This window comes from Notechis scutatus, chromosome Z, assembly GCF_049901735.1.
Source record: "Notechis scutatus isolate UNSWTSFEM ecotype Mainland chromosome Z, rNotScu1.2, whole genome shotgun sequence".
NCBI lineage: Eukaryota > Metazoa > Chordata > Lepidosauria > Squamata > Elapidae > Notechis > Notechis scutatus.
Window position 1 is genome coordinate 75,331,186 of NC_142025.1, and position 144,179 is coordinate 75,475,364.

The following is a 144,179-nucleotide window of genomic DNA, read 5'->3' on the forward strand; positions in this document are numbered from 1 at the left end:
ATTACCTAAAAGCTAGGTAAGGAGGGTAGGGTACACAGCAGTTTGTTCAAGAGAGATAGTTAAAGTAAATAAAATAAAACAGAGTTCCATTGATCAAGAAGTGTTCCAAAAATATAGAGAGGAATTAAAGAAGCGGACAGAACGTAAAAAAGAAGAGTGGCGGATTTGGCCAGAAGGCGGGGAAAAAGAAAGGCAAGAAAAGGGCATTCCACCGGCTGCCCCCCCACCCCAAGGCTCGAGTTCTGGGAGGCCACCCTAATCCCGTCCTGGCAGTGCTTGCCGGTAGCATCAGGCTGCACTATCTTTTCTCTGGAGCGTCCGGGGATATCTCCTCCTGCTCCTCTTCAAACCAGGCTTGGGAGGAGGAACGCAGGAAACAATGGCACTCCGAGCTGAGTGGTGGCGGTGGCTGCTTATATGTCCGCGGAGGAAGGGGGTGGAGCAGGAGGGTTGGATTTTGTGCAAACCGAGATGCTTGGCAGCCCAAGTTCCCGCTCAGGACTTCATACGGTAGAGTGAAGATCGGTTCTCCACTAGCGAGAGTGCCGAATAAAAGATCTGACAGAGGCTGCTCCGAAAGGGCCTCATGCGCGTTGCCTTCGCCTCAGACTGCCGGCTGTGTTGCCTCGTGCTGCCGAAATATTCGGGATGGAGCGTCGTGCCTTGCGATTGGCCCAACTTTTCCTCTTTGTGCTATGGGGTAAGTACCTAACGCTACAGTTCCCGGGTTATATCTATCGTATTGTCAAGGAGACACTTGAAAGGAACATTTGGCTACGCTCGTGAATAGTATGCTCAAGGTACGCTTGAAAGGCATGATTTGCTTTGCAGTAAGTCCTTTAGGAGGAAAAAAGCAAACAAAAACCAAACCGGAGTTTATCAGAAAACTCACTTTGTTTCTCTAAAGACTGATTATGAAATAGCAAATCAATAATATAGCTAAAAGTTTGATATTATTCAGGAGCAGGGGGGGGAAACCAGGTTTTGAGGGAGACAACCACTCTCCTAGCATCTTGCTTGAAGCCCCTATTGGCAGTGTTTATACACAGCCACAAGCCAAATTCTCAAATGCTAGAAGATTTGTAGGTTGATAAGCTTAGTGTGGTTTTTGCTCAGTCTGAAGAGGACCATCTATTTTTTGGATGCCCTTCATACTATGATTTATCTTGGCTTCCTGTGAAGAACAATTACAGATCTTACGAGTTTCTGAAACCAGAGGTATGAATTACTTTTAATGAGTAAGGACCCCATTTTAAATTATTTCAGAACCTGAGAGCTGCAAAGTGAATTTGGCCTCATTATGCATGTTTCTGTGCTCAGGTTATTTTGGTTTTCTTGGGTCCTTTTAAATATAATTTGTTTATTTTGGCGTTTGCAGTCTTTTGAATGTGGTTCCTATCATAATGGCACTAAATGCTGCATTCAGTGTTTTACATTTGTGGTTGTAGCTGCTCCAAAGGCTTCAAAAGAGAAATTTGGGGCCACACGCAGTTCTAGGATCATATATTTCCCACCCTTTCCCAAAGAGATTCAGCAGGATCACTTTGGGTGTTGTGGAAAAAAAAGATAAACTTCATTTTGCCCCACTGTGTGCAGTCTGCAGCAATTTTCTTAGCACATAAGATTTCAATCCACTTCATCACATGAAGGGTATAAGTAGCATATTTTTAAGGGTAACTGATTTACATACATGTTACAGTGAAGCTGTATCTGTTATACACTGTTACATACTATGTTGACTAGCTCAATGAGATCAGTATACTTGGAAATCCAGCTGTTACCTGACCCCAGTAGTATATCTGCATTGGAACATTGTGTGTGTGTGAGAGAGAGATGATTAACATTTCATTTCATAATAGAAATATTTTAAGTTTGAAAGAAGGAATTTTCAAATACAATCCATTCCCCCTTTTCCTTGTGAGAGCAAACATATGTTGCAAAAATAATTTCCTTGCAAATGAGACTTGGTTTAGTCCAGATTTTCGCCTCTCCTTATCTTCTCCATTCTCCATTATTAGTTAGCTCCAGTCGGAGATTTTTGTTTTCACCTAAAAACTTGATAATGATGTAACTATCATGGAGTGGACTCCTCTGCCATATAGCAGATGTTGAGCAAGGCAAACCTGAAAACATAATAAAATGAAAGATGAATTTAAATAAACTTGCAGATACTAGGATACATCTATAATAGGTTTAAGTAGGTATTGAAGAACATAATCATCAATTTACTTTAAAAAAATATTTGTGATATGGAAATGACAGTCACATATCTAAAGCCATAGGGAACTGCCTACAATATGGTAATTAAGACTAAAAGGTCACAAGTAGAGTTTGGGTAATTGTTGGTTGGAATGCGAGCCACTTGAATGAATTAATTAATTAATTAAATAAATAAATAAATAAATAAATAAATAAATAAATAAATAAATCTTGAGTTGGATAAGCATCATGATGCTTATAGCCATCGGTATATGAACATTTCCTTCCTGGAGTGGGTTGCTGAATTTTTAAATTTCATTTTATTTATTTAGAACAGGTTGCTTTAGTGGAAACATTCAAAATGAAGAGCTGGCCTTCAGCCACTTGACATCTTTATACTGTAGAAAAATTCTTTGAAAATAAAAATAGAAGGTAGGCAAAAGACAATGTTTTGCTCTGAAACATGCTTAGCTACCAAAAAAGAAAACTGAAAGAAGAAATAGATGCTGTTGCCAGTCAGTGTGACATAGGAAGATTTTCATATAGTAGTCAGGCAAGCAAGGAGGACCCTGGATTACATGAAGCAGTAAATGTGAGATGGTACCAAGGAAACAGGAATTTCGATGGGAAAGGCTGGGAGGCGATCTGGGATAAAGGAGGAGGATGCAGGTTTTAGAAAAATAATAAGATAGTTCAGTGGAAGTATTAGAGAACATGGAGAAATGTAGTACTGCATGAATGAGACTGAGTTTTAATACTGGTTCCTGAATGTAATAATAGATAAAATGAACTGAGTGAGAGAGACTGAATTTGGGAAGGGGAAAAAAGAAGTGAAGGTCATAATTATATATTGATTTTTTCTTTTAATGCCAGTAAGACATATATATATTTACAAAGCCAATAAACAAATATATATTCAGGGATTTAGGAAAATCTGTTTTTTTCCCTCCAACTTTTTATTTGGATTCCATTAGATGTTTTGCAGGAGTTGAAGAAGGATTGATGATTCTTCAGAAGATTATCTGACTTCAAGCACACCATTCTGCCTTTCTATGAAATTTGTGCTTTCTGACTGGATTTTACAGCCCTCTAACAAATGGTTTTTTTTAATAATGTTATATTACTTTCAAAAAGATAGATATATCTTTTTGCCCTTGACTGTCTTTTGTGTCCTGATCAGTGCACACTTGAGGACTTCATAGCAGCATAACAAAATGGAATTAATTTTGCTAGTTGGATGAGATCTGTGTAACTTGTACATATTCCCAAACATTCTAGAAAATCTATCAATTTAGCAAATGAATTTAGAAACATGTAGAATGTACTGATCAGTTAATGGAGATCTAGAATTAATAATACTCCATTTGCATATTTTGCCTGTTTTTCCCCCAGTTCTTAATTTTGATCTGTTAATAGACTATGCACGGGATACGATAACTTCCAGAGATATTCTGAACAAATAGGGCTTTAGGGTGGCTTCTGCCCTTGACTGTCTTTTGTGTCCTGATCAGTGCACACTTGAAGACTTCATAGCAGCATAACAAAATGGAATTAATTTTGCTAGTTGGATGAGATCTGTGTAACTTGTACATATTTTAATTTTGTATTTTATATTTTATGTCATATGACAATGTCATATTCATATGCCTTATTTTAATTGTGATGCTTCTGACAGGAATAAACAAGCAAAATGAAACCTTTTAAGTACAGACACACCATGCATCATCACACAACAGTGAGACTTAACTAAAAAAAAGTTACCTTCTCAGGAAAGTTATTGGCTCAGTTGGAAGGGGACTAAGTTGGAAATTTAGGTGCTGACAATTGGCCGCCCCCACTTTGCTCCCAACCACTCACTTCAGCTTATGCAGCTTTTCTCCTCCACTGGACCTCCTCTAGTGATTCTCAGCGGACAATGGGTCCCTGACCTTCCAGCCCCAGCCCTTCATTCCAAGGAGGAGACAGGACTCTGGGCAAAAAGGGAACCAGGAGGCTAATGGGGACATTGCTGTGGAGATGGAGCCAAGACTGCTCCATCAGATCACATTGGATCCTGACTGTAATCTGAAGGACGCTTCCATTCTGGCCCGTCTTCCTTTTGCTGCTGTGGCTGCTATAGACAGCTTACAGAGCTGGGCCGGTGCCTTTCACCAAGACATAGTAACAGGAAATGGCAAAGGAAAGAGAAAAGTGGTTGTCACCACCAATGTTCAATCCAGGAAACCCCAGAGACCATTCCTCTCTAGAACTGTATACAAGCAACTAGCCACACTATTGACTCTCTCCAGCAAAGAGGAGCTCTGAAATGGGCAAGCCTGACATGGAGCTTGAGAAGAGGAAGATGATTCCCAAGTCCATTGCAGACAAAGACCCTTTGAGAAATCCTGGGAAGCAGTAGTAAGGTGATTTTTAAATGCAAGTGCCTCCTTCTTTTTCTTCTCATACTGGATTTATAATTAGGTCTTGTTCCCTCCAAAGTCCTTCCAGACAATTTGCTTTGAAGAAAAACAAAACAGGGAGCAATCCAGTATTTTGTGTCAAACTTCTAAGTAATACATCCCCAGTAACAAAAAGTCCAATGCAGGCATATTCTTCAAAGATCATTTTATTAGGAATATATCAAATTGGCAAGGTCTTGGTGTAAATCCGGAAAATAATAAGAATAAGAAATGGCTACACTAAGACATGGCTACTACACTATGCCAGTTTCAGGGTCGACATTCTGGATATATCCAGGATTGGAAGGAAACCTTGTTTTAGGACTAGATCAGGGATGCAAAACCCTGGAGCATTGCTAGAGCGCACACAGAAGCAATTTCCTTCCATAATGCTTTGCTGAGATTTAGAGAGCCTCTGAATTTTTTCTGGGTAGATAGTTAGGCTGAAGCCTGCCCTGCCTGCCTCAGGCTTTGCTCTCCCTTAGCAGCATGAGTGCCAAATGGATCCCCAAATGCAGCAACAATGGCTTGCTGCAATTTAAAGGTAGGAAAATTCTCCTAATTGAGGCACCCCTCCATGGCCCTTGCAATCGCTTCTGCACGCCACTGCAACTGCCACCAGTTGCCTGGCGCACTTCCCCTTAGCCTCCCTGTTATGGTGCACTTTCCCATAGCCTACTGCTGATCGTTCACTCCTGCCCGCAGCAGATTGGCTGGCAGCTTCTTGTCCCATGCAGTGAAAGACCCGGATCAAACAATGCCTGAAGGAATAGGCTGTGCTGAAGAGTTGAAAGTGGAGGATCAGGGGGGCATTGGTCATGGAAAATCACCAGGGGAGGGATAGTGAAGGGGGAAAGTTGGCTGTGAATCAGCTGGGGGCAAAATGGTGTGGCCAATGATTGGCGCATAAATGTTCCATTCTGGTTGGAAGAGGCTAGGGTAATAATTGTTTCTTAATAGTAATACTACAGTCTTATATACAGCTTCACAGTGCTTACAGCCCTCTAAGCCAGTGGTTCCCAACCTTTTTGTACCAGGGACCAGTTTCAAGCACAAACACTTTTTCAAGGACCGGGGAGAATTGAAGTTTGAAGGAGTTTGAGTTTGCAGACGTTTTCACATTACCTGACTAGGTAACATCTGGATGTTGTTACCTAGTCGGGTAACAAAACGCCTGCCAGCAAAAACCACCAAGTTCAGGAGCGCCTGGCCCTGCCTCCCTCAACCCCATCCCTCAGGTGTCTCCCTCCCTCCTCAGGTGTCTGCCTCTCCTTCAGTCGCTTCACATGCTCCACCAGCCCAGGAAGAAACTGCTTCAAAGAAGCCGGGTGGTGGCTTTTCCTGTCGCCGCAGTTCCTCCAAGCGCCCATTTACCCCCACCCCGCCCGCCCGCCGCCCTTCAATTCAGTGCTCCGCTCTGCCTGCCTGCCTGCCTGCCTGCCTTCGCTTTCGGAGCAGCTTCGGCTGATAAAAAGAGGCTAATAGTTATTATTCTCAGCCGAAGCTGCTCCCAAACAACCACATAGGCAGGCAGGCAGAACGGAGCACTGAATTGAAGCGCGCGATGGCGGGTGGGGGTAAACGGGCGCTCGGAGGAGCTGCGGCGACAGGAAAAGCCACCACCACCACCCCGGCTTCTTTGAAGCAGTTTCTTCCTGGGCTGGTGGAGCAGCGAGAGAGCGACTGAGAGAGGAACGAGGCGGGAGGAAACTGAAGCCGCTGAGCCAGAGAGCAGGACAGGCTTCGGTTGCTTCCTCCCTCCTCTTCTTTCATTTGTGTCCTTGATCCTCGATCCCAGCAGCATTCACCAAAGGCGAAGAAAGCTGCCATTTTTAAAAAAAAATTTTTCTTTGCGGCCGGTACAGAGTGCTCCACGGACCGGTACCGGTCCGCGGACCGGTGGTTGAGGACCCCTGCTCTAAGCAGTTTACAGAGTCAGCATATTACCCCAAACAACCTGGGTCCTCATTTTACCAACCTCTGAAGGATGGAAGTCTGAGTCAACCTGCATTTGTCTGAACCCAGAAGAGGAAGTGTATATTATAAAATATATAATAGAAGCCTGTTATAGGAAAAGATTTTCCTTATTTATAATGAATTCTCTCACTTTTCTTTAATATCTGTACTTGCATTAGTTTAGAATTTAATCTGTCATGGTTCTGTTAATTTAATTACAAAATTTAAATATGATATAATTCATCAGATTCACAAAAAACTATTTTCGGGACAAGAATAGATGAAAGTGTTTTTTGCAGCCATGGAGCAGTTTTCTTCACCACTTGAGTAATTATATAGCCTGCATACTTATTAAGCTTTACACTGAAAAACTATCATATCATGGGTTATTTCCATCGACATTTCAGGTTTTTTCTCCTTAGAGAGTAATCATTATAATAGGAACTCCCATATTAAAAGGACATATGTGATATGATTTGGTAGTTCATACAAGCAAAGATTTCTTACAGAAAATACAAAAATAATTTTGTTATATGAATGATCAAACTTATTTCCTTTACCGTAAGAGAGGTGAGGTAAACATAGAGAGGGAAAATAGTGAAAGTCTGTAAATGAACAGAATAATGTAATCCCTTACATTTCCAGAAATGGTTAGAAATAGTGACAATTCTTTTTAAGTACTTACTAAGCAAGTTTATAAATACAGTATCACTAGGTTTGGACAGTGATATGAATTTAAAGAATCTGTTCCAAATTTTGCATTTTGGTGAAATATGGAAAGTTTCATTATAACTTCTTGAATGGAAGGGTCCAGAAGCATATATTAATAGATGCATACTGATATTGTTATAAATATTTGTTTCTACAGATGATTATTGTAGAAAAATATAGCAAAATTAAAATATCAAAATGAAATGGCTAATGACAAATGTAGAGAAAATGACGTTCAAACTTGCAGAAATTTAAGAATAGAGGCTCAAAAGTATTAAATTTTTATGGGCATGAGAAATATTTTTTTTTAATTTTTGTTAGATTTTCTTAATCTTTTCTAAATATTTAGCACTTTAATATTTTCATCATTTTCATTGTGGCTTACAACTTGTGTGTTATGTATAGTTCTATTTTTATTTAACTGGAGCTTTAAAAATGAAAATATCTTCAAAAGGCATTTGCATATGTTTAGTCAAAACTGGATGTGTGCATGAAAGGGAACATGTGTTTTGTTTCAAACTTACATGTTTCAAAAGTTACATTCAAAAATTTTGTCTGCTTATTTACAGTATTTATTTTATCAAAGTTCTAGGCCATAAACATGTTAAAAGCTTAAATCGAATAAAACTAAACCCATTTGGTAACAAATCTCCCAAAAGTAAATATATATAGTACAGAAAACCAAGTTTTGTAATTTAATGATAAATTGGATTTTGCAGTTTAGGACTGATAATCTCAATTTAGCCTTCCTTGGACTAGCAGTCATTTGCCCTATTGACTGAGCCAACTAAATAACCTTCCTTCTGCTAGACAAAACACCAAAAACTGGCCCAAAATGAGGCTGGTGCGCTTAAGACTGTCAGAAAAATCCTGTACCAAAATTAGGGTCTTGGCTATTGCTGGATGAGTGCATATTAACAGACTCAGTTTTTCTTTTTCCTGGGAGCAGTGTCATCTTCTAGACTCCAAGTAGATCACCAGCATGGACAATCATCACTTAATTTTGGATCATATAGACTGGCAAATAGAAATGCTTTTCTGCTCAGGAGTTTCAGCTATTGCATGATTCCCATATGAAGTTGGGTGGCCAAGATTTCCCCATCTCCAAAATTTTCCAGTCTTTTCTGGAGTTCACCTAAGGTTTTCTTTGTCAATGTAAGAAAAGAACTAACAGCAGGAGCTGGGCCCCTATGTCTCTCTCTCTCCCTCTCCCTCTCCCTCTATGTATTTGAGAATTTTATTGCAAAAAGAATGACAACTTTGCATTCCAAGGAGGGGGTAGGAAGTAGTAGTGAGGAGTAGTATGACTAAGTGGATTCTGCGGCTTTGCTCCGCATTAGGAAGGCTTCTCACTGGGTGGTCGAATGCATCAAGAAAGACTCCAACGCAGGTTCTATCTTGGGTGAGCTGCCCCAACCATAGCTCAGGGAAGCTCTTTTATTAAAAACACATAGTGATACGTCATAAGCGGTGAATTCTATCCAATCATTATGTTACATGAGCAGAAATATTAGTGGACACATAGTAACATCCAATCACAGTTACATGGTCAGTGTGAAAGGTACAAAGTAGCCAATTAGCGTTTGCAGTCCAGTTATAGCCCATGATGACGTGTCGTTGATTGATGTTCTCTGTTCCTGGTACGCTTTCAGCCTACGTGAGGCCTTGAGGCCTTGAGGCCTGGTATGTACCGAAACTATTGAAGCTAATTTATTACTGCAGGATTCATGTGTTATGCTCAATATGTGTTATTCCAGAAGTCATTTAAACAATGCATTTAAACAAGATGCAGTTCTACAGTTGGGTCATCCTGAAAGATTAGGTGTTAAATTAATTGGTGTTTCATTTGTTGATTCATTCATTTCATTTGGTGTTTCATATGATGTTGATCTAGTGTTTCACATTCTGGTAGAAATAATCAGATATCTTGTGATACTTCTCTGTGAAATCTCTGGTAGCATTTTGCTGTTTGTTCAGCTAAAATTTGTGCTGACCATCTTAAGACCAAGATTTTTGTACACGTAGTTTTTTTTTTTATAGCTGATGCCAATAAACTACCCCTGAATGGGTACCATTCAATTATTAAGTTCACTTGATTGTCTAGACATCTAATTCTCAGTTACACAATTGATGACAGCACTCCTGGCAGCAGTTGCATAAGTCATGTCAAACAGTATATCGAGGCCACCATACCACCATATGCTGCATCCTTAAATGCTGCATCCTTCCTCAACCCTCAGCCACCATGATGCCAGCTGGTAGTCTTATTGATGATTCGGAAAGCAGGCATGGCCTCCTTCCCTTAAACAGTAAACTTTGACACTGTCTTCCTCTGATAAACTGGTCTTATTCTCACAATTATGACTTGCTCAGATGTGTGGGGATATGGTTTAAGGATTGAGCCTACCTAGCCTCAGCTGGATAGAGAAGGAGATTAGCCCGAAAGGAAAAAGAAAAAGAATGCTTGCTTGTGTATCTACCAAATGGGAGAACTGTCTACTTATACTCAAAGTGAATTGGAGGAATTCATTTCCTCAGATAAGTAAGCAGGCTTTATTTGATTAGGGATAGAGGATTGTTTTTTTTTAGGTTAAATGTTATTTTAAATTAAAAAGAGAGCTGGTTTGAAAGAGAGTAGAACATGATTATGTATTGGGATGTGGGATTTATCCAGAGGTGGTATTCAGCAGGTTCTGACCAGTTCTGGAGAATCGATAGCGGAAATTTTGAGTAGTTCAGAGAACCGGCAAATACCAGCTCTGACTAGCCCTGCCCCCTTCTATTCTTTGCCTCCCAAGTCCCAGCTGACTGGCTGGGTCTTCTTTTGTTGCCCTGTACAGGAGAATGGAGCTGGAAAGCAGGTTAATGGAGTGGGGAGGGAATGGAGATTTTGCAGTATCCTTCCTCTGCCACGCCTACCAAGCCATGCCCACCAAGCCACGTCACGCCTATCAAGCCACGCCCACAGAATCAGTAGTAAAAAGTTTTGAAGCCTACCAGTGGATTTATCCTATCTATTTTTCTTTCTCACTAAATCTATCACCCAATCTAATAAACCAGTTTAGCATAACATAGTTTCTTAGAATTCCACTTTAATTTAGGGCCTTTTCAGAATAACCACATTTTAAAATCACCTTGAATCATGCATTTAGGAAGCAAATATTCTGACCTTATAAATGATCAGTGCTGCATAGAATATCCATTATCGGTCTTTGTTATTGAGAGTTAGTGGGAAAAGGGATAAACGCAAGAAGCAGTCAGAGTAATAATAGTAATAATAATGGTTTATTGATTGATTAGTCTTGTGACCTATATTATGTACACAGTACATAGTGTAATTTTAGAATAATATACCATGTTTCTCATATAATAAGTCCAGGTTTTATTTTTTTTTGAGCCCCCCAAAAATGGCTAGGCCGTCTTTTTGGGGGTGACTTAATTTCCCCCCCTTGCATCTTTGGGCGGGCGGGCGGGCGGCGATGGCTTGGATGTTGACCTCGGCATTGGTGGGGCACTTCGTATTGGGGTCAACGCAGGCAGCACCATATCCGGCTGTGCAACAAAAGTACTTCCTAACGGCAAGCCCCCACCACCATTCCCCCCATTTCGCATGTTTTAATATAGGCCTTAATTTGGGGGGAGAGGCTTAATTTCATTTCATGCCTATAAAACATGCTGGGACTTCCTATTGGGGGAGGCCATATTGTTGGAGAAACAGGGTACATAGGAGAAGATAAAAATAAAATACAAATATGTTAATACAAAGAGACAGTAATCAGAAAAATGAACCTCCCTTACAGGATACCCCAGTTAGTTCAATATATAGAGTTTGTAAACTACTGTCTTAGCTGTAATATAAACTTAACAGTTCTATGGAAGAAACATGCCAATCTGTAGTTTGGATCCCAGTGGCTTTTCTTCCAAAAGGTATAAGTATTAAGCCTATTGGGAGCATATAGTTGACAGTCAAACAAACTATGAGAATATTTTCAGTGCCTGGGGTATTGCATACGCAAGTTCTTTCAAAATATGGCAGATGATAGAAGCACCCATATTTGGCCATGGAATCCAATAATTCATAATTTGCTCTAGAAGTGGCCTTTCTTAAAGATTGCATCAGATTCAGTGACAGGTACTTTTCAGGTTGAAAAATAGTTTTATTTTCAGCCAACCAATTTAGGGATATGTTTTTACCCAATATCTGTTTGAACACTAATGTGTGGGATTTTCTGTTTAAAATTTTTCTTTTCTTGGGAGGCCATTGAGAGTAAATGTCAGGAGAAAACCCCATGTTGTGAAATAACTTTGAACAGGAATTGATCCATGAATTGGGCTGGACCATATTTATCTGTTCTGTGAAGGTTATTTTGTAAAGTTAGCAAAGCATATATACAAAGGGGAAATGAATATGAAAGTTTAAACTCAAGACTTTATCACTTTGTATATACAAAGTTTTCCTGCAGTTTTACCCAATTTGATGGCTCTCAAATGTGTTGGACTGAATTTTTTATAAGCAACTCTCAACCTGGCATCAGGTTGGGTAGCATTATTTTATAAGACCTTTCCTTCTGAAAAATGTTCTAATGTGCCTTGAAAAATGAGTCTGATGAAAAAATTATTGGGTGTAAACTGGCTGTGTAATCAGTTTACACATTATTTATTTACTAAATTTATATGCCACTCTTTTTGCAATTAGAGGAAACTGTGTGGCTTAAAATGTAATAAAACAGATATAAAACAATTATATACTGGTAGTTTATATATATATTTTCTGTGGTGATATATTTTGGCAGTTGAATATTTTACTTTTTTCCTACCCAATTGTCATCATATCATTGAATTTACTGATATTCATTTGGATATGTCAGATAAAGTAATCACTATTTTTCCTCTTATTACTACAGGTAGTCCTTGACTTGCAACAGTTTATTTAGTGACATTGAAAAAAATGAATTATGACCATTTTTCACACATTCAACCATTGCAGCATCCCCATGGTCATGTAATCAAATTCAGGTGCTTGGCAACTGACTTATACAGGTGAAACTCGAAAAATTAGAATGTCGTGCAAAAGTTCATTTATTTCAGTAATGCAACTTAAAAGCTGAAACTAATATATGAGATAGACTCATTACATGCAAAGCAAGATAGTTCAAGCCATGATTTGTCATAATTGAGATGATTATGGCTTACACCTCATGAAAACCCCAAACCCACAATCTCAGAAAATTAGAATATTGTGAAAAGGTTCAATATTCTAGGCTCAAAGTGTCCCACTCTAATCAGCTAATTAAGCCATAACACCTGCAAAGGGTTCCTGAGCCTTTAAATGGTCTCTCAGTCTGGTTCAGTAGGAAGCATAATCATGGGAAAGACTGCTGACCTGACAGTTGTGCAGAAAACCATCATTGATACCCTTCATAAGGAGGGAAAGCCTCAAAAGGTAATTGCAAAAGAAGTTGGATAGTCCCAAAGTGCTTTATCAAAGCACATTAATAGAAAGTTATGTGGAAGGGAAAAGTGTGGAAGAAAAAGGTGCACAAACAGCAGGGATGACCGCAGCCTGGAGGGGATGATCAGGAAAAGGCCATTCAAAAGTGTTGGGGATTTTCACAAGGAGTGGACTGAGGCTGGAGTCAGTACATCAAGAGCCACCACACACAGAAGGATCCTGGACATGGGCTTCAAATGTCATATTCCTCTTGTCAAGCCGCTCCTGAACAACAAACAATGTCAGAAGCGTCTTACCTGGGCTAAAGAAAAAAAGAACTGGTCTGTTGCTCAGTGGTCCAAAATCCTCTTTTCTGATGAGAGCAACTTTGCATCTCATTTGGAAACCAAGGACCCAGAGTCTGCAGGAAGAATGGAGAGGCACACACTGCAAGATGCTTGAAGTCCAGTGTGAAGTCCAGTGTGAAGTTTCCAGTGTGAAGTTTCCAGTGTTGATTTGGGGAGCCATGTCATCTGCTGGTTTTGGTCCACTGTGCTTCATTAAGTCCAGGGTCAACGCAGCCATCTACCAGGAGTTTTTGGAGCACTTCATGCTTCCTTCCGCAGACGAGTTTTATGGGGATGCTGACTTCATTTTCCAGCAGCACTTGGCACCTGCCCACACTGCCAAAAGCACCAAAACCTGGTTCAATGACCGTGGGATTACGGTGCTTGATTGGCCAGCAAACTCACTCTGATCTGAACCCCATAGAGAATCTATGGGGCATTGCCAAGAGAAAGATGAGAGACATGAGACAGAACAATGCAGAAGAGCTGAGGCAGTAATTGCTGCAAAAGGGGCCCAAACTAAGTACTGAATACATATGCATGCTTATATTTTTCAGAGGTCCGATATTGTTCTATGTACAATCCTTGTTTTATTGATTGCATGTAATATTCTAATTTTCTGAGATTGTGGATTTGGGGTTTTCATGAGCTGTAAACCATAATCATCTCAATTATGACAAATCACGGCTTGAACTATCTTGCTTTGCATGTAATGAGTATCTCACATATTAGTTTCACCTTTTAAGTTGCATTATTGAAATAAATGAACTTTTGCACGATATTCTAATTTTTTGAGTTTCACCTGTATTTATCACAGTTGCTGTGTCCCAGGATCATATGATCCCCTTTTGCCATATTCTTACAAGCAAAGTCAATGGGGGAAGCCAACCGTATTACTAACTTAATTTCAGTGATTCACTTAACAACTATGATAAGAAAAGTTGTAAAATGGAACATAACACACTTAGCAAATGTTTCACTTAGCAGCATAAATTTTGAGCTCAGTTATGGTCATGAGTCGAGCATTAGCTGTATATTGTTTAAAGATTTTATGGTTTCTTTAACAAAAGAAAGAAAAGATTGACAATTGCCATAAAACAGTAAACAAGACTTAGAAAAGATAGCGAGACCTTAAGGATTTCTTTTAACTTATTGCCTGCCAATCTATTTAGTAGCAGCAATGGATTAAGAAGAGCCAGTTTGGTTTATTCATTAGGCACAAAGGTATCTGGGTGGCCTTGAGCTATTCTTTCTCAGTCCTAGAAAGCAGGCAGTGGTGAACCACTTCTAAAATCTTGCCAAGAAAACTACAAGGACTTGTCCAAGCAATCTCCAGGAGACAACACTGACTTGAAGGTGTGCATGTTCACAAACACACAGATGCACACACACACACGGATTATGTAGATATAAACTATCCACAATTCCTGATGTACTAAATTCATTAGTGAAAAAAAAAGTTTTGCTCCTATAATTGCCAAAAGAATGGAATTTCCTCCAATCCTGTTGTTAAATCTGCAGATTGTCTTCCATGGAAAGAAATGACTGATATCTTCATTGGCTGCTTTTTTTTCATATCCTTTTTCTGAAGCCCACTTACAAGCTGAACACAAAAGTAATACTTTAAGAAATTGTCTTAATGAGAACACTTGGTTTTCAATCATATGAATTGTCAGGAATAATGTTAATTAGTATTTCTTTTTTAAAGCATCCATGGCCATTTTTTTAGATTGAAGTCTGCATATTCTAGGAGTTTTTATTTGATTCTTTCAGTAAGACTATTTTTAATGCATTTCCTGTTATTTGTACTGTTTAGACTATTTTATTTTTCCACACAAAAAATACCTAAGAAATATCATGGGACTTCCAGTTTGAGCTTCTTTGGCGACGGACTGAAATCTGCAATCGTGCGCAGTTTTGATCCAAACTTGCCGCCAGAGTGCCCTACGCCGGCTGGATTCGGGGCAAAGCCACTGCATAGAGGTGGTGAAGAGGGGGGAGACCGCCAGCAGGGTCGAGAAGAGCCGCATCTCTCCTCCCCAGCTGGCCATTACTCCCTTTCCCAAAGGTGGTTGCAGCGGTGGTCAGAGTTACCTCAAAGAAGTACTCGACCGGAAAAGAATGTGCAGGAGGAAGATAAGAAGAGAAAGTTTTGGTTGACCGTGTTGAACTGAGAAAGCAATAATATAAGGTACCCTGGAATTTGAACTATAAAGAATAACATTGTTCCCAAAGAAGATTTTGAAGCGGCGAAGGAGAGAAAGAAGGGAAAGAATTTGGCTTTTTTTTTCTTTCCTTCCTCATATTGACAGCTAAGAGATTTAAGGAAAAATGGAGGAGACTGCCTAGAAGTAAAAGGAATTTACAATGAAAAGTCTGTAGTACCTGTAATCTAGTTCTTGGCTTTCATGGAAGTTGAATGCATTTCTGTTTCTGTTTCTAGAAAACAGTGAGAAAAATCCTGGGTGAACCAATGAAATAGGGCATCTTTATATATACTGAGTACTTCTGTGTCTTGTCCTAATGGCACAACCCTGGAGTTTTTTATGACTGTTATCCTTACTGCTAGCTATCATTTGGAGACATCTTTGCTCAACCTAAACATTTCAGTGGGATTGTTTGGAAAAGAAGAATTACATTCTTTTTTTTTTTTCATATTCTATAATTTTTATCAAATTGGTTAATGCAGGGGTCCCCAACCACCGGTCCGCTGGACCGGTACCGTCCGCGGAACAAGTCCTCCGGGGCGCTGGTTGCTGTTAGCGCCGCCATCTTTTGATGAAAAAGTGCTTCCGGTGAGCTTTCCGGTAGAAAGCTCACCGGAAGCACTTTTTCATCAAAAGAGCGCCAGCGCTTGCTGGTGAGCTTTTCCGGTAGAAAGCCATTTCTATCCGGAAAGCTCATCGAGCGCTGGCGCCGCTTATTTTGATGAAAGTGCTCCGTGAGGTCACCGGAAGCACTTTTTCATCAAAAAGATGGCGGCGCCCAGCTGATGCTGGTACCGGGCCGCGGCGCCCAGCTGATGCCGGTACCGGGCCGCGGCATAAAAAAGGTTGGGGATCACTGGTTTAATGTTTGCCTTTCTCTTTTACAGGTTCCTCATGTGAATAGGACTCTCTGCAATGATTTTTTTTGTTGACATTAGCAGTTCAGAGATTCTTTATATACCCTTTTCTGCTGCCTTAATAAAAATTAAAGGACTCAGGTAAAAAATTGAGGTGAAAATAAAACTGACTATGGCAGAGAAAGCCACAATCAAAAGATGAAAGGCAGAGTGCCTATAGCAAAATAGCTCTTCAGTATTAAAATATGTTCTATGGAGTATCTTGGTAAATTATTCTGTTTTTATTTTCCTTTTCTAATACCTTTAAAAGAGGTCTGAAGTAAAATTTTGGATCCTGGAGATAAAAGATAATGCAGAGTAGAAAGACTAACACTACCTTCCATAATTTTATTCTTATCTGTCCCACATCTATTTCGTTGTGTCATTGAGTCAGATAATAGTCAGAGAATATTTGACCACACAAAGATGGAAAAATAGAAAACCAGTGAAGTTAATAATGTAAGAACAATTTTCCAACAACTTCCAGCAGAGTTTCTTAAGATAAAAAAATAGTATATGGAAAAACTAAATCACGTTGACATACAATATATACACTGCATGTATTCACCCCATCATGAGTACCCAATATAAATAATCCTCCTCTAATGACTGGCATGTTTAATGACCAAAATTATGATAGTGATAAAAGAATAGCTTTATGACCGATTGCAGCCCTCCCCAGTCAAGATTTGAACATTTTGTAACTGATGGGCATTCATGACAACCTCAGCATCCCACGGTTGAGTGATTGTCATTTGCATGCTTCCTAGGTGGTTTCTGACAAGCAGAGTCAATAGAGAAACTTGCCGCAAAATCATATGATGAGTTTTAATCGTATGATGTCTTACATAATGCCGTGTCACTTAGTGATGAAATTGCTGGTTCTAACTGAAGGCTACCTGTATGTGCATCCCCAGATTCAAGGGCTAGATATAGCTGATTTATATTTATGCATTTAACTTTAAGCCAAGTAAGTATGATATTTTGAATCAACTAATGATTTTTTTTTGTGTTAGCTAATAAGCTATAATTTCATTACTGGAGATACTAAAAAGCTTTGTCAGATCTATTATTTACAGTAAATGAAAAGAGCTGGCATATGTAACTGCAAAAATAAATCTTCACTAACTTAAATTCATGTCTCACTCTCATCTAAGGAATTTTAGCAATTTCTTTAATCTCACTCTATTCATTTTACTTATCAATATGTTTTCATAGCAGTCTGTCCTATTCCTGTCAGTCACTCTTAAGTGTAAATAAACAGTTTAGTGGTCTAATGCAAAGAAATATATTTTTGATAGAAAAAGTGAAGTGAATAGTACAGATAGTCCTCAATTTAAAACAGTTCATTTAGTGACCATTTGAAGTTACAACAGCTCTGAAAAAAGTGACTTTTGACTATTTTTCACACTTAGGATTGTTAGCATCCCCACGATCACATAATTTACATTTGGATCCTTGACAACTGGTTCAAATTTATAATGTGTACAGCGTCCCAGAGTCATGCAATCTCCTTTTGCAACCTTCTGACAAGCAAAGTCAATGCAAAAGCCAGATTCATTTAACAACCGTATTACTAATTTAAAAACTGCAATGATTCACTTAACAAATATGGCAAGAAAAGTCGTAAAATGGGACAAAACTCACTTAGCAAATTTATCATTTAGCAACATAAATTTTGCAAGATGGATAAGCTAATGGTATTACTACGCTGTGATATGTTTACTAAGATTATTAGTATGACTTTGGTTATTGTTGTATCTTTACTTAAAATTAACTGCCCAGACAACACGCTGTTCCGATAGACGTGGCATTTTTTATGTTCTTTAAAAGGAAAATGTATCAGTAAAACATATATTTTTAAAAAAGGAACATTGACTAGCAGCTAAAAATATCTCTGATCTGGAGCCACATTGAAAATTGAACAACACCGGTTCCATTGGGAAGGAGCAAAAATCATTGGCCATACCAACACCTGCCACACTTGTGTATTTAGATCCCATGCAGTTTGCACACCGAGCAAATAGATCAACAGATGATGCTGTTAATATGGTTCTGCATTACATCCTACAACACCTTGAATCTCCAAATACCTACGCAAGGGTTCTCTTTGTAGACTTCAGTTCACCATTCAATACCATCATTCCAGACATTCTTCTAACTAAACTAAACCAGCTAGTGGTAACTGAACATACTTGTAAGTGGATCATAAACTTCCTAACAGACAGGAAGCAGCAGGTGAAGCTAGGCAGAATAACATCTGATACCTGCACAATTAGCACAGCTCCCTTCCCCAAGGCCATGTTTTCTCCTCTTCTCCTTATTTACCAATGACTGCATCTCAAACGAACCATCTGTTAAAATACTGAAGTTTGCAGATGATACAACAGTGATTGTCTCATTTGAGACAATGACGAATCCGCATACAGATGGGAGATTGTACAACTTGCCTCGTGGTGGTAACCGGAACTGGAACTGAACACACTCAAAACCATAGAAATGGTGGTAGACTTTAGGATAAACCCTCCTATACTACTACCTCCTGCAATACTAGACAACATAGAGACCTTCAAATTTCTAGTGTTTCTCACACTTAATAAGGCCGGGCCTTATTTTTTTTTTAGACCCGAAAAACGGCTGAGCCGTCTTTTCGGGGGGTAACTATTTCCCCCTTTCATCCTCATCTAGAGCGCCCTGCGGTCAGCCTCGCCACCAGCCGCTCTAGCAGGCGATCATGGCGAAGCGCAGAGAGCTCCCTACTCCCACCAAACACCTTTGCTGCAGACCCAAGACCTTTGGCACCTGCACGCTGTTGCTTTCCCTTCTGCCCATTCCGCTGCCGTTTGGAGTGCTGTTGGAGCTGCTGCCGCCGTTTGGAGCTGCCTCTGCCGTTTCAGGAGCCGCCGCCGCCGTTTGAAGCTGCCGCTTCCGCGTTGGAAGTACTGCCGCTGTTTGGAGCACCACCGCCACTCCAAACACGGCGGCAGCTCCAAACCGAGAGCGGCAGCTCCAAAGCGGTGGCACTCCCAAGCGGCGACAAGCGGCAGAGGAACTGCTCAAGCGGCAGAGGCAGCTCAAGCAGCTGACAGCAGCTCCAACGGCACTCAAGCGGCGGTGGCAGCTCCAACGGCGGCACTCAAATGGCAAGTCCCCACCCTTCCCCCTATTTAGCATGTTTTAAACTAGGCCTAAATTTGGGGAGGGCTTAATTTGATTTTATGCCTAGAAAACATGCTGGGTCTTCCTATTGGTGGAGGCCGTATTGTTGGAGAAACACGGTAGGTTCTATCATATCACAAGACCTAAAATGGACACCTAATATAAAAAATGTCATTAAAAAAGCACAACAAAGTATGTTCTTTCTGCACCAACTCAAAAAGCTCAAACTGCCCAAGGAGCTGCTGATACAATTCTACAGAGGAATTATTGAATCTGTCATCTGCACCTCTATAACTGTCTGGTTTGGTTCTGCAACCTAACAAGACAGACATAGACTTCAGAGGATAAGGATTGCAGAAAAAACAATTACTACCAACCTGTCTTCCATTAAGGACCTGTATACTGTATGAGTCAAAAAGAGAGCTGTGAAAATATTTACAGACCCCTCACATCCTGGACATAAAACTGTTTCAACTCCTACCCTCAAAATGACGCTATAGAGCACTGCACACCAGAACAACTAGACAGAAGGACAGTTTTTCCCCATATGCCATCACTCTGCTAAACAAATAATTCCCTCAACACTGTCCAACTATTTACAAAGTCTGCATTACTATTATTATTAATCTTCTCATCACTCCTTATCACCCATCCCCTCTCCCTTGTGACTGTATGATTGTAACTTTGTAGCTTGTATTCTTATGATTTATATTGAATGTTTCCTATGATTTGATTGCTTATTGTACCTATGACTATTATTAAGCGTTGTACCTGATGATTCTTGACTCTTGACAAATGTATCTTTTCTTTTATGTACACTGAGAGCATTTGCACCAAGACAAATTCCTTGTGTGTCCAATCACACTTGACCAATAAAGAATTCTGTTCTATTCTGTTCCATTCCGTTCTGTTCCGTTCTTTATTGAAGCCTGGTATTCTACTAAAGGAGCAATTAACAAGCATACTGATTTAGATCCAATATGTGAACATGTAAGAATCCAGACTATTCAAATAACCATTCGACAAGAGGACCAATCAGCTGCTCAGAATTTAAATATAGCTCCTAACAAATAACCAGTCATACAACCAACTGACCACACTGGCACACAAGACATATATAATCTAAAAAAGAATAGAGCAAGAAAATCCTGTTGATGATGTCTGGTAACAAAATGTTCAGAAACTACATTAAAACAAGTTTGGAGAGCAAACTATTGCCAAAATCTAAAGCGCGAGTTACAAGTATTTTCAATTATTTATTTTTAAATACTGTATAATATTCATTGTACTGTACTTATTTTTACTCACTTATATTTATTTTAGAAACTCCTTAGTACCAGGAAATCTGGTGCTTTGAAAATCATGAAGGATGATCATGCTTGAGATGAAAATAATATGTTTGAAGATACTATGGTATAATAAACAGAATTCAAATTTCAGGTTCATTTAGTTAATGGCAATATTATAGATAACATTTATTTTCCCCTACAAAAATGAAAACAATAACAACCTTTCTTCAATATCTTCCCCTCCTTCCTCAAATTTGAAAATCTTGCTAGAGTGCCAAATCCTCTTGCCTTTGCAGTCAATGTTACGTTCTATGCTTGAAGCCAAAGAAAATGACAGTCTAGAAAAACATTTACATTTTCATATGCAGTATTTCTGGAAAAACAGTTATTGTCTGTGGTCCTTCTGTCAAACAGACAATATGTCACATCTATAGTTGTAATACAATAGAAATAGTAGTTGTTTTGTATTGTTCCAGATATAGTAACCTGTGGATATTTGGTGCTTTGTTTATTTTCATTCTTAATGCTTAGTGGCAATAGCACTTAGACTTATATACCACTTCACATTGCTTTACAGCCCTCTCTGAGCTATTTACAGAATCAGCATATTGGCTCCACCAATCTGGGTCTCCATTTTACTGACCTTGGAAGGATGGAAGGCTGAGTCAACCTTAGCCTGGTGAGATTCGAACTGACAAATTGTAGGCAATTCTATATTAAACAACTTTATTGTAAACCAGATTACCAAATTTGAAACAACTACTATTCAATTAAATGCTACCAATTGTTTTCAGTACTAATATTTCTTTATTGTTAGTTTCAATCAAAACAGTTAAGCAATGAGTTTTCATATGTATGGTAATATGCCCTGTCCATTATAAATGGACTTAAAAATATTTTTGAACAAATAATAAGAAATGTATGGTTTTAATATATAATAGTATGCCATGCAGTTAAATGCTGTTTTGGTATTAAATCCTGATGGTTTCAAGACTTAATATACTTTAATTGGCTGAATACGTCTGTATGTGTATGTATATCTGTATATATCTGTATACATACACACACTATATAATAAAGGACAAGATTTGTAAGAAAGTCATTAGCAGAGAAAGATTGGACATGTCATTACAAGCCAAGCTCCAGAGTTTTGTGAAATACAAATTTATCCCTTAGATTAAGGGATCTAGATCCAGAATTTATTTTGCTTTCTTGTTTTAGCCTCCAACCAGGAAAATCTAGATCTTTAATTTCAGTTTTTGATATCAGTTTTTATCTTAATTTCTTCTCCCCCGATTTCTCAAAAACAGACACACTCACACCATGATGGGCACATAACATCTGTTCAAATTAATAAGGAATAGCAACTTAACGAGAAATTAGAAACAGAAATAATCACAAGGGTATTCTTAATTTTCTATTTCTCTGGAAAACTAGTTGGCTAGTTCAGCGGTCGCCAACCCGTGGGCCGTGAGAAAATTTTGGTGGGCCGCAGAGAAATCTCACCCCCAGAGCACCCCCACAAAGCAATTAATCCAGGCTGCGCAGAAACACAACGCTGTGCCGCCCACATGGCCTGCAGGAACCCTCCCCTCTCACTCACTCCTTACCTGGTAAACTTGCCTGGTAAATTGCTATTTTTCCTTTTTCCGACCATCATCTGTTCTGCTGTGCCAGGAGATTTACATTAGCTAGGAAGTAGGAAATGGTTGAATTTCTTGCTTTCTAGCTAGTTTTTAGATCTTCGGCTCAGCACAGCTGAACCTCCCTTAGGACTGAAGGTTTGCTTGCAAGCAAACTCAGGGCAGACCACGGCAAGCAAATTTGAGAGACTGAGCTAGCTGATGGCAGATAGATAGATCACTGAATGATTCTGTGAGCAACTCAATCTGCCTGCTTTGCCTGATTTTGGGTAAAAGTTGCTCTTTTTTATAAAAAAAAATCAATATATAAATATTTATAATATTTATATACAAGCCATGCCAAGCCAGTCACATGACTACCAAGCCACACCCACAAATTAGGCCACACCCACAGAACTGATTAGTGGTCCCTGGGATCTAAAATTATGAGTTTGGTGGTCCCTGAGGTCCAAAAGGTTGGCGATCCCTGGGCTAGTTTATTGAGAGTTAATTGAAGGATCTGGGAGCAATGAATTTATGAGGTTAGTAGGGGATAGAAAAAGAACAGCTAAATTTTCTGGCATCTTCCTAAGCCCTGCAACACCATGCAATGTGAATTATGATATATATCATTTTGACAGGAGTATGTAGATAGCCCTAACCTCCAAAGAGAGAATATTGTAGAGGGTGGGGTGGGTTAGTTCTCTCAGGATGAGATAGCTTTTCAGATACCCTAGATCCCATGTCACTAATGACTTTAAAAGTAATGACCAACTTTGAATTGGACCTGAAAGCAATCTGGTAGCCAGTACAGCTTTTGTCACCACTGTGTCAAATCTTGCACCTGAAGAGCCTTCAGAACTGTCTGTGCTGCTGCATTCTGTTGTAATGGTAGCCCTTGTAGAGGGAATTGCAGTTTTACAGTTGACTGTTACTGGGGAGGGGAGAAAATATGTGGAATATCCAATGAAGGTCCCTTCATCACAGATCTAGACTGACTCTTGCTATTTGGCTTTTTCCCAGTGGGGTTTTGTAAATTAGTGAGCATAGTTTATTATTCATTAACCTTGAGTATTAGTGTTAAACTTGGAGTTGTCAAATTCCATACAATTTTTTTTTTCAAAAGAGGATGCCAAGGCTTGGATTTTCCGAACTCCCATATTTCTCCTGATTTTCTTCACTGGTAAAAACCATATTAAACTTATATTGCATCTTAACCACATCTTTGTCCCACGTAAAGAAAGGAGACTCTTTAACAACTCATCTATTGATAATTGGACCGAACAATCAGATTTGATTCTGGCAAGGCATTGCCTGAATATATTCAGGTCTATGTAGTTCTTTAAAGACAGTTAAACCCAGTTTCATCTGGTTTCAGAAGTTCATTGACCCAATGTAACAAATTTAATTACTGGGTTTCCTGCCACTACTTTGTAATAAATCCATCCTTCATAGTTATAGAACTCCTGGATTTGAACATGAATTCATGGTACTATATGAGCACACCAACTGGATCAGCCGAACATAGTTTAATCCAGCATTTTGCTCCTCATAACATAATATTGTAGAACATAATTCTTCTGTTGTACAATATTCACAAACAGTAGGTGGAGATAATCTCTTCTAGTATTATCTTCTCTGGTAAGTGGTTTTTGGGGACATGTTATATCCAACCAGAACGGAGTCTCTAAGACTAATAATCCTTGCTATATCTTTTGTTAGAAAAAATATATCCAGTCCTTTAAAGCTGTTCAAGTTAGTAGCTATTGCTCCTTTGTCCCAGAGTTTTGAGAAAAGAGGAGAAACTCCAGTAAAGTGTAAGACTCCCAGCAATACATACTGCTTTTACCACCACAAGGATTAAAAATGAAATGCTAAGATTCCTAGAAGCATGTGCTTTCCAGCTACCTCATTTTCTATCCTTTAATGAAACTGAGGTACATACAGTTGCCTTGTACATTGATCCATTGATTTACATAATCAGATTTATTTTCTTTACTGTTCCATTTCATTATTTTCCTTGTTTCCTTGTTCTTAGATGACTTACTCCCTATTACTCACATATTTGTGCAAATTACATGTTCATTGCAATATATTAAAAATGGCTTCTGTTTATAAGGTAAAGATATGTGCTAGTCGTTGCTGGCTCATCTTCGTTACAAAGCTGAAGAGCTAGTGCTGCCCAAAGATGTCTCCATGGTCATGTGGCCGGCATGACTAAATGCCGAAGGCGCATGGAACACTGTTATCTTCCCACCAAAGTGGTCCCTATTTTTCTACTTGCATTTTTACATGCTTTTGAACTGCTAGGTTGACAGAAGCTGGGACAAGTAATGGGAGCTCACTTCATTATGCAGTGCTAGGGATTCAAACTGCCAACCTTTCTGATTGACAAGCTCAGTATCTTAGCTACTGAGCCACCACGTCATTTTTATACCAACATCCTTGTTTTATCTCATGTTAATTATTCTACTCTGAATTTCATTTGTTTTGTTTCTTTTGCCTTATCATACTACATTAGTATTGTTTTCCCAACTGTTTTCCCAACAACCAGATTTGCTTTCAAAAGTCAAATAATATCAGATCATTATTTAATGAACAAAACAAATCTTCTAGACAGAACACAGTTATTTTTATTTTTAAATAAATGAGTGCATTGTTTTATTATAGTGAAATAATTACCTTTGTATATTTTTAAAAAATCAATGGAAGTTATTCTTTGTTTTCTTTTTCTTTTTGGAACACGAGTGAACAATTTATAGCACATAAGATACATAGTTTATGAAGTATGAAGCAGCAGTTTCTTCCAAGAGATTTTTTCCAAAGATCAGGAATGTATGGATGCATAAATCATTATTGGCACTTTCTTCTGCCTTATGTCTAAAAATTATTTCGTAACTCTAGCTTTTCTTCATGTATCTCTGAGAGAACTGTGAGAGCAAATCAAGCACCAAAGGGCTAAACAATGTGACACATAAAATACATACTGAACATTTTGTCTTTAGAGTTTTTATTTTTTACTGTAAAAAGTAAGCATGTTAATTTTGATCTGAAAAGTCCTTCCTGCATCAGGAGAAACTTAATTTCTTTTGTCCTAACATATTTGATTGTTCATATTTATCTCCTTGGCAGGAATACATTTTTAAAAATCTCATATTTGATCTTAATATGTAATCTCTTACATATTAAAACATGTTTAATTTGGTTGCTGAATTAACCAATTCTAGGATTGCAAAATGTAGCAGTTGCAAAATAAATAAATAAATAAAAAATCAATGCATAAAATGGCGTTGGGTGTCACAACACATTAAGCTACAGAAAATGAATAAAATTTAACTTTAATGAAGGTACATTCTTACAATCCTTTGGAAACTGCCTTTTCCAAATTCCATGAGGTTTGAAGGAAGCTTGATAAATTGTTATGGTTTTTGACAGCTCTGACTCAAAAGGCTGACATGCATCTCAATAGAAGTTGAGATACCCTCAAAGTTACCCTCTGATGTATAATCAGTAGCATTCTTATACTGTCCTCTACACATAACTGAATGCTTACCCATTAAGTTCATGGAAATAGGAATCCTGCTAGCTTAAAGTTCTTATCTTTGTAGAGGGCATGCTTGTTTATTTCTGGTTGATACTAGTTTCATTTTTGTTAGGCTATTTGGCATTGGGCTAAATATCGTATCTTCCAGCCCATTTCACCAGTTTGATACCATAGATATTTTGTGGGTTGGAACCAGCTGGTTGCACATAGTTCTCTTTAAAATCTGTACGATTTAGATTTAAAACGATGTCATTAGATTATTAGTTTAATGTATTTTACAGTAATATTTTAGAATAATAGCATTCTAATATATACTTCCTTTATTTTTTCCCCCAGCTAATAGCCTAATAACAATTGGATTAGCAGGTAAGAAGCTTGGTATTTTCTATCTGTTTTATTCTTTTTCATTGTTTCTCTTTTTAAAAAGGCAGTCCTTAAAAGATTGATTTCCGACACCTTTATTCAAAGTATATATATTACACATAACTAGAATAAAATATAGAAAACATGATGCTGCTGGGAATTAAATTTCAATATTTACAAGGACTGCCTCATATATGACTGTTTGGAGAAAAATCAGAGCAAAATGAGAAAAATCAACACAATTTTATAAGTTGGAGTAACTTTCATTTTTCTTTGAATATTTAGCTTAAGAAATTGATACTGTATTTCTCTAAGGAAAATATATTCAGCAGCAATATTTTAAATGAATATTTCTTCATGCAGATCTTACATTTGCTTAACTGAGGTGTAAATAAATAAATAAAACTCTGAAGTGATAGAAGTAGCCCTGTGGAAGATTTATTTCAAACTGACTAAGCAGATGCTTTTATTATAGCCACAAAGCAAGTATCTCTCAGCAAATCCTATCTCAGGTCCTGGCATCTGCAGAGGTGGTATTCAGCGGGTTCTGACCAGTTCTGGAAAACTGGTAGTGGAAATTTTGAGTAGTTCGGAGAATTGGCAAATACCACCTCTGACTGGAGATTTTACAATATCCTTCCCCTGCCATGCCCACCAAGCCACGCCCACAGAATCGGTAGTAAAGAAAATTTGAATCCCACTACTGGGCATCTGCTATTAATTCCTATGAGAAAATAGAAATATGTAGCAAAAAGGAGGGGGGAAAAGCAGCACTGGATACTACCATGTTTTCCCCACAATAAGACCTATTTAGAAAATAAAAAGTAAGGTAAGCGTGCAATTAAGCTTAGTTAGTTCCTTTATCTTTATACATATACTTGTCTAAGTTCAAAGTTATCTTACTATAATAAGTTATGTCCAACAAGGCTATTCAAATAACTGTGCCCTACAAGGCTGCTCAAGTTGCTGTAAGTATTGCTGCTCAACTGTGCTATTCATTCGCACAATACTCATGCTGTCAACACAGGTGATCAGATTGTGTTAGAGTGGCCTGGGAAACAAACTCACAGCATTCCTACTCCAACAAGAGTCATCTCAAAATTCGGGCTCTCAGTTCATTCCAGTCTTCTCTTTATACGCAACTTGTTTACTCAAAATCCATGTATATAGTACGTATTCCCCCAGCCATGTCAGGAACTTTACATCCTCACTGTTTGTTCCAAGATTCTATTACATTCCATACACCCACTTTACTTGATATGACCAACAATAAATCATTCATACATATACTCAGCATCTTTCCTTATCAATAGTGCACACATTCCAGCAATGTGAGTTTCCCAGTGAGTTCATGAAAAGCCTAACTATAGTTGTATTACAGGTTCTCTATATTTATAACTTATATTTGTGATATATTCATAACATATAACATAAAATATGTTACAGCTGCACTGGCAGCAGACGGAGACAGAGGCCCAGGGGGAAGGCAGGCAATCCAGACGTGCCACATAGACTGTGGCAAAACTAAGAATTGATGGTCTGGAACAGGCAAGCTGGCCACGGGAGGCTTAACTTTGTGCAGTGGCATCGGTAGCAGAGACAGAGGCATGGGTGTGTGTGAAAGCAGGTGATCAGAACATGCTGCATGTGCTGCAGAAAAACCAAGAGTTGATGGGCCCAGCTAGCTGGCTATGGGAGGCTTGTCTTCGTGTCTCTTGGCTTCCTTGCTGCCCACACGGAGCGTCAGGATTGTCTGTCTTGCCCCCCCATGCCTTTGCCTCCATCTGATGTCACCACCGCCACACAAAGATGAGCCTCCTGCAGCTGCCTGCTGGCTCAAGCCCATTGATTCTCAGCTTTCCTGCGGCCAACACAGAGTGTCTGGATTGTCTGCCTTTCCTCCTGTACCTCTGCCTCCATCTGCTGCCGGTGCTGCTAAGATGAGCCTCCTGCTGTGCCCGCCCACTCCGGCCCACTGACTTTCAGCTTTCCCGTGGCCAGTGGTGGGATTCAAATTTTTAAACTACCAGTTCTGTGGGCATGGCAGGGGAAGGATGCTGTAAAGTCTCCAGTCAGAAGTGGTATTTGCCGGTTCTCTGAACCACTCAAAATTTCCGCTACCAGTTCTCCAGAACTGGTCAGAACCTGCTGAATACCACCTCTGCCTGTGGCCCACATGGTGCATCCAGATCGGGTGCCTCCCCCTCTGTCTGCTGCTTGGGTAGCTAATCAACTCACCTGCATTATGTGGGCTGCACAGTCCGAGAGACTGGTGGGCTGTAGCTGCTGCCGGACACCATCACCTCTTATTCACATGCTGGGGTTGGGGCACCCAGCCAGGCTAATCACCCTGATATCGTGTTTCCCTGAAAATAAGCCCTAATGCGTCTTTTGGAGCAAAAGAAAATATAAGACCAGGTCTTATTTTTGGGGAAACATGGTATCTGTCAAAATCTAACCCCTTTTCTTGATTAATCATCCATACCTCAGGTCCCATCAGTGCACAGATTAAGTTACAATTTCTTACAGTTTTCATTTACTTCTTTATTTCTTGCTACAAAAGATTCTAGTGAATACAGCTTGACTGAGAAAAGATAAACACGGTCAAACCTGGTTAGTACATTCCTTGGCTGTAGACTATGGGCCTTAGAATAGACTGGGAAGTTGAAAAAAAAATCTCAAAAGAAAGTAAACTACTTTCTAACTCTTAACCCTAAAAGCTGTATTCAGCCTGACAGAAACTTTATTTGTTATTTAATACCTGTTGTTCCTATATGACAAATCTAAATTTATTTGGATCAATCACACTTTAATATAATATTTAGTATAATAAAAATGATGCTTTTGTGAAGAAACCAAATGATATATATAATATATATATATATATCAGGGATCCCCAACCTTTCGACGCCGCGCCCGGTTCGGCGTCAGCTGGCGCCGCGCCCGGTTCCGGCGTCAGCTGGGCGCCGCCATCTTTTTGACGAAAAATCACTTCCGGTGACGTCACGGAAGTGATTTTCGTCAAATCATGGCGCCAGCGCTTCTTGGTGAGCTTTTTCGGTAGAAATGGCTTTCTACCCGGAAAAGCTCACCAAGCGCTGGCGCCACCATCTTTTTGACGAAAAATTGCTTTTTTTACCAAAAAGATGGCGGAGCCCAGCAACCAGCGGCCCGGTAAGGCTTGTTCATGCGGCCCGGTGCGGTCGCGGACCGGTGTTGGGGACCCCTGATATATATAATATATATAATATATATAATATATATTATATATATTATATATATATATATATATATATATATATATATATATATATATATATATATATATATATATATATATATATATATATATATACACATACATACATACATACATACATACATACATACATACATACATACATACTCCTAGAGTAATGAACTTACTTCAGTGATGCTTAAATAATATTAATATTAAAAACAATGGGAAATGGAATGTAAAATTTATTGTTAAGCATTTTGGTTGTTAATGAGTCTCCTGTGGCAACACCCGATTTTATAATTATAATTATTATATTTTGCTGTGATCATTAACAAATCACCCATGGTTGTTAAGCAAGACATAATATGACCACAATTTGTGACTTCCTTCCAGCTTCCCCATTGACTTGATTTTTGCCTGATTGGGAAGGACACAAATAGTAATCAGCTGCCATGGTTGGAAATCCAGACTGGCTGCCAACATCCAGATTGCTGTCCTATAATTTCAGGGAGCAATAGAATGATTCTAAGTGTGAGGACTGGTTGTAAGTCACTTTTCTATACTGTCATAATTTGAACAGTTGTTAAACAAATAATAAATAAGCGAGGATCTCCTGTAAAAGTTTTAGGGCTTCACAATATCTAGCTAATGTCATGTCTAAGGTATAAGATATGTGAGCATTCCAGGAATTACATCCATTGCAAATCAGACCTCTGAGGCAATTCGATTCCTCAAAGAACAATTTTTATTGGAAATACCATCCTGGTACAAACTGGTGAAAAGCCAGTTCTGAATCTTCCTGGGCTTTTCACAACCTTAAAAGAAAAAGTTTCCAGTCTTCTCAAAACAATAAATCACATTGTTCAATCTGAATACTAGCTGGTTGCCTGGTTACAACGCTTCTCCTCCTGGGGTTGGCCAGCTGCTGGAATGCCTCTGATTTACCAGAGAGCTATTCTATTTTGTCTACCAAATTCCCTCTATTACTCCCCCCTTCATCTCCATACTGTGTCAGCCCAAAATCCAGCTAGGGGCCTGACAAGATATTTAATAGTTAAGTAGTCTACTTTGATTGAAACTTTGTTTTGATGTATATATTTATAAATCTTCATGTTTTTCCAAAGTGGGCCATAATCATGTTTTGTTGCTGACTTGATCAGAACTTTTCTGTTTTCTAGGTGCACAACAGCAGATCATCTGCAATGAATCCTTCATGCTACAGAACTTGCCAGTGTGTGGAAAATCCTTTGAAGAGATGATGCACAAAGTGGATTCTACAAAATGGTGCAATCTTACAGAGTTTATACTGTAAGCTTCTGACTGAATTTATATAGTAAGGTTTATAATTTGATGTGGGAAAATACTCGCTATCAAAAATGATTATAATATAGCCTTAATTGCACAAAGCACAAGCTATTAGAATGTGTGGAACTTCTAGATGCAATAACAATAGCAATAGCTCTTACACTTATATAAAAGTGTGGTTTACAAACTCAACATATTTCCACCAACAATCTGGGTCCTCAATTTACTGACCTCGGAAAGATAGAAGACTGAGTCAACTGTGAGCCAGTCAGGATCAAACTTCAGGCTATGGGCAGAGTTAGCCTGCAGTACTGCATTTTAACCACTGTACTACCACAACTCTATCTACCACATGTCTGCTCAGAGATAAGCCCCTTTGACTATAGCTTAGGAACTGTTGAAGGAACTATAGCACTAGTTCTGGCATATCTGCTCAACAGTTTTCTATTCAGCTGTTCCCTTTTCCTGACTTATGAACCTATAGCAAAACCTCTCCATTATGTACAACCATTCTGTATTATATTTTGGGTTTTGGTTAAATTTAACAAGAAATGGTATATGCTAATACTTTAAGGAACAATACAAATGATCAGAATTTTCAGAAGAATAGCCTGAATAAATAGTTGGAAACTGGCTTACCATTGCATATGGATCTGATTTACCAAAGTTTATCTGACTTCAGCTACAACCAGAGGGACTTATCTCTGAGACATGTGGTAGATAGAGCTGTGGTAGTGCAGTGGTTAGAATGCAGTACTGCAGGCTAACTCTGCCCATAGCCTGGAGTTTGATCCTGACCAGCCAGCTCAAGGTTAACTCAGTCTTCTATCCTTCTGAGGTCAGTAAAATGAGGACCCAGATTGTTGGTGGAAATATGCTTCCATGGCCTGGTTCTAAATGGCTCACAGCTGCGGCCCAGGGGTTAAGGATTTCTGCAGTTGATAGAGGCATGTGCAGGACTGATTTTTTTCTCCCCTTGTGTGCTTGTGCACAAAGGAATAGAATTTGGACACAGTTTTTTTTAAACAAATTTTATTCAGTTTTTCACATTAAAAACAAAAATCTTTTTTTAGTGAACAACATATTTCTGGGTCATCACCTTTACATACAAATATGACAGCAATTATACATTCATATATGCATACTTAATTCTATTATTACCTTTTCCATTCCAAATTTTCAGTAAGGAGAAAAACAAACACATTAATTCTAGCCTCTTTCATTAATCTCAATCAAAACATATTTTGTTTCATTTCAATTATTTCAAATATAATCCTTTAATATTTATTTTAAAAATAAAGATAAACAATATGTGTTTGCCTAATAATAATAATAATAATAATAAAGGTTACCAATGTCTCTCCTTGCTTTTAATATTCTATATTAACTTATTAATTTAGTTGGTTCGTTAGTCTGTCATATTTCCTTTCCATTACACATTCTTTTTATAAATTCTAGATTAATACAAATTTTAACACTAAAGAAAAAAAAACAAGTATAAGTTTCCCCCTTTTACTGCTTTGAGTGTGACACCAAAATGATTAAAATATACCTTTATTCCCTCATTTTGATTCCCAATAAACCATTATTTTTAAGAAGTTACAATAATAATCATTACTTCGTTTCATTTGGATTCCCCAGCATATTTCCCCCCCTTGATTTTTAATAATAATTATCAGTATCTATATTACCCTATTTTCTAAATATTTTTAATTGCAGAAATATTCTTATTACCCCTTGTCACCCGGCAGAATCCCCTTTTTAATTCATCAACCATTATCTCTGAAAAAACAATTTCTTTTCAACATTTTACTATTTCCGTATTTCTTTATTTCATGCACCTGTTTCTTACTGCTTCTCCTCCCCCTCTTTTCCCCAGATCTTTTCTTATTCCAGTTTATATCCCTCTTTCTTAATATCTTCCTGAGTACTGAGTACTGAGCCCTACAGTATACTACAGAATAGCAGCTGAGGGCTGTACCTCTCACTCCCTATCAATACTGATTTATAGGGAGAAAGGAGCTAAACCAGCGCAGAACTGTGCCATCTTTCTCCATCCCCTGTACCAAAAGGATATCATGGCCAATGGTATTGAAAGTATCTGAGAGGTCAAGGAGAGTAAGGATGGTTCCACTAGCCCAGTGGCCCCCAACCTTTTTTGTGCCATGGCCCGGTACCAGCATCACAAAATCATCCGCGGCCTGGTACCGGCATCAGCACACATGGCAAGGCGAGCCGAGCGACCGGCCAGCCAGCTGTCCCCCGCTTCTCTCCAGGAAGAAGGAGCTTCTTCAACTTCTCCTTTGTACCTGTGTCGATGGGCTTCGCGATGGCTTCGGGACGGTCGCTCGGCTCACCTTGCCATGTGTGCTGAAAGAATCCTCGCGCCTTAGTTTTGTTCGAAGCCGCCCCCCCCCCCTTCGATGTAACTAAGGTGCGAGGATTCTTTCAGCACCCAAACGCTGCTTTCTACCCGGAAAAGCTCACCGGAAGCACTTTTTCATCAAAACAAGATGGTGGCGCCCAGCAAACCGGCGGCCCGGTAGAAATTGTTCCACGGACCGGTCCCGGTCCGGGGACTGGTGGTTGGGGACCCCTGCACTAGCCCATTTCACTTTTGCCAGAGATCACCAACAAGCATGACCAATGCCATTTCCATCCCATAACTATGAATTCTGACTGAAAGGTGTCCAGATAGTCTATTTCATCCAGGATCCTTTGCAACTGCCAGGTCACCACCTTTTCATTGATTGATTGATTAGCCCTTGGGCCATATCAAAGTGCAGAGTTCTAAAAACAAATTATTACTAAAATTTGATAAAAGCAATTTAAAATGGAATTGGAATAAAATATGAATTAAAATGAAATATATAATAATTTTTTATTTTGAATATAAATAATACAATTGTAATACATATAAATCTAAATACAAAAAAGGAAAAAAAATACAAATAGTACAGAACACTGCCCTGAAACCTTCCCCCCCCTTATATTTCTTCTTAAAGAACTTAAACAATTTAAAGATATACAATATATTCCAATTGTGCCCTTACCCTTCCAAAACAACATATATTCTTGAGTAGGTTTATTCCCTTTGCCTTCCACCGACACTGGTTTTATAAAATCCTCCCATATTTCATTATACAGTAATTGTTTACTTTAATCATCCCTTTTAAAAATTTAATATCTGTTGTTAACTTATCATTTGTTTCCATACTCCAAATTTCATTATACCACTCATTTCTTTGAATATCCCAATTTCATCTCCAATATTTAGCCATCACTAATCTAGCTGCCACTATCAAATTTACAATAAATTCCTTTTTTGTTTCACCAGCAACAGTAATGTGATCCTCGGTGACATATCTAAATTTACATTCAAAGTGCTCTAATTTCCCTAAACACCATGTCCCATACTTTTTGTGCACTATCATAATCCCACCTCATATCTTTATATGTTCCAACCTCTTTCTCACACTTCCAACAAATATTTGTATATTTAATATCTATTTGATTTAATTTACGTAGTGTTAAGTACCACATCCATATCACTTTATATCCATTTTCCTTAACTGTAACTGACATATTCTTACATACTTTTCTATTCCAAATATTTTTCTAGTCATTATCATTTATTTCTCCTAAATCTGATTCCCAAATTAATTTTAAATCTTTTGCCTGCTCTTCTAATTCAGTTAATATTCTATATACTTTCCCAATTCTTTTTTTACCTATATATTCTTAATTCACCTCATATTTTTTATAATCATTTCAAATTTTGTTAACTCTATCTTTCTCCTTGAATCTTTCTTCCATTTTTTTATCCATTTCTCTAATTGTATTAAATTCAACCAATTTAATTTAATATCTGATAAAACAGTCTTTAGTTGTGTTATGTTTTTTATCTTGTTGTCTAGTCTTCCCATTTATATATCTGATTCAAAATCCCTTTTTAAAAAATTTGATAGAACTATGGAATAAATGGAGATACCAGTTAATGCCAGGAATTTCTCCTTTAACACCGGTGGTGGAAATGGATGTCACCCCTGCAATCTATCCCAATCAGTCCCACATATGCAGATCTCACATTTGCTTAAGTCCTGTGCTGTGTTAAATGTTATTTTCAAATTCTGGCCACACATAAGGTAAGTTGTTTTGATATGGGGATCACAACGGGTCATTCATTTGACCAAGGTACCTGTCTCCCACTCTCTTATACAGGCAACAATCAAATAGGATGTGAGCCAGGTCTTCTTCCTCTGCCGTTCGACAAATGCAGAGATGTCCGTTGTAGGATATAGAATGGAATCTCCTATATCTGACCATTGTGTCAAGCTGTTTGAATCTCGCTTGCGGAAATATCTCCGTAAGATGTTTTGGTAGTTGTAACTTCAAATAGCTGTCTATTTGAGTAGTACGTTTGTGTTTGCTCAGCCATTTCAAGTTATCCACCTTACTAAGGATAGCTATATCATTTTGTGTTTCTATATCCTTAATTCTTTGGGTAGCTCTTTTTTTAAATCATTCTCTTGTTACACAAGATACAGGAAGGTCACAGCTTCTTACAAAATTTGTTAGTTTGGTGATCCAGGAGATTTGTGGTTGTAATTTTATTTGCTCTAGTAGACATAACTTGAGGAGTCTATCAGTCTCCACTACATTGACTTGTTCCAGTAGCCATATGCTCTAATTTTGGATAGTGCATGAATTGTGTGAATTCCCAATTCAGCTCTAACTGCTTGAGCAGATGTTCTTAGATCTACACCCAAAATACATCTCAAATACTAGGACTGTGTTAGTTCTAGTACTGTGGTTGAGTATAGACCCCAAACCTCTGCTCCATACAAGAGCATAGGGGTAATTATATGCTTTAATTAATGGGACTAGGGATCCTGGGTAACTATGATTTTTTAATTTAAGTAGTAAATTCAAAATGAACTTTTGGTCTAAGTGTACTCAGTTGATGATGGCAAGCCCAAGATCCAGTCTTGGAAAAAGTTATGGCTAAATATACAAAGGTGTTAACCTGTTCAATTGGTTCACTGTCTAATTGCCATCTATATCTCCGATGATGTTTTCCAAACCTCATGATTTTTTATTTAGATTTACTAATGGTTAGGGACTAATGGTTAATGACAATAAGAGCTGAATCTTCTTAATAGCCTATATAATCTTACTTGTGAACGCGATAATAAAATCATATCATCAGCATAGAGCAATGTTAGAGTATGTATTTAGGGTGACAGTGAATTACATGTCTCAGAATCGGCTACACACAGGTCATACCATCTTGTTAGCTCCTAATAAATCTGTTGTAAGTTTTGAAGCTTGGCTTGAAGCTCATGATTTAATTAGGGCCACTTTGGCAATTAGTTGGTTCAAGACAAAGCAGCTATCCATGGTGGGTTGGCTTTGCCTAAAATCTGCTTATTCTTCTGCAAGGATATGGTTTTCCTCTAACCAGATTTCAATTCTATTTAAAAGGAACCTAGCATATATTTTTTGCTACAATGTCTATCTGACTGATGGGCCTATAATTACTAGGATTCTTTTTATTTCCTTTTTTATATATGGAGACAACTATTGCCATCTTCCACCCATTTGGTATGTGGCAGGTGTTATTTATGTGTGTAAAAAGACCTGCCGATATTGGACCACACCAATTGGGGAATTTCTTAAATAATTTTGCTGGTAAAACTTTATTGATCTTTAAGCTTTTAATGATGGATTATATCTCCTTTTCCAAGACTGGGGGCCAAGGAGGAGGAATTCTAGAGTTTACTAAATCACTGCTTAAAGACAGGTTCTGTACAGGTTCCATGGAAGTAAACAAACACTGATAATCTCCCAGTCATCAGCAAGATTGGTATATCAAATGCAAATCTCTGTTCCTTTAGGACACTTGCTACAGAGTGCTAAAATATTACTGAGATGACTTTTGGCAGCCAACAGAAATTCTGGCTAGATTGAAATGGCAAAACTTTTTTCTTTAATTTTATATTGTTTTAATATTCCCTTTGAAGTCTTTATTCTTGGGAGTCTCTAGTTGTGGCAGCAGTTTGTTGGGCTGCAAGTTAGGAGAAGCGGATTAAATCTTAGAAATGCACTAGTAGTGAACAATGTTTGTTGATTGGAGCTCATCTTTCTCAAGGGCAGCAGAGTTAACTGGGTTCAAACTGTTCAAAATTCAGGTTTTAAAGTGATAGTGTCCTTTTGGGAAAAGCAATCCAGAAGTGGAATAGCTTTTTCTAAGCATAATACCTGTTATAGGAAGAATTAAGAAGGATCTCAGAAAAGGCTTCATTTTAAGAAGCATGCTAGAGACATGTAGCTTGCTTAAAAGTCAGCAAAATTCGCCTGCAGTCCTTTCTGGCTGGCAGCCATTAATTGTATGGATACGTGCATGGAAATAAAGTGTAGGATTATCTAGAAATAAAAAACTAAAACATACAAAAAAAATTTGTGTCACTGTCATCTAAATCATTGTGTTTATGAAAATATGAATAACTGCGATGAATAATAGTAATTAAGATTGATAAAAATTGGGGGAAATTATGAAAATTTTGATGAATGTGATATAAAGGAAAAGAAGATGCAGGTAGTCCTTGACTAACAACAGTTCATTTAGTGACCATTCAAAGTTACAATGGTACAGAAAAAGTGACCTATGGCCATTTTTCACACTTACGATTGTTGCAGCATCCCCATGGTCACATGATCAACAACTTGGCAACTGACTCACATGCTTGGCAACTGACTCACATGTATGTGGATTGCAGTGTCCCAAGGTCATGTGAACACCTTTTGCAACCTTTTGACAAGCAAAGTCAATGGGGAAAACAGACTCACTTAACAACTGTGTTACTAATTTAACAACTGCAGTGATTCACTTAACAAATGTGGCAAGAAAAGTTGTAAAATGGGGCAAAACTCACTTAACAACTGTCTTGCTTAGCAACATAAATTTTGGAGTCAATTGTGGTCTTAAGTCGAGATTATTAGCAGTGATGGTTTCAGAAACTATTTTTAGGCTGAATCAATTATAACAAAACAATAACGGTTTGAATGTGCCAAATGTTAGCTTTAAAGCTTGTTAGCACCTGTTTTCTCCTGTCCTACTTCACATATAAGAGTTATGAAATACTATTGACCTCATGAAAACTGTTAGGTACTTATCTCTTCTATTTTGCCTCTTATGACTTTTAATGACAGAAAATTTAGTATAGATAGATTATAAATAATTTATTATTTATAGAATGTACTTGATTGAAATATATAAATTTTCTGCAAACTAGGCTGCAGAAAATTGTTGGAATTTATATAACGATGCAGTTTTATTTTTGAAGAAAAGGGTTTTCTTTAGGGTATATAGGCTCATAAAAAACCTAGTATCTATGAATATTTAAACTCAAGAAAGTAATTTTATATAAGATGCTTAAAAATAGTTGACTGATTATTATGTGCCATCAAGTTATTGTTGATTGTTAGCAACCATACTGATAGATTGACTCCATAAAATTTAAATATTGGATTATTTGTATTACCATTTTCTTCAGGTATTTGCTCTGATACGATTTTGTTACATTGAAAAAAATGCTCCCTATCTCCAAAATTAAATATTAATTTCTATTTTATCCTAAAATGCAATCCTGTCACAGGTTTCTGTATTACTCTATGATGATGTCAATATGACATGTACAACAACATGACAATGTTGTGCAGATGATTCCCACGGTACCGTTAGATTCCTACAAACCATCTCTATTGATTCATAAGGCACCTTATTAAAAGCCAGTCATGTTTGCTGAAAAGCCTCAAGATTTATTCAGCAGCTTTTGATCTAGACAGCATTTTTCTTCCAGCTCTTTCAGTTCACTGCTCTTTAATAATTTTTAGAGGATAGCTTTTTTTAGTCTGCTCTGCTGTAATAGAACTGAATCTTATGAGGCTTACAGTGGTTAATAGTCCACAAAAGCTAATGCCATAATAAATACATTATCTTTAAGCTGCCTGAGATACTTCATTGCTTTTAATCCATGTGTTATCAGCCAGCAACTTTTTCTCTTGCTGAGAAAGGGGGGGAAAGTTACAACCTTCACATGTGACTTTTGTTTTCACTACCAGAATTTAGGAACAGTTGCAAAATTACTAGAAAAGAAGTCTTGCAGTGATAGCTGTCAAATACTGTGAGTCATCTGAAGGTTTCGGGAAATGAGAAAACTTGCCCACAGGCTACTATGGGAGATTTTCTAGATATTATCTATTTTTAATGCAGCAGTTGTTCCATCTTCAGCCCAGTACTCTTCAATTACTTCAGAAATTACTTAGATGAAGAAATTGAAGGTGAAATCATTAAATTTGCAGATGACACAGAGCTGGCAGGAATAGCCAACATCCCAGAAGACAAGCTCAGGATTCAAAAAGATCTTGGCAGACTTGAACAACGGGCCCCATCCAACAAAATGAAATTTAATATGGAGAAAAGCAAAGTTTTACACTTTGGCAGGAAAAACCAAAGGTACAAATACAGATTAGGTGAAGCTTGGCTCAAAAACAATAACAGCGAGGGACCTTGGAGTCCTAGTAGATGATTTAAATATGAGCCAGCTGTATGCAGATGCCACAAAAAAAGGCAAAAAATACAATCTTTCATTGTATAAACAGAGGCATAGAATCAAAATCATGTGAAGTGTTAGTACTACTTTATAAAGTCTTAGTAAGATCACACCTAGAATACTGTATTCAGTTTTGATCACCAGATTACAAAAAAAGATGTTGAGACTTTGGAAAAAGTGCAAAGAGCAACTAAGATGATTAAAGGCCTGGAGACAAAACATATGAAGAAGGGTTGCAGGATTCAGGTTTGGCTAGTCAGAGAAAAGAAGGACTAGTGGGGACATGATAGCACTATTCCAGTGTCTGAAAGGTTGCCACAAAGAGGAGGGTGGTCAACTTATTTTCCAAAGCACCAGAGGGCAGAACAAGAAACAGTGGATAGAAACAAATCAAGAAGAGAAGAAACTTTTTAACAGTGAGAATAATTAACCAGTGCAACAACTTGCCATCAGAAGTTGTGGTGCTTCATCACTGGAGGTTTTTAAGAAGAGACTGAACAATCACTGATCTGAAATGATACAGGGTCTCCTGCTTGAGCAGGGTTGGACTAGAAGACCTTGAAGGTTCCTTCCAGCTCTATTCTGATTGACTGGAAACTCAAATTTTATACTTTTAACTGATAAGTCATAGTATTGTTATTTAGTTAGCCACAGATAACCATCAATGAAAGCGAAATTTACATCAAATGCCGCCTATGCGATAATCTAGCCCACCCTGCCTGCTTAAACGCAAACAAAAACCTAGCTGATATGATTAAAAATTCAGATACATTCTTTTTTCTATGTCTATCATGTTCTCCTAAGCTAATCAAACTGAATACCCTACCTGACAGAGTTGAAAACATACAATCACTCACTCACTCAATAGAAGAATGCTTAGCAACACGTTTTAAAACAACTATACAAGCAAGCCTAATTTCTCGTGAAAAAAAAATACAGCACAGATAAGTGAGTACCTATCAGCTCAAAATCAAATCCCACAACAACCACAACCACTACCTCAACTACAATCACAACTACAACCAAAATAACCACCAAACCACAGCCATAAACAATTACTATTCCTTCAAATAATTCCACAAATAATATCTCCTTACTCATCAGAGACACCATGGAACGTGAACAGAAACGTCCAAATGCCATCTTATTTGGTCTCGAAGACACCAACGAATCAGATGACATCACCAAAGTTCGTGATATAAGCAACTCTAATACAACAAACATCTCTCCTGAAGATATCATTGAAATAACCAGAGATGGCCATGGGTACAAATAGAATGACAAGATTTTGTGGCCCCAAGATTTTGTAGAGTTGTATGCAAAAGAATCCAGCAAACGCATATTAATTCAGACAATAAATGCCATTGCAAAAACTAATCCCAACCACAAAAAACTTCGCTCAAGACCAGACTTTTCCATACTGCAAAGCATCCGCTCCCGTGAACTTCGCGCAGAACTCAAAAACCATCTAGACAATGGAGAAAAGGATCTATACATTGACTACAGATCTGATTGCATCAAAAGAAAGTCACACAACCCACAACTCCGCATCCAACCCCACCCCATCCAATCCAACATCACTCAAAACTAGGCATGCACGCCCCTAACTACCTCTATTCCAACCACAACTGGCCTTAAATGCAAGCTACTCAATGCAAGAAGCCTTGTAAATAAAATACCTGAATTTCTCCTCTTACTAAATACGGCTAAATTCGACATTATATTTATCTGTGAAACATGGCTCAATGCATCTCTCCCTGACTCCATTACCACAGTAAGAGATTATCATGTTTACCGATCAGATTGTGAAATCCGTAGAGGAGGTGGTGTTGCTATCTTTTATAAAAAGTCCCTACATCTAAAAAACATCCAAGTTACCCAGGAGCTTGCTATTCCTGAGACCATCGTCTGCGAACTGTCCTTAAATATCACATTTCAGTTCTTACTATGTTATAGAGCCCCTGATTATGACATCGAACATGTAAACAAGCTAAATACACTACTAACATGGGCAGCATCCTGCCCACACACTTTTATCTTTCTTGGTGACTTCAATCTACCTCATATTAACTGGACCCTTAACGAATGTACAACTGAACCCACACATGCAACCTTCTACAATGCAGTAACAAATCTGGGCCTAGAACAACTAGTAATCAACAACTCTAGACTTCCTCGATCTTCTGCAATAGTTTGAATTCAATTTACGGAATACAAATTAAATAACCCTTTTCCAACAGTGACCACAACATGATTGACTTTTGTCTCAATATATGTCCACACAAAAATCACAACGATGGAATCCCCAATTATAACTTCAGAAAAGGCAACTATGATCTTGTAAACAATGATCTCTCATCCCTTGATTGGCAATTTCTAGTCTCTGGATGCAATACTGTTGAAGACCATTACAACTTATTTTTACTTGAAGTCAAAAGAGTCATCACTATATGTACCATTAACATCTCCCGAAACCAGAAAAAACAAATTACCCAAAACAATAACAAAGCTTCAATCCGAAAAAAAATCACTTTGGCAGAAAAACAAATCTGGTCACGTTGCCAACTTCAAAAGCCGATACAAAAATCTATGCCACCAGATAAAAACTGAATGCACCAATTATCACATGAAACAAGAAGAAAACCTTCTATGCACCAATTCCACCCGCGCTTTCTACAATTTTATAAACAACAAACTAAAAGACTCAAGGTCCATCCCACCCCTGAAAGGACCTAATGGTAAAGACTGCAATGACGACACTATTAAAGCCAACCTCTTTAACACATTCTTTGGCTCAGTATTTGTAAAAAGCAATGGATCATGCCCAGTATTTCCTAGTCGAACCACAGACAACTACAATGATCTAATACATATCGATTTTACAGAAGACATTGTTGAAAAAGCACTGCGCAATATAAAACCATCTCTATCTATTGGACTGGATGGAATATGTGCCTACTTCTTAAAAAAACTACCCACTGCTATAGCCGAACTTCTAAGCATAATCTTTGAAAAATCTTTCAGGACCAGCTCCTTGCCAAAACTATGGTCACAAGCCACAGTCATCCCCATCTTCAAAAAGGGAGATCCCAGCCTAGTTGAAAATTACAGACCAATCTCTTTATGCTTTGTCACCTGTAAAGTCATGGAATCAATTATTAACCAATCCATCACCCTTCACTTAGAAACAAACAACCTACTCTCTAATAAACAATTTGGTTTTAGGAAAAAACTATCATGTAATCTGCAACTGTTACACTGCAAAAACATATAGACTACACAACTCGATCAGGGTAAAGCAATAGACACAATCTACATAGACTTCTGTAAAGCCTTTGATTCAGTGGTACACGACAAACTACTCCTAAAACTAAAATCTTACAGTATCTCTGGACACCTGCATAACTGGATAGAAGCATTCCTGTCAAACAGACAACAAATGATCAAAATTGGGAGCGTCCTATCAAATTCTGTACCTGTCAACAGTGGTGTCCCCCAAGGCAGTGTTCTAGGACCAACTCTTTTCATACTCTACATAAATGACCTCTGTGATTATATCAAGAGCAACTGCGTTCTCTTAACTGATGATGTAAAGCTATTCAGACAATACTGCTACCCTTCAAAAGACCTCGACTATGTATCAGAATGGTCAAACAAATGGCAACTTCAAATCTCAACAAATAAATGCTCTGTCCTACATATTGGCAAAAAAAATATATCAGAAAATAAAATACAGGCTGAATAGTCAAGACCTTGTTGATGATCCAAACTCTGTCAAGGATCTTGGAGTACTCATCTCAAATGACCTAAGTGCTAGATTCCACTGTAACTACATAGCTAAAAAGGTGTTCAGAGTTGTTAACCTAATCTTATGTAGCTTTTTCTCTGGTAATATTACACTACTAACTAGAGCATACAAACCTTTTGCTAGACCAATACTCAAATACAGCTCATCAGTCTGGAAGCCACATTACATATCTGATATTAACACAGTTGAGAAAGTCCAGAAATATTTCATAAGAAGAGTTCTCCACTCCTCTACTTGTTGCAGAATACCTTATGCCACCAGACTCGAAATTCTAGACCTAGAAAACCTAGAACTATGCTGCCTTCAGTCTGATCTAAGTATAGTATATAAAATCATACATTGCAATGTCCTACCTGTCAATGAATACTTCAGCTTCAACCATAACAACATTAGAGCAAACAATAGATACAAACTCAAGATTAATCACACCAAACTTGATTGCTGGAAATACGACTTCAGCAACAGAGTGGTCAATGTCTGGAATACTCTACCTGATTCTGTGGTTTCTTCCCCAAACCCCCAAAACTTTAACCTTCGACTGTCTACTATTGACCTCACCCCTTTCCTGAGAGGTCTGTAGGGGGCGTGCATAAGCGCACCAATGTGCCTACCATCCCTGTCCTATTGTTTCTTTTATATATATTTTTATTTTTCTTATATGTATCCATGTATTCATAACTATGTTTTTACTTATACCTATTATCTTGTAAGCAATTGACAAATAAAAATAAATAAATAAAAATAAAATAAATAAAAAGATATCACTTGTTTCAGTTGAATTCAGTGTACTGTTTGCAACCAAACTAGAGCTCACAGCTAGATAATTGCTTAAACTATTTTCCCACTGCTGAGCCCTATTTTTCCACAGAAAGAAAGCCTTCCTTTTATCCTTAGCATCATTTGTTTGTATCCCACTTTTATTATTTTTACAAATAGCTTGAAGCAGAAAACTAATCCAACACACCTTCCTCCTATTTTCCCCACAGTTGGACTGAGAGTGACTGGCCTAAGGTCATCCAGCTGATTTTCATGGCTAAGGCAGAACTAGAACTCACAATCTCCAGCTTTTTAGCCTGGAGTCTTTATTGGCTCTTTAATTTGGAAAAGATTAAGAAAAGTGATTGGTGGATTCCCCCAGTTTAATTATCCTCCCAACAAGTGTTTCCCACTGGTGGAAAAACAGTCACCAATTTTGCTCATGTGTGGTAGGTTTAGAGGAGAGTAAGCAGGTGTCTGGAAAACTGCATGTCTTGGAAGATGGTACAAGTTATCCAATTATGAGGATGTGCAGAATCCTTCCTTGCACTGTCCAGAGTCCTTCCTTGAGGGAAATAGAACTCAAAATATAAACAAACAAACAAGTAAATAATGCAGGCATAGAGATGGCACATCAGGTGAAAAACAACTGATAACTGAGTTCCATTTTGAAGTTGTGCTGCAACTAGTGAGTCCAGTTCTATCTCGGTGGACAGAAAGACCCTGAATGATAGCCACAGGGCAAGAATACAGTAAGCAAAATAAAGTCATCCTCCCCAGTATTAAAACTACCGGTAATAAAAATATAAATACATGCAAAAAGCTTGTTAGCAGAAGCAGTAAAAAAAACTTATACTCAGTGGTGATAGAAACTAACGTGGTGATAGAAACTAGCTGGCAGTACCTGGTTCTCTTCTCCAATTTAAATCAAGTATTTTATGCTCTAGAATAATTGCTCTCAAAATAGCATTAATCCTGCTGTGTAAACATAAATTTAATGATTTTTTGAAATGACACTAAGCCTATTTTCATGACAAACCATGGAAACCAGTTCCCAGCATCTGGAAGGAAAAGGGCATCCTTCCAGTGGCACAAGGTGGCCAATTGTTGTTGAGTGAAGTTGTATTATATAACTATATTGTTAATAAAGCCTGCTAGATTGTAACTACTGCCAAATTGTCTCAAACATACTTTAGGTTGATGTAGGCTGTGAACCAGAGGCAATATAATGAGACCATAAGGCAAAGAAAATGTTACCAGGTTGTGTTGTTGCATTGAAAAAATAAGCCCTATATTAGAAAACATAGATAAGCCCTATATTAGAAAACATAGTTTAAAAATTCATTAGCTAAACACTTCTTAAATGAAAAAAATACTAATGCCTCCCTCCTTTAGTGGTTAAACATTTCTGCAGAAAGACATAACTTTTTGCCATATTCATATTATTGCCCCTCCATAGTCTGAGTTAAATTTGGAAACTGTTAATGTTATTTTATACTTTCATTAGTTTATAATGATGAAAAATATATTATATATGCCTGGGCAAAAGATAAGTCTTTTAGTTACCAAAGAATGATACAGCTGAATGGCTGTTCTGCTTTTTTTCTGATCACTTGATATTTTCTAAGAAAAAAAGGAAACGATAAATATTTTCCAGGTGGTTGCTCTCAATCTTTAGAAGTACTGAAAGGCCATTTAATCCATAAAATGACAAATTTGCTGAGGTGAAACAGAGTGGTTTATATAGGAACTCTGAGGGAGGTCATATTTTTGGACATTTCAGTTCAATTCTCTTTGCACTAAAAGATAAAAATAGTCGAAGTTTCAAACCATTTTCCTAACGAAACTGGAATAAGCTGCTATTTTTACTATTTGCCAGATACTTTATTTTGTACAGGGGCAAAATGATATATTAACTTTTGTTTTATTATGTTTTAGAAGAATATATTTGTACTGTACAATAAGAAAGTTTTAGCACCAGATAAGGGGAAATCAAAGTTAGGAATGTTCCAATAAGGAAATACCTTTTCTTGGACAGTTTTAATTGGTGTTTGCTTTAACTTTTAACTTCCATTGTAAGTATATCTAAAGTTCTTTAAACTGAAGAAAATTTATTGAAATAATTTAATGACAAATATTCTTATTGATCTAAGAATAAATTCTGCTCGAAGAACCTATTGCCAAATAAATATAATTAAATGTGAAATGTTGGTGAAATTCATTGTCAGAAATCTGTTAACTGCCTTGACTTACCATGCTGCATAGTTAACACTAAAATGGTTTGTAGTAGGTCTGGATTAAGAGATATACGGAAATTGAACTGAGAGCTATATTATTGAATTAATATTATTCTGTGTGTCTAACGGTTACTTAATTTTTGTTACTTTTGTATTCAAATTTTCAGGAATAATTTTGCTTTCATTAATTGAGAAGTATTATTCTCTATTAATTATCAATGAAGTATTATTAATGGAGAAGTAGCTTATGCCTTTTGTCTTACATGAATCCTAAGTACACTAAATTAATTTAATCCATATCACAAAAGGAGGAAAGAAATATAATTTGAATTGCTTAAAGTCAGAATGGTTGGGAATGAATGTTTTAAATAGAAATATAAAAGGTTTTTTAAATAAAAAACTTATGAACTAATTTCATGATCTTAAACTTCTGGGTAGCTTAAAAATGATTAAGTTTCATTTTCAAAATGTAGGACTCTTATCTCTGGAACACTGAAAGTAAAAATGTTTAGTTACATTAGGTTGATTTGCGGGATATTATGATTTCATTCCATGAGAAAAGAAATCAGCCGAACATTGTACATTAAATTCTGTTTTGACCTAGCTGGTAAAATTCTTCAGTACTATGGAAAAGTATTTAGGATGTTGATTGATTTTATGATAAGTACTGTAAGCTGGAAAGTACAATAAATATTTGAGTCTAATTAGACAATTGTGAATTGTAAAGTACAATTATAAATAGATTAGAAACAAACATTCTTCTTCCTAGGCCTATTATTGCAGCTGTTTCTGGCTTTTCAGAGTAATTTTGAATGTCCAAGCAGTTCTCTAAGCACAAGAAAACAGTGTATTTTTCATCCCCAAGTACCCCTTCATGAAATGCATTTAAAATTATTTACATTCTCTTGGTTAAAACTTATTATATTTCTTTCTACCCGATTTGCATAGCTATTATTTGGCAGTATAGCATATAGAGTATATATGCTAATACTTAAAAATGTTCTTTAAAATTTCTCTTTTTAAAAAATACTATTTTCGGTTGTAAACTTAGGAATTGGAAGGCAAGTTCATTTATTCCCCCCCCCCCCTTTTTTTTTTAAAGGAGCTTATGCATTTTCTCAGTAGCAGTGGTTTCTACTGCTCCTGGGAATTTAGTGCCCTTTATCATTATTCTCTGGCTAACAGCCAGCTGCCATATCCTGTCAATTTTTTTCTGCCTTTCTTTAGGAAGTGCCTACTGTTGAGAAACACATCACATAGGAAAGCACATTGCTCTTTTAGTGTTTTTTTTTCACATCATGGTTAGAAATTGTGAGATTTAAAAATGTAGTCAGATTGTCTGGGTCCAATTCCAAAGAGGATAATCATAGCTATAAATTGGAAGAAACTAAAATAGCTGATATACTTGATAATGTTCCCTTTGGAATTTGAGTTTTAATGGATTCTTTTCATCAATTCATCTTTAAATTGATGTGGGACATGCTTATGCTTGAATAAAGCTAGTAAGCTTGCTCTACTTTTGGAATTATTTTTAGGTGCTATAATAATAATGATACTTCTTTCTTAAAAGATGTAACTGATTGAATTAAACTGTTATGGTGCTGAATATATAAATAAAAAATTCCATGTTATGTGGATAAGAGGTGGCTTGTTTGTGATTAGAGAGTAAATATTTTATTTAAACTTTTACATGCCTCTATTTTACTATCCCATACTAATTGCTTACTAATAGAGTTCTCAATTGCAGTGTACATAACAACTGAGTATAGTTTAAAAGTGAAAGGAATCTTACAGAAATCATCTGGGGTTATGGAATTAGATGAAGTTATGATTTAGAGCCATCCTTCAGGTTTTGAAAGATAGTTTTCAGGAGTTCATTTATGATGGCACCCATATAAAATTCATAGGAATTAACTGAGGCATGGTTTTAATCTATAAGCAGTTCTTATATAGTAGGGGGAAATTTATGAAAAGCTGTAACCACAGAGGTAAATATCTAATGATATAGTTTAGTGCATTCAAAGGTACTATTTTAGAAATTCTTTAAAAATCTGAAGAATTTCAGGTTCATTATTTCTATATTGCTCATTGCCTGAAAGACTCTATTATGAAGCAGAAACCAAAACAATTATAGCATGCGATTTTAAGTGAGCTTGAATGTCCACAAATACCCCAAATTAGCAAATGTTTAAAAAGTGGTATCACCACCACTACCTCCCCTCCTCCTCTCTTCCCTACTACTACTAAATACCACCACCACTCTTCCCTACTACTACTCTCTTCCCTACTACTCTCCTCCTCTCTTCCCCTCCTCCTCTCTTCCCTACTACTACTAAATATCACCACTACCACCTCCCCTCCTCCTCTCTTCCCTACTACTACTAAGTATCACCACCACCACCTCCCCTCCTCCTCTCTTCCCTACCACTACTAATTCTTTTCTTAATTTTCCAGGTATTTGTCTATCTTTTTTTCTTTGTCTGCCTGCCTGCCTGCTTGTCTGTATGTCTAATATCCATTATTTTGTTACTACACACACACACACACACACACACACACACATGCGCGCACACACACAGAGGAGAAAGAATTACAATAAATTCAGTTTTTAAATATTAAATAATTAGCTTATAATTGAAACCAATATCATACAACCAATATTTTGGGTGAGTGATAGTAGTTATTTTTGTAATGTTCAATTTAATGTGTTATGTTTATAATGTTTACATTCTAAATTGAAATTAAGAGTTATCATTTTTTCAGTTCTTTATTTTCAATACTTCAAGCTATCTGAGTAATAGAATGTTGATAAGCTTTAATTATATGGAGATCATATACATACATATATACATATCACTGTACTGAAACAAAGGAAGTTCATTCCTGTTAGGAATGTAAGTCACCTAACAGTTATTTGGGTTGGAAATATATAAACTAGGATAGACATTTTAATACTATGCCTTTAAGAGAATACTAAAACTGTAATTGGGTGTGGTTTCTCAAACGGCCATAAGATGGAGCCAGAAACCTGGGTTGTTTAGTCTCAGTCTCTCTGTTCCTTTTTGTTGGAGAGAGTTGCCGTTCCTCCTAATGACTGTTACTGATCGTTGATGTAAGTCTGTTACTGTACTGTTTTTTGATACTGGACTTTGATATTTGGATTATCCCTGAACTGAAAACTGACTGCCTTACCTGTGAATGACTTGGAATGCTTATCTTGGACTGTGCTTAAACGTTTATTGGAAGTAAAAACCTACATTTACTGTACAGTGTATCTGTGTGCTGTATGTGTATTATTCAACATTACTCTCACTATGTCTCCCTGTATGCACTCATTCTCCTAACGGGGAATTACTTCAACACTGGTTTTAGGCCCAGGCCATACCAGGCTCAGATAACTGAGAGTTAGTGTGAATGCACAGTACTGTATACAGACAGCTGTTTACTGTTTAATTGTGGTTTACTGTCCTGGTAAAGATGGCACAAGACACTTCAACAAGCCTATCACTGATAACCCTGTTGGATGGAACAAACTATGTTTCCTGGTCTATGAAATGCAGTCTACTTCTGTGTAGAGAAGGGTTATGGACTGTAGTTCAAGATCTACCGGATGTAAATGCTTGGGATCCAGAAAATGAGGACAATGCCAAGAAGCTTGCTGACTTTAAACAGAACAACGAACGATCTCTTTGTATAATTGGACTAACACTGAGTGACCAGCAGCTAGTCTATATTCGTGGAGAAGAGTCTGCTGCTAGGTGTTGGGATAATTTGAAGAGGATTTATGTTCGTGATAGTGTAGGTGCACACATACAACTTACACGTAAACTGTTTAGAGCACGTCTTCTGAAAGGTGGAGATATGTTAGCTCATTTGAACTTCATGAAAAGAACTTTTCAAGAGCTACATGAAAAGGAACTAATATTTTCAGAGCTGCATCAAGTTTACATCATTCTTTCCTCATTGGATGAAAGTTATGATGATTATTTATCTTCACTAGAAGTCCTGCCCAGAGATAAACTGACATTGACTGACATAACCGGAAGGTTGTTAGAAGAAGCAAGAAGACGGCTGGATAGGGACCAACTGAGGAAGGAACAACCACAAGAAGAGGATTTGTGTTCAACTGCCTATACTGTTAGGAAATGTTTTTCTTGTGGGGCTAGGGGACATATAGCTAGATTTTGTAAGAAAGGAAAACAACAGAATGCTAGTAATCACCAGAAGGCTAAGAAGAATGTTAGTTTAGCTATGTCTAGCAATTCAACTGTAAACCATGATGTGGGTTGATGACAGTGGAGCATTGCAGTGCATTACTAAAAATAGAGAGAGGTTTGTAAAGATGTCCATGAGTAAACAACATATATCATTGGCAAATGGATGGAAGATGAAGGCTTCTGGTTAAGGTACTGCATATTGTTCTTGTATAAACGAACATTTAACTATGTTATATGTACCTAAACTGAAATTTAATTTACTATCAGTAAGGGCTTTAGTTAATCTTGGTTATGTAGTAACCTTTAGGGGAGATAACTGTATAATAGAGAAAGGGGGTAAAAGTGTTACTGCTAATTTAGAGAATGATTTATATGTGATACATGATGACCAGTTGGAGATGGCTAACTCAGTTTATAACAATGTTAAGCCACATGATGAATGTATACATTTACTGCATAGACGTCTGGGGCACATTAATTTCAAAATGCTCAAACAAACTGTTGAATTATCAGAGGGAGCAAAATTGAAACCCTGTAGCAAGTATTTAAACTGTAATGCTTGTAGCCAGGAGAAAAGCAAGGTTACTCCAGCAAACAGACTTAATGGGTTTAAGACCAAAGAACCTTTAGAGGTTGTGTTTGCTGACATAATTGATCGTAAGAAACCAAGTTTAGGGGGTGCCTGCTATATTTTGAGTATTATGGACCATTACTCACGGTATGGTTTCTGCTATCTCATGAAAAACAAAACAGAAACATTCCAACATTTCTTTGATTGGCTAAGGTTTGCAGAGAGAAAAATGAAAACAATTCCTATTGTAATCTTTTAAAAATTATTTATCTACCAATGGCTACTTCTCTGTTTCCCTTTCCGCTCCCAGAAGAGTATGATTGTTTTTTTCTATTTGTGAGCCTATAGCCTTGACTTGAAAATTCATTCTTTTTCTCAATTTGGTTTCTGAAATTAAACTTCCATATGTGCTCTTAAAGAAAGACTCAGATTTTTATCTGGAAAAAATAATTCTACATATTTCTCCAGCTGACTATGGAGCAGAACATTAAGATAAGTGTCATAGGTACTTTTACATTTTGTCCAGATCTCTTATAGAGTCTATGAAGAAGCTTGTGCATACTAATAAATCATGTACATCTTTAAGTCTTTTACTGTAGAATTGTATATCTCTCAACCTTTTCCATATTTTCTATAATTTCTGTTACTCTTCATATGCATAAATATGCTGTCACTTACAGAGATTATATCTTTTATGATTGGTAATATGACATCAAATTACTGTCAGATCAACCAGATAGATTTTTTTAATGATAAGAATTATAATGATAAAAATGATAAGTTTTAAAATTTACATACCATCTTATCTGTCCCTAATCTGGCCCTTCAGGTCTTCCTACAATATACCCATTGCTATTGTAACTGAATCCATCTATCTTGCTTTAGTCACTCTCTTCTCTTTCCTCCTTCAGTAGAGGCTTATCCAGATCCCTATCCTGTCATGTCCTATTCCTTTGTGGTTTTCTTATATGCAGCATTTCATTTTGTGTGTTTCTTTCAGAATTTACTTGTTTTGATCCTTAGGTCAACCACAGCAATTTTCATTTAAAAGGGATATTTTCTATGTTAGTATCATCAGTTTAATACAATCACATCCTTGACTAGTTCATAGCCAAATGTATATTAGATCTGCAAGGCATATTACTTAAGACTGGCTTAAATAATATGCCTTGCAGATCTAATAGTCCCCATAACCAAAACCTCCCTTTATTTTTTTAAAAAAATCTTCCTACTAGTTGGGCCCATAAATCAATCTATGCAGAGCAAAATAAAAACAATAGAGCAATTAATTATTGTTTTCTGAAAACTGCTGTTTCTTTAAAAAAAATATTATGAAATTATTAGAAGAACCAAAATATACAATTCAGGTGTACTCATAGTAAAAAGATTAAAAACTATATAATCTTCTAGACTTTGTAACCTTGATATAGCATTTCTTACTAGAGGAGAGAGAAGAAAATTATGTAGAAAAAAAACATAATTGTAAATGATGACAGCTAAAACTCTCACCAATTAAAGGGATGTTAGATGATATAAAAGCAGAAATGTAAAGGATTTAAAAAATAGAATTTCTATACTAACTTTTCATTCCTACTGCCCTTTTATATCATCTGGGATACATTAGGATAGAAAACTTTTTATTCTTTTTTTTATATATTTTTAAAAAATTTAATATACAACAAATCCATTCCATTTCAATCGTGCATGATTAGGTGCATATTTCAGTTATTTAACCATTAATAATGTTCTTCTTATCAAACTTAACAATACAACAATAATCACATTCCTATGTAAATAATACAAATGCAATTCAATATATCTATTACTTTAATTTCTCTTATTACTCTATAAATACATCCAGTCCCTTTTAATTTGTTCTATTTTCTATCCATTGATAAAACAAATCCCATACTATATAACATTCAGATTATTCTTTTTCTTTAATTTCTGGTGTCAGTCTATTCATTTTTGCATATCCAAATATTTTTTTCAATTATTTTTCCCTCTATCTGTATCTTATCACTATTTCAGTTTTGGGCAAATACAATTCTAGTCGCTGTTAAGACATGTATAATTAAGTAAATCTTTTCTTTACTATAACCTTTTGGTACCATTGGTACCATTTGGTACTAATAGGAATATTTCAGGCTTCAAATCTATATGATGTTTAATCATTTTTTCCAACCATGTGTATATTTTAGTCCAATACCTTTTAGCCTCTGTGCAAGTCCACCACATATAATAATATGTTCCTGGTATTTGATGACATTTCCAACATTTAATTGATTTGTCTTTAAACATTTTCACTAATTTTGCTAATGCTATGTGCCATCTGTAAAACATTTTATACAAATTATTTTTGTATGCTTTCCTATTTTTAATTTGTAATTCCTATCCCATAATTTCTGCCATTTATCCAATTCTATAGCATATCCAAAAAATTTTTTTTAAATTAGAGAGCTCATTAGAGGAAAGGTTGTAAGGGAACAAAACAAGGCTGCTATCCAAGTAGGAAATTATAGCTAAAGATAGTGGAATAAAAAATGTCAATAGATGGAGAAAGTAATTTGATGGTTAAAGAACATTGGATGACAAATGGATCAGATGTGAGAAACACCTTTAGAGGCTCATATCACCTTCACTTCACTGCATGGTTCCTGTTTATCAAAAGCAGACTATTTCTCCTGCTTTAATTATCATCATCTGGGGGATTTTAAATAAACTTAATAAATATACATATTTTTCAAATGATTTTTTTGTATTACAAATAAGTATCATGATTTGATCTGATATGTAAATTCTTTACATATAATGAAAGTAAATACAGTATATGGAGATGCAGGTACATAGTCTTAAATAAGTATTATAGAGAATATTATAGTGAATCTGAGAGTTATCTTATACATTGGGGATTGAATAATATGCTTTATTTCAGACTTAACATTTCTGTGAATTTTCAAAACACAAAAAATCCTTGTTGGTTTAAAAAAAAACCTTGTTCTTTTCTTCTAGTTGGAATCTAATACTTTTCTGATACTATTAACTGAAGAAAAACAAATTGTGCTAAAGTATTTTATATAAGGATTACCGTATATGCCGGCGTATAAGACGACCCGGCGTATAAGACGACCCCCCAACATTTCCACTCAAAATATAGTTTGTTATATACTCGCCCCTCTTCCGCACGCCTTCCACTTTTGCACTTTTTTTTGAGGCACTTTTAGGCACCGTGGAACGATCCCGTGAAGCCGAAAGGAGCAGCCAGCCTTCTCCCAGCTCCCAGTGAAACGAGGCTCGCACCGCGGGCTCCGCTGAGGTATCCGGTGGGGCTGTCAGGAGTTATTACCGCTGGCGCGGCTCCTGAGCTCCAGTCCGTTGCCTCGGGAAGGAAAGGCAAAAAGGAAGAGCTGCGGCGGCGCTTTGCAATGGCAGCAGCGGCTCCTGGTTTTGCCTTTCCCTTCCCGAGGCAACGCGGGACTGGAGCCGCACGGAGCCGCGCCAGCGGTAACAACTCCTGACAGCCCCAGCCGGATACCTCAGCGGAGCTCAGGCGGTGCGAGCCTCGCTTTCCTTGGGAGCTGGGAGAAGGCTGGCTGCCCTTTCGGCTTCACGGGATTCGCTTCCACGGTCCGCAAAAGTGCCTCAGCCGTGGGCAGCCGCAGTGCTTCCCAATTACTATTTGCCGGCGTATAAGACGACCCGGCATATAAGACGACCCCCCCAATTGGAGGCATGTTTTTCAGGGCAAAAAAGTCGTCTTATATGCCGGCAAATACGGTATATATTGTGCTTGAAAACCAGACATAATTTCGACACATAGTGTTTTTGTTTCTGTACCCTCAACTTAATGTGATATTGATAATAAAAATGGTTTGCAAAACATACAATTAATTAAGTGAAAAAAATTAAATGACTGCATGAATCAAAATCTAAACATTTAAATGAAAGTATTGTTGGTGTAGGAGTACTCTTCCTTTTTTTTAAACAAAGTTTAGCTACTGTCATATTCATATAATAAAATGTACCTTTAAAAATATTTATATAATTAACAGAATAACAGGCCTGGGAGGTCTTCTAGTCAAGCAAGACTCTCTGCCAGGAGTCCCTTTTACCCTGTCCATAGACTGGCACTGTTCTGTGGCCCAAGTGAGCAAAGCCCAATCCATGCAGAATCCAGGCAGTATCTGAAACCACACCATCCCCAGTCCTTGGAAAAAAACACTCTTCACAGAACAAGTCCCTGGCACCCAAAAGGTGCTGTCTATATTATTTTAGACAAATACCTTCTTAAAAACCTCCAGTGATAAGACTACCACAATTTCTGGAGGCAAGTTGTTCCACTGATTCATTGTTCTATCAAGAAATTGCTCCTTATTTCTACCGTGTTTCTCATATAATAAGGCCGGGTCTTATTTTTTTCTGAGCCCCGAAAAAATGGCTAGGCTATCTTTTCGGGGGTGACTTAATTCCCCCCCCTTGCATCTTCGGGCGGGTGGGCAGCGACGGCTTGGATGTTGACCTCGGTGTTGGTGGGGCACTTCGTATCGGGGTCAACGCAGGCAGCACCATATCCGGTGTGCAACAAAAGTACTTCCTAACGGCAAGCCCCCCACCATTCCCCCATTTCGCATGTTTTAATATAGGCCTTAATTTGAGGGGAGGGGCTTAATTTCATTTCATGCCTATAAAACATGCTGGGACTTCCTATTGGGCGAGGCCGTATTGTTGGAGAACCAGGGTAGGTTGCTTCTCTCCTTGAGTTTCCATCCATTGTTTCTGTCTTACTTTCAGGTGCTTTGAAAAAAAGGTTGACCATCTCTTCTTTGTCATAACTCCTTGATATTGGAAGATTGCTATGATGCCATCTCTATTCCTTTTTTTCATTAAACTAGACATATACCTAATTCCTGCAACTGTTTTTCATATGTTTTAGCTTCCAGTCTCTTAATCATCTTTGCTGCTCTTTTCTGAATTCTTTCTAGAGTCTCAACATCTTTTTTATAACTGTGGCGATTAAAATTGGATGCAATATTCCAAGTGTGGTCTTATCAAGGCATTATAAAGTGATATTAACATTTCACTTAATCTTGATTCTATCCTTCTGTTAAATACAGCTTAGGACTGTGTTAGCTTTTTTGGCAGCTGTGACACATTGGTGGCTGTTGTTCTTTGAGTTAATTAAGATTCTGCATATTTGTAATGATTATAAAAACAAATGCTTTACAGTAATTCTTCATGTCAATACTTATTTAAACAATATAAGCTGAAGATATAAGGAAAACAGTTTTGCTAGCATCTGAATAAAAGACTGCATGTTTCATTTGGCCCAGACTGGGTGGTGCCAGTAGCCTCCTGCTTGCTGCTGGCTGGCTGATTTGAATGAACAGCTTCAGGGATTGGGATATGAAGGCAGCATTGGGAGCCAATCAATTTGGAGCTTGCAATTCAGCCCAATGAGACAAATTAAACAAGCTGAGTTGATTGCTGCCATGTCCCAATCCCAGAAGCAAACCAGCCAGCCAACAGCAAACAGAACGCTGCTGGCGTCACCCAGTCTGAGCCCAAACAAACGTTATAGTAATGGAATGAAGCCTACAAATTTTTACAGTTTGAACTGATCACATTTAGGCTTTCTTCTAAGAACAGATACAAATTTAATATATTAGTCAATACTCTTGACATTTATCTCGAAATGAAATGCAAAAGCCAGATATGAATTAACAACGATTTACAAACTATTTCTTTGGATAAAAGTAACTACTTTATATCCAGATGTGGAAGATTTTCACATCCCCAAAATTGTAATACTTCACAGCAAAGTATTATTATTTTGTTTAGATTCAGCTCATTCTTACAATAGATATCATGCTATTTCCTAAGGAGGTAGTAAAATAAATGTATCACTAGTGTATTGATACAACTCATCATTAAATTTCTTTATGATACTTCTGAGTAGTAAATATAAATTTTAAAAAGCATTTTAGGAATTATTGCAAAGATTTCTGGAACATGCATTTGAGTAAGTGTAACAAACATAAATTCTTACAATTCTAGATTTATCATTGAAATGCAAATGTTGATTCCTCATTGTGGTTGAAAGAAATTGCAGGTGAGTAGCATGTTGGTTGGCCAAAACTTAGATAAGTCTGTGTAGGGTTTCTAATATCTGAGAATGGACCTTTAACCATATTTGCTATTCCTTTAATGACAATTATTTGATAAATCTCTTGATTATTTACTATCGGTCTTCTTTGTCTTTTTGATTACTTTTTTCTTTAAATTGTATGAAAATTTGAGTAGAGACATTACGAAATATCAGTAAACTCTGAGGAAATTCTGAATTGCATTTTCTCACTTTCTATTTCAGTTGTGGCAGTAGAGCAGTGGTCGGGGAACAGGGGTAAATTACCCCAAATGGGGTAAAACTGAAAATCCTGGGGGTAATGAGGATTCTCATTACCCCCAGGCATTTTATTTCCGACATTCTGTTCGCCTTCGGTGAATACTGCTGGGATCGGGAATCAAGGACACAAATGAGAGAAGGGGAGGGAGGAAGCAACGGAAGCCTGTCCTGCTCTCTGGCTCAGCAGCTTCGGTTTTCCTCCCGCCTCATTCTCTCTCAGTCGCTCTCTCGCTCCTCCACCAGCCCAAGAAGAAACTGCTTCAAAGAAGCCGGGGGTGTGAACGGGCACTTCGGAGAAGCTGCGCTCCGAAACCACCAGAAACGAAGGCAGGCAGGCAGAACGGAGGATTGAACCGTGGGTGGCGGGGTGGGGGTGAACGGGCGCTTTGGGAAGCTGCGCCAACAGGAAAAGCCACCCTGCCGGCTTCTTTGAAGCAGTTTCTTCCTGGGCTGGTGAGGAGTGAGAGAGCGACTGAGAGAGGAACGAGGCAGACACCTGAGGGATGGGGCTGAGGGAGGGAGGGAGACACCTGAGGGATGGGGCTGAGGGAGGGAGGGAGACACCTGAGGGATGGGGCTGAGGGAGGGAGGGAGACACCTGAGGGATGGGGCTGAGGGAGGGAGGGAGACACCTGAGGGATGAGGCTGAGGGAGGGAGGGAGACACCTGAGGTATGGGGCTGATGAAGGCAGGGCCGAGAGGCGAGGCTTCTCAGCCGTCCTGCAGGGACTATCTGTCGCTCAGGGTTGCAATGAGGAGGCATTGGCGTTCCCTGAACTTGGTGGTTTGCTGGCAGACGTTTTATTACCCGACTAGGTAACAACATCAGATGTTACCTAGTCAGATAATGAAACGACTGCAAGCAAACCACCAAACTCGGACTCTTTCTCCCCCCGCCTTCCTTGAAAAAGTGTTTCTGAGTGAAACTGGTCCCTGGCACAAAAAAGGTTGGGGACCACTGGTTTACATACAAATAGTGTATGATTTCCTTCCTTTCAAATCAAGGGGGTAACGTCGGCGTTTATAAATTTTTTGGGGGGTAAAAGGTAAAAAAGTTCCCTGACCCCTGCAGTAGAGGTTCCTTCTTCTTCTTCAATTGTTAGCATGGATTATTAAAACATTGGGCCAGGCAATCATGTGGCACTGCAAAAACTGCCCATGCCTTCTATTTAATGCTACTTCCCACAAAAAATAGAGAAAAGGGAAAAGATTTAAAAAGCACCATGATGTAAAGGGTTCTTCTTCCCTGCATAAAAGCAACTGCAGTAAGAGTACTGTGAGCCAGGGATGGGAAACTTATCTTTCCTATTTTTAAAAATTAGGCTTTTAAAATATTGCATACTTTTTTTAAAAAAAATAATGCTTTTACCCTTATTGTCAGAAGGGGAAATTTAGATGGCCGAATTTAAGAAAATATATAAATGAAAGTTTCTCATACATCAAACAAATGGCTGTTGACGCCTTGGGATTTTGGTGGTTTATGCTTCATACATCTCGTCAGATTGCTACAGTGAACCAAAAACTGGAAACAATGATATGGAAAATAGCTTCAACTCTCTTTTCTCCAAAGATACTCAATTGCTACCATACATTCTTCAGTTTAACTTAATGTTAAGATTAAACATTCCTCTATTGCAGGGGGCCCCAACCCCAGGCCACAGCCCCCTACCAGGCCGTGGCCTATTCGGAATTGAACCGAAGTGAGTGACTGGTTGGAGTGTGCCTATGCATGCGCACAGCTCAACTTGCGTGAGTGGGGACTGGAGGGCACTCACATGAGCACGTCGGCCTATCGTCAGTCAAGCTGCACACATGTGTGGTGACCCACCACTCGTGTAAGGGCTGTGTGTGTGCATGTGCATGTGCATCAGCCTGCTACTTATGCAGGCCAGTTCCCACCCAGCTGGGCTGTCTAGCTGCAAAGTTTGGGGATCACTGCTCTATTATATTTCTTTTCATATCTTTATTACAGAAAACACGAAACAACTTATTTTTAAAGAGACAACTTAACATGGTAAAAAAGAGACACTCAGTAGAGGAGTGTTGTTTGTCTCCTATGCATTTTCAAACTAAACTAAAGCTGTGCAGGTGATAACATTAGAGAGACATAATGGCTGTCTCTATGGGAGCAGCTCAAGAGGACAGAATAAGATGTGATGCTGAAATGAATTGAAATATCTCGGAAAAAGAAGCAAAAGGGGGAATGACTTGTGCCTTTCTTTCATTCTCCTTTCTTTCTCTACCATTACAACGCAATTATCACTGGACCACAGCCTTTCTGGGAATATTTTTGGTACTTCCCATCCTTTTTTTCCTATCCTCAGAGCTAGTTTGGTATACTAGTTAAGGCACCAGACTAGAGGTCAGGAGACAGACTTATTGTCTCCCCCTTAGATACGAAGCTCACTGAATAACTCTGAGCTGTTAGTCCCGGAAGCAGGCAATGACATAATGGAACGTTGTTAAAAAAAATTGCAGGGCAGACAGTTGCTAAGAGTCAACATTGACTTGATATGAATGCACGTGCACATGTGCACACACATGTATTGCTGCATGCGTGCACATACATACATATTGTAATGGTAATGATTACCTCAAAGATACCCTGTGCCTAAGTGAAATCCTAAAACTAGGACTGCATCATAAATTACTATATTTTGGTGATAAATTATAGTAGTTCACATATGATTTGGCAACAAAACTAATAAAGAGCACAGAAGTGATTAGGACTGTGGGAGCAGAGCTAAAAGTAATGAATTGGCTTCCATGCAACCAGCCATGTACATCATGTGTGCCTAGGAACTAAGGAAATTTAAAGCACTTAATTTAAAGCACTTAATCTGTATAAAATCTGAGAGATGACAGCTAACCAAACACATTTTCAAGTTGCAATTAACAGTATTGTTTCCTAAGGAGGACTTGGTTATCTCATTTTTCCTTATTTCATAGCACTTAACAAGACTCTGGCATGAAGACAACACAGTAAAAACACCATGCAGTTATTAATACAGACAAATGTTTTATCTCATAATTTTCTAAAACCCTAACTCCCACATAAAACTAATTCTTCAGCCAGAAGTAATCTCAATGATAAACAATGTTGGCTGCATTTTTAAGAGGAAATCCCAGAGGAAAAATAAAATCCTTCTGAAAACATGTTGTTTTCAAGTACAGTTAAATCACTTCTGCTTCTAAGAATGTCCAGATTTTAAATTGATTTTTTTATACAGAACAATTTAATTCTGCTGTAACAGCTAATGTCATGGAAGTGAATCCTTTTAAATTGGTTTCTAAAGTGTTTACTCATTAAGATTAAACAACAGGGTAATTTTTGCAAAAATGGGAGGACAAGGTATTCTGTAAAAGAGAAGTTTGTGACTCAGGAAAGTGCTAACACCTAAAAAAAGAGAGAGCTAATGCTAATTTCAGTACAGTAAGGTTTTCTCTCTCTCTTCTTTATGAAATCCATTGGCAATCTAGCTCTCTCCAAAAGCAAATACAATGATCTTGCTATGCATGTTTTGAAATTTACTTGGAAGGAATGCTTCAACAATTTCCAAAAGTGCAGCCCTTTTCTAAAACAGATATATTTTCAGATTTCTGTTCCTGAAGAAAAATTCAGCTGCTTTTTGTCAAATACTAATATGTTAATGCGATGCTTAAAGTAACCACTACTGCTTTTAAGACTTTTGCCTTGATATTAAAATCAGATAGGAAAATAAGTGTCTCCATAGCCAGCCACACCTGAGCAGCAAACCTGACTGACCGCTAGTGTGTAGCAAAGAAATATATTTTGTACCCCAGGTAATGTGGCAAACTAATTTCTCACATTTTTTTAAAGTTTGAAATTTTTTACAGTATTTAATAATTTAAGGTTAAGTATTTAACCTGTCTCCAAAAAACTAGAAGAGACAATAACTGGTTTCTTCCATTTGTTTTCCTGTGGCAGAGATACTAGTAAAAGCTAACAAGGTCACAGCTGAGCATCCTACCAGTATTCTTAACTAATCTACAGGTAGTCCTCGGTTTACAACCACAATTGGGACCAGAATTTTTGTTGTGAAGCAAGATGGTTGTTAAGTGAGTTGTGCCAATTTTTTTTGACTTTTGCCATGGTTGTTAATCAATAAGCAGTTCCTAAGTGAATCAAACAAGTAAATCTGGTTTCTTCCATTGCCTTTGTTTGCTGGAAGATAACTGGGAAGATTGCAAATGGCAATTGTGTGACCTGGGGTAATTGTAAATACATGATGGTTATCAAGTGCGTGAATGTAATCATTGGAAAGTTGTGACAGTTGTAACTATGAGGACCAGTTTTAAGTCACTTTTTTCGGTGCCACTGTAATGTTGAACTAAGACTAAACTGGATGTTGGTAATCCCTGCCATTGGAGCCGCATGCGGTTCTTTGGGCCCTCTGCTGCAGCTCCCTGTTGGATGATCCCACCACTGGCTGGCCCCATCCTTCACCCTCCCCTTTCAGTCACTCCTCACCTGGCCTGAGAAGGTAAGGGCGAAGGTGGCGGATGGATACTTACTCTATATTCTAGAGCCAAGTGCCCCTGTACTTGCCTCTTCTTCCAGCCCTTATTGGTGTTGCATGAACCTTGGTCAATTGGGGAGATGTGCAACTTGCTCTCAGCCCCAAGACACTGGCCTGTCCCAGCTGCAGCTGATGCCGCTGCCTCCATTGCCTGCTCGCTGCTCTTGCAGTGCCTTGGGCAGCACACTTAAATTTAGCGCACTTCCCAATGGGGGAGACGGCATCCCCTCCTCCTCCTGGAGCCCATTATGATGCAGTGCATCAGCTGCAGCTGGGTCAGACCAGTGTCTTGGGCACGTCTCCCCGAGTGAACGAGGTGCATGCAGCAGCAACGAGGGCTAGAAGAAGAGGCAAGTACAGGGGCACTTGGTTCCCACTCTGGAATATGGAGTGAGCTTCCATCTGCCACAGTCGCCCTTACCTTCTCAGGCGAGGAGTAATTGGAAGGGAGGGCGAGGAGTGGGGCCAGCCAGTAGTGGGTTCAGCTGACAGGAAGCCACAGCAGGGGGATGAAAGAACTTCATTTTTCTGGGAACCTGAAATGACTTGATTTAAATCATATGGTAAAAAGCACCCAAAGAAGAAGAAAGAACAACATCAGCAAAAAAAGAAAAAACCCAACCCTCGCCTGTTTTTGGAAATTGTTCAAGTGGGCACACACACACACAGAGAGACGAGAGAGAGAGAGAAAAAATGAGAGAAATAAGAGAGAGAAATATAAAGATGAGAGAGAGAGATGAGAGAGAAAAAGATAAGAGAGAAGGAGACGAGAGGGAGAGAGAGAGAAAGGGAGAAAGAGAGAAAAAGAGAAACACAGAAAGAGATGTGAGAGAGAGAGGAAGAAAGAAAGACAGTGAGAGAGGTGATAGGGAGAAAGAGATAGAAAGGGAGAAAGATGAGAGGAAGAGAGAGAGAAAATGGAGGGGGAGAAAGAGACGAGAGGGAGAGTTGAGAGGGAGAGAGAGAGATGAGAAAGAGAAGAGAGAGAGATGAGAGAAAGAGAGAGACATACACATACAGAGATATCTGTTTCCCAGAGAAAAGAAAATACCGGGAACCACAAAACCTGGATAAGCTAGCTGGGGGGGTATCATGTGACTGCGTGGGAGTGAGGGATGTTGAGTTGGCCATGCCCACCCAGTTTTTTGGGTTCCCGGTGTTTTCTGTGGGAAGTGGGTCCAAATGGCTCATTGAGCATTTAAGGTTTTAGACCCCTGGTCTAAACAAATGATTGTATAAGATTGTATAAGGCTATTTCTCAAAGGCCTTTTCATTCTAGTGAGTATTCATTCATTATTGAATATAAACTTTATATCTTGTATTTCATTTTACAATTATATAGTGCAAAAAAATATTAATATATTATCATAAGTAAATTCTGATATGAGTAGAATAAGGATAAGGAAAATGTAAAGAAATAAGTTGTGGCTACATGTGGCTGGCAAAATATTTTTTTCTGGCCCTTCTCACCATTTGGTTGCTCTAGGTACTACTTTGTAGCAGTTTCCAAATTTGAATCTCAGCAAAAATGATTTGTTAGCTTTTTTGTTTTTGTTATTGTTCTTTTCAGTTGTGTTTTATTATCAGAGACTTCCTGGACAAATTGTTTTCTTAGCAAGTTCTTGCAAAAAAGTTTTTCTCTCCCCGAAGTGGTTTACATTTCTCCTTTCTAAGGCTGAGAGAAAGAGACTAGTCCAAAGTCACCCAGCTGGTTTTATGCTCAAGGCAGGATTAGAATTCCCACTGTCCCAGTTTCTAGCCTGATGCCTTAATCACTACACCATGACTTGATTATTCTCATGCCAAACTTCCCATTAAGTATACATTGAGACTGGTTAGGAAATAGATTTCATGTTGCTTGTTTTGCCCACAAGGATAACATAATTTTTGCAGGAAGGAGGGGAAAATCATACGTTTTCATTCTTGATTTAAAGTTGGAAATATAAATATAGATGTTCTTACATCATCCCAAATAATGTAGAGCAGTATCACTGAAAATCTGTTTTTGAAAAACTGATTTGCAAAACAATTTTTATTAGACCATTTTTATAAATACATCTGCTTTGTTCACTATTTTTTACAAACACAGATGTTAACTGCAGATATTTATAACAAAAGAAATGTATTTGACAATCTGCTGATGATAATTCTGTCAACAAAATTACAATAAGTAAGGTTTTAAGATTTTTGAACAATCCAATGTTAACATTTTTATTGTCTCAGTATATCCTTCCTGACTTACACCTGCAAGGATACTAGGAGTGTAAACATTTTGTCAAAAAGAAAAATAAAGTATTAAGTACATCTTCTGTTGAGTTTTATATCAAGCTTCTGGCAAATAGGTAAAGGCACATCTGTGACAACATTGCAAAACTATTTTTACAATGATCACACTGTTTTATCCATCAACAAATAACTACAACAGTGTCCTGTTCTAATATATCAATGGGCTTAATTAAGCCACAAGCAGTACAGGGGAATAATATAAAATTAATTAGATTTTGAAAATAGCATGGTCCCAGGTTATCACTTCTTCATACAGACACAAAACTCAATTTTATGCTCATTTTTATATTCTATTCCATATCTTATTACCATTTTATATTTTCTACATAGTTTTTCCCCTCTTCTAATTTTCTCAACTTTGTTTTAATTATCTCAATTCAAATAATTATATTTATACTTTTGTCTGTCCTGTTACAATTTCACATTATCTTTTCTTATTAAGCAAATTTTTCCCTGTAGTTGCCAATTAGAGTATGACACCTTTATATCTTTTAATTTTATCCATTCAAGCTCTTATTTAAGCTTCAGTGTATAGCTTTAAGATTATAGCATTCAATATAATACATAACTTCCAATTGAATTCTTAAAATAGACACTACATTCTTAAAAAGAAAAAATTATATATATATATGTAAATAAAACACATTCCATTCCAATTCAATTCTATCATTAATATGCATTAAAATCTTAACATTTCTTTTCAATTGAATATCATACTTCCTTGGGAACACTTATAAACTTTCCATAGTTAATTCTCCCCCCCCCCATATTTCTCACTTATATTTTTATAAATCATTACTAATAATTAAAAATGTTCCCTTTAATTCTCTCAATCATTTTAATTCATTTATTTATTAACAAACATCCCACTGCATTACAATTAATATTTTATTCATCATCATATTTTCTAAAGTTATTTCTATTTGTAATATAACAAAGCTATCTTATGTACCTTTGCAGAATCCCTTTTACAATTAAATTTTCACCCATTATCTCTAAACAAACTTATGGTTACAATCCTTATATCTTTTCCCTGTTTCTCCATTTCTTGTTTCTGTCTTTTACAACTTCTTTTCCTTGCCTTCTTCCCCCTCTTCTTCTCCCTCCCTTTTACCCCCTCGTCTCTCTACTTCTAACTCTCTCATCTGTAATCCCCTCTTCTGTTGCTTTCTAATATTATACTCATCTTTCAAATTGTTCTTCTTCTTTTTGGTTGTTTTTTCTAATCTTAAACCTTTCATTCTCTCCCCCCACCCACTTAAAATTATTTGATCATTAAAGATAGCTTCTTCTTTGTCCCAATCTTCTAGTTCTGCAAGCGTTTCTTGTTGCTTCTCATAGTTCCAGATCTCCATTTCTAAAAATTGAAACACGAAGCCAAAAGAACTTCTCCCTTCTTGTGCATCTTCTTTCCATTTTTTAAGTTCCGTTTTCAGTTCTTCTAAGAGTGATACCATTTTAAAAACTTTTAAACAACCACCCAGTTAATTTTAGTCATCTAGATGCAAAAACCAAAACTCACCAAGTAATCCAAATAATCCAAGGCTGTTTCTACTTGCTTCTTTTTTCCACTTTCTCTTCCTGGGGTTCTATTATTTTGTTACCAAGTTTCCATTAAAATGTATCTTTGAGGAATCTTGTTAAAATTTCACTGTAAGTTCCTTTTAATTACAGTTCCATTCCTTAATTCCAGGCAGTCTCCTCCATTTTTCCAGATCCTGCCCTTCTATTCTTTTTTTTTCTCCTTTCCAGCTTTTAAAAAACATTTAAATGTCCAGAAATCTTTATTTATCCCTTTGACTTTTATTTTCAGCTTAGATGCCTATTAATGTCAAAGTGTTTTTTTTTTTTTTCAGTTTCTTGCTTAAGTCTCTTAGCTGTCAGTATAAGGAAGGGAAGAAAAAAAAATTAATCCTTTCCCTTCTCTCTCTCCTTCGCAGCTTCAAAATCTTCTTTGGGAACAATGTTGTTAAGTTTAAATTCCAGGGTACCTTATTTGTTGCTTTTGCTGTTTGACCCGGTCAACCAAAACTTTCGCTTCTTATCTTCCTCCTTCATATTTTATGAAGGAGCTGATTTTCTTCCAGCTGAAAAAATATAAGACTTTTTTCAAGAATGTATATATATGCTTAATCTCACAAAATAAATTAAGAAAATGATGGATTTTCAAATCAAACTAATAGGCTAACAAACAGGAAAAAAAAATTCTTTCTATTGGAATAGAAAGATATGTTTATGTAGATAGTTTAAGGTACTTTTTATACATATACATACAGTATATCTATCTTTAGATATCTTTAGATAGGTAGATAGGGATAGATAGGCAAAGCAAATTTAATAAAAGTGAAATATCTAGAAAAGTAAAAGAGAAGTAGAGGAGGAGGAGGAGGAAGATTTTCAAGTCAAGTCTATGGGCTCACAAATAGTGGGAACAGAAAAGGAAACAGACGCTGCTATTAGCAGAGAAATAACTTTAAAGAGACTGTAATAGGAATGAGCTTTATTTATTTATTTCAGTACAGTGATATGTATATGATCTATATATAATTAAATATTATCAACATTCTATTACTCAGCTTGAAGTATTGAAAATAAAAAATTGAAAGAAAAACTATAAATATTAATTTCACTTTAGAATGTAAATATTATAAGCATAAAATTATTTGGCTTTTTAACAGTTAAATTGAATAACAGAGTTGGAAGGGACCTTGTAAATCTTCTAATTCATCCCCCTGCTCAAGCAGGAAACCCTATAACATTTTAGAGAAATAATTGTCCAATCTCTTTTTAAAAACCTCCATTGCTGGAGCACCCACAATTTCCGAAGTCAAGTTGTCCCACAGAATAATTGTTCTAATTGTCAAGAAATTTCTCCTTAATTCTAGGTTGGTTCTCTCCTTGATTAGTTTCCATCCATTACTTCTTATCCTAACTTCAGGTGATTTGGAGAATAAGTTAATCCCCTCTTTGTGGCATCCCTTTCGATATTGAAACACTACTATTGTGTCACCCCTAGTGCTTCTTTTCATTAAAGTAGACTACCCAATTCCAGCAACAATTCTTCATACATTTTAGCTCTCAGCTCCCTACTTGTTGTTCTTCTCTGCACTTTTTCAACATTGTTTTTACATTGTAGCAACCAAAACTAGGTGCAATAGTGTGGTCTTACAAAAGGATTATAAAATGGTACTAACACTTCATGTGATCTTGGTTCAATTCCTCTGTTAATGAAAGGAAGGAATATTTCTGATGTTCCCTGCCAAGTTCCCACAAGGAAATTCAATAGTGAAGCTGGCTAATAGTCAGATGTTGCTTCCACTCCAATTGCCTTTTTCCCCATTTGTTTCTCTGCTTAGGTAAGAAATATTTCTGAAATGATGATTAAACAGGAGTGAAGTAGTAGACAATAAAATAAATCTAAGAGATTCAAATAATAATAAATCTATAATCTTAGGACATGAGGTTGTTGCATATAATTTTCCCTACTGATAATCCTGAAAGTGAAGCATAGCATAATTTGAATGGCTCAGGTTTGTGCACTGATATAGAATAAATTTCAAAATGATATTAAGATAAGAAGTAAAATCTTCTCTTTTCATAATTTAAAATTACATGCTATAAAGTGTATCATGCAGATTTCAATGACATTAAAAAGGATCTTTTCTCATTCAAAGATGTGTGCCTACAGCAATAGAATGAATATTTTTGTTATGCATTTCAGATTCATAGTTATTATATTTGCTACAATATTTAATAAATTGCTTTATAATGGCAAAAATTAAATTAGAAGATATTTAGCATGATTGGTGCCATATATTTAGGTATTTCTCCTTTTTATTATAAGCAATAAGTCATTAAATTGGTGTGGAAAGGAAAGATTGGAAGAAACGAGATACATGACAAAAAGTTCTTGGGAAGTGTGACACTGGTGTACATACTAGCACTGGTATTTGTATCTTTGGTCTTGAAAGAGTTACAGTAAGTGTAATGTGGTGAGCAAAGATGGTTGCATAATCACAGTCAGTAACAATAATATTCTATTATTAGAAAGCAAATAGGGATTTTTCTGAGAATGTTGATTTTAGCAACTCCTCCTAAGTGAATTCCTAAAGTGCTTTATTTAGATTTTAGAAACAAATCCATATATACGATTTATAGTTAAACCTTTTGAACAGTTGTATTATTATGCATGCCATAGGCCAAATCCAAGCATCTAGTGAATTGTTCATGTTATTATACTCTTTATGAGCATTTCTGTTGATTTTCCATGCAAGAAGCATATAAACAAGTTTAAGTTACTATATACAGTAAATTATTATTTTAAGCAATCATATACATGTTGAAATTAGTGGAGATTAAAGAGCAATTTTATATGTCATACTTTAGAATAATCGTATAGGTTTGTCTCTTAATCTCAGCCAACTCAACTAATTTCAGTACAGCAAGTCCTACTGGCTTCAACAAGTATATAAACACAATAAATGAAATTTGAATGTAAATCCTAATAAAAGCACCAGGACTAAACTGTGCCAATCTAGATTAGACATGGGAGCTATATAAACAACTTTTCTAGTTTATTTTTTCCATATCAAAAGCAACCAGATTGGTCTCTCTTCCTGCCTCTTCCTCTCCCTCTGCCCCTCCTTCCTTCTCTCTTACTCCCTCCCTCCCTCTCTCTTTGACAGGTGTGTATGAAGGAGCCATATTCAATTCCTTTCTACCCTCCACTCCATGTACTTCTCTCACATAGAAAAATATGGTAAAACCATATTTTGCATCAGTGAAATAAGACTGATTATTCATATGTATATATAATCACACATATGCCATGATGTCTGAGGCATATTGTTAAGCCTGGATTCCCCAACGGGTGTTAAGGAAAACAAACTAAACAGAATGTGCAGCGAAGTCAGATAGGAAGACAGGTAAATGTGTGAGATAAGCCTTCTCGTTAACACGCAGTAAAAATACAGATACGCTTGTGCTATCAAAATTATAATTTATTCCATTTAAGAATTATAGCATAGTCATTATAAACAGTCCATTAGTCATATACCAAATTCAGTCAAGTCTTGTCGAGGATACTCTAATTGCAAAGTCCGTGTCGAATAGCCAGTGTCAGTACACATATAATAAATCTGTCCAAAACTTATCTTCTCTCCGTTGAGAAATATCTTCAAAGTAATCCAACACTTCTTCTCCTCCCCGATCCAGCAAGAACGCAGTCTTCAATAAGCCAGCCAGTAAGAGCCAGAGAGTGCCTTGCTGCTTATATAGTACTTTTACAGCTGCACCCTTAATTACATTCCTTTAGCTTAAAGTCACATACACTTTATCTGACAAACCATGATTCATCATTTTATTATCTTTACCCAAAGCAGTTAGGGTAAAACAATGTTATCCCTAACACATATGATTCATATATAATGAATCACACATCATAATCCGAGTTGTATAGTTCCTGTTTCAGTTTTATTAAAAAAAAATACAGGCATTTTTCATTTAGCGCCTAGCTTGGACAATGGCCATTTGCAATATGTTGGTGATAAAAAAAAGTAAAATTGCCTTGAGAAATAGATTGCTTTTTTCTCTTCCCTCCACCCCCAGAGTAGAGAAACTGCAGAGGGATTTCAACAGAGCGAGCTGTTTGCTTTTCTACACATGGAAAGCAATGTGATTGCACTGGCAGTGCGAAAGACACAGGAGAGATTGCTTCCATTTTTTCCTCCCCCTCTCCTCCCCCCCCCCACAGAGAAGAGATTGGAGAGGAAGATATTCCAAGAGAGTACTATAAGCTGTTTGTATAACACCCTTGCAATTCCCAATCCAATTACATCATATTGATTGTAATGGTGATCATGTGACTGAGGGATGCTGAAAAGGTGTGTAATTGACGACTCTTATCTCCTTCCAGACAGAAACTACAGTTACAGTGTGACTTCCCGCTTAGTGATTACTTTGCTTAGCAGTTCCTATTAGGGTCATTACTCAAGGATACTAATAAAAAGCTACTGCATCTTTTTATGGTCATTTATTGAGGACCACCTGTAAAAAACTACTGCAACTTATATTTTAGAAGCAGAATCTTTGATATTAAAACTTGTTGAACTTAGGTGTACATTAAATTAGAAGGAAAGAAAAAAATAGTTTTCAGCAGTGTTTTGAGAATGTATTTCTTATTTTCATATTATTTCCTTTTCAGGTATTACAACAACTTTATTCTATGTACAGAACACAAAGTTTCAACAGCAAAGTGCTTTTGGCCTAACCCACTGGCTGAAGGTTTCATCACTGGAATCCATAGACAATTCTTTACAAACTGTACCTCAGATAAAGTGCATTGGGAAGATCCTCCTGATAAAATTCTGGTTCCTTTGATTTTCATTCCAATTCTTCTGACAGTTGCCATGGTTGGTTTAGTGGTATGGTGTAGCAAAAGAAGTGATATTTTGGTATAACTCAGCATTCATCACCATGTTTTTCTTTTTTTAATTGAGAATGGAATAGAAATATTATTTGTACTGTATATCTACATGTACTTGTGTGCATGTGTGTGCATGTGTATGTGTAGGTATACACAGACAGACACATACATATAAAGATAATTTTGGCAAGCAGAACCTACATTCTTCTGTAGCTACACATATCTAGTATAAACATTACTTCTCCAGCAGTATAGACATTGTTCTGAAAAAAAGTGTGGCTCATGACCATAACTCTATAATGAATAGAAACTGAAAACAATATCTGAATCTGCTATATACAATGGAAGTTTGTGGCTTTTAAATTCAATAATGAATCTCAGCTGTTTAATATTTTTTTTAAAGATGATACTATATGTGAACTGTAGATTTGATTTGTATGCACATGTATTCTGAACAATCATATTTATGGTAGGGGCTGTTTTGGAATTAAATGTGAAAATTAAGAATATTTAAGTGTGAACTTTGGGACTTAAATAGACTGTCCTTGCCAAAGATATATAGCATGCATATACATGTGCAGCAAAGTGGAAACACTGTGAATAATGAATGATCAAAGAATTGTCACGATTATGCTGGCTCTTCTACAAATTAGTAAACAAGAAACATGTCCTTGAATGTTCACATCCTGGACTGGAAATCTACAGATTGGTCTCTTGAAAGGATATAGTTTTCTTTTGCAAAGCTGCAAAGAGAATGAGAGGAAATTGGTCAACCAGAAATCTATTCAAGTGTTAAAGGAACTGTTACATTCGTCTCTGTGTTTTTAAACTGGTAATTTTAAGACAATTTTCCTTCCTTCTTCCATAGCCTTTTTAAATTTCTGATATGCTTTAAATGGTCAGATTTCATAGGAAGAAAATATGGCAATCATTTTAATACTAACCCATTTCAGATTTTGCATATTGAAATATAATTTATATGTTAGATGTTTTGAATTTCCACCCAGACATACACATATAGAAGAAATTAGTTTAGTTTAGCAAACATCTTAGACTTCTTCAGAAGCTATACCTTTAGTCAAATGAACAGGATAAACAACTTATATTCTTATAGAAAACCTCAGATTTTCTAATCCGAAGTCTTCTGTAACATCAAAATTATATTATATAATAGCGCAAACATCTTCAATTAGAAATATTTTGTCTTTATACCTGCATAATTAAATAACACTAGACAGCTTAGCAATGATCTGATATTCATCAAAATATCTACCATTTTGGGGACCTATTTTGGATGTTATTAGTATGCCACCTGATTCTTATCTTGGTCATCTATTACCTGTTATATTTAAAAAATGAGATAGGATAGAGATCACCAAGTGGTCCCTTGTAATCTATCTTCAGTGGGGTTTGTATATGCTTTTAAAATATATAATGTATATCTTATTAAAATTGCATTATTTTGTTAAAATGTTGAAAATCTGAACAAATTTATACTTGTAAACATTGTATTGTTATAATGCAACTTTACATTTAAAAAAATCAAATTGAATTTATTGTTAAAATTAATATTTCTTAAAATGAAAATTTCATTTAAATTTTAGCTGTTACTAAAGGAAGAAACAGACAAGGACTATGACGTTTTTGAAAATGTATACAATAGATCAATGAATCTAAGGCTAATAATGGCCATTCAGAGATGATATATCTGGCCAGAAGATAAATGTAGGAGTCCATATCTACCCCATAGAAATTTGCTTATTATGAAAAGAACCAAAATCAGCTTGGCTTTTGATCTGATTCTGTGGAGTTTTTAAAATTCTTAATGCAGGTATAAATTGCATCATGCTTTTAATTATGTTGCATTGTTTTGTTCTCTAACTTCTGTAATTAGCAAAAAATTACTCATTGAGTGGTAATATTTTAAGGATGGAAATAGGAAGTTTAATGCGTTATATTTTCTCTTCCCATGCTTATTTCTGATTCTTAGAAGAAGTGAACATTCAGTTTTGGGAAATCCAATCAGTTGCATAGGGAAGAAACCCTGCTTATTTACATTTTTTATCTTTCTTCTGAAGTTTTCAAGTCATTCTAAATCCATGCAGAATTAAACATGAAGAAAGCAGTTTTGATATAATTTCATAGCTTTATAAGTTTGTTTTGGACAAGTCCATCTTATGTGAGATAAGGGATGAAATAATAAATGTTAATAGGCTATTAATGATTATATAATCTTACTTTCTTAGTTCAAATCATACAAAACATAAGGAAGGAAGGAAAGCTCAGCTATAAAATTCTGGCACATGATTTTTAATTTGCCAAATTAGAATAGTTGAACTGTTATCAACCAGCTGGTAAATCCTCTGAAGTGCAGGCTTATTATTATCTCCTTTTCCAGCTCAAATGGTTCTTCTGATATGTTTAATCTTAGACTACACTTCATTAATTTAAAGCAATTTTGGAAGACAAATTTTACTATATACCTAGAAGTTCCACAACCTACATATCCAGACCCCATCTGGGTTGTTGAGTATGTCTTGTGAACTACGAGTTCTGGCTCAATCTAAGGGACAAATCAAGACTCTATGGTTATTATGAATGATAAGCTATGGAAAGGTGTCTCCGTAGCCTGTTAGTCATATTTTCATTCATTTATTGGAATATCCAGATGATGTTTGGGCTGCTAAATCAGCTTTCAGTAATATTAAAATTATATTACAATTATGATACAAGATAGTAAAATCTCCTTCCCCAACAAACGTTTTCATTTGTTTGATGATTCTTACTGGAAATAATTTTTGTTCTTGAGTTAACAAGCTGTTTAAGATATGTTCCACTGAATCATCCAAGAGTTTTAATCATCCAAGAGTTCTGTTTGCTCCTCTGAATAAAGCAGAGCTCCAAGTTCACATGTCTTACTCAATGAGCAACATAGGCTTTTTGATAATCTAGCCTATAATATTTGGCATTTACTGTAATAAAATAAAGTGATATGGCATGATAATATACAGTAGATCCTTTCAGAAAGAATTACTCAATCCATGTGATAGATAATGCCTTTTTCTGATTAATCTGTGACTGCATATTTTAAGAGTTAAAATTCTTGAGAGATCTTATATAGAACCTCAACCAGTGGTGGGTTGTGAAGTAGGTTCAGTGGACGTGCCACCGGTTCAGTGGACGTGGCTTGGTGGGCACTCTTTGCACACGCACGCACACTTTGCGTACATGTGTGTGCCAAACACGCATTTTGCACACGTGCAAAGGTTTTCCTACTCATCTGCAATCCTGCACTCCCCGTAGCTTCAGCAGATGACGCAGCAATTTGTGCCGCGCAAAGCAACTGCACTTCAAAAGCAGGGAATAAAGGTCAGTATGAGAGCCTGGGCGGGCAAGTGGGCCAATAGCAAGTCCTCAGAGAGAACTGGTTCGGTCTCTGCTGATCTTCAGCGCCAGAACCAGGCCGAACCGGTAGAATAGCACCACTGGCCTCAACTCTACATAACACTATACCTGTAGCTTTGCAGATGTATCAACTCCCAATGCAATTCTTATGAAACCAATTGTGTCACAACAATATATGATGAAGAAATTGTTTTTACTCTTTTAGATGCATCCAAAATAAAATCTAGCTTCACTGAATTCTATAGAACTTAAATAAATTACATCTAACAACTCTTTTTGATTTGAGTGTGTTAACTCTCAATACCCAAATTATATATAAAAACTATTTAGAAGTATCCCTCAATCTTTTTTCACATAATTTATTTTGTTTCTCTTTGTCATTTTGCTCAACCCTTATAGCACTCATTTCAAAGTTTCCCTATATGCAGTGGTTGGATCCAACTAATTTAACAACTGGTTCATCCTAAAGATCAGTTGGGTGTGGCTGGAGGGGTGTCATGTGACTGAGTGGGTGTCACCAACTTGATGTTATGGGTGGCACAGGTGGGCCAAAGTGGCGGTGGCTGGACCCTTAGACCTTCCTTGGGGCAGCAACAGCAATGGTGATTCTGCAACATCTCATCTCTTGCTGAGTCTTGCTGCCCAACAGTCAGGGTTATTAAAAAGGTTTTTGCAGCAGGAAATGAGCGGTTACTTTTAGCCTTTGTTGGTACAGCTGGGCACATGACCCCTCTCCGAGTCACTGACCAGCAGCCGCCATCACTCTTTCAATGTAAGAAGCCTGCAGCTGCCGGTCTTTTTCAGCATGAGAAGCCTGCAGCCACCACTTTTGCTGGCATGAAGGGTCTGTAGCAGCCATCTCTTTGCTGGCCAGAACTGATCTGGGAGTGGCAGCTTCAAGCTTCTCGCACTGGCAAAGATTGATGACTGCAGGCTTCTTGCACCAGCAAAGAGTGCTGGCTGCAGGCTTCTCGCGCCGGCAAATATTGGTGTCTGGAGGATTTTCATGCCAGCAAAGAGATGACAGCTGCAGGCTTCTTGGTGGGTGGACATGGTGAGGTTCAGCCGCCTTTCAGGCCTCCTCTGGTCTGTTGCTGCTGGACCTCCACTCTGCTTCAAGTCCCGCATCCAGACCACGACAAGGGCACATGCCACTTCCAGTCCAGCCCGGTCAGTGGATGGGCAAGCGGCTGGCCCTCATGGGAGGCATTTTCTCTCAGGCCTTGCACCCAGAAGGCCCTGCGAAAGCTGAAATTGGGCCTAAAGGTGACCGAGCCTCACCGTCTGAATTCCTCCCCCCCCCCCGCTGAAGCGGTCCTTCGGCTTAGCGCAGCAAGCCTGGAGTGGATCTTCCCCACCATCAGCCTTATCTTCTAGCCCATGGGGCTCTCACCATTCTCACAATGGTGACCTGGCATGTGGGGGGGGGGCAGAGAAGGCCAGAGCCAGGAACTGGCATGTCCCCCGACTAGAACCAAAGAACAAGAGTGCAGCATGCAGGTGAAAGGGTGGTGAGAGCCAGGCCCAAAAGGCAGCCTGTCCTCCCGAAGGCAGCCCTTCTGTCAATGCTATTAGTTAATTCTGTTTGGAAGTGTTGCTTTCCATAATAAAAAAGAGCTTTGGGTGATTTGATGGAAAGCTAAAAGAAATTTTCAGGAATACAACATAACAGCAACATTTTAAATGAAGGGTTTTTGAGTTGCCCAAAGAAGATACATTCTGAAGACAAAGGCACACTGAGTTATCATACTGTACATTGAAACATGTATGTAATGACTACTGTGGGAGTCACTATAATGATTGCATAAAACAGCTGCTTTGCAAAGACTGCATTACTTATAAAATAATAATATATAATAATGTATAAAATAACTATAACTATGCATTACTGCTTTGGAAATAAATGTTTCATATAATTTTTTTAATAAATAGTTTTGAAAACCATGTTTTCTAGAATCCATATTAAAATGACTTGCACAATACTGGCTTTCTCAAACATTCTAATGGTGTCACAGATTACTTTACAAACTAATCAATATTAATCCTTCTTATGAATTTTTTAAAAAAATAATTAAGACTGTTGGTGCATACCAACTGGAATCATTTCTACAGTTGAAAGAAAAAATAACCTGTTTTCAAATGCATATGCACATATTCCTAATAACGATAAAATGCTTTCAGCATAAAGCCTAGACAGAAATTATTGTTCAAGGACCGTTGAAAAGCCTCCTGATTGGCAACATAAAAGGCCTGACTACTCAGCCTTATAGAAGCAGGACAGTGGAAGCTAAGTGTGCTCTCTGACACGAGGATGATGGATAGGCACCCATTTGCGTACAGCTGTTGACGTCAATGAGAGAAACAATAAGTGCATCAGCAGAGAAATCCTGTTTTCAGCTACAGGATGAAATTATGTTAGACCATTAAATCTTTAAGATTATTGTTTTGCATATCTTTTTCAGACACTAGGAATCTATGCAATCATATGGGATTTTGAACAACTGTAATGTCTTTATGCCTAGCCGATAGACATTACGTTTTTTTTTAGTAGGAATTCAGATTTGATAATCTTGCAAGGTAAATAATAATTTATATTCTTGTATTTACAAACCAAGTTATAACCAAAGGACATTTAGGTTGTGGAAATTATATGTTACTTTTAATGATAATGATAATAAGAACAAAAAGTGCAGAAAAGAAAAAGAAAGCACAAATGTTTTACTTTTAACAATCTTGATCTTTAATCCTTTAGGTAATATACTAGAATTTGATTTCTTTTCAATGTTTTTTTTGTGTCTTTTCCCAAAATTCTTCAAAGCTTAGACAAGCATGTTTTGCAAACCCAATATAGGAATATTATTCAGGTTACTTTCCTGGTTTGTTATTTGTATATCCCTTATTAAGATAAATAATTTTTTATATGCCCCATATGGTATCTTTTTCCATATTGTAACGTGCCATTTTAAAATACACTTTCAGGTAAGTCTCAATCTTGTCACGAAAAAAATACCATTTTATAACATCTTTCAACTGTACCATCTATCTAATTTATGGGTTTGTTGTTCAAAAATATCCTTCAATATATCCACTATTATGATATTTTGCTTCATTCTGTATTAGTAAGTCAGATTTAAGTGTTCTTTAATAGAAATCTTTAGTTCCTTTGGTTTCCTGCAGTGTTCCACTCTCAAAGTCTTATCCTACCATGTTTTTAAGATACTTTAAAACAAAAGCATGCCAATGGAAACCATTCTTACATAATTCCAAAATATTTCAAATCAGGTAAATCCTTAACCCATTTGTAACTTTCCAAAGACAAAGTTGTAATCACCCTTTTGTTGTTTATTCTAAAAGAAATTTGTTGAAATCCTTAATATATACTTTGCTGAGGATTGAAGGAAACTCACCTTGTGCTTTATAACGTTGATTCAAAGGTTCCCAATAGCTGAAAAGCAATTACATAACCAATTTCCAAAAGTTATAGGAAAAGTATATACACAAACCCAGCATCCTTTTGAGGGCACTGACTTTCCTCATCTAAACCTCTAAACCCACTGCTGTCTAATGAGCTCTCATGAGGAACAACTCTGGGTGATCTCAAGTGGTCTCATTGTCAGAAAAAAATTATGAAGAGGCAGTCTATTGATCGGTTCTTTATTCTGTTATGGTAATGGATCTTCAATTTGCCATTTCTGCCAGCAGAAATCTGAAGTCCAAAGCTGGATATTCTGGATATTAACAATAAAAGAAAGAAAGAAGTGGTGATAAGTAGGAGATAGATAATTGTCAAACAAATCAGAGGAGTTATATAATAGAGATGCACAAAGTTTTTTTTAAAGTAGTTCTTGGCAAAAGACCCACTGTTTTCACTTGCAGGTTAAAGTGAGAAACAATACAGAAGAAAAGGAAAGAACCTATTCTCACCACTAATGGTAAATCCTACATACCATAAATTATTGTAAAATTCCTCTTTGGAATTCCCTTCTATTTAAGAGGGAAGAATTTGAGGCCATTGATATACTTTAATAGAAAGAGGCAGCGTTAACTCATTTCATGATTGGTTTGTATTCCGTTCTTTTTTTTTTTCAGAGTGGGAATTCCCTTCCTCAGTTTCTTCTTGAGCTTCCCTGAAATACTATTTCAGAAGGCAGGGGGGCTACTGTGAACAGTGGGATTTGTCACAGATTATAGATAGAAAAAAGCACTGACAGAAATTCCTTCCTTTTATACTAACAGAAGAGTAATTTAGAAATCTGGCTAGTATCACCAAGACATCTAGTCTTGACAAGATTTACACACACACACACACACACACATGTTTGCTGCCCATCTCATTGCGAGGTGATACGTATAGCTATTGTATAATTATTTTGTTTGCTTCCCATCTCATGTTAAGCTCTCATAGCTGCAATGGTGAATTGCACAGCCTTGCCAATTTCATGACTAAATAAATAATTAACTTCTTGGGATGGGCAGGTGAGGGAGAGCAGGGTACTTTAATCTTATGCACCTACATTAAAAAAAAAAAATCTAGGACCTCTTTCTACATTATCTTGCATGTCAAGACATTAAGAGAACCAGTAATGGAATGAGGGCAGAATAAAGCTTGGAAAAAGAACAGGCTGCTGGGCATGCAACCACTAGATATGTTAATGGGTGGTTTTCCTATAAAAGTACAATGACATTTCTGCTTTATTTATTTTATTAAGAAAAAAAAGCTCTACCTAAATTCCGGAAAAAGCACGTAGCGCTCAGAATCATAAGGCTAATATACCTGTGAACCAATCAATTCACAATGCATTCCATTTGGATATGTCCAGGATGATACTAATACTGTAGCTGTGAGAGGGGTAGGCTAAAGCATTTACATGGGAGCTTTACCCATGTTTTAATACCTTCTGGAATTTTATTTTTTATAAATTACTGAAATAGTGATGGTATCTCAAAGGATGGCTGTCAAAATGCATTGAGGTCAGTTTTCTTAATAGGTTTCTTATGAAAGGAATGAAAAAATCAAATTGGTGGATTAGTAATGGAGTGGGGGTCCCTCATCACATTCTGCATGTGAAGCAGGGTGATTGCTAAATAATATTTCACTTCATCATTTCTCCTTTAGACACCAAAAATCCCAGTGAGGAAAGTGGGGGAGAAAAGTGCTGTGTCATATGTGTAAGCAAGATCTAGATTGTTGCTTTTTGGATTGAAGTGTTCCTTGTTTCTTAAACTATGCTCTATTTGAGAGCTTCCGCTATGACTCTCATACAATTGATGGAAGGATACAATGACAGGAAGTTATGTCTAAATTTTCAACAACTGTGCCTGAAATATAACAACATAGTGTGCACTCCAGAGATAACATTAAGAAAAAATTAAGATTCACCAAGTACCTATCTTCCTAATCTAGAAGCATTTATTTTGGCATGGAATTATTAGGAAATCAAATCCATTGTAAAAAAAATTGAGTATTCTCCTGCTAATACTTTTTGTCCTCCATTTTTCATTCCTAAAATCTGAAAATGAAAGGTAGCTCATGATTATTGCCCTGTAATTCCTGAAAATTCAGGTAAAGTAGCTTTGACTTCTAATAAAGAAAAATAAATGCTTGCAGCCATAATGAATTGAGAGAATAAATTAATGCTTCAAAGAAGAAATGCTCTATAGAATAGAATAGAATAGAATAGAATAGAATAGAATAGAATAGAATAGAATAGAATAGAATAGAATAGAATAGAATAGAATAGAATAGAATTCTTTATTGGCCAAGTGTGATTGGACACACAAGAAATTTGTCTTGGTGCATGTGCTCTCAGTGTACATAGAAAATATACATTCATCAAGAATCATCAGGTACAACCCTTAATAATAGTCATAGGGTACAATAAGCAATCAAATCATACTAGGAAACAGTCAAAAAATCGTTAAGATACAAGCAACAAAGTTAAGGTCATACAGTCATAAGTGGAGGAGATGGGTGAAAGGAAGGGAGGATTAATAGTAATAGTGATAGTAATGCAGACTTACTAAACAGTTTGACAGTGTTGAGGGAATTATTTATTTAGCAGAGTGATGGCATTCGGGAAAAAACTGTTCCTGTGTCTAGTTGTTCTGGTGTGCAGTGCTCTATAGCATCATTTTAATAGTTCAATCCATTAAATTGACACTTCATTTAGTATTGGGAAAGAGAGATATGTATTTACTGCTGTTCTCATACAATGATTCCTACATATTTCAGAAATAATCTGCATGTGGATAGAGGTAAGATCACTATGCATCTTGCTTGCTGAGCTCCTTATTTATGTGATTTTAAAGAATGTATTAATCTAAATACCGCCTATTCCCTAAATAAAGTGGATTATGAAAGCACAGTAAATCACTAGGAATGTCTCCTGAAAAGGAAATACAGCTTTGAAATGGGTACCTTAGAAGTCAGTATTGCTCAAGGGAAATAGAGGTTATGAACCTGAATTGGAGACAATGACATTTTAAATAATACAGGAACCTTCCACAAATAGTATTTTAGAAAACACAGTTAAAACTCAGTGTAATCTATACTTCTGCATTTATCTCCAAGAGTTTTTCCATAAGGCTTACTTTTAACTCCTATCAAGCATGATGGATATAGACAAATCTGATATTTATATGCAGCCTGGAAACTGTGGGTTGGAAGATTATCACTTTCCACTAATCCACAGAAAGCATTAAAATGTGCCTTTGCTCTTCAGTTGGAGTGTATCCAAGATTTTATGGAGTTCAAAGGAATTTTACAACTGTGACTGAACCTTATATCTGCACTTTTTATAACTTTCTGTTGAAAGCATTGTGGTCATACTATACAGGTGGAGAATAAAAGGAGGGCCTGCTAGAAACTCACAAATGAATCGAATGAGATAATTTGAGAGTATCTCTATTCCTAATCACAGAGCTTAACATATAACACATGGTTCCCAACCTTTTGAGAATCGGGGACCGGTCCTGTGAAAAAATTGTAGGGAAAGGGGAAAATGGTTTCACGTGTTACCGCAACCACACATTCATAGATGAAGCTTCACTCACTTGTGTGTTCCAGTTCCTAACAGGCTGTGGACCAATACAGCCTGGGGGTCGGGAACCCCTGATGTAAAAGGGAAAAGAGTCTTTCAATAAATTTTAAATCCTAAAGATTGAATCAGAAGTAATATCAGCATTATAATTAGGTTAAAGTTAATTCATGCAACTATTGCATATCTTAAACTTCATTTTATCTTTCAAATCCTAGGCAATTAGTAAACCATTATATTTGATTCCCAGGATCAGTGACTGCTCATTAGAAAGAAAGTATGACTAAAATAAATATTTTTAGAGGTTTGTAAATGTTTTTATGGTGACTCAGTTGTTCAGTAACAGTTTCAGCTTCCTCAATGTCATTTGGATGCAGTTAAGAAAACTTTTAAAACAGGCTGCTTATCACTAATTCTAATTCCAATTGTTGCCTTTCATGATTATTAAGAAATTTCTTTCTGGTGAGATTTTTACATCCATATATTTATTTGTGTAAAATGCTATGCAGAAAATCATACAGGAACTTAGAATTACATGGCACTGCAAAAAGCAAGAAGAATGAAAGGGTTTGGCTTGTCTTCTTGTCACAAGCTTTTCTTTGTTGACACTATTGTCTTGGAATCTAAGGGCAGAAATGATAGGAATATCTTTCAAATTAATTTACATTTTTGTGCTAATCATTTTCCTTCTTGAACTTTTGAATGTTGGTAAATGCAGCTTCTCATACAGATGAAAGAAAAATGAAAAACTCTTTTAATACAAATATTAAAAATAAAAAAATGCTGTGCCCTTTCACATTTAATCTGTTTTATGTTTCCATTTTTATCTAGAGAAAAGAAAGAAATGAGGGTATGAATAAAAATCCTTCAATCAAAGCAGAATATAGTTGCATTGTTGCAAGATAAGGAGGAACATTAACTTGAAACTACTAATATAATAAATAATGTAAATAGGAGAAAGTTACACTAGCCAAGATAGTAAATGTCAAAATTATATTCCACAGACTTTTTTCAAAAGGCACCTGGATTATTTTTTCCTTGAGGATGAAGAACAAAACATTTCATTTCTCATCCAAGAAACTTCATCAATTGTAATGGTGGGAAGAAACCACCATTGGTTTGGAGGAGAAACAAAACATTATTTTTTCTTCCTCAAGGAAAAAAACAGTCCAGTTGCCTTTTGAAAAAACATCTTTGAGACAACTATGACCTGGATGACTGAGAATCTCCACAGACATTCATGGAGCTAACTTTTCTATAAATTCAGTTCCAACAGACTGACTTGTTCAATTTGTGTAACTGTCATTTATATGTCTATTGAAATTCACAGTCATCCAGGTCATGGTTATCCCAAAGGTGCTTTTTCAAAAGGCAACTAGACTTTCCTTGAAGAAGTTTTACTTTTAATCCAAGAAATTTCTTCAGTTATTTGTTTGTTTGTTTAATATAGTGCTAAGGCAATAAATTTTTAATAAGATTTAAAAGACAGTCTCAGCAAGAAACAAATCCAGGTGCTGCTTTGGAATAAATGTGATATTTTTAACTTACCCATCATGGAAATATAGATTATAAGGAAAGAGATTTGAATTAAAAACCTACAGCTATGCTATTTGTTCTGTCTATGCTTTTTCAGGGATGTTGGCTGGGGGTATAAGCTGCAAAGTAATATTTTGGATAGAAATGTGGGGTCTATTTGTTGCCTTTGAAACTGAGTTCCACTGAGACATGTTATTTCTTAGAGCATTTTAATTAATTTATTAAATTAGCTGTTGTTTAAATATTGTATTACTATTTGTAAAGTACTGAGCTGTATTGTAATATAACATTATATAAAAAATTAAATAGGGGGTGATGGCTCAGCAGTTAAAGATGTTGAACCTGAGTTCAAGATACAAATGCTGTACAACAGGATGAGCTCCCATTAATAGCTCCAACTCCTGCCCACCTAGCAGTTTGAAAGCATACAAATGTAAGTAGATAAATAGGTACCAGTTCTGTGGGAAGTAACTGCATTTCATATGCCTCAGTATATAATCACGTTGGTCACCTAACTATGGAAATATTTTGGGAAAACACTGGCTCCCTCAGCTAAGAAACAGAGATAAGTACCACCCCGTAGAGTCAGACATGATGGGACAGGGAAGCCTTTACCTTTACTTAAAAATTTAAATAAATAGAACTATTTAAGTAAATAAAGAGGTATCAATTATGCATGAAGTATAAAGAGAACTGAGTTCAGATTTAATTAAAATTGTATTTTGTTTGATTTTTGTTATAAAATATAACCTATGCTTATTTTTGTGCCAGTTTATGAACTTTCAATAAGAAAACAACACACATGTGCAGTATATGGACTTATGTTATGTGTATTTATTGTCAAGTTATACATCCTTGAAAATCTTCTGAAGTGATAAGCTTTTAGGTAGGTATGGCAATAAGATATTGAAATAACATTTTTTCCTGTTGGCATCCATCAAACTGTAAACATTTATTCTGTTCCAAAGAAAAAAATAAAACCATAATTTGAACATTGATAAAGATTAACATTATGGTTTTGGAAAATATAAGATATGAATATATGAATGAATATATTTATTATAAATATTTGGAAAGTGAAACCTTGAAATACAGTAACATAACCTTGCACTTGGGACCAGTTACTTTTTCTTAACCAAACCAACACTGGTTTTGAAGATAATGCGGTAAATTATTTCCCAGTATCTTAAGGAAAAGTGTAAAATACAAAGGCTAATCTTTTTAATATTTCAGTCATATTCCTTCTAATATTTACACATTAAATGTCATTTCCCCAACCAATGCTTCTGCATGCAATATTTTTTTAATCTCAGAAGGGATTGCATAATTGGAAATAATGCACACTCCCAAAGATAAATGGAATCCTATCAGATGGGCTTTCTCTTGAAAATGCAAACCAAAGATTTATTTTCACTTGTATTATAGTTATGATAGGGGTAACCCAATCCCTAGTCTGTGGACCGGCACTGATCCATGGCATGCCAGCAACTGCCTCACAAGTGATGTCCCCATTCGTGGGATGCAGGCAACTTGTGAAACCATGCCCCCTCCAGTGCACAGAAAAATGTCTCTCCACAGAACCGTTCCCAGATACCCAAAAGGTTGGGTGCCATTGTCTTAGGGATTAAAGTTACTTATCAGTATTTGTGGCACCTTTTGGAAAAACCCTTATAGGTACTCCATCAAAATCCAAAGTGAACTTTGAACATCTGTAGACTTTGCAGACATTCACAGAGAATTAAATCAATTAAATAATATTTTCTCCTCTTTTAATATTCTTATCATTAATGGTCTTAGCTCACTGAATGTGAAAGCTAATGTTCTCTCCTAGAAATTTAAATATTTTGTTTCCTGACATATCCCAAAATTTACCAGATATGCAGTTTAAATTGACTACTTAAAGCTACTTCATTCTGATATACATCCTGATATACATCCTGAACTATATATAGGTCTGGACTTACTTTGTCAGGAGTAGCTCCATCCTCTTACCTTACTTGGAATATATATAGTATATGTAGTTTTCTTTAAATTCTGATCCAATGTATTTCAGATTTTATGTAGATTGATATAAAATCTAATAATTTACAATCATTAAATGATTTATTTCTGCAGAAACAGCAGTATATTAAAGAGTGGCATTGAGTTAAGGAAATCAGAGATCTAATAATACAAAAAGAAATATTTTTTAAAAAAATTAAAAATTAAGTTATATGGATTTTTTCTAGGACCTTTTTATTAACTCTGCCAATAATCTGTATTAGTCTTCAAGAATAAATGACTGGAGATAGAGTGAGACATGCAGTTACCTGTTTCCACCATGCATTTTAAATTTGTGCACCAGAAATTAGAATAGAATAAAATGGAACAGAACAGAATAAAGATAGAGCAGAGTAGAGCAGAGCAGAGTAGAGTAGAAGATAGGACAGGAAAGGAGAGGACAAGAAAAGAGAGAATACTTTATTTGTCAAGTGTGATTGGACATCATTTCTGTCTGTGGTGCAGAATATCTCTTAATGTGCGTGCAAAGCAAAATAACAAAACACCATCATCATCATAATCAACAACAACAACAATAATCTTTTGACTTGTTGCATAACCTAGTCAAGGAAATGCATAAAACGAGTCTGGAAAATCTTGAGATCAAAGCTGAATGGAGGAAATATTATAAAGGCAATTAACACATGGGCAGTGCCTGTAATACGATGCTCAGCTGGAATAATTGATTGGACACAGGTAGAACTTGATAACTTGGTTCAAAAGACAAGAAAACTGATGACAAAAATGATATTGATCAATTGTACTTGCCATATCTCAGGATGGCAGAGGAGTCTTGCAGGTGGAACAAACTGTGGAAGAGAAAAACATGACAATTACATTTAAAAGAATTACATGAAGATGGCGACCAAGGCAGCTGCATAGCCACGCTGCTGGAAGCCCGAAGGAGAGAAAAGTACCAGTAACTAAATTCAGATACAGGAATAGAGGTAACAAAAGTAACAAAAATACATAGATTAGGTCCTCGGGATCTACAAAGTAGCAGCGTAAGGATTCGGACGGGAGCAACCAGCCGATCTGGAGTGAGGGGATCCTGCCAGGGTCCAGGAATCCCGTTTTAAGCAGCTTTCCTTTGTTGGGGAGACGACGGGCAGCGAAGGAAGAAAAAAGTCGGAGGAGACGCCGCTGCCGCTGCCGCTGCCGCTGCTACCGCCTTGCTCAGAAGAGAGAGGGAGGAAAGCTCCAACTGTGGCTTTTCCCTCGGACTGCTGAGTGAGAATCCGACTTTTCCCAGGAGCTACCCAGCCCAGAGAACGATCACCTTTGGAGCCGGTGAGAGCCCAGAGAACGATCATCTTTAGAGTTGGTGAGATTCATCCCATCCTTACAGGGGGGTAAGCACCGGGAGCTGTGAGTCTGTCTCCAGAAGTTTGCAGCCAGGGTGTGAAGCAGACTGCCTCCTCCCTGCCGCCCCCATTTCCCTCTTCCCTCTCTTCTCCCCGCCAAATTGCTAATCCGGACTCCAGGAGTGATAGAAACAGAGGTATATTGAAGCCGTAAAAATATAAACTGTTTGAATTTACCAGTGCAAGACGTGCCTCTTTCTCTTAAAAGCAACAAACTTTGAAAGTGTATTCAGTTAACTAGGAGGGGCCCAGAAATCTCATTCATCAAGGGAAAACAAAACAAAGAAGAATAGCTGGTTTTCCTCTGTTCTTAGAAGCGAAGCCCTTTCCTTCACTCGGTCAAAAACCCTTGGAACATTGTATTACAACTTCCTGTTTACAGAGCGATAAATCCCTCTCATCCAGCTGCTAGTAAAACAATTAACCCGTTCCTTGCAGACTCTTAATACTACCTCATTACCTCAAAACTTACAACTTTTCTACCTCATCACCTATATCAACGATTAGATAATCAATTTCTACAAAATATTTTATTAATGGTTTAATTGATTTATTGTTTTTAATTGATTAGTGTGATTAGAGTGTTTAGTGCAAATAGTGTGATTACTGACTAGTTTAAAAGATCAAAATTCATGTAATTTAATTGAATAGCAAAATCATTGATTTAGTGAATTTAAACCAACAGTGTGATTAATGATTAGTGTAATTAATTGATTAGTGATTAGAGTAATTAATTGATCAGGCTGATTGTTGCTCAGGAATATTATCTGACTTGAGAGACTACTGCAATTGATTGTTTGATGTAATATTGGCTATATAGATTACCCAAAATTGTTCCTTTAATTAATTCAATCAACGTAATATTTTTAACAACCCTACCATGCCAAAAAGAAAATCGTATGCCTATCCACAACCTAAAGAGAAGATAATCCCCACCAATGAACCACAAGACTCCTGCACATGCCTTAAATGCTACAAAAATCTAAAGGACAATGAAAACTCCATCAAATGTTCTCTGTGTAAAAAATACACTCATCATGACTGCTTAGGATTACCTGAGCAAATAATTCAATACCTAGAATCATCCAATGAGTTTCCATATTTCTGCAAATCATGCAGACCCAAACTGGATCTGTCTGTAAGAGTTGATACCATCGAAACCATTGAAACATCCCCTACCATCGAAACCATTAAAACATCCCTCAACACCATAGTAGCATCCCTGGACGCCGTAAAAGAAAGAATATCCAACCTTGAAAAAAAAGACACAACGCAAAAACCTGAACATCCAATAGATACAAACCACATCTCTACCCAACAACCACAATCCAATCCAAAACCCAATCCACAAATAAACACAACCCAGACAAATATTGACATCCCAATCCTCATCAAAGAAGCCGTTGAGCGTGAACGGAAACGTCCAAACGCCATCTTATTTGGTCTAGAAGACATCAATGTCAATGATGACATCACAACTGTCCGAAACATCATCAGAGATTATCAAGCATCAACCATCTCCGCTGATGAAATACTTGACATTTCCCGCATCAACCGAGAGCTCAAAAATAGAGACGGCTCTGTGGCCCCACGCTTGTGCAGGGTCATTTGCAAAAATGAATCAAGCAAACGTAAATTCATTTATACTATAAACTCACTCGCCAAAACCAACACCAACCATAAGAACCTCCGTTGCCGCCCTGACCTAACCATACAGCAACGTGCCCGCTCCCGTGTACTCCACATCGAACTCAAAAACCGTCTAGACAACGGAGAGAAGGACCTGTACATTGATTACCATGCTGACTGTATCAAAAGTAAGCCACGCAACCCAATACTCAGCTTTTACCCTCAACCACAACCCTACCTCAACCGATCCACCATCACACAAGACTAGGCACGCACGCCCCCAACTACCTCAATTCCAACTACTGCCGGCCTCAAATGCAAACTACTCAATGCAAGAAGCCTCGTGAATAAAATACCTGAATTTCTCATCCTCCTAAATATGGCTAACTTCGACATTATATTTGTCTGTGAAACATGGCTCAATGCATCTCTCCCTGACTCCATTACCACAGTAAGAGACTATCATGTTTACCGATCAGATCGTGAAAATCGTCGAGGAGGTGGTGTTGCTATATTCTATAAAAAATCCTTACATCTAAAAAATATCCAAGTTACCCAGGAGCTTGCCCTTCCTGAAACCATCATCTGTGAACTATCCTTAAATATCACAATTCGATTCTTACTATGTTACAGAGCACCTGATTATGACATCGAACATGTAAACAAGCTAAATACATTACTAACATGGGCTGCATCCTGCCCATACCCTTTTATCCTTCTTGGTGATTTCAATCTACCTCATATTGACTGGACCCTAAATGACTGTACAACTGAAATCATACATACAACCTTCTATAATGCTATTACAAATCTGGGACTGGAACAACTAGTAACCAACAACACTAGACTAAACAACTGCCTTGATCTCATCTTCTGCAATAGTTTGAATTTAATTTACGGAATACAAACTAAAGAACCCTTTTCCAGTAGTGACCACAATATGATTGACTTTTGTCTCAACATACGTCCACACAAAAATCACCACAATGATGTAATCCCCTATTGTAACTTCAAAAAAGGCAACTATGATCTTATAGACAACGATCTCTCATCCCTTGATTGGCAATCTCTATTCACTGGATGCAATACTGTTGAAGACCATTACAACATATTTTTACTTGAAGTCAAAAGAGTCATCAAACTATATGTTCCAACAACAACTCCCAAAACAAAACAAAAAGCAGATTACCCATATCAATAAGGAAACTTCAATCCAAAAAGAGATCACTCTGGCGGAAAAACAAATCTGGTCACGTTGCCAATTTCAAAAACCGATACAAAAATTTATGCCACCAGATAAAGACCGAATGCACCAATTATAACATTAAACAAGAGGAAAACCTTCTAAGCACCAATTCCACCCGTGCTTTTTACAATTTTGTAAACAACAAACTAAAAGACTCAAGGTCCATCCCTCCCTTGATAGGACCTGATGGTAAAGACTGCAACGACGACACCATTAAATCCAACATCTTTAACACATTCTTCGGCTCAGTATTTGTAAACAGCAATGGATCATGCCCAGTATTTCCTAGCCGTACCACAGATAACAACAATGATCTAATACATATCGATTTCACAGAAGACAATGTTGAAAAATCACTACGCAATCTAAAACCATCTCTATCTATTGGACCGGATGGAATATGTGCCTACTTCTTAAGAAAGCTATCCACTGCCATAGCCAAACCTCTAAGCATAATCTTTGAAAAATCTTTCAGAACCAGCTCCTTGCCTAACCTATGGTCACAAGCCACAGTCATCCCCATCTTCAAAAAGGGAGACCCAAGCCTAGTTGAAAATTACAGGCCAATCTCCTTATGCTGCGTCACCTGTAAAGTCATGGAATCAATTATTAACCAATCCATTATCCTCCACTTAGAGACAAACAACCTACTCTCCAATAAACAATTTGGTTTCAGAAAAAAACTATCCTGTAATCTGCAACTCTTACACTGCAAAAACATATGGACGACACAACTCGACCAGGGCAAAGCAATAGACGCAATCTACATAGACTTCTGTAAAGCCTTTGATTCACTGGTACACGACAAACTACTCCTAAAAATAAAATCCTATGGTATCTCTGGACAACTGAATAACTGGATAGAAGCATTCCTGTCAAACAGACAACAAATGGTCAAAATCGGGAGCGTCCTATCAAATTCTGTACCTGTCAATAGTGGTGTCCCCCAGGGCAGTCTTCTAGGACCAACTCTCTTCATACTCTATATAAATGACCTCTGCGATCATATTAAGAGCAATTGCGTTCTTTTCGCTGATGATGTAAAGCTGTTCAATACCACAGACAATACTGCTACCCTTCAAAAAGATCTCGACTATGTATCTGAATGGTCAAACAAATGGCAACTTCAAATCTCAACAAATAAATGCTCTGTCTTACATATTGGCAAAAAAATCAGAAAATAAAATACAAGCTGAATAGTCAAGAACTTGTTGATGACCCAAGCTCTGTAAAGGACCTTGGAATACTCACCTCTAATGATCTAAGTGCTAGAGCCCACTGCAACTACATAGCCAAAAAGGCATTAAGAGTTGTTAACCTAATCCTACGTAGCTTTTTCTCTGGTAATATCACACTACTAACCAGAGCATACAAAACATTTGCTAGATCAATACTCGAATACAGTTCATCAGTCTGGAACCCTCATTACGTATCTGATATTAGTACAATTGAGAAAGTCCAGAAATATTTCACAAGGAGAGTTCTCCACTCTTCTACTCGTTGTAGAATACCTTATGCCACCAGACTTGAAATTCTAGAACTAGAAAACCTTGAATTACGCCCTCTTCGGTCTGACTTAAGCATGGTATATAAAATCATACATTGCAATGTCCTACCTGTCAATGAATACTTCAGCTTCAACCATAACAACACAAGAGCACACAATAGATACATACTCAAAGTAAACCGCACCAAACTTGATTGCAGGAAATACGACTTCAGCAACAGAGTGGTCAACGTCTGGAATACTCTACCCGACTCTGTAGTCTCTTCCCCAAACCCCAAAAACTTTAACCTTAGACTGTCTACTATTGACCTCACCCCTTCCTAAGAGGTCTGTAGGGGGCGTGCATAAGCGCACCAACGTGCCTACCGTCCCTGTCCTATTGTTTCTCTTATTCTTTTATTTTTCTTATATGTACCCATTTCATGTATTCACAACTATGTATACGCTTATACTTATTATCTTGTAAACAATTGGCAAATCAAATAAATAAATAAATAAATAAATAAAAAGAGCCTCAATTGAAGGAGGTAAACAAGGAAAACCTCTTGAAAACAAGATTGAAAGCAGGATATTGAAATGAAACAGTTGAGCATTGAGTTTCTAACCGAAAAAACAAGCCTATGTACAGTCAATAATTGAAAGACATTGAAGGAAAGGTAGATACAAAGCTAATATGGAGCTGGTTGAGATCAAGACTGCTGAAGAAAGGAACTGAAGGCTTCATTTTGTTTGCCCAAGAACAAGCTTTGCAGGCCAATTCCATGAAAGCAAAAATTTAACATGTCAATAACAACCAGAAAATGTCACTTATGCAATGAAAAGAAGATACAGTGAATCACCTTATCAGTGGCTGCAGAAAATCTCACAGACTGATTATCTACAATTTCATGATCAAATTGCCAAAATCATACATTGGAAGCTTTGCCAGAAATTTGGGTTCGAATGTAGCAAAAATCACTGGGAATACCAAACTGACAAAGTTCTTCAAAATGAGCAAGTCAAGATCTAAACAGACAGACATCTGGGCCACATCACTATTATGGAAAAGAAAAAAGTCTAGTTCATTGATATTGCAATACCAGGTGATGCACGAAATGAGGAGAAAAAACTAGAAAAACAAAAAACAAAATACCATGATTTGCAAGTTGAAATTTAGTGATTATGGAGGAAGAAATCAATGGTTGAACCAATAGTAATAAAAGCCCTTGGATCAAAACCCAAAGGGCTACCTAGATACATGGAAATTTTGAACTTATTAAACTTGAATATCCTGACTTCACAAAAAAAAAACACCTCAACTTACTTCGAACTCCCTATATACTCACACGCTACCTTAACAGCTCTTATGTCTTTGGTTAGGATGGACAGTTAAGTTTTTAACTGATCCCAGACTATGAATTGAATTGAAGATTAACAATAACAATAGTATCAATAAGATGGAATAGTAAAAAAAATAAGGATAATAATTGATGGATTGCCACAATGAAGAGGGGATCAACCTATTTTTCAAAGCACTAGAAAGCAAGACAAGAAACAATGGCTGGAAACTAATAAAGGAGAGGAGCAATCTAGAACTAAGGAGAAATTTCCTAACAGTGAGAACAATTACTTCATCACTGAAGGTTTTTAAGAAAAGACTGGACTGCCACTTGTCTGAAATTATATAGGATCTTCTGCTTGAATAGAGGATTGGACAAGATGATCTCCAAGATCCCTTCTATCTCTATTATTCTGTATTCTAATAATAATACCATGTAACATTGGTAAAATGACATTAGACAATACTGTGAGAATTAGGTGTTCAGCAGAGTGATAGCATGAGGGGAAAAACCCATCCTTTTGTTCTGCCTATTTAAATAGTTCTAATGTTAAGTATCTATTTCAAATCCTGGGAGATTATAGACCCCAAAACTTGAAGGACTTTACTGCTGATACTGTGCTGTCAAATCTAGTCAAAGGTGGCAGAAAACACGGGTTTCTCCTAAACATCCACTGTCACCTCTATAGCTTTAAGCACATTCAGCTCCAAATTGTTCCGGCTGCACCACAGGGTCAGTTGTTCAACTTCCTATCTATTTGCAGACTCATCACTGTCTGTAATGAAACCAATGACTGTTGTATTATTTGCACACTTCAGTACTTTAACAGATGGATCCCTAGCAATGCAGTCATTGATAACAAGCAGAGAAGATCAGTGGATAGAGCACACAGCTCTGAGATACACTGTGCTAATTGCTTGGGTATTAGTTTTAATTTTCCTTAGCTCCTCCTGTTGCTTCCTATCTATCAAAAAGCTATAACTTACAAGTATGGAAAGGCACAACTAGCTGAATCAATTCAGAGTGAAGAATTTCTGGAATGATGGTATTGAATATTGAGCTGAAGTCTACAAAAAGGACTCATCAGGGCTTGGAGCTTTTCCAATCATTTGTCTATGAAATAGACTCACACATCTTCTAAAATTATCAGAGGTGGGGAACCTAGAGGGATATGTGTAGGAGATTTGGCTACTGTTGGTGTATCAGAGATAAGGAAGGTAGCAGCAGATGACTATGATTTCCTCTCAAACCTATAATAGAAGGTGTTCTGTTATAGCCACTGATGTTCTTCAGGCTTCTCCATAAAGTTGCTGATTCATTAGCTGAGAACTGATGTCTCAGCTATTGTACTCTGATCTCCCTTGTAGTTCATTCCTGGCCTGATTGTACAAAATTCCATCATCTTTCCTATAGACCTTCTCTTTGGCATGACGTAACTGCTTAAGCTTAGTTGTGAAGCAAGATTTATTTTTCTATATATTGAAAGCTAGGCACACATGTCTTCACAAAAGCTAACATAATGTCACACTATCAGTGAATTCACCCAAGTCTGCTGAAGCAGCTTCAAAAACACTCCCATCTCTACAACCAAACCAAGCCTGTAGCTATAACTTCGCTTGCTCAGTCCAAGACTTCATTATTTGGTCAAAGGCTTTGCAATGTTAAGTTTCTGCTTGTAGGTGGGGATGAGATGGATCATACAACAAGTTGGAAGGGACCTTGGAGGTCAATCCTCTGCTCAAGCAGAAGACCCTACACCATTACAGACAAATGCATATCCAGTCTCTTTCAATTATTCTGAATAATTGCAAAAAACAGATCTCTTTCACGGCATTAGTCTTTGTAATCATTTCATCACAGTATATTCAATGAGATACGTGAAAATCACTCACTCAAGCTTTGTGTGGTATGAAGGTCAAAATAACAAAAGGAGTACATTTTGTCTCCTAAATTAAGATGGCATTTGAATCTGCATACAAATTGATCATTATATTTGTTCACTGAAAGGTTTCATCAAAGTTGTACGCTCAATAAATAATTATGAAGTTTTCGTTCTTAAATAAAACCAGAGGTACTTCACAAGAACCTGGAAGGGATGTAAAGTAGTCCTGTTGAAATAAAGCAATAGCTTTGATCTGAATGGAAGAGAAATGATATCGGAATAAAGAGTATATTGAGGTAGTTTGGAAATGCCAGTCTTAAATATTTATAGAAAAATAAACTAACATGAACATTATGCTTGAAAATATAAATATAAATAAAAATATATTTTAATTATATTAAAATATTTATTATTCTGTTTTATGATCCATCTCATCCCCACCTACAGGCAGAAACGTAAAACCATTTATATTTATAAAAAATATAAATATAAATGAAAATATAAATTTTAACAATGCAGATGCTATGAAGACCTGCCTAAAATCTGTATCACAATTGTCATCCCAGATTCCATGGCACCTTTATGTGAAATTCAGCATTATTATTGTCCTCTTGTTATTGCTTTGAATAATAGCTTTACATTCTGTGTAACATTTAATTATAGGTCAATTTTCTATTCTGATTTGAAATTTTTTTTGTTTCCCTCACCTCAAGTAGAAATTGATTGGCAAGGCACTATATTTTTAAGATTTATCATAGCTATTTGTCAACTATTTTACAGGAAAAAATATATGGTGAAATAAATAAGATGTTATAAAAAGTGGTTATTTATGTGGTTTTTAATAATATGACATTTACTTCACCATATATTATTTTCCTCTTTTATAACTACCGTGTTTCTCATATAATAAGGCCGGGTCTTATTTTTTTTTGAGCCCCGAAAAAATGGCTAGGCTGTCTTTTCGGGGGTGACTTAATTCCCCCCCCTTGCATCTTTGGGTGGGTGGGTGGCGACGGCTTGGATGTTGACCTTGGCGTTGGTGGGGCACTTTGTATTGGGGTCAACACAGGCAGCACCATATCCGGGTGTGCAACAAAAGTACTTCCTAACGGCAAGCCCCCCCACCATTCCCCCATTTCGCATGTTTTAATATAGGCCTTAATTTGGGGGAGGGGCTTAATTTCATTTCATGTCTATAAAACATGCTGGGACTTCCTATTGGGGGAGGCCGTATTGTTGGAGAAACAGGGTAAGTAGAAAATTCAGAGAAGTTAGGAAATAATGAATTTTTCTTTCATTAACATCAAATTAGCTGTCTTTAATTAAAATCAGTTCTAGGCAATAATGTTGTTGTTGTTAGTTGCAAACGACCCATCATGACTCCATTCCTCCAGGCCTTCCTGACCTCTATCATCTTCTGGATCCATTTAAGCTCACACCTACTGCTTCCATTACTCCATCCAGCCACCTCATTCTTTGTTGTCCCATTCTTCTATTGCCCACAATCTTTCCCAGCATTAGGCTCTTCACCAGTGAGTCCTTCCTTCTCATTAGGTGGCGAAAGTATTTGAACTATTCACACTTTTGTTGGCAAGGTGATGTCTCTGCTTTTTAGTATGCTGTCTAGATGTGCCATAGCTTACCTCCCCAGGAGAAGGCATCTTTTAATTTCTTGGCTGAAGTCTCCATCTGCATTAATTCTGGAGCCCAGGAAATTAAAATCTGTCACTACCTCCATTTCTTCCCCATTTATTTGCCAGGAATTGAGAGGACCGGATGCCATGATCTTAGTTTTCTTAATGATGAGTTTCAAGCCAACTTTTGCACTCTTTTTCTTCACCCTCATCAAGAGGCTCTTTATTTCCTCTTCACTTTCTGCCATTAGAGTGGTATCATCTGTATATCTGATGTTGTTTATTATAACAATAAATATTGAAAAGTCTTTCTAGACAGTTTCACTATTATATCATTAGTAGTCTAATTATGAATGTTGCATCAAGGGCAGCTGGAAATTAGACCTATTCTAGTACAATAAAACAAGATATTAAAATAGTACAAAGTTACAGACGTTAAACCTATACTATATAACAGCTGAAATACACTAATTTTTTAATTTTTCTTATATGTATCCATTTCATGTATTCATAACTATGTTTATACTTATACCTGTTGTGTTATAATTGCTTGACAAAATTAAATAAATAAATAAATGACACAGCAGAATGATTTCAATCAAAATCCTTGGCAAGATTATATGTTTTAGCTGAAACTTGTCTTGAAACCTAAATTTGAAAGCTATTTAGATTTTGGGATATCTGAAGAGAAAAGGAGTTCCATACTCTCTTTTTTACAGTTAAGAATATTAATCTGGAGCATCTGAACAGGTATATTTCCTTTCCCACAAATTTGATTTCTATATCACGTTACTAGTTGTAGTTAGTATAAGCAATATGCCATTTTTATTTATTTAATTTTATTTCTGATATTTCTATACAACCACAATTACATAGCTCTAGATACAAATTAAAATAAATTATATAACCAATCAAGCCATAGAAATATAATTAATGAATATAATTCTTAAAAAATCAGCAAAAGTTATCATAGTTCATTACCAACTGAATAGGATAAATGTAAATTTCCAAAGGCCTCTCAGAAAGGCCATTTTTTCAGCACTTTCCAAAAATGCAAATTTGGTCTTGCAGAGGATTTATTCCACAATGAATGGGAACAAAATGGGATACATTACTTCTCTTCCCAAAATGAGGAACATCATTTGGTGAGATAATTCTAGACCAGCCAGAATTATCTTGAAGGAAACAGTTTCATAAGTACTCTTTAGTACTGGTAAAGTACTATACTCTTTATCAGTAGGGCTTTTTAAATTAAAACCAGCATCTTGACTTTATTCAGAAACTTATAAGAAGACAAGGCAGAATCTGCAAAATAAGTCTAAATGAGCTTGTACCTTTCAGAAAGTGGCTGCTATATTTCACATCTATTGGAGTTCTAGATATAGGTCATGCAGAATATATTGCTATAATCTAGCTTGGACTGACTACTGTTGAACCTCCCACATTAAAAGGGCTGATATGGAATATGAACCAAAGTTAAAGATAAGATACCTCTAGCCATCGCTTCTACCGTAGTCTTAGTGGAGTCATACATTCAGAACTACAGTATAAAGAAGCTAAATGGCCAAATAACTTCTCATTAGATTCAATTTCAACTTGTTTTGTCTTATCCAGATCCTTATCATCCTGTTCCCTAAATGAAGACATGTTTTGAGCTACAGCAACCTGACACTGTGGGACCAAGTTCTGCCTTCAAAGGTCTTTCAATTAAGGACTCCTCAAATAATGCAGATCATAAAATTAGACTACCAAGACCTTGTGAAAGATGTGGATTCTGGATGCCAGAAAGCTGCACAACACACAAGTGTCAGGTTATTTCAGACATCTTTATGTTCTGGCAAAACTGACAAAATAAGATGTTGCAAGAGGATTGATGATTCTCAGCTATGTGATAGAGATGATAGCCATATGTGGTCCTAGCTAGGCTCATGCCACAGCATTCACAGATCCAATAAAAGTAACAGAGAAAGGAAGATCATTTTATTACAATTTATTTGGAACATTCTGAAAAAAGAATTTCTCTCATTCAAAGAAGGAACCATAAGCTCAGCTTCTATTCTCTTTTACAGTTAACACATCAAAGGAAAATACAAAAGAAAAGTTGATTGGATAGGACAAAAGCATTCTCTAGTTTACATATGAATCAGTTACATGAATCAATCAGAATACAGCTGGAAGTGATCTTGGGGTTCTTCTAATCCAGCCCCCTGCTGAAGGAGGGACCCTATACCATTTCAGACAAGTAACTGTTCAGTCTCTTCTTAAAAACCTCTAGTGATGAAGCACCCACAATTTCTGAAGCAAGCTGATTAATTTTCTTGACTGTTAGAAAGTTTCTCCTTAATTCCAGGTTGCTTCTCTCCTTCATTAGTTTCCATCCATTGTTTCTTGTCCTGCCTTCTTGTGCTTTGGAAAATAAATTGACCCCCTCAACTTTGTGGCAGCCTTTCAAATACTAGAAAACTGATATCATGGTCCACTAATCCTTCTTTTCTCTAGACTACCTAGCTCAAATCCTGCAACCATTCTTCATATGTGTTAATCTCCAGGCCTTTTAATCATCTTAGTTGTTCTTTGTATTTTTTCCAAAGTCTCAACATCTTGTTTGTAAAATTGGATGCAGTACTCCAGCTTTGGCCTTACTAAGGCTTTGTAAAGCAGAACTATTGCATATCCGTAAAATCTTGCTTTTCTCCACATTAAATTTCATGTTGTTGGATAGGTCCATTGTTCAAGTCTGTCAAGATCTTTTTGGATCCTGAGCTTGTCTTTTGAGGTGTTGGCTATTCCTGCAAATTTGACTAGTTCCCCTTTTATTCCCTAATCTAAGTCATTTATGAAATTATTGAAGAGTACTGGGCTTACTCAGCACCTTGTGGTACCCCACTGCTTACTTCCCTCTATGTACAGGTGAAACTCGAAAAATTAGAATGTTGTGCAAAAGTTCATTTATTTCAGTAATGCAACTTAAAAGTTGAAACTAATATATGAGATAGACTCATTACATGCAAAGCAAGATAGTTCAAGCTGTGATTTGTCATAATTGAGATGATTATGGCTTACACCTCATGAAAACCCAAATCCACAAACTCAGAAAATTAGAATATTGTGAAAAGATTCAATATTCTAGGCTCAAAATGTCCCACTCTAATCAGCTAATTAAGCTATAACACCTGCAAAGGGTTCCTGAGCCTTTAAATGGTCTCTCAGTCAGGTTCAGTAGGAAGCACAATCATGGGAAAGACTGCTGACCTGACAGTTGTGCAGAAAACCATCATTGACACCCTCCATAAGGAGGGAAAGCCTCAAAAGGTAATTGCAAAAGAAGTTGGATGTTCCAAAGTGCTGTATCAAAGCACATTAATAGAAAGTTATGTGGAAGGGAAAAGTGTGGAAGAAAAAGGTGCACAAACAGCAGGGATGACCGCAGCCTGGAGAGGATTGTCAGGAAAAGGCCATTCAAAAGTGTTGGGGACTTTCACAAGGAGTGGACTGAGGCTAGAGTCAGTGCATCAAGAGCCACCACACAGAGACGGATCCTGGACATGTGCTTCAAATGTCGTATTCCTCTTGTCAAGACGCTCCCGAACAACAAATGTCAGAAGCTAAAGCAAAACAGAACTGGTCTGTTGCTCAGTGGTCCAAAGTCCTCTTTTCTGATGAGAGCAACTTTTGCATCTCATTTGAAAACCAAGGACCCAGAGTCTGGAGGAAGAATGGAGAGGCACACACTGCAAGACGCTTGAAGTCCAGTGTGAAGTTTCCACAGTCTGTGTTGATTTGGGGAGCCATGTCATCTGCTGGTGTTGGTCCACTGTGCTTCAGGGTTAACGCAGCTATCTACCAGGAGATTTTGGAGCACTTCATGCTTCCTTCCACAGATGAGCTTTATGGGGATGCTCACTTCATTTTCCAGCAAGACTTGGCACCTGCCCAAACTGCCAAAAGCACCAAAACCTGGTTCAATGACCAGGGGATTACTGTGCTTGATTGGCCAGCAAACTCGCCTGACCTGTACCCCATAGAGAATCTATGGGGCATTGCCAAGAGAAAGATGAGAGACATGAGACCGAACAATGCAGAAGAGCTGAAGGCTGCTACTGAAGCATCCTGGTCTTCCATAACACCTCAGAAGTGCCACAGGCTGATAGCTTCCATGCCACACCGCATTGAGGCAGTAATTGCTGCAAAAGGGGCCCAAACCAAGTACTGCATGCTTATACTTTTCAGAGGTCCGATATTGTTCTGTGTACAATCCTTGTTTTATTGATTGCATGTACTATTCTAATTTTCTGAGATTGTGGATTTGGGGTTTTCATGAGCTGTAAACCATGATCATCTCAATTATAACAAATCACGGCTTGAACTATCTTGCTTTGCATGTAATGAATCTATCTCATATATTAGTTTCACCTTTTAAGTTGCATTACTGAAATAAATGAACTTTTGCACGATATTCTAATTTTTCGAGTTTCACCTGTAGATGTAGTACCATTAAGGATGACTCCTTGAGTACAGTTTGTCAGCCAGTTACAAATCCATCTGGTGGTGATCCTGTATATCCCACATTTTTCTAGTTTACCAAAAAGTAGGTTATTGTCAAATGCCTTGCTGAAGTCTAACTATATTATGTCCACAGCATTTTACTGATCTACTAATTTAGTCACTTTGTAAAAGAATGAAATAAAATTGGTTTGGCATGATCTGACTTTTAGTTATCACTTCATTTATTTCTAGATGGTCGCAGATTTGTTTTTGGTTATCTTTTCTAATATCTTCCAAGGTATTCATGTTAGGCCAATTGGTCTGTAGTTTCATTGGTCTGTTTTTTTCTCCTTTTTTGAAGATGGGAACCACATCAGCTCTTTTCCAAACCCAAGCCCTGTTGTCCCTGTTGTTCCAGGATTTTTCAAAGATATGGTACAATGATTTTGAAATAACATCTGCCAGTTCCCTCAGAACTCTGGGGTGTAATCCATCAAGTCCCAGGGATTTATATTCATCAAGATCAGAGAACTGTTATCTAACCATTTCCTTGTTCATTTATTTTTTCTAGTCTGTATTATACAATTAGGTTTTTGGCAGGTTGGGCTATAGTTTCTTTTTGTGTGAAGACTTATGAGTTAAGCAGTTCTGCTTTCTCTTTGCTACCTGTCACTTCCTTGCCATCTTCTCTGTTAAGTGAACCTTGACTTTTTTCTTGTTACATACATACATACATACGTACGTACATACGTACGTACGTACGTACGTATGTATGTATGTATGTATGTATGTATGTATGTATGTATGTATGTTTGTTTTCTGAGGTTCTCGTGGGTATTTGTATGTGGATCTTTGGTTATTTGGGTTTTCTCCCGTGTAAAATTGGAAGTATCTAGGCAATGTTTCGATGAAGTCTCATTCATCATCTTCAGGCTTGTGTCTTCAGCTCTGTGCTTCTCAGAGTAATGTGAGCTTGCAGCTGCTTCTTCCTTTTAACTGCTAGTGGGGGTGTGACTTGATTGGGTGGGGGCTTGGCTGTGTTCTGATTGGGTGGGGGTGTTCTGATTGGTTGGGGTTTGGCTGTGTTCTGATTGGTTGGGGTTTGGCTGTGTTCTGATTGGCTGGGGGTGTGTTCTGTTCAGGTGGGGGCTTGGTTGTGCTCAGGTTAGTCTTAGTTGCTGGGGGATTTGAGCTGGTGAGCTGTGATCCTGCTGTTTGGCTTCGTGTTCGTGGTCGTGCCGCATCTTCATGGTGGGCATCAGTTCGCTTCATGTATGGGTCGGAGGGGTTTGAAGCCGGTAGTGATGCAGTTGCGGTGCAGCTTCTGGTCCGTGGTCATGTCTCATCTTCTGTGTGGGTGTGAGTCTGCTTTGTACGTGGAAGTGTGGTGGTAGCATCTTGTGTGGCCTTCGTGGGTGTGCGTCTGGTGTCATTCTTCATGTTAGGTACTCGTCTGTTCATGAGGGCGGGTTTCCAAATGGCTGGTAGGCGGGAGGTATCCTCTCATTTATTCATGCTGTGTGGGCGTTTTTCTATCTCTAGGGCTTCTCTGATTATTCTGTTGTTGAAGTGTTGAGTTTTGGTGATAATTCTGGTATTTTCATGTCCTGTGGCTTTGAGGTGCTGGACCAGGGAAGAGATTTCATTGAAACGTTGGCAAAATACTTCCAATTTTACGCGGGAGAAAACCAGGTCCAGGTGTGTTTGGATCTTTTCCCGTGTAAGATTAAGAGTATCTTGGCTACATTTCGGCGAGGTCCCACTCGCCATCCTCAGGCTGGTGCTTTCGGCTTCGTGCCAGTGCAAGCAGTGTGTGATCGGAGCTGCCGTCTGTCTCTAAATACTGGTGGTGGGGGCTGGTATGCTGGGCTGCTGCCTCTTGATTGGTTGATGGAGTTGATGTTGGTATAACGGGCTATGTGATGGCCTTGTGAGTTTTGTTGTGGAGATATCCTAGATCTGGTGCTGTAATCTCCTGGGTCGTTTGTTTTGTAGTGATCTTTTTTCCATTAGCCTCTCGTGTTTTAACGGCTTGGGTAATGGGTTGTGTGATGGGCTTGCGAGTTCTTTTGTTATGGTATCCTGGGTCCTGCGTTGTAATCTCCTGGGTCATTTGTGTTTTGATCTCTTTTCCATTAGCCTCCTGTGTAGTAACGGCTTGGGTAATGGGTTGTGTGATGACCTTGTGTGACTTGTGTTGTCTTGTGCTGTGATATCCCGGGTCATTTGCTGTGTTGCAACTTCTTGAGTTCTTGTGGTGTAATTTCCTGAGTATTTTGTTGTGATATCCTGAGCGGGTGGCTGTGATGTAGCATTCTGGGTTTTAGTCTGGCTTTGAGTTTGGGATCTGGGTCTGTGTTCTTGGCATGTGTCAGCTTGTTTGATTTTGGGGTCGTGGGTGCGACAGCTGGCGAAGCAGCCGTGGTCTGTTTTCTGGATGGTGGTTGTCCTTTGTTTATAGGATGGGCTTGGGCCTGGGTCTGATGAGGGGGATTGGCGGTGGTGTCCCATGTTGTTTTGGGTCTGGCGTTGGTTTTCGTGGCTGGGACTCGTTTGTTGGTGAGAGCTAGCTTCCAGATGTCTGGTAGGCGGGAGGTATCATCCCGTCTATTCATGTTATGGGGGTGTTTCTCTATCTCGATGGCTTCCCTGATTATTCTCTTGCTGGAGTGTTCAGTGTTGGATATTAATTTGGTTTCTTTGAAATTAATTTCATGTCCTGTGGCTTTAAGGTGCTGGAAGAGGGAGGAAGTATTTTCTTCTCTTCTGACTGCGTTTTTGTGTTCTGCGATGAGTGCATTTATTCTCCTGTTGGTTTGTCCAATGTATGTGGCTGGGCAATTGTTGCATGGTATTTCATAAACTCCTTGGTTTTCTAGCTGGATCTTGTCTTTGGGGTTTCTTAGGATGTTGGCTATTTTTTGGTGAGTGCCGAAGGCTTTCCTGATATTGTGTTTGTTGAGAATTTTGCTGATTTTGTCTGTGGTGCCTTTGATGTAGGGGAGGAGTGCAATACCGTTGTCTTGTTCTGTGTCTTGGTTTTTTGGACGTATCTCTTTTCGGATTAGATTGGTGATAGTGTTTCTTTGGAATCCGTTGGAAATTAATATGTTAGTGAGGGTGTGTAGTTCTGTTGTCAGGTGGTCTTTGTCAGCTAGGCGTTTGGTTCTGGAGATGAGGGTCTTGGCTACGGAGTTGATCTGTGCAGGGTGATGATGGGATTGTGCATTTAGGTAGCGGTTGGTGTTTTTTTTTTTTCCGGTAGATGGTGTGTCCTAGGGAGCCATTGGGTTTTTTGTAAATTAGGACATCCAGGAAGGGAAGTTGGTTGTTGGTTTCTGTTTCCATGGTGAATTGTATTTTGGGGTGTAGGTTATTAAGATGTGTGAGGAAGTTGTCCAGTTTTTCTTTCCCGTGTGACCAAATTACGAAAGTGTCATCTACATATCTGAGCCAGAGTTTGGGTTTGTGTTCGGATGCTCCTTCTATCTGTTTGTATCTTTGTCCATTGTGGATGAAGTATGTGTTGTTTAGGCAGTGTTTGGTCAGATCTAGGATGTGTTTGGGGGGTTGTATTTGTTTTGGATGGCTGTCAAGGCTTCTTTGATGGGTACTTGGGTGAAGAGGGATATGACATCGAAGCTCACGAGTAGGTCGCTGGGTTGTAGGTTTTGTTTCTTTATTGTTTCTATGAAGTGGAAGGAGTTTTGTACGTGTGAGGTGATGGATTCTGTGTAGGGCTGGAGTTGTTTGGTGAGAAATTTGGCAAGATTCTGTAGAGGTGAGCCTATGGAGCTGACTATGGGTCTGAGTGGTATTCCTTCTTTGTGTATCTTGGGGAGGCCATAGAGCTTGGTTCCAGAGGTGGTGGAGGAGGCTGGGGAAGGGCAGAGGCTGGCTGAGCAGTCAGAGGAGGATCCAGCCCCATCCCCTATCCATCCTAGGTCACACAGGGAGGAGAGGATCAGGGAAAAGCGAGGTCTATTCAAGAGGAGATTACCATGATCCTCCTCGTGGCTTGCAGGTGGGAGCTATGTATATAAGTTTGCAACTGCGCAGTTAGAATTGCTGAAGTCAATTGGTGTTCACCTTGAAAGAGGCTTATCTTTGCTGGCATTCTTCCCATGGACTTTCCTTGGTTATTTTCCTGGAGTTTATAATTAGTTATCTCGGCTTGCTTCATAAATCTCATCAATGCAGTTTGTTTTGGTTTTCTGTTTGCCTCATTATTTACTTTTGTGACTTTAAACTGTGCCTAATAAAACAGTGAAGTTAAGTTGATATATATATATATATATATATATATATATATATATATATATATATATGAAAGAACATTTTTTTGAAAATTATATTTGACTTTTGTTACAAATCTTTGTTCCTTCTGAGCCTTTGCTTTCCTGACTTCATATTCTCATTGTCTGCTGATATTCTGCATTAGTTATGTGTCCTTCTTTCCAATTTTTGTACTTGTCCTTTTCATCTTTCAGTTTATCAGAGAGATCTTTGTATAAGCTATTCTGTTTCTTCTTGAGTTTCTTGTTTTTCTTTTTCACTGGTATTGTTTTGGACTAGGCTTTTATGATAATATTTTTAGAGTTTCCCATGCTTCTTGAGTTGTTTTCCCCTTTGGGACTTTCATCCATGGACTTTTTCTTAGGCTTTCTTTGAATTTGTTAAAATCAGCTTTTTTAAAAGTTTAAGACATTGGCTGGATTATGTTCTGTTTGTGTTTGCATTATATTGAATTCCTATATGACGTGGTTACTCTCACCCAAGGTTCTGGCATCTTCAACTCCCTCTATCACTTCTTCTCTATTAGTAAGAATTAAGTTCACTGTAGCCTTTCTTCTAGTTCTTTCTTCTACCTTTTGGATGACATAATTGTTAGCTAGGTTGGTTAAGAATCTGTTTGATCTCCCACTTGCTGCAGAGTTTGTTTCCTAGTTGATGTCAGGATAGTTAAAGTCTCCCATTACTACTGTGGTGTGTTTTTTACATACATTTGTTAGTTGTTTAGTAAAATCTTCATCTATTTTTTTCTGCTTGGTTGGGTGATCTGAAGTGTACTCCTATAACAATGTCATTCTTTTTTCCTTTGATATTGACCCATATGGGTTCTAGGAGGTTATCATCCTTGGATTTGTAGATTTCTGTAGAGATGTAGTGATCTTTTATGTATAATTCAACTCCACCTTCTCTTTTGTTAGGTCTGTTTCTTTTGAATTTTGGAGTTTCAATTTTGAATTTTAATTTCTGTGAAATACTTGCTCTATTGTTTGATCATGCTTCTGGCATTTCCTTCAAGTTGAAACCAAATAATAAAAGACAACAAGGTCAACTGCATTGGCTATGAATCAAAGGAAAATCTCTGTAAGTCTCCAAAACTACACTAGGAGGCTTTATGGATATTTCAGGATGTCACAGATGCAGCTTTCTGTAAAAATGTTCCCATTTCTCTGTAAATTTTAGTATGTGATGGTGGGAAAAATGCAATGGAATTAAGTTTCAGTGACAATTATTGGGAATGTCCAATATTAGTTTCAGTCCATGAAAATATCATTAGTTTTGAAAATCAAAAAATTAACAAAAGACTAAGTATTGCAATAACTATCCATATAATCAGTCTAATAAATAAACAAATACATAAATAAGATAAATAAATAAAATGTACCTTTGTTCCATTCAGCAACTCAAGAGTGCTCCCTTTCACAATGCTTATTCCAGTTTTCCAATCCTATTTCCCATTTTTGTTTTCTCTCTTATGTTTGATATCTCAGAAATATGCTCATTCATTGCTGGGTGAAGGTAAAACATCTCTTGAAGCAAACATCAATTCAAAAAGATGAACATCTAATTAAAAATGACCTAAACTGAATATTATTTAATAGAAAATCAGGAGGATGTGGATTAGACAAATTTAGGAATAATGGGCGGATAAGACTTTAATTCATTGGAGAATTGTAAGAGCAAATTGATACTGAGCAACTGTATATAATCTTGTATGAAAAACTGATGGCTATGGTTAGGAATTTATATTTATATAGATATTCACAGTAAAGCAATCTAAAGAGATGGACATCCAGATAGATAGATAGAAAGATATTCTGAAGCTCAACCCAGATCTCTTTAGCAGATCATGACAATGATAGACAACCTGGCAATAGTTCTTTTTCCATTCTGTTTTCTCATTTTGCAATGTTTTCTTTGTGACACTTCAGCATTTTGTACATTTGTGATATTAATATCCATTGCATAATGTGGAATGCATTAGTATTGATTATGTTATGTAATACATCTGAGAGTTTGCTTGCAACTCTTGCATGTTCAGTTATCTAATAAAAATAAAAAAATTAGATTAGAACCAAGTAATAACAAATAATTTGTAGAATGTAAAAGCTGTCATCAAAATGCTAGTAAGTAATAATTACAAGCAAATAAAGAAATAAATTATAAGTGAACCTTCAATCCTAAATATAGTATCCCCACTCAAATTAGTGGAGTTTTCTTCTTAGTTATGCAAATAGAATGGAATGCTTCAAAAATTCCAGAACAACAACAGAAAACCTCCTCACATATGAGAAGCTTATGTAACAGATCAGGATATTAAAGAAAAAAAGATGGACCAATGAACCTCACATATAATGTGAGTTTAGTCTTTAGGTGCAATTTGCTCAGTGCTATTTGTGAAAATGTAGTCTAAATGGTGGTCACAAAGTGAAAATCAGTAACATTACTATAATTGTGGCCAAAAGCAGAACCACCTGTATTTTTAAATAAAAATTGCATATCACTTTAGCTGTAAAAATGTTCTTATTTAGCTTTGAATTATTATAAATGAAATTCACAGGTATTCTAAGTATTCAATGTCATGGTAATAAAACCACTTGGCTTTCTTGCACTTTCTTTGAAGAACTAATTTTGCTCCTTATTGCATCGTTTCAGCTCAGAAAAGAACAATCCAACTGGGTCTCATTTTTGAGATTGCTTTTCTAATAGCACTATTCATATTGGTTCAAATAATACATTGGCCATATGGGATTGAAGTGCCTTTGGCTAAATGGAGGCTTGTCATGTGTCTCAGTTTTCTGGGTTCAGAAGAATAATCTGTTACAAAATGAATGGTAATAGAACAGAAACAATTACTACAGGCACAAAATGGTCAGTGAAAAATTGTCTTCCTTTCAGTCCTGGATTTGAGGATTTGAGGAATTTGAAGAAATTCACAAGTGAAGCTTATTATATACTGATTGAAAAATCTTATTCCTCCACTATTGGAAAAAGAAAGAAAATAAAACAAACAGAAGTTCATGGGAACTAGTAGATAATTTTAGTGATTTCTGTAGCTCTCAGTTACATACTATATCTATTTCTAGGAAATGATCTTTGATTTTCTCTCTCTCCTTTTTACATACAAGATAAGTCTACTGGTCATTACTCATATTAGGTCTATTGAAGACTCAGTTACCACTATGTGAATTTTATTTTATTTTATTTGATTACTTTGGTTTTTTTTACTTATATGCGATATTGACATCTGCAAGTTTCAGATCAATTGTTTCATAGAATAAAAATTGATGCTACAGCTAACAAAGTTACAAAAAATGTTCCCCTAAAACAACAGATATACTCTTAATCTAAGTTATTTAGTTTTACTTATGATCTAAGAAAATCACAAATAGATATAAATATTGTAAAGAAAAAGAAAAAAATATGCACAATAAATAATGTAAAGAAGACCCCTAGTGAATTCTATAAAGCATAGCTATTGGTAGAAATTTGCAACCTTCTTGCAACCTTGAAATGGGTCAGATAAAAAGAAAGCGTTAAACTCTTCAGATGTGGTATTCAGCCAGTTCGCATTGGATCGGGCGAACCGGTAGGAAGAATTTGGCATGGGTCGCTGAACCGGTAGCAACATCTGGCTGGCCACATCCCCGACCCAGTCACTTGGTCTCCGCTTGCTCGCTTGTGCTGGCCCTCTGATGCTCGCTCGCCCAGCCCACCCACCTGCCACTCGCCCCACCCAGTCACTCTCCCCCTCCTGGGTCCTCATGGCTTGCCATTCTAGCCTTCCCACATGGTGCCTGAGCCCCAAATGAGCAGCCCTGATCTTCCTGCTCACAGGTAAGCCTGTGAGTTGCGCTAGCTCCTCCCCCACCATCCCCAGACTTTTCTGGGCTTTCTCTCCCGTCCCCAGACTTTTCCGGACCTTCCTGTCCCTGGGCTCGGCTGACTGGCTAAGCCGGCTGGCTGGCTACGCTGGCTGGCTGGCTAAGCTGGCGTGCTCCTATCTCATGAGGCACTTTCCCAGCTTTCCCTAGCATGTGGTAGCTGTGGGGCAGCGAGGGCGGGTGGATGTCCCAACTGGGATTGCTGAAAATTGTGCACCGCATGTGCAGCCCCGGCTGGAACATCCATCCACCCTGTCCTGCTGGCTGCAAGAAAGAAAGACCTCTGTGATCATATTAAGAGCAATTGCGTTCTTTTCGCTGATGATGTAAAGCTGTTCAATACCACAGACAATACTGCTACCCTACAAAAAGATCTTGACTATGTATCAGAATGGTCAAACAAATGGCAACTTCAAATCTCAACAAATAAATGCTCTGTCTTACATATTGGCAAAAAAAATCAGAAAATAAAATACAAGCTGAATAGTCAAGATCTTGTTGATGACCCAAGCTCTGTAAAGGACCTTGGAATACTCACCTCTAATGATCTAAGTGCTAGAGCCCACTGCAACTACATAGCCAAAAAGGCATTAAGAGTTGTTAACCTAATCCCACGTAGCTTTTTCTCTGGTAATATCACACTACTAACCAGAGCATACAAAACATTTGCTAGACCAATACTCGAATACAGTTCATCAGTCTGGAACCCACATTACGTATCTGATATTAGCACAATTGAGAAAGTCCAGAAATATTTCACAAGAAGAGTTCTCCACTCCTCTACTCGTTGTAGAATACCTTATGCCACCAGACTTGAAATTCTAGAACTAGAAAACCTTGAATTACGCCTGTCTTCGGTCTGACTTAAGCATGGTATACAAAATCATACATTGCAATGTCCTACCTGTCAATGAATACTTCAGCTTCAACCATAACAACACAAGAGCACACAATAGATACAAACTCAAAGTAAACCGCACCAAACTTGATTGCAGGAAATACGACTTCAGCAATAGAGTGGTCAATGTCTGGAATACTCTACCCGACTCTGTAGTCTCTTCCCCAAACCCCAAAAACTTTAACCTTAGACTGTCTACTATTGACCTCACCCCTTTCCTAAGAGGTCTGTAGGGGGCGATGCATAAGCGCACCAACGTGCCTACCGTCCCTGTCCTATTGTTTCTCTTATTCTTCTTTTATTTTTCTTATATGTACCCATTTCATGTATTCACAACTATGTATACACTTATACTTATTATCTTGTAAACAATTGGCAAATCAAATAAATAAATAAATAAAAGCAAGCTGCTGCTGGAGGTCTTTGGGAGAGCGCGCTGCTGACTGGAGCTGCTCGTGGGTTCATTTAGTTCTTCCCAAACCAGGTGTGTGCATGTGTGTGTGTGTGTGTGCGCGTGTGCATGTGAAAGAGAGAGAGAAGAGAGATCAGAAAGAAAGAGAGAGAGAAAGAAATGAAAGAAAAAGAAATAGGAAGAGAGTGGTGTGTGTGTGTGTGTGTGTGTGAGAGAGAGAGAGGGCTAGAGTGGGGAGGGGAGAGGTCTTTGGGAGAGCGCGCCACCTGTTTTCTTCCTTTTCTCGCTCCCCCACTGCTGACTGGAGCTGCCCGTAAGTTCATTCAGCTCTTCCCAGACCAGGTGTGTGTGTGTGTGTGTGTGTGTGTGTGTGCGCGCGCACGCGAGAAAGAGAGAGAGAGAGAGAGATCAGAAAGAAAGAGAGAGAAAGAAATTAAAGAAAGAAAAAGGAATAAGAAGACAGTGGTGTGTGTGTGTGTGAGAGAGAGACAGAGAGAAAGGGCTGGAGTGGGGGGGCGGGCGGAGGTCTTTGGGAGAGTGTGCTGCCCATTTTCTTCCTTTTCTCGCCACCCTGCTGCTGACTGGAGCCGGTTCGTTTAGTTCATCCCAGAGTGGATTGTTAATAGCTGCTTTTGAAGGACGGCCTGTTTGGAATTGCTCCAAGGAAAACTGTTTGAAAGAGCAGAATTATCCATGCTTTCTGCAGGTTTCTTTTGTGCAGCTTCATTCCATTTCAGTGGAGCAATTCTTTAGGGAAGAGGGTGCCCTCAGACCTCTCTGCCACTTAATATGCAAGCTGATTGGGGTTGGAAGCTCTTGGAACATTTGTGGGAACTCTTATCCTTGCAATAAGGCATAGGTCTCCATAGGTCACATGGCAGAAGAGATCCAGATATCAGTTTAATAAGCCTGTCCTCCACCTCGCAAGGAAAGCCCTAGGGAGCTGCTTCCCCTCCATTCGGACCCTCCCAGCCTCCAGGCACCGCCTGCTTGGGAATTGCCTGCATGGCCTTGCCTGACCAATCAGGGAGAACTAGAGGGATTTGTCTGCTCCCTGTGAATCTTAGACTGACCTTTGTCTGATCCATCAGATCTTTTCTTATCGCCTTAAAATAGAATTTTCAAAGAGAGCCTATTTGCAATTAGGAGCCATTCTGACACCTAAACACTGATAACCAATTGATCAGCAATCTGTGTGGTTGAAAAGTAGAGCAGCTTCCAGGGGTTCCTCTTTCTAGAAACCTAGAAGTCCCTACCCCCACTTATTCCCCCCTTCTTGGGCCTGGATGAACAAGTGCGTGTGTGTTTGTGTGTGTGTGTGTGTGTGAGAGAGAGAGAGAGAGAGATCAGAAAGAAAGAGAGAAAGAAACAAAAGAAAGAAAAAAGTAGGAAGGTAGAGAAAGAGAGAAAATTCTTTGCTATTATTTTTAATTGTTCCATTATTTATCATGTATTAATATTTTACACTGTCCCTACACCTAAAGTTATTTTACTGCCTTTTTTTGCCCAGGGCTACCACATATTTTTCAGGGATTTACATGCATTCAAAGAGCATAAATATGTGTGTGTTTATTTTGTACATCAGGTTGCATAAGTCCAGCTTAATATGCTCTTCCTAGTATGTGATGTTTTGTATTGAAGAGAATAGTAATAATAAATAAAGAAATGTAGCAGAGAATTACTCTATAGGCATTTGTTATCTTGATGTTGTAAAAAAAGATTCCTTTAACCTTTCACTTGTTGTAAAACAATTATAAACACATGCCTGCAATCAGTTACATCCCTCTCCTATTAAGACACATAATTGTCCCATCTAAATCAATCTGAATCCATCTGTTTTCCTGGATGATACATTTCACCCCAGCATCACCCCTTGGGAATGAAACGGACTTCTCTGGGAATGTAACGTACCTCCATTTGGAGGAATCCACACCTTTGAAGTATGCTGTTAATAGGCTCCTTAAGTGGTCAATTGCGATCAATTAGATGAACAATAGGAGAAGAGAATCTTAAAAGATATAAGGTATAAAAGGTTTAACTTTGATCAAAGAATAAAAGTCTGCTTTATTTAATTTGCAAGCCTCTGTTTAAATCTTCGCTTTGGTTCATTTTTAGCTTAAGCCAGACCTTACAGTATACATACAGAGAAATAAGCACTCTTTTGATCTTTGACTTTTAGACTTGCTGTCAAACATCAGCCATAATAATTACTGTTTTGAACAATATGCAGATTGTATTACACAATTGGCTATTTTATATGTGAAATTATGAAATAAATTTGAGTAGAGGTCCTCGGAAAGTGTCAGCATAACATCAATAATTCTGTCTATCAAACATTCAATCCATTTTCAGAGCCTCTTAACCAGAGGTGACATTCAGCAGGTTCTGACCAGTTCTGAAGAACCGGTAGCGGAAATTTTGAGTAGTTTGGAGAACCGGCAAACACCACCTCTGACTGGCCCCACCCACATCTATTCTCTGCCTCCTGAGTCCCAGCTGATTGGCTGGGTCTTCTTTGGTTGCACAGGAGAACAGAACTGGAAAGCAGGTTAGTGGGATAGGGAGGGAATGGACATTTTGCAGTATCCTTCCCCTGGCACGCCTACCAAGCCATGCCATGCCACCCCCACTAAGCCACACCCACAGAATCAGTAGTAAAAAAAATTGAATCCTGCCACTGCTCTTAACATAGTGAAAGAATTTAAGGTTTCCCTTCAGAAGACATTCTAAAGAAATTCAGAAATTTATAGAAAAAATAAGCTTTTAACTGGCATATATCAAACTAACCTGATATTGTATCATTAAAGGTATTTTTTTGGAGAGCCAAAATTGCATTCACACAATTCATCACTGGCTGCCAAAATAATGTACTAAGTAAACAAAAAGAAGATAAGTCTTACTCCTATGGGACTTGTCCTACATGTCCTGTGGGGCATGTAGTCAGCCCCACAATGGATTCCAAGTAAGGAGGAGAGGCAAAAAATGTCTCTTGGAGACTACATCTTCCTGGCCCAATCCATTTTCTTTGATATCAGGCACTCCCCAGAGTCTGGGCATGTCTTTATTTGCTTTTCTTTTTAAGGGGCCAAATTGATGTTTCAAACTGTTACGGGATTCACTTCACCTTCTAAAACTCCCTAAAACTCTCCTAGAATGGGCCACGATGCACTTTATTTTGGGAGTGCAGTCCTGAAATGTGTCATTCAAAACCTGATATGGTTTTCAAGCTAGTGCATAATCTCTATCATATCATATCATATAAGTAAGGATTATGCAATTTTCTCATCATTGTCAATTGTTGTGCCCCCCTCATTACATCGAATTTGTATTACTGCCCTAAACAGAACACAAACAAGTATGCTGTTTCACCTCTTCTGTATTGCCAGGTGAACAAATAGTAACTGTAAGGAGGAAAAGTAGCAGATCTTATAGAGTTCATGAACCTACGCTGAATCTCCTAAACAGCTGTGGTCCTCAGACATTACTAGTAGGAAAAGCCTATTCTCATACCATAGCTACTTGCTCATCATTTTCCTGGGCAATTAGAATGGTAGATTAGATTGCCCACACTACTTTGCAGCAATTCAGTAATTTGCAGTATTATTTGTAAAAGGAGAGTATTTCCATTTCAATTATATTTGTCCTCAGGGGTTTTGGGTGATATGGTTATCTTCTTTATTTTATAAACTTCAAAGCCTTGAGTGTATGTTAATATATTCATCTGTAGAAAACTGCACAAAAATATATTTGATAAAAGTAATAGAAATTTGATTCCCTAGAAATCTCTGCCCTGAAAGAGGATAAGAGACAGGGAAGCCGGCTGCTGGAGCATGCTGCAGCAGCTCCCCTTGGTTTTATTTTATTTTATCAACTTTTTGTACTCCCATTAGATCCTTTTTATTTTTTAAATATTTTTTTTTTAGAGAAGATAGCAGCATAGACCACAACACAGACAAAAGTTTTTGTTTTGCTGAGGACTAACAAGGCATAGGGAAAAGAAAGAAGCACCCTGGCACTAGCCCAGGATCTCTCCCACCAGTGAAAGCTGCAAAACAACCAAGAATTGAGGAGTACTTTGCTGGCAAGAGATCTGTAAGTAAAACTAACCCACCCTCCATTTCCAACAATCTTGAGAAGTTAGAACGAGACTTGCAAAGAGATCTGACAAAACAGCAGATATTAAACTTTCCCGATCTAGTGGGGGAGGAGCAAAATGACTGCCAGATTTTTTCACAAACAACTAAGCCAGTTACAACTGATATGGAGACTGTGATAAAGACTAAAAAGGTTAACAATAAACTAATTCAAAGCTAGGAGAGCCTTCTGTGGGAGAATACAACAGAATTTATGGCAAAGCAATGCCTTCTCACAGCACAAATGGTTGTCTCAATATTTGAACAATTAATAACCATCCAACACAAAGTAGAGACACTAAGAAAAGATATCGCTGTCTTTCTGCAAGCACAGCATCGAGCTACAGACCCCACCACCAATGTTCTTACAGCAGACCTGGGTAAATCCCATATTCAGGATAAGGAAGAAGAAAAAGAGCAAAGACCCAGGGAAACAGTTAAAAACCTGTTAAAAATTGGCAGCCCTCTCAGAAAAACAACCCTTCTCCAGACAAGGCAACAAGAGGAGTAGGTATCAATAGAGAAGTTTCATTGGAAGCCAGGAAAGCATCTCCCCTACAATCATATCGCTCATTGCAAACACAACAGATTGCTTTTAGAATCCATATGAACAGATTTACTTACGGACACTGGAATACTAAGAGTGCTATACTAAATTCCCTAAGTCAGCTTCTTCGCTGCCACTGGGGGCAGATTGATCTTCGTGCTGTGGAGTGGCTTCCTGAGGTCCCAAATTGGAAGTGGCTACTCCTGTCTTTCAAGCAGTCCACCATACTGCTAATGCTGTTTAAGATGAAGGCACATTTAACCTCTTTTCAAATCTTTCCCATCAGAGTTTTCTGTGAGGAAAAGGTTAATTATTAACATGTGAGCTCCCACAGCTGCTGTCTCTTCCTGCATTCTCAACCTTGGGAAAAAGAGAGAAAGAAAGTGGGAGTCAGCCAGCCTTGGTTGGTGAAGATGTACTTAACAGCACAGAAACAGGCCTCATTACTGCTTTTGGTGCTCTCCCAAAAAAAGAACAAGATAACATATTATTCAAGTTAGAAAATTTAAAGAAATGTTTGTTGGTCACAATGGACACTGCTGAGCCACTTATAGATCTGGACTCCCCATTAATTGAGACTCTTACTTCTCCCACAGAGGGCAAGGGATTGCATGAATATGAGATGGAAAACAGAAGCCAAGATACACAGGGAACACTAGAGGCTCCACTAGAGATGGAGATAATATCATCCTTATGTGTATATCCTATGACACCTTCAGCACCACAGCAAGAGATCGGGCGAGGTCCCACAACAGTACTACCATCTCAAAGTCGAATGAAGCATGACCTAATAAACCCTTGCCCTATACCTAGACAAGAAGCACAGGAATGGTAAGCTCTGTTAGCTGGTGCTAAAGCCCTTTATTCTGAACAATTTTCTCAGGAGTCTACACAGGATTCAGATGGGTCTCCCCTCCTTTTAGAGAAAGCCAATTTCATGCACGACGACACCTCAGTCCACTACAACAACCCTACAACTTCCCTTTGTGTAAATCAAATTTCCTGATGAGCGGCAAAAGATGATCCCCTCTCCATTATAACCTGGAATATAGTGGGTTGGACTGCCCCATCAAAAGACCAACTCTTTTTTGACTACATATCACAATTTGACATCCTCTTCATACAGGAAACCTGGACCCCCGCAGAGATACAGTTAGATGGTTATTGGACCAACTCTATCCCGGCTGCCCCAAGTAAGCTGGGTGGGAGAGCTAAATGGGGTATTGTGACATTAGTTAATACAGCCCTGTAATTTAAATGTGTATCATTGTGACCTTTTCAGCCATGGGTTGTAACTACCTTACTTTTATGGAGATTTTGCTTTTTAATATCTACATTCCTCCACTTAATAAGGATTTGATCAACAAGATTTGGAATGGCATAGAAGATTTTATCCTTGGCTGCTCAGACAAATACCCCACAGCAGCAATAATTATTGGAGGGGACTTAAATGCTAGGATGGGTCCAAACGATCAAGCATTATTTAATCAATTTAAGATCCATTATGATGAGAATGTACCAGAAGAACTCCTGCATTCCAGGCAATTTAAAAACCCTAAAGCAAATCGGACAGGTTTGTGTGTAAGACAGATGACTTTACATTTGGATCTTTGTATCCTTAATGGTTCTACAAAAGGCAGAATACCCAGCAGAATATACTTATCGGGGAGCAGGAAGAAAATCCACAGTTGATTATTTGATAATATCATATGACCTCCAGACATTCTTGCAGAAGATGGAGGTAGACTCACAACTGAAAAGCGATCACAATTCAATAATCCTTACTCTTACATTACACCAGAAATTTCTAAGGACTGGTTCAATCTACCTACCCAGTCTAGAGAGCCAAAGTACCCAGATAAAAATTAAATGGACCGAGAAAAATGCAAAGCAGGTTACTAAATGGATGTTAGTGCCAGAAACAATAGAACTTCCTATATCTCTACTAAGAAATAAGTTTGAAGGATCATACTTAGAGGGGTTTGAAACTTTAATTTCAAATTTGAAATTGGTTCTCATTAACAAAATACTAGCTCAATCCAAAAAACTGATTTTAAAGAATAAAAAATGGTTTGATAGAGATTGTGCACAACTAATAACAAAGAGTATAGGAAAAGTAAAAATGCCCCTTCTGAGGATCACACTCACTATTTAAAGCAGTTGAAGGCACAATATAAGACCCTGCTAAAAGAAAAGAAAAGTGTGGCTCTGAAGGAGTCTTGGCATAGATCAATTGCAGCAATCACGACAAAAAATACATCCCTTTTCTGGTACATTACTAGAGGATTGGGGAAATCTACTCCCAAATAATCAGGTACCGATTCATGCCTGGGAAGAATATTTTAGAGAGCTATATAACTGACTATATAACTAAGAAGAGCCAAATTAGTTTGGACCAAACACCTTACAGGCCCCCGGTTACACCAGGAGAGATATCCCAGTTGATCGGAACCCTCAAGGCTAATAAGGCACCAGGTGCTGATAATTTCCTGGCAGAAATAATTTTTAAAAAGCCAGTTGGCGGACTGTACTTTTAGCATCTCTGTTTACATTTATAGGTAAAACAGGCTGTAGATTGGGATTTAGATTGGGGATTAGCAATTATCATACCAATTTATAAAAAAGGTAACAGAAATGACCCAGGCTATTATAGACCTATTATCCTTCTGAGTGTTATTAGTAAATTGTATGCCAAACACCTAAACTATAAACTTCAGGATTGGCAAATTTCTGTGGGGGGATAATCAAAGATGAGCAAGCTGGTTTTAGAGAAGGAAGATCTATGGTAGTTCACCATCTGGTTCAAAAATACACGAATAAAAAAAAAATCCTCTCTTTTCATGGCCTTTCTTGATTTTAAACAGGCCTTCAATTCAATATCCAGGAACACTCTCTGGGAGAAATTAAAATGCACTACATCGATAAATGCCTCCTTTTCCTCATACAAAAATTGTATGCTAATTCCACCTTGAAAGTGAGGTGTAATCCTCAAGGGACTTTAACTGGCCCAGTAAGAGTACAAAAAGAGGTATGGCAGGGTTGCACCCTATCCCCTCCCTTTTTAACTTCTACCTTAACCCTCTGATCAACCTCTTACAGAATCCTGATTTACATCCTCCTAATGTAGAACAACGTAAAATTCTGATTCTCCTATATGGCGACGATGTTGCTATAATTTCACAAACTCCCATGGGACTGAAGACAGCAATTACGGCAACATTTGAATATTGTAGACAGAATAAGCTGGTCCTTAACTTTGATAAATGAAAAGTTTTAGTTTTTGCTAAAAGACCTAGACAATACTCCTGGAAAATAGAAGGGTATAGTTTAGAACAGGTTAGGACATTCAGATACCTTGGGGTGATTTTCCACTCGCAAGAGACATGGAAGGCACACCTGGATCACACATTGCAAGCAACCTATAGATGCTCAAATGCAATTAAACATTTTTTTTTACATTGGTGGAGGGCAATTAGTACCTGCGGCCTTAAAACTTTTTGGGGCCAAAATATTGGCACAATTTCTATATGGGTTGTGACAGGAATCCTTGCGACAACAAAAAAAGACTTGCTAGAACCTATACAAACCAAATTCCTGCAAGCCATCTTAGCTGCACCCAAAGAAACTCCAAATGCCCAGGTAAGAATCGAGATAGGAATGCCTCAAATTCAGGTAAGAGCCTGGAAGATGATGATCATTCATTGGCTAAAAATGCATTTCTTCCCGAGGGACTGACCCCGCTAGTACTATCTGATAACTACCTCTCCCCCTGGAAACAGGCAATGGACCACAAGCTGGGCTTCTATGGGCTCTCACCAGTATTCTTAATGTCCCTAGGCTTTGACCAGGCAAAGCAAGTAGTAATCAATAGAATGAAGCACATGAAATTTCAAGAAGAACTAAATAGGTTGGCTCACAACAGCGGGGACAGAATCAAACAGGGAATGTGGGAATCGGCAAGATATTTAAATGATCTGATCTTCCCCAAACAAAGAATAGCATTCTTCAGAGCCAGATTTATATTCTCCCATTAGCACTCCTTCAGGGAAGGTATAAGAAAACACCAATAGCAGAATGGATATGTGGTAAAGGAGAAGTTGAAGATGTCCCACATGTTTTATTATACTGTGAGTTATACAGAATTTATAGGTCATTGTATATTCTCCCCTTACTAGAGAGATTGCCAGGAATGGCAGACAATTTTTATGTAGTCTTTCTCCTCCAGGATTCAAACCCAGCTATTACGCGTGGAGTGGCAAAATTCTGTGCTGCTGCAATGTCTACTAGAAAAAAATTGGTTACAGAATTATAGCTGTCAATTTGTGACAATTTTTGGAGATAGAACAATCTTTGGAAAATGATATTTATATACATACTTATTGGCTCTCCACTCATATAAACCAGGGAGTGTCCCTAACTGTTTGAGAACATGTATTTTCTTAACGGATGTTTTTATCTACTATTAATGTATTATATAATGTATATTTTATATATATATATATATATATATATATATATATATATATATATATATATATATATATATATATATATATACACACACACACACACACACACACACACACACACACACACAATAGTGATGTCTATTGCTAGACCGTAATAAAGTTATATTCTTCCCTGCCCTGAAATATATACCTCCCATGAATGATGTTTCAATAGAAAACAAAACAGAAGCTTCATGAGCTGGTTAAATTGCGCAGTGTTGTACTACAGGAGAAAAACCTCTATTTGCAGCTCCCCATGGTGCTCTATCAATATTCTCAAGCTTGTAGTATATTGCAAGGTTTAATATATATATCTTTGCCCTCAAGCTACAAAACTGTTGCTGACTGAGATATTTTTCAACATTATTTGGGAAAAATGAACAACTTATTTTCACAACTCATGAACAAATATAAAATTATTTGTGGAATTATTTTTGTATATAACAAATTACATCTATCTAACAGCAGTGGACTAATATGTGATGATGAATTCACTCTTGTTGGACTGGTATTTCTGGCTCCTTTTAAAGAGGCACAGGCTGTCACTTCCTCATGAAGCTATCACTGGATCCCACCATTCTAGACAATTTTTCTTCATCAGTCTTCACCAGTCTTCACTCTTCATCTGGACCCTTTTTAATCAGGTTTCAGGTCTAGATATAAGGATAGAAATAACATTGGTTGTGCTCATGGATGATCTTTGGCAGGAGAGGGATGGAGACTTTTGTTCATTCTTGTGCTGTGTGCCAGTTGTGCCCATTTCTGAGTAGGGCATGTCAATTTTTTCAACTTTCAACTTTCAAACATTAGGGGTGCTCAAACATTGTGATATGCCATGTACAGATATTTTGGTTACCACCTCTTATCCTTGGACTAAAGTGGGCATTCATGTGTTGGACCTGTACAACAAACATATGCACTTACACTCAATGACTTTTCCTCTTACTTGAAAAGAACTACTTAGCCACATATCAGGACTGATGCCAGTGTCAGCACATTTACAATTAATGCCCAACAGTTTGTGGGCTACCTTGCTTCAACATTTTGCTAGTCTTGTGCCATTAAACACATGCTCCTCTGTGCCTCTTCCTGCTGTTTCTGGGGCTTATGGGAAGATAGGCTATCATTTGGATCAATTTACACATGCTGCTAGGACTTGTAAGTAGTCAAGGCGGAGGTTAGAAAGCCCAGGGAGGTTTCTCTGTACCAATGGGCCCTGTAGCTGACTGAGGCCCCATGGCTCACAATAGATTTTTCACCCTATGAGGTACTGTCACATTCCATTTAATGACCCATGCAATTGCTTAATGACAGCAAGTGGAAGTATGACATCTCACTTAATGATCACTTCAATCACTCTTCAAAGATTCCAGTCTAAATTGTAGTCATAAGTCAATGACTACCTGTAAATGATAATTTCTTCTGAATCCTGAATTAAAAACCCAGTGGGAAAGGATACGATGTGCATAAAATGTACAGCAAAATAATAGACCACACATATTTTCATCCTATATGGAGTTGAATAGTGACATCTGGAACAATGGCGTGATATGGATGGAATGAAAAAACAAATTGAGTATTTGGAATATTTTAAAATGTTGTGCATATGCAGAAATTTTGGATATGCTTGGTACATCGTAACATTTGATATTGTAAGTCTTCTTAAGACCTACAATATTGGCACAACTTCTATATGGGTTGTGACAGGAATCCTTGCAAAAAAAAAAAAAAAAAAGACTTATACAAAGCAAATTCCTGCAAGCCATCTTAGCTGCACCCAAAGAAACTCCAAATGCCCAGGTAAGAATCGAGATAGGAATGCCTCAAATTCAGGTAAGAGCCTGGAAGATGATGATCATTCATTGGCTAAAAATGCATTTCTTCCCGAGGGACTGACCCCGCTAGTACTACCTGATAACTACCTCTCCCCCTGGAAACAGGCAATGGACCACAAGCTGGGCTTCTATGGGCTCTCACCAGTATTCTTAATGTCCCTAGGCTTTGACCAGGCAAAGCAAGTAGTAATCAATAGAATGAAGGACATGAAATTTCAAGAAGAACTAAATAGTTCTTCTTGACAAACTACTCCTAAAAATAAAATCCTATGGTATCTCTGGACAACTGAATAACTGGATAGAAGCATTCCTGTCAAACAGACAACAAATGGTCAAAATCGGGAGCGTACTATCAAATCCAGTACCTGTCAATAGTGGTGTTCCCCAAGGCAGTGTTCTAGGACCAACTCTCTTCATACTCTACATAAACGACCTCTGTGATCATATTAAGAGCAATTGCGTTCTCTTCGCTGATGATGTAAAGCTGTTCAATACCACAGACAATACTGCTACCCTACAAAAAGATCTTGACTATGTATCAGAGTGGTCAAACAAATGGCAACTTCAAATCTCAACAAATAAATGCTCTGTCTTACATATTGGCAAAAAAAATCAGAAAATAAAATACAAGCTGAATAGTCAAGATCTTGTTGATGACTCAAGCTCTGTAAAGGACCTTGGAATACTCACCTCTAATGATCTAAGTGCTAGAGCCCACTGCAACTACATAGCCAAAAAGGCATTAAGAGTTGTTAACCTAATCCTACGTAGCTTTTCTCTGGTAATATCACACTACTAACCAGAGCATACAAAACATTTGCTAGACCAATACTCGAATACAGTTCATCAGTCTGGAACCCACACTACGTATCTGATATTAGCACAATTGAGAAAGTCCAGAAATATTTCACAAGAAGAGTTCTCCACTCCTCTACTCGTTGTAGAATACCTTATGCCACCAGACTTGAAATTCTAGAACTTGAAAACCTTGAATTACGCCGTCTTCGGTCTGATTTAAGCATGGTATATAAAATCATACATTGCAATGTCCTACCTGTCAATGAATACTTCAGCTTCAACCATAACAACACAAGAGCACACAATAGATACAAACTCAAAGTAAACCGCACCAAACTTGATTGCAGGAAATACGACTTCAGCAATAGAGTGGTCAATGTCTGGAATACTCTACCCGACTCTGTAGTTTCTTCCCCAAACCCCAAAAACTTTAACCTTAGACTGTCTACTATTGACCTCACCCCTTTCCTAAGAGGTCTGTAGGGGGCGTGCATAAGCGCACCAACGTGCCTACCGTCCCTGTCCTATTGTTTCTCTTATTCTTTTATTTTTCTTCTTTGTACCCATTTCATGTATTCACAACTATGTATACATTTATACTTATTATCTTGTAAACAATTGGCAAATGAAATAAATAAATAAATAAATAAAAATAAATAAATAGGTTGGCTCACCACAGCGGGGACAGAATCAAACAGGGAATGTGGGAATCGGCAAGATATTTAAATGATCTGATCTTCCCCAAACAAAGAATAGCATTCTTCAGAGCCAGATTTAATATTCTCCCATCAGCACTCCTTCAGGGAAGGTATAAGAAAACACCAATAGCAGAATGGATATGTGGTAAAGGAGAAGTTGAAGATGTCCCACATGTTTTATTATACTGTGAGTTATACAGAATTTATAGGTCATTGTATATTCTCCCCTTACTAGAGAGATTGCCAGGAATGGCAGACAATTTTTATGTAGTCTTTCTCCTCCAGGATTCAAACCCAGCTATTACGCGTGGAGTGGCAAAATTCAGTGCTGCTGCATTGTCTACTAGAAAAAAATTGGTTACAGAATTATAGCTGTCAATTTGTGACAATTTTTGGAGATAGAACAATCTTTGGAAAATGATATTTATATACATACTTATTGGCTCTCCACTCATATAAACCAGGGAGTGCTCCTAACTGTTTGAGAACATGTATTTTCTTAACGGATGTTTTTATCTACTATTAATGTATTATATAATGTGTCGGTATTTTATATATATATACACACACACAATAGTGATGTCTATTGCTAGACCGTAATAAAGTTATATTCTTCCCTGCCCTGAAATATATACCTCCCATGAATGATGTTTCAATAGAAAACAAAACAGAAGCTTCATGAGCTGGTTAAATTGCGCAGTGTTGTACTACAGGAGAAAAACCTCTATTTGCAGCTCCCCGTGGTGCTCTGTCAATATTCTCAAGCTTGTAGTATATTGCAAGGTTTATTTAATATATATATCTTTGCCCTCAAGCTACAAAACTGTTGCTGACTGAGATATTTTTCAACACATATTTTCATCCTATATGGAGTTGAATAGTGACCTCTGGAACAATAGCGTGATATGGATGGAATGAAAAAACAAATTGAGTATTTGAAATATTTTAAAATGTTGTGCATATGCAGAAATTTTGGATATGCTTGGTACATTGTAACATTTGATATTGTAGGTCTTCTTTAGAGAGAAATCTTTTTTATATAATTGGCCCCTTCAATAAATGTTTCCTTCACCTACAAAAATGATTTCCATAATTCTGAGAACAAACCCTGAGAATACTATAGCACCAGTTGAAAATGAGAGGAAAGGAACAACTCATGCTTTGGATTATTATGTTTCATCTCAGGAAACCTAAATGACTTAAGATTTTTTTTAAAAAAACCTGAGTATTATAAAAAAAATTCAAATAAAAATTACCTTAATGGCAATAGTCTATTTCTTACCATACTGGAGGAAGGAGGATTTACTCCTAAATGATAATTTATTCAGTCTTTCAAGAGCAAAGAATGTATGATTATTCCATTTTAAATAAGGTTGGACTGAATTACATATGGTGAAAGAAAAGCAAGACGTTAGTCAGATTGAAAATAAATATAATAACATTCCATACAGTTTCAAGCCCTGAGTTTTTGACCTCTTGAAATTAATATGAACATATTATCACCTAATTATTGTATTTAGTTGAGTATGTGTCTTTTCAAAACAGAAAGAACTGTGACAAAGTCCAATGTTCATGTTGCTTTTTTTTCATCCTACATTCATTCAGAAGTAAGAAACCCCTACATACTCCTTATTACTGGAGAAAAGCAATTTGTGGCATCCCTCTGCATGTAATTGGACTATCCCCTGGCTAGGGTTCCTTGCTCATGAGAACAGAGAGACAGGAGACCTCCTGTCCTAATCCACATAAATTATGGATGGGGAGATATCTCAATTATTTGAACATTCATATGAAATCAGTGAGAGATATCAACTATTAATTATTATCAATATGCTGGTGATAGTTCAGATATGAATATATCCAGCCTGGACAAGGCCATGGATATAAATTTACCTGGTATCTGGAGTTACAAAGAATTGGATGGAAAAAGAAACACGTTGCAACTGCATTCCTCAAATATGGAGTTGCTTTTTGGCCAAAGCTATCTATACCTTTTATCTACTTCAACTGTAATTCTGAAGAGATTACCCCGTTTGAAGGATTGACTTGATAGTCCTCCTATATTCACAGCTATTGTTAGTGGATATAGCTAGGTGAGAATGTAGCAGAATGTAGCAGCTGACTTTCTAACAAACAAATGGTGCCAAAATTATCAGTACTGTGAACATTATATTGATTTGGCAATTCGAAATACTTGTCCTTATAGATAAAGGCATCCACAGCTTTATGGAAGATTTTCATCAGGACTGCTTATTTAAACAGAAACAGATGTATATCATGGATCATTTCCATGTGAGAAAGAGATTAGATTGCTCAGTATTTACTTTATCCCTCTGAAATAGTCTTCCTATAGAAATCCAGATAGCATGCTCTCTTATAGCCTATACAAAACTGTGAAAATGAACAAATTAAAAGACCCTTTAATCTGTAAGGATTTTGGAGAATGTTTGCATTATAGAAAGTTTACATTATAGTTTTAATATAATGTTTTATAGATGTTGTAAATTGGTGGGAATCCATATGGAGCCAATGTTTTATAAGTGTAATAAAAATATATATAAATAAAAACAATTAACCACAACCAGTCTGATTTTTCTGCATCCAATCAACTGACAATAAATGAGAGACAGGGAAGCAAACTGGACTTCTTTGATCTTGGGTTTCAAAAACAGGTTGATCTATCAAATTCTGTACCTGTCAACAGTGGTGCCCCCCAAGGCAGTGTTCTAGGACCAACTCTTTTCATACTCTACATAAAAGACCTCTGTGATCATATCAAGAGCAACTGCATTCTCTTCGCTGATGATGTAAAGCTATTCAACACCACAGACAATACTGCTACTCTTCAAAAAGACCTCAACTATGTATCAGAATGGCAACTTCAAAGCTCAACAAATAAATGCTCTGTCTTACATATTGGCAAAATTAAAAAACCCAGAAAATAAAATACAAGCTGAATAGTCAACCTAATCCTACGTAGCTTTTTCTCTGGTATATCACACTACTAACTAGAGCATACAAACATTTGCTAGATCAATACTCGAATACAGCTCATCAGTCTGGAACCCACATTATGTATCTGATATTAACACAGTTGAGAAAGTCCAGAAATATTTCACAAGAAGAGTTCTCCACTCCTCTACTTGTTGCAGAATACCTTATGCCACCAGACTCGAAATTCTAGACCTAGAAAACCTAGAACTACTCCGCCTTTGGTCCGATCTAAGTATAGTATATAAAATCATACATTGCAATGTCCTACCTGTCAAGAATACTTCAGCTTCAACCATAACAATACAAGAGCAAACAATAGATACAAACTCAAGGTTAATCGCACCAAACCCGATTGCAGGAAATACAACTTCAGCAACAGAGTGGTCAATGTCTGGAATACTCTACCCGACTCTGTGGTTTCTTCCCCAAACCCCCAAAACTTTAACCTTAGACTGTCTACTATTGACCTCATCCCTTTCCTAAGAGGTCTGTAGGGGGCATGCATAAGCACACCAACGTGCCTACCGTCCCTGTCCTATTGTTTCTTTTATATATATATTTATTTTTCTTATGTGTATCCATGTATTCATAGCTATGTTTTTACTTATACCTATTATCTTGTAGGCAATTGACAAATAAAAATAAATAAATAAATAAAATATTTTCACAGCATGGACAGATAAAATTGCTTGTTAATTGTCTGTATACCAAGATGTTATTTAAAAAGAAAGCTGCAGAGTACAACTGAAACACCAGCAGTCTAAATCAGCAGTTGTCAATAAATTCCTATTCTCTGCTTTCTTCCTGGTTGCAAAAGAGTTTCAGTGCTATTTCTTTCCCTTTGGCAATAAATTCATGTTTTTGGATGCTGTCATCATTTAATCTTTCCTGCTCCCTTTTAGAAATCACAGAAGACACAGGTAGATGGTTACTAAACTGCAATTGCCAGATTCATCATGTATGTGTAATAATTCTCTACAGGAAGGTAGAGTCTTCCTACCCATGAAATATTAATTTTATTTTTGTCCTTATCTCACTATGCACAACATAATTCATTTTGCATCGTCCACTGCACTTGCTGCTTTCAACTAAATCCTGCTTTAAATAATTGTGCTTGTACAGTTTACATCTGACAACCTAATCAATTAAAACTTTTGCAAACAATGAAAAGGGCCAACAAATTTGATTTAATCTTTCAGGATAGTGTGTGTCCTGTGCGCATGTATATATCAGTCCAAATCACTCAAAAGCCACCTTAATTGAAAGCCATGAACTATAGTCTGCCACATTGGTCCAGTGCAGGTTAATAGAGGTTTTTAATTTTCCAGTCCAGGGCAGGTGGGAGGTAAAATTAATAAGCAGCTTTTTTACTTTAAAGCAGCATAGGAACAATCAAATTGAAATAGGGATTATTTTGAAGGGGTATTTAATCATTTGTCATCCTGTCCAGAGGTGGTATTCAGCAGGTTCTGACCAGTTCTGGAGAACCGGTAGTGGAAATTTTGAGTAGCTCAGAGAACTGATAAATACCACCTCTGATTGGCCCCACCCCCATTTATTCTCTGCCTCCTGAGTCACAGCTGAACTGCTAGGTCCTCTTTTGTTGCCCTGCACAGGAGAACAGAGCTGGAAAGCAGGTTAGTGGGGTGGGGAGAGAATGGGATTTTGCAGTAACCTTCCCCTGCCATGCCCACCAAGCCATGCCATACCCACAGAACTGGTAGCAATTTTTAAAAAATATTTTTTTTATTTTTTAAACAAACATAAACAAAATATAGACAGAAAACATAAAACCATCTTTCAATTACATACAGTGTGTCGGTTGGTACAAATCTCTGCAGTCATTCCTTTCTAATTTAAATTAATCCACATATTATAAATCAGCTATATATATTTATATTATTATCATTATTAATTGTTTATTAGACTGTTACTAACATTCCATCATTTATGCAAGCAAATCCCCATTTTTACTAGATCTACTTTATAACATTCATTTCATCATCACAATCTATTCAATAATAATCTATCCTTGCATTACTTTATCTCTGCAATTCTATTATACTAATATTATAGAGCATTATAAAATATTTCATTTGCCTGTTTTTCTATCTAACCATTGATAAAAAATTCCCATATCTTATAAAATTGTTTATCTTCTTGCTCTCTAATTTCAAATGTCTATTTACTCATTTCTGCGCACTCCATTATTTTCTCAATAACTTCATCTTCCATTGGAATTTTCTCTTTTTTCCAGTTTTTAGCAAATACAAATCTAGCTGCTGTTAATACATTTACAATCAAATATATCAATTCTCTACTGTATATTTCATGTATGATGCCCAATAAAAACATCTCTGGTTTCAAATCTATAAGCTTTTTTGTCATTTTTTTCCAACCATGTATGGATTTTAGTTCAATATCTTTTAACCTCTGCACACGTCCACCACATATGATGGTATGATCCAGGTATCTGATGACACTTCCAACATTTCTCCGACTTGTTCTTAAACATTCTTGCTATTCTTGCCAGGGGTAAATGCCACCTATAAAACATCTTATACAAATTCTCTTTATATGCTGTTGACGTTGTCATTTTATAATTTTGAGACCATAAATTTTGCCATTTTTCTAAGTCTATCCCATATCCAAAATTCTTTCCCCAAGCAACCATTGTTTCTTTAATTTGTTCTTCTTCTAGTTTAACCTCTAATAAATAACCATATAATTTTTAATCACCTTTTCATCAGTACCTGTCAAAATTTTATCCAATTCAGTTAATTTACCATACAAACCTTCTGTTTTAAGGTCTTTATCATATCTAGAATGTATTTGCACATATGAAAACCAATTCACCCTTATTTCTTGTTCCTCTAGTTCTTGCATAGATTTAAGTTCACCCTTTTCATTTAATATTTCACCATATCTGACTGTTTGTTCCATTTTATAAATAACTGGATATGCAAATGCTTCAATAGTTGACAACCAGACTGTTATTTTAAAATAATGTTGTTTTTTTAAATTTTCTCCTATATTAGTAATAAAGCCTCTCGTATGTAGTGCCTCCTAAAATATCCATGTGCTTAGTCCCCTTGTACCATAAGAAGGCATGCCATCCCAGCAACAAGTCATGTCCTTCTAATGTCAATAATCTAATATTCCTTAATGTTATCCATTCCTTAACCTACATCACTGTTGTCGCCTGATAATATAAGTCCCAATTGGGTAAACCAATGCCTCCTCTTGTTCTAGAATCTTGTAGTAATTTTAATTTAATTCTCGCCTTCTTTCCCTGCCAAATATATTTCAATACTATTTTATTTAAATCTTCAAAATACTTTTTCCCTAATTTAATTGGAATTGTCTGGAACAAATATAAAATCCTTGGTAATATATTCATCTTAATTGTGGATATTCTCCCTATCAAGCATAATTGCAAATTTTCCCATTTTGTAAAATCTGTCACAATCTGTTGTTTGAGTTTATAATAGTTATCCTCTTTAAGTGTACCAGATCTAGCTGTTAAATATATTCCTAAATATTTAACTTTATTTGTGACCTGGATCTTCAAAGTCTCAGCCAACTCTTTCTTTAGCAATTTTTTTTGAATCCCACCACTGATCCTGTCCATTTCTACTCCAAATGACTTTCAAGCTGCTTTTCCATTTGGAGAATCTAAAACATTGATTCACAATGGATACACCATAGCTTATTTTGTGTATTTTGAATTTGGTGTTCAAGAGTATGCATTTTATTACTACAGGATTAAGGTCTGGTCTATCTTTCTTGTTCATATCATTGCTGGTCATCCTCCATATGTTGAATGTGGTCTTTTCCATCTTTCCATTTCCAATAGCTTGTTGTTTTTTTTAAGCTACACTTTGAGTATAGCTATATATTTTAAATCAGTGGTCCCCAACCATTCATTCTTCGCGGCCCGGTAAAATAAACATGAAAAGATCCACGGACCGGTACCGGCATCAGCACGCACGACCAAGGCAAGGCGAGCCGAGCGACCGGCCAGCCAGCCGTCCCCCGCTTCCCCCTGCCACCTTCAACTCCTCCTTTGTACCTTCGATGGGCTTTTCGGGCTCTTTCTTAATCTCCTCCTGAGTAACACGAGACTCCACCGCCATCGGGACGGCTCTTTGTTCGAAGCCGATGAAACTAAGGCACGAGGATTCCTTCAGCACCCAAATGCCGCTTTCCAACCGACGACTGACAAGCTCACCCGGAAGCACTTTCTCAAGCGCCGCCGAAACAAGATGGCGGCGCCCAAGTACCGGCGGCCCGGTACAAAATGATCCATGGACCAGTACCGGTCCGGGGCCCGGTGGTGGGGATCCCTGTTTTAAATTACATTATCCTGGCCACAATCTGAATAAATTAGGGGATTTATCTTGCAGGTTAGGGTTGTCTTTTTTATCTTTAGTACAGAATTATGAATTTGTATCTTTTGTGTAATTGTGAATGTTTTTATATTGTTGCTATAGATTATATAATGTGCATTGTTGCTTTTTATTTTGTCACACTGCATTAATTTCTTTGAAATATTTTTTTATTTCTTTGAAATTTTATCATAGACTCATTTTCATTTTTATTCTAATTTTGTTAGGTACAATAATTTTGTTTTAGGTACAATACTTTTTTCCAATTATTCTTATGCAGAATGGGACCTTTTGGGTCCAACCCTTGGCTGCACCTCCTTTGCCTCCAGCTACCTCTGCCAGCCCATTCACTGCCAGTTTCCCTCTTCTGCTGGCCCGCCCTCTGCGATTCTATCTGGCCAATCAGCCTTAGAACCTTCTCCCCCTTCCCTTCGGCTCAGTCCATTCACTGAGACTCCATTTATTCTGGGAAATTCATTCCATGGGAAAAAAAGCTGACAGCCAATTGGCTGGCAGGCAGCAACAATGGGATTGGGAAGGGTGACCGAAGGGGCTGGAAGGGGGATGCAATCAATGATAGGTTACAGAACAAAGCAAGGAGAGCATGAAGGCAAATACTGTTTGTGCACTGCTTCTGGGGGACTGGAGGTGCGCTGCCTGCATATGGATGGTGCTGGGAGGAAACAGGAAAATGCTGCCTGCGCACTGCCCCTGAAGGGCTGGGGGTGCACAGGCAAACATTTCCTGCACATGCCTCATGCTGCTGCTTGTGTACTGCTCCTGGAGGGCTAGGGAGGGTGCAGGCAAACGCTGCCTGCATATGGCTGATGCTGGTCCTGGGAGGAGGAAGCAGGCAAATGCTGCTTGTGCGCTGCTCCTGGGGGGCTGGGGGAGGAGCAGGACTTCAATTTCAATTTCAAACTTTTATTGTCAGAATACAACATGTGTACAATAAGATTGGCTGAGCCTCCCTTCATGCACCACCCCCCCAAACTCACAGTGAAGACAGAAAATCCCTAACCCAGTGAATCCTACCAACAAACACACAATCCTATTGCACCATGTGAACTTATTGCACATGGCACCGGCCCCCCAAAGTCAATCATAGTATGTTGCTATAAGGTTATTTTCTATTCAGAAGTCTGACAGTCCGCGGATAAAAACTGTTCTTCAGACTGTTTGTGTGACTGGCTATGCTTCTGTATCTCTTTCCCATGGTAGGAGAGTGAAGAAGCGCTGACCAGAGTGTGAGTCATCCCTGAGGATTTTCCTCACTCTTCTAAGGCAGCGAGCCCTAGCGATGTCATCAAGTGGTATCAGGGAATAGCCCACAATGTTTTGTGCTGTGCTCACCACCCTCTGTAATGTCTTTCTATCCACAGCTGTCAAGCCAACATATCACATCGTAATGCAATGAGTAAGGATGCTTTTTATTGTGGACCAGTAAAAGGAGGTCATCAGTTGTTCCACTTTGTTTTTTCGCAACACCCCGAGGAAGTGAAGTCTCTGTTGGGTCTTTCTGGCCACCTGGGTCATATTGATTTTCCAGGTGAGATCTTTGCTGAGGTAGACTCCCAGGAATTTAAAGGAGGAAATTATCTTCATGCAGCTGGATTTCATCACTTGGAAACCTGACACCCCGCTGATGTAAACTGGGGCAGGTTCCTCTCGCTTCTTCTGGAAGTCTAACACCATCTCCTTTGTCTTGCTGATGTTCAGGTGCAGGTTGTTTTTTTTTCTTTTTGTAAACGTTTTATTTGAGTTTTCACAAAACATAATAAAAATAGAAAGTCTTGTTTTAGAGAACAGCTTGATTCCAGGTTATCACATCTCCATACAGATATAATCTCAGTTATATATTCATCTTTTGTATTCAATTTCACATCTTATCACTATTTATCGATTTCTCTTTAATTTTTCCTTCCCTTACTTTCCTCAGCCTTACTTTATAATTATCTCATTCTTTTCTAATTCGATTACATGCCTTTTTCTAAATTTCTATATCTTCCTAATAATTATATTTGTACTTTTGTCTGTCCTGTTTACAATTTCATACATTCTTTTTTATCATCATCCCGAAAGGGAAAAGAAAAAAATATATTCCCTCCCCTTCCAGGCATTAAAAAGCAAGGTTTCCCCTATAATTACCAAATAGAGTGTGTCACCTTTATATCTTATAATTGTTATCCTTTCAAATCTCATTAAACATTTAATTTATACATTGTACAATTATAACATTCAGCTTCTAATATCTATTTTATATCATATAACTCTTATCAACCGAATTCCACTTGGTACTTTCCCTTAAAAACTAAATTTTAAAAAGAAAATATATAAGAATAATAAGTAAAATGATTGTTCTATTCAAATTCATCCTAACAGCTGATATTGATTTCATTACAAATCTTTCACATTTCATTTCAATTGTATTTTATAAATCATTAAAAACAATTAAGGTATTTTCATTCATTCCTCTTATTTCCCCTTCTTTCTCTTTTAATTTCCTTTATCTCTTTATTTAATTTAATTGTTAGTGAGCATTCCATTATATAATAATACCAGTTTATCTTTCACTTTAATCACTTATGTTTCTTATTTTCTAACTCATTACTATTTCTAATATAACTACACTATCTCTTGTACCCTTGCAGAATCCCCTCTTTTAATTTGTATTTTTAACCATTATCTCTGTGCCTTTTAAATAAGCTAATACCGTTAATCCTTGTTCATCTCCCCTTTTCTTTATTTCCTGTTTCTGTCCCTTGTAACTTCTTTTCCTTTTTCTTTCCCCTCTTTTTCTCACCACCATTTTCCCCCACTCTAATTCTCCCTTCTATAATCCTCTCTTCTGCTTCTTCCTAATGCTATTCTTTTTTTTAGTTGTTTCCTCTAATCTCAAAATTTTAACTCCCTTTTTCTCCTTTTTCCATTTTACCCCACATTGCATTGTTTGATCATTAAAGATGGCTTCTTCTTTGTCCAGCCTTCTTCTTGTTCTTCAAGCATTTCTTGTTGTTTTTCATAGTTTAAAATCTCCATTTCTAAGAACTGAAGTGCGAAGCCAAAAGTTCCTCCTTTCTCTTGCAACTCTTCTTTCATTTATTAAAGTTCAATTTTTAATTCCACAAGGAATTCTGCCATTTTAAACACTTTTAAACAATCACCCAATTGATTTTAATTCAAACCACTGTGAATCCAACACCCAAAATTCCAAAAATCACCAAATAATCCAGAACAGTTTCTTCTTTCTTTCTTTCTTTCTTTCTTTCTTTCTTTCTTTCTTTCTTTCTTTCTTTCTTTCTTTCTTTCTTTCTTTCTTTCTTTCTTTCTTTCTTTCTTCACACTTTAAAGTTCCATTTTTCCTTTCCAGGGGCTCTGTTATATTGTAACAAAGTTTCAGTTACAATATATCCTTTGGAAGTCTTTTAAAGTTTCACAGTTAATTCTTTTTGTTTCCAGGTGGCACTCTCTGTTATTTCCAAGTTCCACACTTTCTTTTTTCCTCCACTTTCCTCCTTTTGAAGGCTTTAGAGTATCCAAAAAAATCTTTATTTTTCCTTTGAAACTTTAATTTCAGCTTAAAATTTGCCTGTTAGTGTCAAAGTAATTTAGCACAGATTTCTTGCTTGAATCTCTTCTTTTTAGCATTCAAAACCAATTACAACTGTCAATATGAAGAAAAAAATTATATTTTTCCCTCTCTTCTCCGCCGCTTTAAAAATTGTCTTGTAGAAATAACACTCTTAATCATTTTAGTTCCAGGGTACCTTGCATAGATGTTGTCTCTGTTTAGCCTGGTCTGTCAAGCTCTCCCTTTTGTCTTCGCTCCTGCTCAATCTTGTCCAGTCAGGTTCCTCTTTGGGGTGGCCATTTCTGACCACCGCTACTGATGGATAATTTTTGAACCTCCCCCTTGTATGCTGTTTCATCTCCACCTGTAATAAGACCCAGTACAGTGGTATCATCTGCAAATTTAATGATCACTTCGGCGGCAAACATGGCTGCTGATGGTGTGTGTATGTGTGTTGGGTCAAATGGTGCGGCATGCAACGGGACCCAACTTCCTGTTCAGTGTTAAGCCAGAGTCCAGATGCAGAGGCAATGGATGTGAGAGGTCAAATTGGAAAGCTCCCTCTCATTGCTGCCTGTCCATTTTCTGTGATGGCTTCCCATTTTCACCTCCTTCCCATTTTCACCCCCACCATTGCCTCTGCACCTGGACTCCAGCCTGATGTCTAATGGGCAGTTTGGCTGCTGCCTACCCCCTGATCCTGCCTTCCTGATGCTGAATGGGCAGTTTGACTGACTCCAACAGCATGCCATCAGTTTTGACACACACACCCAGCACTGCCAGGAGATGCATACAGACAGCATTTGCCTTCTTTTGCAAATGGGTAGTTCAGTTGCCCCCCATTGCACACCATGTCATTTGATCCCACACACACCGCCAGTAGCTGTGTTTATGGTTGATGCTCTGCTGCCCCCACTTCCCCCCAGGAGCAGTGGGCCAGTAGTGTTGGCCTGCTTCCTCCTCCCAGCAACAGCACAAGCCACACACAGGTAGCATTTGCCTATGTCCCCCCAGCCCTCCAGGAGCAGCCTGCAGGCAATGTTTCCCTCCTCCCAGCATCTGCATGAGCCATGTACAGGCAGCATTTGCCTGCCTGCCCCCCTTGCTCTCTTCCATAACCTGACACAAATTGCATCCCATTTCCAGCCTCCTTGGTCACCTTTCCCAGCCCTATTGTTGCCAACTGCCACCCAATTGGCTAATGACTTTTTGGTGTGTGGAGCGAAACTCCTGGGACAAATGGTGTCTCAGCAAATGGGCCAAGATAAAGGACAAGGGGTGAAGGGCCAGAGGCCCATTGGCTAGGGGGAATTGCCAGTGGAGGGCTAGCAGAGGAGGAAAACAGGCTGTAAATGGGCTGAGGCAGGGGGCTGGAGGTGCAGCAAAGGGTGGGAACCTGAAGGTCCTAGACTTTCTTATGATCTATTCTTTTGTTATTTAGTTCCTTTATTTAATTTACATTATTTTATAATGATGCATGTGTGTTATATTTGTCATTATTATAGATTTGCTGCTAAGATGTCTTTCCCAATATTAAAAATCTTCTAAAGAACTTTTACCTTGAAGCTTGTTTATTTATTTATTTATTTATTTATTTATTTGATTTGCCAATTGTTTACAAGATAATAAGTATAAGTGTATACATAGTTGTGAATACATGAAATGGGTACATATAAGAAAAATAAAAGAAGAATAAGAGAAACAATAGGACAGGGACGGTAGGCACGTTGGTGCGCTTATGCACGCCCCCTACAGGCCTCTTAGGAAAGGGGTGAGGTCAATAGTAGACAGTCTAAGGTTAAAGTTTTTGGGGTTTGGGGAAGAAACTACAGAGTCGGGTAGAGTATTCCAGACATTGACCACTCTATTGAAATTTTGGGATTAGGTATGTATGCATTTTGTTCCTTTCTTCATGTCTTTTGGCTTCAGTCTAATGCTTATCCACTTTGTCAGTTTGCTCCAGTCCTAATTCTTAACTAGGTTAGTGCTCATTCTGAAGTTTATGACTTGGGAGTTCTCCTGGATTCATGGCTACTGCTTGGATGTGAAGCCTTGTGAGCCTTGCCCAGCTTTCACTGGTGCACCAATTGCAGCCTTACCTCAATCAGGATGCCCTGACAATATTGGTTGATGACCTCGTCACTTCTAAATTCTTATAATCCTAAAAATGTAATGAGTTTAATAGTACAAATATATTGACACAGACACTGCAGGGATTATATTGCTTGCCACAGGGTACAAGGTACAATTCAAGTGATAGCTTTAAAATAAAATCCCACATGGTTGATCTGTTAAGTATTTTCAGAATTGAAGATGACCTTCTCTCAGCTGGAGATGATTTATGTTACTTTTTTTCACAAGATAAGAAGCATGGAACCCCAACCTATGGGACATCTTACCAGCATTTACTCTGTAAGTGTTTTTTAAGCTCTGAATAATGTCTGTAGGCCTTTGGAAATTAATGCTGCCTTGGTTATGGGGTTGATTCTAATGGCTGCATGCTTAATTTTGTTTTTATTGTTTTTATATTTTATAATTACTTTATTATAATCTACAATGAATTACTTAAATAATAGCAAAAATCATTCTCACCAATGGATTGTGCTTTTGAGGAATGACCCGTTTAAAATTTGATCTCTTGATATAATTTTTTTCCTTTGCTGTTCCTCAGATTATGTTAATAGAAATCATTCAGACATAGTTATGTTTAAACAAAGACAAAAACATGTTGCCAGGAAAGGGACTAATGTCATAATCTGAGATCTGCATTGGCTTTTGAACTGAGACCAGAACAAAAATTAAAGCATAAAATTAAAGACCTTGATATGTTAGAGTATAAGAGCTAAATAGATCTTGATATATATCAACTGCAATATACTGCTGCTCCTCACTCCTTGTGATCTTTATTATTTCAGTACTATCTGTGTATTGGAGGGCAGGGAAATAATTTCATTATTTTATTGTTAATTATATGGAAATTGAAAACTACTGCAACCAATAAGAATTCTACAAATAATTTTTGTGCTAAGAATGTAAATGGTTTCATAATTTGCACATTTTAGTATAATTTTCCTTCATTAGCCGTCCTCCACATATTATGTTGTGTCACTCATTAATACATGCATAGGTAATAAACTGTTACAATTTACAACATCAGATGCACTCAGAGTTGAATATTATTTAGGATAGCTGGGAAGGATTTGCTAAAAGTCATAATTTTTACCTTTGCCAGTTTGTTGAGAAAGATAAGTTATTGGAAGAATCTCTAAAACATTATTCTGGAGGGAATGATGAAAATTCTACTCATTATGTGTGTATTTGTGTATAATGTCATGGTTTATACAATAGGAATAGAATTTATATCACACTATAATGCATGTTTCAGTTTCAGTTACACATCTTTATTGTTCCCTTCCATGAAAAAAGTCAGGATTTACTTCATGCTCTTTTGAATATTATGATCTGCCAGTTCTAATTCTACCAGAATGGATGAAAAAAATCTGGATGATCACTAGATAATAGAAATAAGTCCTGTGCTATTTTTTTATTGCAATATAGAGATTATCTGGATTTTTGCAACTAAGATCTGCTGCAACAAGAGCAACAAAATCATGTAACTCCTAACACTTCCACAAAACATGAATTAGTTTTCACATAATAGTATTAAAATGGCTTTAGGGGAGGAATATTTTCATGTTTTGGCTGATATTTTAAATGTTCTTTTTGTTTTTCCTGTTCCATCTTCTTCATGGAAAAATGGAAAAAAATTCTTGCACATTATCGCTTCTGAGAAAGTTTTCACTGCAGTTATAACAACAGCTAGGTTGTTCTCTCAAACACTTTCAAGCAACAGATAAAAGTTTTCATTTATTTTGTTTTATTTCAGTACAGCGCTTTCTGTATCTCAAATCTCCCAGACTTTGTTATCCTCTTGTATTGACAATGTTAACATGTCCTGTAAACCATTCTCTTTCATCCACAGTCAGTTCAAGAGTAAATCCAAATAAACTCTTTTCTTGTCTTTTGTTAACTGTGCTAATTTGTTATAAATCATGAGTTGTGCACTTTTATTATCCGTTCAGTTTAGAACATTCTGAAATTTCTCAATTAAATTCTGAAGGAACTACTCCCAGAAGGCAATAAGAAAATTAACACCATTTATCTTTGCTGTTAAGTTTTCGTTCCAGCCATTTGAATTGAATCCTACGCTGTTTTCAGTTAGAAACAGTTGTGCAAGACTCATTTGGAGGAAAATAAAGAGAAGCAAGGAAAAAGTGCAGTGGGCTTCAAGGATAATCTTATCATGCTTAAATATGTATTCAAAAGGTTAAAAAAATCTACTAAATGGTACAATATTTTGTATGAATGCATCTGTCTGTAAAATCTGCTCCAGATTAGCACAGCATCTGATGCAGCTCATAAACAGTAGATAATATTAAGCTGTTTTCCACAAATTTCATAAAGATATGTTTTATTTCAGGGTTTACCGGAAAAATGTTAGTGGGTTTTAAAAAAAATATATCTTCTCCATTTCTTTTTCTTCTTTCATTTACTTCATATCATTGACATGAATTCCATTCTAAATTTTATTTATTAAACAATAATCTCTGTCTCATCCATTGATATTGATATCATTTTTTTAAAAATGAAAAGGGCGTGCTCTTATGTTGATATGTGATTGTTTATTCCTTTTCTTTCCAATCAGATTATATTTTCACTAGAAATACACTAAATATTGTGCTTTGATTATTATCTTGGAATTCAGTACTAAAAGCAGACAGAATCTAGATACTATATTTCTTCTCTATCTGCCTGCATCACCTCATTTGAATAATTTCTTTGAGAAATTGCAGCTATTTTCAATGATCTTTTCCTTACTGGCCATCCTGCAATGTTGGCCTGCAACACTGCAATTAAATGCAATTTACTTCTGCATAATTGCAGATATTTCAAGCAAAATTTTAAAGTTGCTTGGTTTTGAACTTGGAAATATTTTAATTATTCTGATAAAACCTATATTCTGATAGTTATATTCTGAGTGCAGAATAAAACTTAATTATTCTGAAAAGTATTTCAAATGTTCCAGGCTGTTCTGAGAAATGTGATTAGATTTTTGTTTTCTGCTTAAGTGATGTTTTTTTTAATTATAATTAAAAATGCAATTGCTTGACTAACAGTGTTTGAACTAAAGAGCTTCTGCTGTTGATGCTTTGTTTTTGTTTGCTAGGTGAGTTTTCTGTATGTATTTATATACTCTGAATGTATCCTTACATAGAATTATTTGTTAATTTATTTACTGGCCAAATGTGATTGGACATACACGGAATTTGTCTCCAGTGCTTATTTAAATAGGAAGACTTCTATGTAGTTTTGCTTGAGTTAAATGCTCACTCTGGCATGCGTTTAAATTTTATAGATATTGACATTTCAGAATTAAAATTATATACTTGAGGTTAATGTTGAGATTTCACAGTGCATTTTTGTTTTATAATATGGTAATTAAAATAGCAATAGCAATAGCACTTAGACTTATATACCACTTTATAGTGCTTTACAATGCTCTCTAAGCAGTCAGCATATTACCCCCAACAATTTAGCTCCTCATTTTACCCATCTTGGAAGGATGGAAGGCTGAGTCACCCTTGAGCCTGATGAGATTCGATCTGCCAAATTGCAGGCAGCTGGCTGCAGCAGAAGTAGCCTGCAGTACTGCACTCTAACCACTGCGCCACTGAGGCTCTTCCAAATGCAATAATAATGATGATTATGTTACAATATTATTCATATTGTATCAAGTGGTCACACAGACTGCTAAATGGCATTCCATGCTAAACTGCTACTTGCCATCAAGATATAGAAAGATTAGACAAGAGGATGAATGATTTGGTGCATCTATTTATTTATTCATTTTATTTTATTTGGTTTGTCAATTGCTTACAAGGTAATAGGTATAAGGTAAAAACATAGTTATGAATACATGGATACATATAAGAAAAATAAAAGAAACAATAGTACAGGGATGGTAGGCACGTTGGTGCGCTTATGCATGCCCCCTACAGACCTCTTAGGAAAGGGGTGAGGTCAATAGTAGACAGTCTAAGGTTAAAGTTTTTGGGGTTTGGGGAAGATACCAGAGTCAGGTAGAGTATTCCAGACATTGACCACTCTGTTGCTGAAGTCATATTTCCTGCAATCCAGTTTGGTGCCATTAACTTTGAGTTTGTATCTATTGTTTGCTCTTGTATTGTTATGGTTGAAGCTGAAGTATTCATTGATAGGTAGGATATTGCAATGTTTTTATATACTATATTTAGATTGGACCGAAGGTGGCATAGTTCTAGGTTTTCTAGGTCTAGAATTTCGAATCTGGTGGCATAAGGTATTCTGCAACAAGTAGAGGAGTGGAAAACTCTTCTTGTGAAATATTTCTGGACTTCCTCAACTGTGTTAATATCAGATACGTAATGTGGGTTCCAGACTGATGAGCTGTGTTCGAGTATTGGTCTAGCAAATGTTTTGTATGCTCTAGCTAGTAGTGTAATATTACCAGAGAAAAAGCTACATAAGATTAGGTTAACAATTCTTAATGCCTTTATGGCTATGTAGTTACAGCGGGCTCTAGCACTTAGATCATTAGAGAGGAGTACTCCAAGATCCTTTACAGAGCTTGGATCATCAACAATGTCTTGACGATTCAGCCTGTATTTTATTTTCTGATTTTTTTTGCCAATATGTAAGACAGAGCATTTATTTGTTGAGATTTGAAGTTGCCATTTGTATGACCATTCTGATACATAGTTGAGGTTTTTTTGGAGGGTTAGCAGTGTTGTCTGTGGTATTGAACAGCTTTACATCATCAGCGAAGAGAACACAGTTGCTCTTAATATGATCACAGAGATCATTTATGTGGTATATGAAGAGAGTTGGTCCTAGAACACTGCCTTGGGGGACACCACTATTGACAGGTACACAATTTGATAGGACACTCCCAATTTTGACCATTTGTTGTCTGTTTGACAGGAATGCTTCTATCCAGTTATGCAGGTGTCCAGAGATACCATAAGATTTTAGTTTTAGGAATAGTTTGTCGTGTACCACTGAATCAAAAGCTTTACAGAAGTCTATGTAGATTGCATTTATTGCTTTGCCCTGATCAAGTTGTGTAGTCCATATGTTTTTGCAGTGTAAGAGTTGCAGATTGCAGGATAGTTTTTTTCTGAAACCAAATTGTTTATTAGAGAGTAGGTTGTTTGTCTCTAAGTGGGGGATAATGGATTGATTATTAATTGATTCCATGACTTTACAGGTGACGAAGCATACAGAGATTGGTCTGTAATTTTCAACTAGGCTGGGGTCTCCCTTTTTGAAGATGGGGATGACAGTGGCTTGTGACCATAGTTTTGGCAAGGAGCTGGTCCTGAAAGATTTTTTGAAGATTATGCTTTGAGGTTCTGCTATGGCAGTGGATAGCTTTTTTAAGAAGTAGGCATATTCCGTCCGGTCTAATAGATAGAGATGGTTTTAGATTGCGTAGTGCTTTTTCAACATTGTTTTCTGTAAAATTGATATGTATTAGATCATTGCAGCTGTCTGTGGTTCGACTAGGAAATACTGGACATGATCCATTGCTTTTTACAAATACTGAGCCAAAGAATGTGTTAAAGAGGTTGGCTTTAATAGTGTCATCATTGCAGTCTTTACCATTAGGTCCTTTCAGGGTGGGATGGACCTTGAGTCTTTTAGTTTGTTGTTTATAAAATTGTAGAAAGAGCAGGTGGAATTGGTGCATAGTAGGTTTTCCTCTTGTTTAATGTGATAATTGGTGCATTCAGTCTTTATCTGGTGGCATAAATTTTTGTATCAGCTTTTGAAGTTGGCAACGTGACCAGATTTGTTTTTTCTGCCAAAGTGATCTCTTTTTGGATTGAAGCTTCCTTATTGTTATGGGTAATCTGTTTTTTTTCCTGGTTTTTGGAGTTGTTATTGGTACATATAGTTTGATGACTCTTTTGACTTCAAGTAAAAATATGTTGTAATGGTCTTCAAAGTATTGCATCCAGTGAATAGAAATTGCCAATCAAGGCATGAGAGATCGTTGTCTATAAGACCATAGTTGCCTTTTTGAAGTTATAATTGGAGATTACATCATTGTGATGATTTTTGTGTGGGCGTATGTTGAGACAAAAGTCAATCATGCTGTGGTCACTGTTGGAAAATTTAATTTGTTCTTTAATTTGTATTCCGTAAATTGAATTCAAACTATTGCAGAAGATGAGATCGAGGCAGTTGTTAAGTCTAGTATTGTTGGTTACTAATTGTTCCAGTCCCAGGTTTGTTACAGCATTGTAGAAGGTTGCATGTATGGGTTCAGTTTTACATTCGTTTAGGGTCCAGTTAATGTGAGGTAGATTGAAGTAATCAAGAAAGATAAAAGTGTGTGGGCAGGATGTTGCCCATATTAGTAGTGAATTTAGCTTGTTTACATGTTTGATGTCATAATCAGGGGCTCTGTAACATAGTAAGAATCGAAATTGATATTTAAGGACAGTTCATAGACGATGGTCTCAGGAAGAGCAAGCTCTCGGGTATCAGTTATTGACCCTTATTTATCAGAAGGCAAACAAGATCCTAGAAACTTTTCTTGTCCTTCAAGATACTGCACCAACCCAACTTACAGTTTTTTAGCTTCTGATTAAGTGGGACAAATGTTTCTACTGTGAATTTAAACCAGTGAGCCTTACATATGAGAGATGAGTCAAATTTTATTCTGTCTGCTTTTTATAAGCACTTAAGTTTGTGGAAGGCAAACAGTCTTTCAAGAAAGGAATCTTTTAAAAGTTCTTGTGTGTATCTGCATATGTGTACTTTGATGTCCTAACTTTTTTCGTATAAATTTAATGTAATATTCTCTTACACACATAAATATTACCCAGATATAAAATGTATATATTCTTGCTCACAGGAAGGAAAGTGCAAAACAATTATTTTCATGAGAAAGAAAACTGGTGAGGGTTAGCCGCTGTCTATGGGGAAATGGGCAGTCCAGATTGAATAACTTGCAAGCTGTTACCAAAATGGGTCAGTCTGCATATAAGTGCATGTCAGAGTGAACACTTACTCAAGCAAATCTATATAGAAACCTTTGTATTTGTAAGTACACCCTGAAACTCTGGATGAACAAGAAGTAAGCATGCATTCAGAGTGGTCAGTTACTTCTTTTTATTAATTCTATTAGAAGTATTGGCAGAAAATGTCTAAAAAGAAAACAAATAGGTGGGAGATTGTAATTTCAGACTTGCGAGATTCTGTTAATATAGACTTATAAAATAGAATCAATACTTCTTGTCATGTTTACTGCCTGGTCTACTTAGAAGGGTAACAATTTTGGATACAAAATCAATGTTCCAAAACTAGACATTAATATGAATAGACATTGAGGTTGTGAGAGATGGAGGAACATGTTATTTTGGTTAGGACCAATTGCAATCATAAAAATGAATGTATTATCTAAAATAAACAATTTATTCAAATAGCTCTAATCAGAATTTATGAGAATATAAGAAACTATTACTAAAATATATATGGTCAAACAAAAAATTCTATGCAGACTCCAAAGAGAGAAGTGGTTTTACCTTTCCAAATTTTTAATTGTAACATGAATGAAGTTGCCTGCCATTGATAATACAGTGGATAATATTTCAGAATTGTAAAATTGCAATTTTGGAAAGAATAGGCTTAGACAATAGATTTCATAGATACTTTATGATATAAAAAGGAAGATAAATTCTTACACTGTTGGAAGTGTAAGAAGGAAAAAGCTACCTATTTTCATATGTGGTAGACCTATCCAGAAGTCAAGAAATATTGGAAAATAATTCGATTGTGTTTAGAAGAAATAATAAAACAGAAAATTGAATCCAAACCAGAACTATTTCTGTTAGGTATAATAATGGAAAAATATAATTAAAAAGATAAATGCATTATGCTACATATTTTAACAGCTGCTAGGATTTCCTATGCACAATTCTGGAAGCAAGAAATTGTACCACCAGAAGGTGTTGCTATAAAAAAAAAATTTAGATTGTGCAGAGATGGACAGACTAACAATGAAATTAAGGGACAAAGAAGAGTCAATATATTATAATGTCTGGGATGCCTGGTATGAATGGTTTAAGAATAAAAAGAAATCAAAATGGCAATTAGATAAAGAATAAGAAACTATGTAAATACTTATATCTATATTCATATCTATCTATATTTATTTATATATTAAATTGAAATTGTATAATGAAAGAAAGTGTGTATAGAAAGATGATAAGGAAATGTAAAAGATGTCTTGATGTTGATATAATGATGTATAAAGTTTTATTTTATGTTTTTAAATTTTGAAAACTAAATAAAATTTACTAAATTTAAAAAAAAAGGAATTTGAAAAAAGGGAGGATAAAATCTAAAAGGACATATTATTAGACAAAGTTTGATAAAAACATGGGATTCTATGAAGGAATTAATAAATTGAATAATTTTACCTTTAGATTTTCCCTCAAATGCTTTTCATTATAGACAATTACAGAAAGGAAAATGTAATTACATATACAGGTATGGCTCATTCAGGCTCTATGAACAGATTGAAAACACAGCATGAAGCCAGACTACATCAGCACAGCTGAACTTACAAATCACTGAAAGAAAAACCAGACCTTAAAAAGGAAAGAATAATGTTGAGGAAAAATGCACTGGCATCATCTGTAATGGTTCGTATATAAAGTTTTATTTAGATATGATACAAAGGCAAAACAAATTCAGATTTTTTAAGACACAGTCATAACACAATGGGAAGAATTATGAACTAAATGTAGGATTTACATAGAGGAAAACTTACAATGTATTCTTCCAATACTGAATAATTCCTCCAATAATCTCCAGGATATATAAATCATCAGTAATAAAAGTTGGAAAAGCCACAAGGAATGTTCTATCACATATGGTGGTCATGGAATCCCTTACTAAAATATTGGACAATATATATAGTACAATACAGACATTTCTGTAATTAAAATTTGAAATGAAAGCACAAGTCCTTTTGTTAAGCATAATCTCAGAAAAAAATTAACTACTGGTAGAAACATCATTATTTAATGAGATATATGCTTATAGCAGCCAGAGTAAATTTAGCTCAACACTGGAAAAAAGACACAATTCCAGCAGGGATTTAAAATGGAAATACTAATGGTATATATACATAGTGGAAATTAGATCAAAATTAAGAAAGAAAGCTTCCCATACATGTATAATGAAACACAGAAAGTATAATCACTTGCAGTCCAGCACTTACGAGGATTAATTGCAGGTATTAAAAAAGAGGGAGGAAATTAGAAACTCAATAGTTTCTTTTCTTTCCTTCTGTTTTCCCTTTCTTTTTAATCATTTTGGTACTTTAACTCTCAATAAATTGATTTTGTTTTTTATTCTTTTTTCTATTAACAGACACACATACACACACGTACACACACACGAACACACACACACACACACACACACACAAACACACACACACACACACACAAACACTC

General features: G+C 37.1%; 1 protein-coding gene across 1 annotated transcript; it reads left to right on the forward strand.

Moving 5' to 3' along the window:
* The first annotated feature begins 271 nt into the window (after positions 1-271).
* Positions 272-72,783, forward strand: RAMP3 (receptor activity modifying protein 3). Its single transcript, XM_026681271.2, has 4 exons — positions 272-700; positions 26,136-26,165; positions 30,582-30,711; positions 70,345-72,783. Exons 1-4 carry the CDS (start codon positions 649-651, stop codon positions 70,598-70,600), a joined length of 468 nt encoding a protein of 155 aa, XP_026537056.1. The 5' UTR covers positions 272-648; the 3' UTR covers positions 70,601-72,783.
* The last annotated feature ends 71,396 nt before the right edge of the window (positions 72,784-144,179 follow it).

Excerpts from the sequence above, each read along its gene's own strand:
- RAMP3 (XM_026681271.2), top strand. The coding sequence starts at position 649 with ATGGAGCGTCGTGCCTTGCGATTGGCCCAACTTTTCCTCTTTGTGCTA. Across the intron at positions 701-26,135 it reads TTTCCTCTTTGTGCTATGGG|CTAATAGCCTAATAACAATT; the intron begins GTAAGTACCTAA and ends TTTTTCCCCCAG. Across the intron at positions 26,166-30,581 it reads AATAACAATTGGATTAGCAG|GTGCACAACAGCAGATCATC; the intron begins GTAAGAAGCTTG and ends TCTGTTTTCTAG.